The following is a 137,231-nucleotide window of genomic DNA, read 5'->3' on the forward strand; positions in this document are numbered from 1 at the left end:
GTTGTCAGTTATAATCATCAAAATTAAAAGAAATATACTTTTGAAAAATATCAGTCTGTGTGTAATGAATTAATTTAATATACAAGTTTCCCTTTTTGAATGGAATTAGTGAAATAAATCAACTTTTTGATGATATTCTAATTATATGACCAGCACCTGCATATAGCGACTACAGAGATAATGTGAGAAACATTGAAGGTGTCTGAATAAATATTGTTCAACAACCATTAGAAACGTACATTTTAAATATCTGGTTTCACCAATGCCGTTTAATCATTAAAACTTAAGCTTTTTAAACTTGGAGACCTAAGATGTTTAAAATGTTAAGCAAATGAACAACTCAATTCTAAACGCAGTGTGCAGACACGGCATCTCCATCTGATTTATTCCATTCAAAGTAGTCCGCTACACCAGCGAGTGCTAAATAATCCCGTCCCCCTCCCAACCACTCCCATCATCCGCACAAGCTCCAATCCGCGTTCGCTCGCGCTCTCCGCCGCTACAGTGCGCGCTGATGCCGCAGCTCCACTCTCTCTCCATCTCTCTCTCTCTCTGATGATAACACTGACAGCACAGTCATGGCGACAGTGACAGTCCAACCGCTCACCCTGGACCGAGGTGAGTACCGCCAAACGCACGCTCTTTCAGTCCTTGCTGCTGAAGCGAAGCTCGTGCGCAATTCGATGGTCGTAATGTTTTTTTTTTTTTTTTTTTTTTTTCTTTTTTGCATTGGATTTGGATCGTGGGCTGTTGATGTTCTGGTGATGTTGCCTTCTCGGTTCGGCTTGTGTCCGTCAGGTGGTGATGACGGTGAGGCACAGAACACACTCTGTGCTTCAGTATCCATTAGTGTGTGTGATGTTCATTGTGTATTCGGTTTATTTGAATAAAACACTTAGGCGCTCGTTTGATACATGCACTTTGCTGATGTTTAAAGCAGCGCTGTGTTTTTTTCTTTAATTTGTCCTTATTTCACTTTACAGAACTTCTCAGCGTGCGAAACTGAATTCGAGGCTGAGTTGTTTATATACTTAAAATAAAACCGGATTAGATTACAACGAAGCGCTTGAATAATCTACTGTACGCGCGATGCTTCATACGTTAAGAGCTGAAACAAGAAATGTCATGTGGATAAAAGCTTGCCTTTATGGTTGTAACCTTGTCGTGTCTTAATTTATTATCTGACCTGTCAGAGGAGCCTGAGAGCAACGATGTGGGCCGGTATGCGTTTAAATAGCCAACCAATGAATTCGTTTCGTTTATGTTATACACCAGGTCAAATAGTAGCCTAAGGAAACTCAAACCATTTAAAGCGTCCCCCAAGCAAAGCGATGTAGAGATATTTTTAGAGAAACGAGACACCTCTGGCATGTGCGCGCGACGCGCTGTAGATATGTGGAAACTGTATATTGCTTCAAAACTAGTAGCGATGTCCGACTGGTGAACGAATTGTTGTCTCGAGTCGGATCTTTACACTGAATCATTTGAACCGACTCACACTGTCTGAACAATTCGTTTCGCGATTCGATCTCAGCGGTTCTCGAAATATCTACCTGACTCTTTGAACCGAGAACCAATGAGTGAAATGATTTTTGTAAGACCATTATGAAATGTAACAAATAAAAATACTTATGCATTAATTGTATGACAGTTTAACAACACGTACAGAACATAAGTTGTTTTAATAAACAGGTTTTTGCTAAAAAAAAAAAAACTGCAAAGTTTTAACCCAAGAGTAACAAGTGAATTAGTTTACTGTACATGTAAACGGTTATTTACAAATAATAATAAGAACCAGTTCATGTCTCTCTTCCTATGACTAAATACTAGGCTTATTATATTTAAAGACCTTGTTTGCACTACAAGCAATACAATATTGACTTTGACAACCCATTCAATAATTTAGAACATAAATAAGGTTGTTCTAAATTTGCCACGTCGCTCAATATGGTTTGATTTGTTTGCACTGTACATTGTCCTACATAGATCATATAATTAGAGCTAACAGGAATCCATTGCATTAAAATGTATTCTCTTGATTTGTATTTTCTAGTAGATTTCATATGGGCAAAGCAGGGCCCAGTAAACACCTGCGTCTATGGGGGGTTAGCTACCCAATAACTTTGCCCGACTGCTAAGGGAGCACACTTTTGAAAACAACCACCTGCATTTTACACTAGAAAATCATTCTGGAGAAACTACAAAGGGGGCCCGGTAGTTCTTATTCATTTATATTATTAAACAAAACCTCCAGAAGCAATTACATTTAAGTGGAAACCAATTTATTTTTGGTCGCATATTTTGAGCATCGCCAAAAACCCAAAGTAATTGTTATGCTTAATGGTAGCACATTTAAACAGACAGATTTATGACAGTAGAAATCTAAAACACCACAGGCCTCACATTATTCAACATCTCTTGCAATAAGCCTTCTATGCTTGAGGTTATTCAGGCATAATGAGGAGCCTGAATTGTAGCTATAATTTGACCACAGACAAAATAACCTTGTGTGTCCCTTCATTTTGGGTGCGGCCGGTTAACCAAAGGTTGTGAGATTTTCCTGCTATTGTATTTAAATAACAGATGCTCAAAGATAAGAACCACTCGCTGTGAGTGTTTTCATTGTGTAATCCAGGACATCTGGAGGTGTCATGTATGTACAATACAGAAGTACTAATTTAGCAAACTGAAATCAATAAGATACTTTGTCAACGTGTACAGCATAGACGCTAGAAACTCTTAACTTATTGCTTAGGTAATAATGGGATACTTGCGTTTGGAAAACAGAACTGTATTAGAATTATCTAGAAGGAGAGATTGAAATAGTAGGGGTGCTCCGATAGATCGTCCGATAATCGCTTTGAAAAACCAATCTCAAGCTGATGACGCGCCTGCTGTGCGAGGTTTGGCATGACATGCAGTGGCATCGACAATCAAGGAAATGTCACATTTCTTTTTAATTCATGCCAGTGTTTAACCATTCAGCACTCGTGCATTCTCCTAGAGACTGTGCACTTATACACACTCACAGCGCAGACTTAAGGCCAGGTTTACAAACATACAAAAGAGTAGCATGTCCAAATTCATTCGAAAATGTTTCAACAACAGCACCTGGATGACCTACTACTTCCATCAAGATTTTGGAGTGTGCATTTGATGGATACTTTACCCCATGAAGCCATGGGAGAGGAGTTATGAATGGAAGTTATGCTACTCAGTCAAATGACAATGCCAACATGGTGGATGTACGTCTGGTTTGCATTCTTACAACACACACATTCATACCCTATAGAACATACTTTTTTAATGGTTGCAAAGCAGGTCCTTTAACAAGAATAGTACCTACTCAGACAGTATGCAATTTTTATGCAGCTTACCTCTTTCTCCAATAGTTTTTTCTGATCTTGCAGTCTTCAGAAAAACCATAAATTAATGGTACACCATGGGAAAATAAACATTTCAGGAGTTCCTGTATTCTGTACACACATGGAATGATGATTTGGGGGAACCATTGCTGTTTAAATGTGGACGTCTTCTTGGACAAAGCCCTCATGTTATGATAAGACAGGTGTATCTTAAGTTAATCAAGTCAGTAAAATCACAAACATAAATGCAATCAAATGTGCTTCCAATTCCTAGTTTATTGAAAATGTCAATATAATTATGTGGGATGCAAACATAGTCCTCTGTGATTAGCATTGCTTGACATATTCCTCTCAAAAGAAAATTCAATTTAGTAGCTTTGCCTCTGCAATGTAAAAGCATTATTTTTGAACTAAATAATACTTAAGGTTACAGTGGGCGTTTGTTTTTTTTGTTTTTTTTTTGCTCAAGTTCCATCCTTGCTTCATACTACTAATGCATTAACCTCAGACAAAAATAATTGTATTTGTTTTCAAAATCTTGGAAGACTCATGTCAAATAGATTTTTTGTTGGTCCTCTTTTTCTATTCAGAAAGACAAAATTCATCCGAGTACTTTGCTAAATTAAACATTAAAGGTTCCTCTTTGACATCCTTGAATTTAAACAAGTTTTTTTTTTTGGAAAATTTTCAGAGGAATTGATCAGAAACCATATCAAGATAGTCATGAAATCTATTCATTTGTACAAAAGCTTTGAAGACTATTGCCAACTATAGGATGTTATATAACTTGTATAAATGTACCACTAAATTATATTGCATAAAATAGCAGTGATATAATCTATCCTCTAGGCAAAAGCATTTCTGAACATTTTCTGTCCACTTCAGTCTGTCCATTCGGAGATTAAAAGCCCAGACCAGCCTGAGAATGAGATCAAGGGATCATATCGAAGACTATTTTTATCCGAACAAGACTGTCTGTGTCACCAGTAATTGTGTGTATGAAAAAGAGAGGGTCTAGAAAGACAGACATCAGCGGACAAACGCTTTGTGAGGTCATTTGTGCAGGACTTGCATAGCTTGCCGTCTGAGCTATTATACTGCGAGGTGATTTATGTGCCCTTTGCCGTCGGGAATGTCACAGTTGGGCCAATTACTGATAATTCACAGGGTTTGATAAAGTGAGGTCCTGGGATATAGAGCCGGACACCAGAGAAGGGTACTGCTTTAGCTCCTGCTGTTTTGGCAGGCCTGCTGTCCGGAGACCAGCATTTTCCTCAGGCTTGCCTGACCCGTAAAGGATGGCCGTCTGAATATGGAAAGCGGCAGATGGCTAGCACTCTCTCAGGCAATTCATTCTGGCATGTAAAATTGTGAGGACAATGCAATCCTCAGGAAAACAGTTGTGTGAAAAATAGTGTAGAAGTGTCTTGGCTGACCATGATGTTAGTGTTGAAGCTCGTAGCTTTAGAAACCAAAAATTTTAATGTAATGGATGACTAATTGAATATCAGAAAAACAGCTTATTAGTCAACATAAAATCAAAATCAAAACTGACCGTTTACTTTTACGCAATACATGTTCATGGTCTTACTGTGCAAAAAGTAATTTGCTCAGCCTCTAAAACAATTATACCACAGGGATGTTAAATGCTTGAATCTGACTATTTCTTTCTTCCATGTTACACTGCGTTCCATTTAAATTCACCAAATGACATGTAAGGAAGAAAATCTTGGCTCCTATTAGCTTTGCAGGTGTTCAGTTGTCAACAAGGATGTCTCATGGCATACTGCACCCATAAATGTTGCTATGCAATGCTAACATTTGCAGGTGTATGGAGATTAGCAGAGAGGTTCAATTAGCTTGCTTTATGCAGCGGTCTATGCAGATTTGCTAAACTGGCTGTATATTCATGTATAGTAAAGTGGGAATGTTGACTCATTGATATCATTAACTTTGAATCTATATGTGTCACCGCCTTCTTGTGATGTCATTCACCTGCATATCATTGGATCAGAGTTGAAGACTGAGGTTGGAAACTGCTGGAGTAAGACTTTCCAACTCTCAGAGTTGCATGGAACATTAGCATTATTATTACTGTGATACTTACAAATGGTACTGCACTATATAGACAGAGAAGATTATATGAGAGCAGGGAAACACTCATTCAAATACTATGCACACAATGCCCAATCACACCCTAAACTGTGTCTTCAACACAGAAAAATCATTGCTATGGACTCACCCCAAGCCCACAATTCAATATCGAGGACTGTGTACACTTGCCACAATCCTACCACTGAGATTGATGTCCTTGTTATTAAATCCTGTCTAGAAAAGGAAACGTGCAAAGTGCTGAGACATATGAGTTTTAGTCTCACTTGAAAGACAACACTGAGTCTCTGCAGAGATCTGGTCACTCTTCTAGACAAACAGTGTCTCACCGCACTTGATTTGCAGTGTTGAGCTTGCAGTGTCCGTCGGAGGTATTAGATTGTGTTTCACAGTATTAATTTATCAGCATTTCCTCCACCTTTTAAGTTACTATATCATTTTTTTGTTATTATTTAAACAAACATTTTTGTCTGATGCGGTATGCAAATAACAAGATGAATTTATATTCACTTGTTCATCCTTATCAAGCTAATGGGTTCATATAGTAATTAATAATCATGTAAATGATTTCTAGAAGACTGCACTGTGAATATTGAATATAAATTGCAATGCAAAACCTGGCCTGCTGTCAGCCTCATTGAAATTCAAATCCTCATAATGAATTATAGTGGGGAGTGTAAAAGGGTCCCCAGAGTAAAGTTGTTCTCATTTGTGTTTCATCGTATCTTACAAACTAAAAAGTTGACAAGAAATGAGTTGTATGTTTTATTTTTTTAATTTTTTGAACCCATATTTTTAAATCAGAATTGGAGATATGGAGTACTTCTACATTTAGTTCGCTTAAACCCCGACCCTGCAAACTCATGTTCATCTACCTCGATTTGTACACGCATCTTAAAATCAAATCAAGAGCCAGTGCATATATTACAGTCCCCGTCCTTCATTTTTTCTTTTTCTATAATCAGTCATACTTGGATATACAGTAAAACACAAATACAAAAGAAAAGGTCAGTCACACTTCCATTTCATCGCAACTTAAAAAACAAATTATACAATTGCTGCTAAAAAAACAACACAAAAATCTACTTAAACCAGCTGGTTTTCTGGTCTTAACTGGTTTTAGCTGGTTTAAAATGGTCTCACAACCTGGCCAGGCTGGTGTTTACTTAACAGCCAGCTGAGAAGCTAAAAAGTTTTCAAAACCCCTCTAAATCCAACCAGTAGACCGACCTGACAGGCTGGGAGAAAACCTATGGCCTGGGACACACTAGACAATTCAAATCTTATCTGATTTTAAAACCATGGGAAACCACAGACAGACAGTTTCAACAGATTTTCAAGAACATGCAGTTGCTGACTGAAGGGATGACTTCACAGTGACGAGATCTCACAGACACTCGCGAGATCAAACGTGACTTGAGAAGAAAAACACATGGAGGACGATCGACGTTGTCTGCTGGCTCTCCTGGCTCATGTTCTGCTGTACAGTGATAAACAAAAATAAAGATTATGGGTGATGTCCAGTAGGTGACGCTTGACTGAACATTGGGTAGGGGTCGCTTGCTCGCCCTCACTGGTTATCATGGGTATCATGTAAAGTTGTAAATATCAAACATTTTTTATATTTACGATTTGAGTTCGGGAATGCTCTGTCTTGATCAGAAGTAGTTAAATAATCACAATGACCCAAACAATAGAGGATTTTTGGACAAACAAACTTTTACAAAAAGTCACAAATCAGAACAACCCCCAAACACACACACACCCAAAATCATTCAGAGGTACAAATCTGTGTGTGGCCAGCCTAAGACCAGCAAACAAGCTTGTATGTTTTTCTCGGTAAGAATGATGAAATCTCTGGCGTTTGATTGCAGATTGGTGTATAGTCAAATATGAGCACAGTTTGAGGAATTGTTGAGAAGAGACACGTTATACTGGTGTCTTTTCTCAGGAAAATAATCTCAGAATTATTGTCCAAGAGATGGAGTTGTCTAGAAAAAACAAGTCAAGTTTTTGACACAACAATTCAAACATTAACCATTAAATCACCCCTTAAAACAGAAAAACTGTTCGAAACAGAGAACTGTGTTCGAAGTGACAAGATTGAGATGCCTCACAAATTATTTAATACTTTGTTGACACTGTTGCTCAGTTTATATTCTTTTGTAAGAAAAACTCAACAAAATGCATCTAAACTGGCCAGGATAGAAAAAGTCGAACCATGATCCCCGTGAAAACCGGACGAACATCAAAACAATGCTTTTGCAAAACTTCACATTATTAATTCCGTTTAAAGCATTTTCTGTTGATGTAAAGCAATCCTCCCCTTACTGAGGAACTTGTATACTCCCAAAACAGATGTTTGAGGGGATGTGTAGAAAAGAAACGACAGCCATTCGCCTAATTAGATGTGTACCATCAGATGATTCTGAAACGTAAAACTATAATTAAATAAATAAAAAAATCATTCCTTTAGCGTCCAAAAACTGTAGACGTTTGAGAAGCTTTTTTTTTTTTAGTACATGATCTAAATACTATGGTTGATTTAAGTGGTGTTTTCACTATGTGGTCTGAATCCACAGTGTGTTTGTGGAGAAAATGGGATCATGTTGTCCACTGCACCAATAGCAGCAGTGCTGAAGGCTACAGTGGTTTGAATGGAGAGCCAGGTCACATAGACATTCTGTACACTGGAAGGTGGAATGATCTCAGTCTCTGTGCTATCTTTGCCCCCCCCCCATGCTTACTCACACAGCCATGTGGGCAGGCATCCCCATGTGGGTTTTACATTTAAAGGCGCCAAGTTACGTAATCACTCTGGCTTATTTCTTGTTGGAAGACCGCACGTTACGAGAAGAGATACATAATAGTGTACTCTTCCACTCCATTGCCAACGCATTTGCAGCCCCCTCCGCAGCACTTAGCGGTCTCCATGGTAATGTAGTTGAATGTACCAATCACAAACCTGGAGTGCGTACACCAGGCCCTTTAAATGCCCTGTTTGTGAGCCAGCGCTAGTAGATATGACATAAATCCCAAGTAAGATTGACACAGGGCCTTGAGCTGCCAACATGCAAATCTGAATCCCACAAATTTAGCTATTGAGATAACAATGTGTGCTACGATGGTTGCTTTTCCTGCTAAATGATGCCATGCATAACACAGATGTGTGAGGAAAGCGTTTATTGGGATGAGACCTGTACTAATAAACCAAGCCTAGTTTGGCTGCCTCACTGAAAGGCGGAAAAAAAACTAGAGGCTCCATGGAGAATTAATCAGATCTGTGCATGATGCGGCAGCTTCAAATGCTTTTAAAGGCTTTTTCATCTTATAACTTTGTTAATGGATAAATTTATCTTCAAAATGTTGTTTCGTGTGCCCTCCAAGATACAGTCATTAACAATCTCCACAAATGCATTAACCAGTCCATTTATTTTGTATAAATAACTTTGCCCACTAAATGACATTATGGTGATTGATCTTTAGACAGTTAATAAGGCATTAGACATCATTTCCTTCCCCGAGGTTATAGAGTTTCAGCTCAATATTGTTAAAGGTGCTGTAAGTGATTTGCTAACTTCCGCTACAATTAGATAATCCTAATCAACCACACACCCTCTCTCTTAAGGCACTTCATCCAAGCAAACCAATAACTGTAAAAGGTGTTTTCTGAGTAGCTAAAAAAGAGGTGTACTGCTTCCTTGTAGCATTTTTAAGTTTACAGAGGTAATGATTTTAGAAAGTAGAGACATTTTATGCAAGTTGCCTGCAGTGCCCTCAAATATGCAATTAAAAAATTACAATTATGATGAGATATGACCACTTTTTTTGCCAAAGCCGATTATGTTTCCACCATTTTTTAAATCCCTGCTAATTGCAGGGATATATTTAATACATCTTCCAGAGAAAACATCTCTAATGCTCAAGCACAAGTATTAATTTGGTGATGAATTCTGAGGGAATCTGATATTTTATATTATTTTGCTTGGTGATTATTGCAGTTGTCATCAGCAGCACAAAGCGACAGCAGCAAATCATCTCCCACACACAGTTCTCAGACATGCTCCTATTTATCACCTTTACACAACTCTATCCAAACAAATTTGTTCCCAAACAAATGTTGATATGCATACACTGATGTATACCTGCAATCTAAAACCCAAAACACCCTCATATTCAAAGCACATTCATTACGCATGTCTTTGGTGTGAGAGACCCGGGTTCGGATTCACTGTGAGACACCAGTGTGCCCTGAGCAAGACACTTAACCCCTAGTTGCTCCAGAGGCATGCGACCTCTGACATATATAGAGGTCATATATTGTAGAGGACATATATTGTAAGTCGCTTTGGATAAATGCGTCAGCTAAATGTAAATGTAACATTATGTAACATTACTACCTTGTACTTAACAGTCTCCTGCTGACCCATGTAATTATTATCTGACATACAAAATCCCCGGACACAACTTCATTCTGGACTGAATTGGTCAGCATTAATGACCCTTTTATGGACCTTGGTCAAGTGAGACACCATATTTAATTTAACACAAGGCTTAGAGGGATAGAGTTACAGGGCCTTATTTACAAAACGAACGTACGACAGAATAGTGGGCATATGGTAATGTCTGCGTAAAACTTGTAGTTTATCAATACAGACATGAGCGGTGGCTAGGAAGGATGATGTTTCACATGGATATTGGAAGATGAGTGAAGTACAAATTTTACAGCTATTTATTTTTTTGTTTTTGTTCTGTGATTGTTAAATTTAGTAATTGAACTAAATAGGTTTCCATTTTATTTACTGGTATGTAATATTCATATAAATCAACGTAATTGTTTGCAATTACAAGGTTATCAGATGCTTTTGGAGTAAGATCAATTTCTCTTTCATGAGATTACTTCCTATATTTCGCCAGGTTATGTTTCTGCATATCGCAAGGCTTCTAAACTGCAATGCTTTAGGGGCATTATATTTAAATGACGATTGTTTTCAGCCACCACATTTATCAATGTACAATCATCAGTACAATGAGACTGGTATCATGCGAATGTTTCATGAATCACACATGAACCCTGACGTGATTTTGTCGTAAATTTGTGTGCTCGGATCTGCACTCATTTATACGTTAAATTGCTACATGAGGCCTACAGTCTTTACAATGGCAAGCACTGTATAAAGGTCATATGTACAACATACTTTGATGTTTTGTGAAAATGTTTTATACTGTCTAAGAGTTTTTTGGTAAGATATTTCATCAGCTGAGTAACCGTTCCATCTACTGAACACTTTGTACTTCTATCCATCACAGCATCGTTTATATCCCTGACAAACATTAGGTATGGCACTATCCTGGCTAACGTCTATTGTAAAACAATGTATAAATGGAATCCAGCTAAAGAATATTCAAAATACTACATTGATACAAAAAGCATGTTACAGTGAATTAACAAGGACTATTTTCCAATTAAAAAAAATGCAACTAATGGGCTAGTCAGACAGAATGCATTCCTGTGTTTATAAAATCAACAGTGAAGCTACTGATTAATTGGAAAGATTGCAAGGGTTTAAGACATGTATTTGAAAGTTTAACAATATGCTGAAAAAACTGGTGCACGCCACGGTACAGTGGTCAAAGATGCAAGTCTTATGCATGTTTAAAAACTGAAAGAAAAAAAAACTGCAGTGGTTCTTATAAATAGAAATGATTTCTGACATTTCTAATCATTTTTTACTTAGCAAATACTCCCCTAGAGAGCTGATTTCTAGATCAATACATCATATACAAGTATTTATAGAAACAGTAACAGATCATGTTAAATTATGTTCTATCCTAATTGATGTTCATTAGCAAAACATTCCATAACATCATAATCAGCACATCTGTGCACAACCTATCCCCCAACTGTCCCTACCACATTTAAATACAAAGTGACACCCATAGAAAGATCATGATAAACAGGAAGGACCGTCTTAGGAAATGTGTATGACACCAGGGGCGCAGATAGTATTTTTTAACTGGGGGGGACCAAGCTGTCCAGCAGTCAAATGTTTTCAGTCCAGAAAAATCACCAGCTCAGCCATGGATAATAGTACAGGTGCATCTAAAAAATTAGAATATCATAGAAAAGGTCTTTTATTTTTTTGTAATTTAATTAAAAAAAGCAAACTTTCTTATTACATTCATTGCACACAAACTGAAATATTTCAAGAGTTTTTTAGTTTTAACTCTGGTTACAACTTACAGCTTAGGAAAATAAACAATTCAGTATCTCAGAAAATTTGAATATTCCATTTTGAGCTTGATAAGTTTGATTAATTTGGAGTATAAATACAGGGTACCTCCTGGGCAAGTTTAGAACATGCAACAGTTGTCCAGAAGACGATCATCGACACCCTCTACAGGGTAAGCCACAGAAGGTCATTGCTGAAAGGGCTGGGTGTTCACAGAGTGCTGTATCAAAATATATTCATAGAAATTTGACTGGAAGGAAAAAGTGTGGTATGAAAAGGTGCACAAGCAACAGGGATGACCACAGCCTTGTGAAGATTGGCTGAATCTGCCAGAGTCTGACAGAGTCAGAAACCAAGCCACTACTGAACCAGAAAAAAACGTCAGAAGCATTTCACCTGGGCTAAGGAGAAAAATAACTGTACTGTTGCTCAGTGATGCACAGTCCTCTTTTCAGATGAAGGCAAATTTTTAATTTAATTTGGAAATCAAGGTCTGGAGTCTGGAGAAAGTCTTGAAGTGCTCCAAAATCTACCAGGAGATTTTGGAGCACTTTATGCTTCCATCTGCTGACAAGTTTTATGGAGATGTTGATTTCATTTTGCAGCAGGACTTTATCACCTGCCCACAGAGCCAAAACCACTCCAAAGTGGTTTGCTGACCACAATAATACTGTGCTTGATTGGCCAGCCAACTCACCTGACCTGAACTTCACAGAGAATCTATGTGGTATTGTGAAGAGGAAGATAAGTAACATCTGAAAAACAATACAGAGTGGAGAAGCTGGACTTCAATAATGTCTCAGCAATGCCACAGGCTTATCGCCTCCATGCCACGCCGCACTGCAAAAGGAGCTCCAACCAAGTATTGAGTGCATAATTAAACCTGCTTTGGAGATCTTGAACATTTCTGTTTTGTAAATCTTTTTTTTGATTGATCTTTGAAAATATTCAAATGTTTTGAGATACTGAATTTATTTTATTTTTCTAAACTGCAAGTGGTAATCATCAGAATTAAAACAAAAAACCTCTTGAAATATTTCAGTTTGTGTGCAATGAATCTAGAATATAAGAAAGTTAGCTTTTTTGAATTAAATAAAAAAAAATAAAGAACTTTTCCATGATATAAAATTTTTTTAGATGCACCTGTATATGATCACTATGGTTACCGCTACAGGCACAAATGAGGCAGCTTCCAGCTCCTCGTAGGACCCCGGGGTCAAGAGTCATAGCAATACACACACAGAGAACGTAAACATCAGTGGCAGCACCATCCTCGTGGGTTTGACAACAGAACAGCATGTAGTAAGAAGGTGGGTACAAAGTAATGGTTAGATTATTATTGTGCTTCAAAATTGGCACCGGATCGAAAGATTTTGAACAATACCCAGCCCTAGCCTCACCCCTATTTTGAAATCTTCACCCCACACATACATACACAACCATGGCAATGACGATCTCGGAACAAAGTGAAGATGACACACAAGCATATTCAAACAAAAGCCAGCATAAGTTGTGTGAAACCAATCAAAATCAACGTTACTCACCTATCAAAAAGAAACAAAACCTTGGCGTAGGATTCAAAGCCCTTCCCACTCCTTGAGTTTCTCTCCATAGACATCATGTTTGGATTAAAACTTTTCATAAAAGCATCTGCTAAATGACTAAATGTAAATGTAATGTAATATGTGTCCTGTGCACTCAAATTGAGTGCTCTCTTCTTGCTATCAGGACAAGACACGCACCCTTACCGCTGATTGGCTACAAGTGTGTTTTGGGAAAATCGTGTTTCAAAAATTGCTTCGTACACGTTTAAGGAATGGCGGGCAGGTTCGCCACAACTTAGACTAATGTACATAGCGGAAACTCTGATTAATCCTCTGTTTACCAATAGAGCCTTTCATTGAGACAATTAGGGAGACGGATCGGGTTACTATGAATCTGGGGGGGGGGGGGGGTCATGTCCCCCCCGTCCCTGGTGCCATCTGCGCTCCTGTATGACACAATGCATTTGTGCCATCTCAAAGTTGATCTTTAAAGCAGCTTAAATATAAAGACTTTCTTAAATAATGAGCAAGATAGACCACAGAGACAGAAACATCTGCATCAAGACACAAGAGAAGTATGGGTCAAAGAGAGAGAGAGACAGGAAGTGAGAAGCAGTATAAGATCATCTGTGGTCATCCTCTGACCTCCTGGTAATGAGACATAAATGTGAAAAGGAATGTTCACACAGTTTCCTTTGCTGGCTGAAAGAACACCAGCATGTTCAAGATGGCTCATTACCCCATGCACGACTCCAGACCATCCTCTCGGCAGAATCCGCCGGTAATGATGGAGCTTCAGTGCAGGATTAATGAAATAAAGGTTGTCACATGCTGTGGCGCTGCCTGTACATATGTGGATCTGTGAAAGCTGCCACAGGACATGACTGCAAAGTCACCTTCACTAATCTGATGTCATGAACTCTGTTGTTAGGGAAAACAGAACGGACTAATGTTTGCATATTTTGCAACCAAGGCTCATTGGAACATATCTCTACAAAATCATATGTTGCTTCTTGCACATTTTGCAAAAGTTTGAAAGTGAAATGTTTAGTGGGTAGCGCTAAAAGTTGCTCTATATGCTTTATAATGTTTGAAAATAACATACCACCTATAAAAACCAAACCTATAGTTAATTTGCAGAATCATCCATGTCATTGTATCTTGCTTCTAAAAGTCTTTATAAGCTCTTTAATCATGACTTGTGCTTCACCGGACTTGTACCAGGTGAGCTACCGAGCAATTTTACCACATCAGAAAAGCCATATGAAGCTGGTCATGTGATCCAAACTTAAATGTATTACCGTATTTTTCGGACTATAAGTCACACCTAAGTATAAGTTGCATCTGTCCAAAAATACGTCATCACGAGAGGGCACTCTACGCTGCTCAGTGCTCCTGTAGCCTACCCCTGAAAAGATTAACTGAAAACTGTTAACTGAAATATTAACTTAATTTATTTAACAAAATCCAAGACCAAGAACAGATATTGGTAATCTGGAAAAGCAAGTTACAGCTACAGTTAAGCTATAGGAGCACTGAGCAGCATAGAGCGCCCTCTTGCAGCTGTAGACGGTAATGTTTTCTCTTGGTTCATTTCTCTTGGTTCATGTCAAATTAATTTTGATAAATAAGTTGCACCTGACTATAAGTCACAGGACTAGCCAAACTATGAAAAGAAGTGCGATTTATAGTCCAGAAAATACGGTAGCTTAAAAATGCACTATGATAAGTGTTTTGAGGTCATAGCATAGTACTGTGCAAGAAACCAAACAAATTATTTGTTAATCTGCCCAGTAATCATAATTTGTGTGAAATGAAAAAGAATGACTAGTGTTCATTTCAGCTGCAATGAATAGTATATACATTTCACAGGATTAGTGCACACCTTTATTTTGAGTGTATGATCTAATTACAATGTCAGTATTACTAAGTCACTATTGATCCTATGGCTGTGTCCCAAAACCTATAGAGCATCTTCTTAAAGCATTATATGCAAACTCCTAACAGGAAGTCAAAATGCCTTCTGTTGCCTATATATAGTACACACACACACACACACACACACACCTGAAACAAAAACGATGCAACACTTTAGTGGTGGAAATTATGATTCTTTCTAGAGATTCGTTCATTATCAGTTCGTTCACCAAAATGATTCGTTCAGAATCGTTCACTGATTCGTTCAGTGACCATTTCTTCGTATTACACAAAATAAGCCAACAGGTGGCAAAAAAGAGTGTATTATGTGCTATGTCTTAAGTCAATGAACGTATTCACTTGTTACAAAAACTGATCTGGCTTTATTAAGATGTGTGTATAATCGCATTCAATATATAAAGTCTAATTAAGTTGTTCAGATGAACAAAGCACAAGGTTTTCTTGCCTAAAGAGCATTTTGATTGTTTGGTCAGACAGTTTGTATATTATATATTCACATTCATAAATCGGGGATTAAACGTGGGGTTGCTAAATATCAAAACAAGCGTATGTGCACTGCTTTGCATTTTGCGAGATTGACATGCTAAATGGCAGACTAAACCGGTTTACTCCCATTCATTTAGTTCACGAACGAGATAAACTATGTACCAGTTCATTTCATTCACAACGACATGTGGATCAGTTCAGTCATTTCATTCATGAACGAGATGTACTAAATCATTCAACTCGTTCACGAACGACATGTGTATCAGGTCAGTCATTTCATTCACGAACGAGATGTATCAGCTCATTCAACTCATTCACGAACGACATGTGTACCAGTTCAGTCATTTCGTTCACGAACGATCTTTAGATCTAGTTCAGACTCATATGAAACTCGTTCATTAAAGGGCATATTCGTTCACTACATTCAACAAATCACATACTCTGTCACATCTCATACTCGAAGGCTATTGGCTCGATGTTGAGTATAATTCTTTGACAGGATGAAACAGTTGTTACCCGGTTCACTGAGCTGCGCATGCGCTGCTGTGGAGGGAGGAACTTCACTGAACGAGAAATATGAGTCAGTGGATTACGTGAACGAGAACGATTCGTTCACCTAAAAGATTCGTTCAAAAAGAACGATTCGTTCACGAACGACACATCACTACAACACTTGTATTTAAGCTATTAGTATTCCAGTTAGAATTATTTCAAATTTAGCTTGTCTCGTCACTTATTTTCTGCTGGAACTTTGATTGATTCATGGCTTTATTACATGCAGAATTGTCTGTTAACACTGCATACTTTATGGCACATCATCCAAAGTCCTAAATATAAACTGCAGTACATCCAGAAATCGGCTGCATGTCTGCTATCGTGACCACATCACTGCTGTCCTTCACAAGCTTCACTGGCTTCCTGTCTCACAATGGACGAAGACCTTTTCTTTATGCACTAAGCCCTCCATACAAAGACAAATTCATCAAAACTCAAGCTCCTTCAAAACTTTTATTGGTTTTATTGTATTGGATTAGTCATTTTTATCTCTTGCAATGCATCACTGAGTACCTTGAAAAGCTCTATAAATAAACTGCATTATTAGAAATGTATTAACATTTTTATGTTTTGTTTCTCTCATTATTTCCAAATCATACTGTTCCCATAGCTATGCCTGGGTGGACCAAAATTGTTAAAATAAATGTTTATCTATAATTTATTATTTACATATTCTTTGACTCAATCCAAAATTAAATGCTATTATTGTTATTTTTTTTCCATGGAACATATATATATATATTTAAGATATCAGGCATTTTGTTTAGATACACTTGACTGCTTCAGATATTTGTATCTCACAACTTAGGAATCAACTTAGGCCAGCTGCAGAAACACAACTATTACAGTAACAAAGGAATAATTAGTCTTACTTTCAATCTGAGAAGACCAATTGCAGTTTTTATGCAGCTGATTTTGAGCTGTTTGAGCTTTCATTTATTTCTTGTTTCAGTATATAAGAAAAAAATATTTTTAATGTTCTCTTTTATTTTAAACTTTAAGTTAATAAAAAAGATTTTAATTAAAGTTTACAATAACACTGATCTAAGCATTAAAGAGGCCCCAGTTTATGCCCTCGTCTGTGTAAATTTTTCACCAAAAAGCATTAGTCATTAATTTTTAGTGACGTGCGGTGGCAACAGAGTGATTAATGTCATGCTGACATTCTTCTGACAGCTCTGTGCCAGAGCCAAGTGGGACATGCCAGGACACTGCTCAGTTATGGATCTAGCTGTCAGGTTTTGATAGAATCTAAGCTGCTTTAATAACAGAAGAGCTTTAATTTGGATCCATCGTTTTATCAGCAAAGCTTTCAAATTCAGTCCAATATGACATAATAATGGAAAAACCAAAACCGCCCATTTGAGGTTTGAAGATAGGAGCAAAAGGTTGCAAGTTTTCTCTCGATGTGACTGACAGAAAGGCCCTCAAACTGCAAAAGATTCTGCTCAGATTGTTGCATCTGTTGTTGTCCCGTGAGCCCACAGGCTGTAATAGCTTTTGTGTCTGCTCTTCTAGTCTCGCTGGGTTCGGTTTTATTAGTTCCTGTCAGGGTCTGGCCCACTTTGCTTTGCCGTCTGTGTTCAAACAAAGTTATTATCTAATGAAGGCTACTATGGGACAGAAAGACCCTTGTTTTTGTCAATTTGTGAGACAGTTTGGTAGGATTTGTCTAATCCTCCCCCCACCACTCACCCAAACAGTTGCACATTATGTAAAATGGGTATAATTTTTTACGGTCCAAAGATGAACGAGCACAATTACCCACATGCCTGCCTTGACACACATAACAAATCACTGCAAGTCCTACTACAGAGCACTAAAGGCTCAACCATCAGTAACAATCTCTAGCAACAGGGATGTGTTTAAAACTACATACAGGACCTTAAGATATTTATCACATTGATATGCTTTTATCATAGTCCTTACAAAAAATTATTAGGCCTATTCTTAATACCAAGCAATGTTCACAGCATGCAGCAGCATTTGAAGTCAATAATTGACAATCATTTTTGATACTATTATGGCTACACAATTGTTATATGTACACTAAAGTCCATTTTGTTTGATTTTACTCTAAACTAAATGGCACAAATACTCACAACAAAAGTTTTGTTGTTTTCAATAACAATAGAAAATGTTATAGTATGGCGTTGTATTTAGTTCACCCAAAAATTTTCATTGCCCTGGGATTTGCTCACCCTCAAGCCATCCTATGTGTATATGACTTTCTGGTAGGGTTGTGCAATTAATGGAATGTGATATGTGCATCTTGTCAATAAAGCCTGTTCTGTAATTATTAGTAAATCTCTATCACATGCTTTCAGATGGATTAGCATTTAATACACAGAGCCATAGTTCACTATGCAATATTACAATCATTATCACAGAAAAATCATCGACGATTATGAATGTGATAGTGTAGATTTGTCAGTGCTGCTCCATGTGAAAGCACATGATGGAGATTTACTACTAATCACAGTACTAGCTTTACTGAGGAGATGTGCATGACTATGGCATTTAATTAATTGCACAGCCCTACTCTCGCTATTAACAAACCATTAACTATGACTTTTGCTTCAATAAACTCAATAAATTTGCTGCTTATTAATAGTTTGTAAGGTAGTTGTTAAGTTTAGGTTTAGGTTAAATCTAGGATTAGGGATGTAGAATGTAGTCATGCAGAATATGTGCTTTATTAGTAATAAGCATTCATTATGTTATTAATAGGAATGCTAATAAGGAACTAGTTAACAGTGAGAATTTGTCCTAATATTATAGTGTTGCCGGGTTTCTTCTGTCAGATGGATACAGCTAGAGTTGTATTGAAAAATGTCTTCCAAGCTTTATAATAGAAGTCTATTGAATTTCTGTATATGTAAATTATTTATTTCATTGCCGTCATACAGTATAGGAGTAGTGAAAATAACATTCCTTAAGCTATGCCATTTGTCACGTTCTACCTTACATTAAATGTGCGTTTGTTTTCTCAATATTTTTGTTTTAATGATTTATACACGCCTATTTAAGCGATTTTAGTTACTTGGCTTAAAAAAAGAGATAGTTCACCCAAAAATCTGTCATCAATGACTCTCCCTCCTGTTGTTCTAAACTAGAATGAGTTCCTTTGTGCAGAACACAAATGAAGATAGTTGAAGAATGTGCAAAGTGTTTTTGTTCATACAGTGAAGGTCTTCTTAAAACTGCTACTATAAAATTAGTAGCAGCTCTCTCATGGGTCTGTATTTTTACATTCCTTCAATGTTTCTTCAATCCTCTTACATGTAAACAGCATAAAGTAGCCCACTTACAGCTGTGCAAATATATCTACTGACTAAATGTGCCAGTTGAACTGCACTGGGATGAATGAGAATACTTATGGATTGCTCTCTAAGTATATTAGTACTTCTTGATTAGACAGACTGGATCACTCGGACTCAAGACACTGAAAGCCGTGGCAAAGACACATATTGTTGAAACAAGCCAGACTGACCCCACTGAATGTGCGCCCTGTAGGTCTGCTGAACAGAGGAGCTGCAGCAGTGTGATGTGTCTTTTGCTTCATGTAAAGAGAGCGCTGATTGCTTTCAGTGGCCCCTCTGGCCTTCAGCAAGTCTATTTCCATTATCCCAGCAATCGATTCGCTGCAGCTTCACCATCTCGCTGCCCTTTAATGCAAACTTTACCCTCTCTCTTTCTCTCTGAATCAAAAAGTTACTCCTCTGTTACTCAAACACATCTGTGTTTTCTTTCTCTCTTTCCATCTCAGATGTTGCCAGGGCGATTGAGCTGCTGGAAAAACTACAGGAGTCTGGTGACGTCCCGGGTCACAAGCTGCAGTCCCTGAAGAAGGTTCTACAGAGCGAGTTCTGCACGGCCATTAGAGAGGTGAGACCTACATACATGTATTCCTGTCGCCTCTAGAGTTTAGCACCATAAAGATATACTCATATATCCCAGGAATAGTTTGCCCAAAAATGAAAAATCTGTCATTGTTAACTCACATCTTAGTCTTTATTTTCTGTGGAATAAATATAATTTATAATTTAAAAAAAAGAAAAAAGAAAGAAAAAATATGGCTGCAAAGTTCTCCACTAAATAAAATACTCAGTCTCAAACCAATATCTTATAATAAAATATAATTAAAAATATAAATAAATAACTATGATTACTGTGCAGCATTCCCAATCCCAGCTTATAGGTCTGCTCATATTTAAAAAATATATATAACTTTTCCAAAGTGTAAAGTGCAGCATCACAGTTTCAGTTTTTGGACCTGCTCAGATGGGAGCTGCGTTTGAATTGCGGTCATTTTTTCCTAGTTGTAGTGATGTTCACACTCGCATGATGCCTTTTGAAAACCTTAGGCCGGTGACACATTGGCATATTGCACCTGTCAAACATAGTCTATTTTACCGTCAATATGTTGACGGTGTCCTTTATCAGTAGGCTTTATATTTACGCTTAACATGAAGTATATATATTGTTGTCGTGAAGACAAGATCCTGGTCTGTCGGCGCTCTCCCTCTATGTCACCTACAATAGCAGCAGTGCGCCAGCGCCGCGTCAGGCATGATTCTGGTGTGTAAAGACACAGAAAACGCAAAGCAGCCGTCAGTTGCGTAACTGACAATCAGCAGAAACGCCACGCTCACGCCACGCAGCCAGTGTGTCACCGGCCTTAGAATCAGCTGCAGGGCGGGATTTGCGCTGAAAGCGGGACTTCCACCACTTTTTGTTTGGAAACACGAAAATGTACTTATGTTCCGCAAACAAAATATTGCATTCGGTCATTCGGTACACACGTGCACCGTACCGAAAGCCCTGTACCGAAACGGTCCGGTACGAATACACGTACCGTTACACCCCTACTTCTTGCTGAACAAAACAGCACTGCTGCTACAAACACGGTACAAAAAAAAAGAACAGACACAACAGACCTTGGCAGAAACATTCACAAAGAAAACACCATATGACAAAAAAAAGCGAAAAGTTGAAAACAATTACAAACTCAGTAACAACTTTTATTGCAAGGTCTATGTTGCCAGTTCAATCAGTCGAGAAGGATGGGTTTCAAGAAATGTTACAGACTTTACAACCCAGAAATAATCTGCCTTCAAGGAGATATTTCAGTGAAACAGCTCTACCAAAACTGTTCAAGTCTTATCGACAAACGCTGTCCCATAAATTGTAGAAGGTCACCTATTATGCCACAACCTCCGATCTGTGGTCCAGCAGAACCTCGGAGTCGTACTGCAGAGCAGTGTCTGTTATTTATTTTGTTCCTTTTGTCTTTTTTTATCCTCATCTTTTATATAAATATGAGCAAAGATGTTATATTGTGTTGTGTTCTAATGTTTAGATTGTGCAAAACATTTTTTTTTTAAAGAGGTAGTCACATTGTTGTTAGTCTATTACTAATATAGTACTGATTGCAAAGCACAAAGTTAATTACGTACATATATTGTACTGTAAAAACACTGTTCTTGTATTAAAATAAATATTTAGTACAGTAACTTGGTTCATGTTTAAATCAATGTCTCATATCTTTATGTACTAGTAATTCTATACAATAATAGACCAAATGCAGCAAGTCAAAAGACCAACTGGACCTTAAAAATATATCGTCTGAATATCGATAGAGATATTGGAAAAAACAAAAAACAAATCGAGATGTACATTTTTGTCAATATCACCCATCCCTAGATAGAACTTTAGTGATTAGAATTAAAACTTGATAACCATGTATGAATACATATTTGTCATTTTGGGTTTCTGTAAAAAAAAAAGAAATTTTATATATATATATTAGTAATAGATCATATTAATTATTATTAAAAGATAATACTACTACCACATGTCAAAGCTTAATGTAGAGCCATGCATTAAATTTTAAATTAATAAATTGTGTGTGTATGTCAAAGTTGTTACTCTTAACTAAAAATAAAACTATACAAATTATTTTAATTAATTGAAATAAAGTTGAATAGCTAAATACAACAGAAAAAAATAGCTAAATACAACTGAAATGTAAAAAAAGAAAATTAAAATACAATAAATTTAAGTTTTAATTGTATAAAGCATCTGTTAAATGAATAAATGTATATGCACTGTAAATGTAATCGGAATTACTAAAATTTAAATCTAAATAAAATATAACAGAAGTATTAAAAAACAAAAAATAAAAAAACTTAATATAAACAAAAGCATAAAATAATAATAAATAATAGTATAATATAAATACAAAATTAATTATATAAATAAACTAATCACAAACAAACATATTATACAGTATAGTACTGTATATTCACACCCACAGCATATTAATTAGCTACAAAAAACTTAAGTACTGTATATTGTTTTTATCTTTAATATGTATTTTAATATATATATTATATACTTAATATATAATAATAATGCTAAATCCTTTTATTATAAATAAACTTATATTTAATTACACCATTTGCAATGATTCAGGGGATTAGTAGTTCATTCTATTTTAAAGTATTTAACCCTTAAAGACCTAGAACATTTTTGGGGCGCCTGACACACCTGCATTTTTCTTAGCTTTTCAGACCTATTCTAGCAGTCAGCATCAAGTGCCATATATCCTTATAAAAAGGAGAACTTAAAGTTTAAGTCTAATTTAAAGTCCCAATTTTCCTTTTTTCTCTAAGAATGAATGAAATTACAGAATTTTAAGAAAAACCCAAACAACAATTGATATTTTTATTTAGAAAGTTGTACCTGGGTGTTTTACACGTCCAAATAACATGTTGTTTGCATATAACATTCCCCCAAGCAACTTATAGCCATTTATTACAATAGTGTTATCGGCACTTTTAAGTGGAAAAAAAAGGCCCATTTCATTTACTAACAATAGAGATGTGTCCAAAATGTTAAAGGAGTAAAGAAAATGGAAAGTGTTATATAATAACAAAACAAAACAAAATTGCTTCCAGTGCTTCATCAGATATCTACCACTGTTTCATCCTTGTTTTTGATTTGTTTTATGCCAAAGTTCTCTGTCGTGTGTTTTTTTTTTTGTTGTTGTTCTGCTTTTTCAGAGTTTTCTCATGCAAATGTGTTATTTTGTGTTTGTATTCATGCACGCACAACAGACTTTACTTTGTGTTCGTTAATATTTCCAAAGAAATATGTTAAATGGTAATTCAAAAGACCAAAACCTATGTTTATTGGTTGAATATGGGACAGTTTGAACCAATCTGGGCACGGGGGTGGGACTAAGCGTCAACAATTGTTCCTGTTTGGCTCAGAGGAACGAAATGCTTTGGTTTCTTCTGACGAATCAATGTTGTCAAAATGTGATTACGTAATCACGTACACTACGGTGCCTCTGAATATCCAAATGAGAGAAATAGGACATCTCTGAAGCTCTGAATCTCCGCTTTACGTCACTTTTAAAGCATTCAGATAGGTTTAGCGGTTCAAAAGTTACTAAACATTAAAGAACAGCAGTTATTTTTAGCCATGGGTGGCTGTCTCTGTCTTCGAGGGTTAAGTATAGACTTTCCTTTTTTCTGCTTTTCATAATTTCTTCACATCAACTGTTGTATTGTTGTGATTCTTGAGTCTAATTAGTTTGCTTCATTATGCTTAGAACTCTTAAAAAATGCCTATGGAGAAAATGAATGGGCAAGTCCTTCCAGATTCAAGGACAGTAAAAAAAAAAACAGGCAGCCACTTTTGCATTTTATTGCAGATGAAGCATCTGAGCATCAGAGGCTGTGGTAGATACAGTATAGACCGAGGATCATCAATTATGGGATGGAATCTCAGTGTCATTGGAGTCTGACGGTCGTGACAGACATGCATTGAGGGTGCGATGACAGGAGCGTGTCTGTCAGGGAGAGATAGTGGCGACTGGTGCCTGTTTTACTCTGCTCCTCCTGTAAACTTGCAGAAATGCAATTATTCAGAGAATGAGGCTGACCTGGGCCACTGCGGTTTTAAATGCAGCACCAGGGCAACCACTTTTTCTCACCACTTTAAAGATGTCTCCATTCATTTCCATGCTCAAACACCGGAATCGTACTAGTAAACAACTACTTTATCTCACAGACAGACACATTTGTGTAGTTTGGCCTGAGAAGGGTACAGTTTTATCCTGGGAGAAATGCCTTTTCCCATTTAGTAGTGTATGTGTGAACTGGGGCAGAAAAGAAACCCATTATGTTAATACATTTGTTTATTTTATTAATTATTAAAAGGATGATTATATGCTGCCTTTTAGTATGGCACTTTCTGTCACTTGTGAGCTGAGCACATATAATTATGAGCTTGTTTATTTTGAACAGTATGGGAGGTTTGTGACTAGCTAAACAACAAATAAAAAAAACAACGAAAAAGATACTCACAAAACAATTATTTAGGACATCAGTTTTATTTTATTTTATTTTTGGACACTACTGTTAATGTCAGGTGAATTGAGAAAATAATACTTGATTTTGCTTTTTTATTTTAAGACGAACATAAGTGAAAAACCATGGTGTAGGCCAATTCACACAAAGAGTGATAACTCTAAAGGTAACAACAGTACCTACTGTATATTAGTGTTCACATTGTTTATTATAAGTGTGTGTCTACTGCTTTTGAATGCTGAAGCTCTTTTAAAGTCGGGGGATTCTGATTGGCTGTCAATGTTTTCATCATTCATCAGCTGGAAAACAAAATGTCTGAAAGTGATGAAAACTTTATTCCTCCTCTATGTCCTAATTGTTATGGTGTGGACTTCTCTATTCTCATAGAATAAGAATTATTATTAAAACTTTATAGTTTTTGGTATTGTCCTGTGAACAGGTCTTTAGTTTTGTTTTTATGTTCCCTCCTTTATGCTTCCTGTCCATTATCCTTTGCAAAATAAAGGAAAAAACATAAAATATCCTCACCTCACAATTAGGGGTGGTAAATATCGCAAAGAATAGACAGTATTGCCCACGTAGCAAGTAGGCTCTGAATTTTTCTAATACTTACTCCAGAGGCATTTTGTTTCTTTATGCTTTGTCATAGTTGAGGAGTGGTATAATTTTCTATTACATTTTTATAATAGAAAGCTCTAGATTCTAGTTCGAAGTTGTTATTTAATATACATAAATATCTTTAAATATATTTATATTTTTTTATTTTTTTGTACTTTCTTTCATGCCATGAACCTTTGAAATAGGTGCCTGTGATATAAAAAAAAAATAAATAAAAAAAAACTAATTTTTTGTGGGTAAAATCCATCAGATGGTCCATTAACGGTTTGCTTATGTGCAGTCTGTGGCTGAGATTAATGTGGCTATATCTATGCATGAGGAAATGTGCCAAAACCAGACGTGGAACATCTGTAGAGACATGCCTCAGACTGGATATGAGATTCAGCTTATAGGTTGATACACAGCAGATGACACGACAGATGAATCGTTAAGTACAGTTTTATTTTGTAGCAAAGTTTCTCATCAATCAAAGAGAACATTAGTGTGGTAAAATAATTTAGTAGGACGCCAGCATCCATCAGGCCGAGTTTCAGCAAGCCGCGCATGGATGCCCTATGAGCTCATTTCATGGTTTGGCAAATGCGCGAGGTATCATATGGCGCAATCTGTCTCTTACATTCCCATAATAAGGGTGTGAACGGACACTCGCATGTCACAACGTCGACTCAATTTACAGCGCCAACAGCAAGGCTCTGAGTGGTAGGGACAATGTCAGTATGACAAAACATGCTGTGACAATGTTCTCAAACATGAATTGCCACAAACACGGAGCACATCAAGATCAAGACTATCAGTAACTATGGTGCCTAATGACAAGAGGTCTCACTCCGGTCTGTTCAGATGAGTCATCAGGCTCACTTAGCCATGTCAAGTCATTGCCAAAACGAGGACAACTAAAGACACTATTTTTTTATGACCCTGTACTCATCTGCAATGCTTTTGGTAGATTGTGGTGGTCATTATGGAAATGAGCCAACTCTATTTCACCCGCAGAACAGTATATCCCATTGGCGCTTTTATGAGATTGCGCTCTCATGCTAATTTGCCCGGTTTAGTAAATCTGACCCTTAATGTTAGCTATATAAGCCCGAATTCAATTCTCATTTACAACTTCAAACGACCCATTTCTGCAGTCAGTAAAGCTAGCCAGTCTGTGTTCTGCACATCAACACAGCAAATATCTAATCAAAACTGTTTCTTTCCATTTTTAAGTTACATGCTTTTAGACGAGATTTAAACCAGAAACCATGTTTTGATTAGACCAATATAAAAATGCATTTTGACACATAATTTCCCCTTTCACTGTAATGCGCTTCACTTTTCACAATAAATATTTATGCAGATTTGTTTTTTATTTGTTTAAAATATTTCAGCTGTCAATATAATAAAATAAATGCACTTAAACTGAAGAGGTCCTTAGAAAGCATAATGGAAAATGAAACCGTAATCATTTAAAATGTGGTCAAAACATTTACTGAATACAATAATTATATAATACATAAAGTTTAATATTTTAAAATGATAATTGTGTACAAATTATACTCTTAAACACAATATACAATATAAAATAGTGAACTTCTCACCAAATTTCTAGAAGAAATTTCTAGTACACCTGCTGCCCCCTGATCTAAGGGGCAAATCTAAATTATTCTCTGTGGCAATCAAAGTTGTCAATAAGACTTAATTAAACCTTGAACATTTCTTTAGGACAATTTTTTTTATCTATTCAAGACCAAAGTGAGTCCAATATTTTGACCCAGTCCTAATCGACTGCTAAGAGAAAATGAGACATTATCCTTCTTTCTAGTGGCATCATGTTGTGCTACTGTAATGCATTTTTTAAACAACTGGACTGACCTACAATGACCTCCTCCAGCTATGAGAATGCAGATGTTTTTGTGTTGTGAGAATGATTTCCCACAGTCCAGACTGTCAGAGAGAGCACCACAAACATGTGTATGATTTCTAATGCAGCTCTCAGAAGAATACAACAAAAGAGCTATTATCAACTGAGAGCTTAGTCAATCAATGCCTACACCGCTGCTACGGGGTCAGAGATGTCAGCCTCCGTCCTTATTAATTGTGTGTGTTTATGTGGAATAGGCTCTTTGTGCTTGGTGGGATGGATCTGTAAATGAGAAGCTCTGCTGTGAATCAGACTTCACTGAACTGCTTGACTGACTCTCAGCCGTGAGAAAAGATGGAAAGATTTAACAGAGAGGAGAGAAAACATGGTTTCAAATGAGAACAACTAAAATCGTATTTTTCTTTATAGACAAGGCACCATGGTTACACAAAGTACCTCACTGCGGCCTGTGGGCGGCTTTTTCCATTGGCCAGAGTAGTGAGAAGTCAGAGTGATACACCTGTGTGTGTGTGTGTGTGTGTGTGTGTGTGTGTGTGTGTGTGTGTGTGTGTGTGTGTGCGTGTGGGTTAATAAAAGCCAAGCGAACACCCAGTGAGCTGAGATGAAACCATGATCCCTCGAGACATGAGAAACAGGAAGACAGAGAAACAAGGACTGAGCTGAGAGATGACTGTAGGTAGACTGAAAGAACAGCACTGTACATGTCACAAAGAACATTATTTCCATGACAATTCAGTAGATTTGGATATACCACAATGATGTAGTGATATCCAAATCATAAAAATTACATTTTTATTATTTAAATCACCATAAATTAATTTGAACTAGGGCCGGGACTCGATTAAAAAAAATAATCTAATTAATTAGAGGCTTTGTAATTAATTAATCGAAATTAATCGCATTTTAATCGCATATAAATATTTGACCTAAGAACAGTGAGAAGTAATTTTTTTTTCACATGGATTTATAGTATACCATTGAATAATGACTGAATACATAAGCTTAAGCAAAAAAATAGTTTATTTTTGTTCAACCAAGTCTAGCAGACCAGTGCAATTTTTGCCATGAAGTGTTGCAATAGCATATTTAGAAACAATTTAGAAATAGTACATTTCAGAAATTCAGGAATATATATATATATATATATATATATATATATATATATATATATATATATATATATATATATATATATATATAACATTGGAAACACTGACTATTAGAAAACATCTCTCTGTTGCTTCAGAGGTCATAACATACTAATTCCAACTCTCAATAACCTTGGCCAAAACAATAAAGAGTTCAACATAAACTGTTGCACCAACAAAATAATACATAGTTCAACATAAAGTGTAAATTCCACGCTAGCTGCTATATGTTTTGTGTTGAGGTGATATTTGAGGCTCGTAGATGTGCTGCGGTGGTGATATGCGAACGCTAGTTGGTGCTCCTCCAGTATAATCGGTCCGCCGAAACTCATCCAGTGAGAAACGTTCCGCGGTGCAAAAATAAGTTATTAAAAATGCGGGAATTTATTTTCTCTAATTAATTAATCTTAGTTAACTCGTTATTTTTTGTGTAATTAATTAATCTCAATTAACGCGTTAAAGTCGCGGCCCTAATTAGAAAAAAATACTAGCATGGGTATGAGGTACTTAATGTAATATATCATAAATATTTCCAATTTCAGCAATGCAATTTGGATTTTATTTGCATTGTGATGATGAGAATTGGTGGGCCAATGACAAAAATAACGTCACAAGTAAAGATAGTTCTGTAAGTGTGCATTTTCTGTCATCAGATGTGTTTTTTGGGGGGGGGGCTTATGTAAATATTGTCTAAAACGAAGTATCTTTTAATTTTAGCCTTATTTGCTATGTACTTGTATTTTATACTCTACCAAAGAATAAAATATCGTGCAATATTGTAAACTTATATATATATATATATATATATATATATATATATATATATATATATATATATATATATATATATATATATATAGAGTATATATATAGTAACACTTTAGTATCGGGTCCAATTCACACTAATAAGTAGTTGCTTATTAGCATGTCTATTATTAACATATTGGCTGTTTATTAGTGCTTATAAAGTACATATAATGCATGACATCCATAATCCTACCCAATACCCTAAACTTAACAACTACCTTATAAACTATTAATAAGCAGCATGCAAGGAGTTAATTGAGGCAAAAGTAGTTAATGGTTAGATAGTGAGAATTGGACCCTAAAATAAAGTGTGACCATATTAGGGCTGAAACGATTCCTCGAGTAACTCGATTACAAAAAATGATCGAGGCAAATTCCTCTGCCTCGAAGCCTCTTTTAATTTATTTTAAATCTCACATCAGGTTCTTTGGCAATGATTTTTTTTTTTTATGTGACAACGCATTTACATCACCCACAAAGCGGAAGGAGACTCTGCGTCTGCGTCTGAAGTCGCATACTGCAAGGAGTCAGCAGTGTTTTGATTTGAGGGTGCGGGCAAACGTAAAGAGAACGTCGTGGCGTGTGTCCATTGCAAGATAGAGCTGGCATACCACAACTAGGGCCCTATGATTTCCGCGATGCAGAAAACGCGGAGGGAATCGCGGAATCCAGTCATAAAAATGGAATTTACAGTTTAACGCGGAATGGCAAGGAATTTGCCAAATTTTGAATGAATTCATCAAAAATAGCTCTTTGCACTTACATCAAATCACGATATGGACTAATATCTGTAAATATTAAGCCGGAATAGTCTGTTTAAATATGAATCCTGCATGTTCTGCATGTCTCTGTTAATGAATGGAGCAGAAGCGCGTCTTCATTCATTAAACACACTGAAGCGCGCATGAAGCTCGCGGTGAATTCAGCGTCTGCTGTCTCTCTAAATAAGACGTGAACCCATGTACAACATCTCCAGAACTGCTCTGACAGTCACTTCATGAGCATTTGACCGTTTGAGTTGAGTAAAACTAGCGTCACATCACACTGTAAAGGCACGCCAACCCGTCAAAATAAAAGTCCAATTAAAGACTGTTGGTCAGCCTACTACAAAAAAAAAAAATCGTACATTTTTTTTTAAGTTTTAAACACGCAAAATTTCTGCCATGTTTTATTTTTTATAGTAAATCCCCTTTGTTTACCAAAAAGGTAAGTAAATTTTAAATAATTAAAAGATATATTAATGTTTTATGTGTTTAATCTGCATATCAGAAAATGCTTTATTTAAAACCCCAACTGAATGGCACTTAAATGTACTTAATTCATCTGTCAACTTTATTGTCATTGTTCACAGTACAAGTAAAGACAGAGAAACAATGGCTAATAATTAAATGCTTATTTTTGATGTATGCATTGCATTCTATGCATTTAAAAAAATAAATTAAATAAAAAATCTAAAAAAGGAAACTTAGTTGTTCATTTTAAGAGACACAGGAGTCTTATTTTCTCTTGCATAATTAATATTGCACTTTAATTAAGCAAAAACAAATTTTATCCGATTACTCGATTAATCGATAGATTTTTGGTAGAGTACTCTATTACTAAAATATTCGATAGCTACAGCCCTAGACCATATATATATATATATATATATATATATATATTTTTTTTATATATATATATATATATATATATATATATATATATTACCCTTGCTGCCTGCCTTACATATCAAATTAGCTACCACAAATAAAATGTTGATGAGCAACAGTCGGCTGGATAATCAGCATCAGAAACCGTATCAGAAAAAGAAAGTATGTTTTCTTTGTCTCATGGCTGTATAAGCTTTGTTTTATAGCTTTAATTTCCTTGCTTATTAGTTAGTTCTAAACTAAAATAAATCTGATTTGCACTTCAACCACTAGCTGTTTTTGTACAGAGCGTATAAATTACACACTGAAATAGCCTGACCTTTATTGATATTCATGCATTTCCAAGGCGCAATTGCAAGACACCCAATCCCCATTCACTGGGACACACACATGCACACAAGTATGGCTTCTGAAAGATTTACTTGGGTCCTAAATCTGTTGATTTGTTCCGTCTGGTTGCATTGATCATCCACACATCTATTGAAGTTCAGTCACTAAAGGTTAATTAACAAATTAACGTTTCTTCATTGCCAATCAACTAAACATAATAGGCAGCTAAAAAAGGCTGTAACTATTGATGATTATGATTGAAAAACGTTATTAGATTATCATATAAAATGCTAGTTGGTTGTTCCATGATGAAGAAAGTCATACAAGATCGAAGTTAATGATGACAGGTTTTTCATTTTTAGGTGAACCATTCCTTTACCTGAGCTAACTTTGTTGTACTTGGTGCAGAACTTCAAGAGGCTTCCCAAACATGCTGTATTTTTAAAAAGATGACAAGTCAGACACATAAAATAACAACGAAGATAAATATAAGCTGTACAACACTGCCGTGCAGAAAAATATTGTGGTGCAGTTTCGGTGTGAAACATTTTATATCTAGATTGTCACCTCTCCTTCGTAACAATCTATTTTTTTCATTGTAGACACTTAACAGCCTCATTCATTTTTTTCAAGCCGTTTCTAAAGGTTAGGGCTGCCAATCGCAAAGAGTACTTATTTCACTTAAAAACATGATGCAGCGGGATGGGGAAAAACCACCATAGTTGAACTTACATTCATTTTTCACGGCTTTCTAAACATTTGGCTCTAGTGCGAGTTGCGAGTGCAACATTTGTGTAAACAACATCAACTCTGCATTGGGACATTGAAAGTATATAGACAAGTATGTTATTGCTGTATTCTTTTTTTCTTCTTCTTTTTTTTTCGTTTTAGTATATGTATTTATTTTTAAGGTTATTGTTGTGTTCATTTACGTATTACTATTTTTATTTATTCATTTATTTTATTTTTTTTATTTTTTTGGTATATATAGGCAATATATGTGTGTCATAATGAAAAATTTAACTCTTGTCTTAATCTGTAAGACAAGAGTAAATCTTTGAAAATAAAATTGTTTAAAAAAAAAAAAAATCTGCATTGATGTTCTCTTTTTTCCGCATTATTTTGAATGAGCAGTGCTGCATTTAGTGGGTTCAGCTGGATAGGCTAAAAAAAGCATTAAAATGCAATGACACCTGCATCGTCGTCACATCTTGTGTTTCACTGATAAGACTGCTTGACACACAACTAAAATTGTGGATTTATATTTTAAATTCGAAGAATATTCTAAATTTTTTTTTGACTGCTCTACTAAAGGCCATCCGATAGTTCCTGTCTATTGAGAAGACTTAAAGTAAGTGGTTTAAAGTCAATCGGCAGAGCAACAGGCATAGAAAGAGAAGGTTTTTTATCACACTAATCTCTCAGTAGGAGGTTAGTAAAACAGCTAAAGATTCTGCCCAAGGTGCAGGAGGACAGATTAAAGAGAAACTTGTTATTTATGGGGGAGAGCGCGAGAGAGAGCTGAAGCTTCCTGTAGCACCAGCTGCGTTTCAGAAGCGCTGGTTAATGAGATAAACATAGGTTCTTCAAATCCTCAAAGGACCTCAAGCTAATAGTCCTGTCCCTGGGTGGTGTGAATGCAGATATGGGCTCTGTACATGCACCTGCTTGTGAGAATATAGAACCGGTGATGAAAGACGTTGCATTTTAAAAAAAGGAGTCTGTGGCTAGAACTGGATTAAGCTCTCTTTACAAACTATTAAAAAAAGGGTAAAGGTAGAATCTGAATAAAGCATAAATCTAAAAATAATTTGACAAAATTTTGAACAAACCGTTTTTGGTCATGTAGACCAGTGACACTTTAGCTTTTTTTTATTTTTTATTCTATAATATATTGAATATATTAATATGAATATATATGTGACCCTGGAGCACAAAACCTGTCTTAAGTAGCACAGGTATGTTTGTAGCAATAGCCAACATTACATTGTATGGGTCAAAATTATTGATTTTTCATTTATGCCAAAAATCATTAGAATATCAAGTAAAGATCATGTTCCATGAAGATATTTAACAAATTTCCTACCGTAAATATATCAGAACTGTGTGAGTTTGTATATTATATTCAACTTTGAAAAAAGATATTTCGAAGAATGTGGGTAATCAGACAGTTGATGGATCTCCATTGACTTCCATAGTATTTCTTTCCCCACTATGGAAGTCAATGGGGACCAACCACTGTTTGGTTTATGTCCAACATAAGAAAGAAACTTAAACAGGTTTTGAATGACACGAGGGTGAGTAAATTATGGCAAAACTTTACATTTTGGGGGCACTATTCCTTTAATGATGAACTTGTTTATTACAAACACACTTCACTGAAGTGTGGATTACTTGTGGTTTATTGTGGTGCTTTTATCAGCTGTTTGGACTCTCATTATGACGGCACCCATTCACTGCAAAGGATTCATAGGTGAACAGTTGTATAATGCTGAATTTCTCTAATTTATTCAACTTATTATTTTTAACTTAATTTCCAGCGATATCGTCGACTTGATTGAACAGATTTTAAACTGAACTGAGCTAAATATTCCTTTAATATACCTTAATGCGGTCATCTCAATAGGAATCCACACAATAAGGAATTTTGTTTTAGGGATAGATGAAAATCAAGATGCAAGTTTCCATGAAATTCACTGCTTATACAAATATAAAGCTGATTTAGAAGTTACCTCTGAGTAAGTAGTACTTCATAAATACTGACAGTGGCCCTTCTTTTGCCAACAAAACTTTACCAAGGTTTTGCTATTGACTTCAAACCAAATGCTATCATTCAGGTAGCTTTCTCTGCCAAGACAAGTTGTTGACCTAATCAAAAAAAAAAACTGACCATAGAAGAAGTAACTTTAGAGAGACGTTACCCTATTGCCCACTATAGCACCAATGCAACATATGTTCTTGTTTTCAGAATGTTAAATCAACCTTTGTTTTGGGCTTTTACCTTAGTGCAAGGTAAAATATTGAACAATTTCCTAACAAATGGGCACTGTTTTGCTTTTTAATTACATAAATGCTATTGAACCACCAGTTTATCTGCAGTCTATAACATGCTCTACAAATAAACCTGGCTGACTTGAATTTGTAATGCCTACTATTGTAGAATGCCTCCCTGCTATTTATCCATGTTTTTCATCATTTTGAAAGAAATTATTTTTTGTTCTCTTTATTTTAATAGGTCTATCAATATATGCATGAAACAATAACAGTGAATGGCTGTCCAGAGTATCAAGCACGTGCCACAGCTAAGGTAGGTCTGACTTTTTCATTTTTTTAAAAAAACACCTACCCTTTAAGTTTTTCTGTATTACACATTTATATATAAGATAGACTAATAATAAAAAAAAAAAAATCTGTCATCTAATGAGCAGTGAGATGAAACCCATCAAATAAGAAAAGTCTTGATTTGATAAACACAGTCAGCAGTTAGCCAGACCTGCATGCCAACACTTGCCAGTTGCTCTTCAGACACTGTTACTGAAACACCATTCATTTAGATTCATACTGTGTGAAGAGTGCACTCTTGTGAGAAAGAGAGGAGACATAAAAATGAGAGGAGGAAGAGGAGGAGGAGGCAATAGAGTTGCTGAGTTCTGGGTGAGCAGAAATGCTTTGCTGAATCTTTAGTGGGAGAATTTCAGCCACACTACAAAACTGGTTTATTTTGGGATGAGTCACAATCCCCAGTCAAATGTGGTAATTTTTGTTCTATCTATCAGCTCATCTATCAGACACTGCAGCTTGCAGATATCTCAGACTTTAATTATATTTTGGGATAGACACTTTGCACACCTGAATGGTTGCAGGCAGGTGCGTTTGACAGATATGAATAAAAGAATAGGCGAAAGCTTGCAAATAATTCTCTTAATTCAGTGCTTTAAAATGTTTTTACATATAAGAGATATATTTAGTTATATAATCACATATATGAGGTTAATTTAATTTACACTACCGAAGAAATCTCTTTTGCTCACCCTAGTGAAAAATAAATATACTGAGTGTATTTGGCATGCATACTAAACTGGTTTACTTAAAAGTATGCTAAATTTGAACAACTAATTTTGTACTTGAATGCACTTTAGTTGTATGAAAATAGTGCTGAAGTCCAACTAAAGATACACTTAAGTATATTTAAATGTACTAAAGAGGGACTCTTGCAAGTAAACTTCTTGCACACTTTAAATATCTTGTATTTAAAGACTAATATTACTCATCATACAATCCTCATCAATAGTGATATTAAAACACATTTTAGGCTTAATATTAACAAATATGCATTGTACACAAGTTGTACTCCAAGTAAGTTGGATTATAATTTGTATATAAGTAGCTTAAGTCTTGAGCGATATGTCAGTAAATATGTTAATAGATTTGAACTATACTTAATAAAAGTATTTCAACTAATACTTATTTAGGGCACTAAGGCTGTTAAAGTTAAAAATAATTTCACTTTTGTCTTGAGACTTCTGTTCCGTTTCATTCCTGCTCTGTTTTTTGAATAAAAGATTAAAAGAAGTCTTGACCCTGATTGGACGATCCTGAATCTAGCCTAATTATAGAGGGCTCTTTAAGACCGATTAGTTGACTTGTCATTCAAGCAACCCATCGACTGCTTGATTATGAAACTATGTACTGTACTTAAGCACATACAAGGACCCCACCATCTCTTTCCACGGGTGAGAAAGCACCAGACTCGTGCACAGTTACACCGTTAGACACAAAGAGCCATGCGAGACAGAAAGCATGCTTGGATGCTGAGCGATACCCTGCAATACCTTTTTTAAATAACTCAATAGGCCGCACTTGCGGTTGTTGGTTGTAATTGTGTTTTGATCCCAATTAGGCTTACATTCAGTGTAATAGTCCATTAACCATGCAAATCCGAGTGATAACTTTAGTTATTGAGGGTGCCCTCAGCATTTTTAAATATCTGGAATGCTAAAATGTCTCCTGACATACGCTTATGATTGTGTTTTAAGTGGTCAGATTATAAAAAAAAAAATAAAAGGTAACACTTTAGTATAGGGACCAATTCTCAATATTAAGTAGTCACTTATTAGCATGCCTATTACTAAAGGGTTAGTTCAGCCAAAAATTAGCTTTCTGTCCCTCTGTTGAAAATGTATGTACGGTATACTATCTTCAAAGTAGTCCATGTGACATCAGAGGGTCAGTTGGAATTTGTTGAAGCATCGAAAATAAATTTTGGTCCAAAAATAACAAAAATGACGACTTTATTCAGCATTGTCTTCTCTTCTGGGTCTGTTGTGAGTGTGACTGCTGTGACAGTTGACATACGATGCTGCTGACATGTTATCTTTGTTATTTGGTGCACCAGAAAACATGTCAGCAGCATCGTGAACGCTGAATAAAGTCATTTTTTTTGGAACAAAATGTATTTTCGATTCTTCAACAAATTATAACCGACCCTCTGATGTCACATGGACTACTTTGATGATGTTTTTCTTACCTTTCTGGACATGGACAGTATACTGTACACACAGCTTCAATGGAGGGACTGAGAGCTCTCGAACTAAATCTAAAATATCTTAAAATGTGTTCCGAAGATAAACGGAGGTTTTACTGGTTTGGAACGACATGAGGGTGAGTCATTAATGACATAATTTTCATTTTTGGCTGAACTAACACACATTAAGCACATATTCTGCATGAGCATATTCTACATCCCTAAACAGTGTTGGGGGTAACGCATTACAAGTAATGGGAGTTATTACTTTTTCAAGTGACTAGTTAAATAACAAATTACTTTTTAATTTACGAGACAGTACCGGAGTTACTTTTAGTTACTCAGTTTTCCCATTTATTGACTGACAAGTCTCCAGTCCTCATGTTGGGAGAAATCTGAAGTACAGAAGCATTGTGTGGAATATGTAAACATGATGTAATTCTAGACTAAATGTGCATTAATTCATCCCACACAACAACACAAATGTATCTAATCCCATTTTATTAATGTTTTTGCTGCTGACCTTTGATCCAGTTCAACCATACTAATAAGCAAAAATGACTGAAAAGTAATAGTTACTTTTTTAGGGAGTAACGCAATATTGTAATGCATTACTTTTAAAAGTAACTTTCCCCAATACTGTCCCTAAACCTACCCAATTCCTAAACTTAACAACTATGTTACTAGCTATTAATAATCAGCAAATTGGGAGTTTTTTGAGGCAAAAGTCATAGTTAATGGTTTGTTAAAAATGAGAATCGGGCCTTAAAATAAAGTGTGACCCGATAAAATTTTCAAAAGAATGTGTACACTACAAAACAGGCTATAGTTTCAGAACAGAAAACTTCTTTCCTAGTCCAAAAAGACCATTGTTGAACACGACCGCCCACTTTTACACATTAAGGATGCCTATTCAGTGTTCAGTGATTTTGCCCACCCAGTCACAGCGAAGTAAAGAGGAAGTAGGATAGATACTATTCATTAAAGCCAGGAAAAGATGTTTTATTCCAGTTGTTATATAACTAAGAATAATGTGCTCTTCAAGTGCAGTCAAAAATATCATAATTTTGAATTACACACATGAATAACCAAACAAAATTATAATTACAAGAGGGAAACTCAGCATTCTAAATGATACACGAGTTGCCTAGTTGTGATGTTGAAAGGAGTGCACAGAAACACTGATCTATAATAAATAGGAGCGAAAAAACGGATCTGTAGTGAATTGTAATGAATGATTTTGCAAGTTTTTTTAATTTTACATGCTGTTTCAGTCATTTTAAAAGGTGTGATGTTTGGAACCGCTTCTAGACAACAAGTGTGAAGTTCATCACTTGACTTTCACTGCTTTATGTATTAACTGTTTTATGTATCACAAACATTTTATTTTAAGCTACTTCCACGTTACGATTCCAATTGACATGTTAGACATCTCGTGTGCAAACACAAGTTTTCCAAGTGCACTTAAGGGCACCATGAGAGTAAGATAGAAACATTCTGTTCCTGGCTCTGCGTAATGTGTAGAGAGACTGACTTAAGCTTATTTTTAAAAAGTAGAAGTAATGATGTTACTGCATAATTTAACAATTTCATTAAGATAATGGCAGATGCTTTACAATGTCACACTTCGTTCCAGCCCGCTTAAGGATACATCTACTCAATTTTTGATAAGATTTTACTAAAAAGCATGCTGGAAATCTCACATTCATTCCTCTAGGTCTAGGACATTTTTAAAGCTTGTGTTACAGCAAACATCAGTAAACAAGGTGGAGCTTAGTAAAGGGTCAGTTATGAGTTTTTGAGGTCAAAACATCCTTGACTAACATTATAAGCGGGCCTCAGGGAAAAAATAAAATGAAAAACAAATTCATGACCTTAATATTTAATTAGGCCCTCATCCTATCATCGCTGAAGGACAAGTTTTAGAGGTGACTTATATTTTGGCATTAATGGTTTTATGATCCAAAATGACTTTCCTCGGCCTAATCTCTTCATTGGTTGGCAATTCATGCACAACATACGCTTTCAGAATTTTTTATTATTTAATGTCTTTGTCACGGATTCAGTGTTATAATAATGACACTTGCTACTTTTTAGACACTAATGCAGTTGTTGTCTGTGACATATAGGCTTTTGATTTCAACATAATGATTTCAACATAATGAAAACAAAGCAATAATATTAACCAACAGTCTAACTCATTTGAGTGGTGTTGTAATAATATGGAACTATACTATGAACATGGCAATCATACAGAAGACAGCAGTACTTAGTGGAATTAGTATGCACAGCAAGCAGGTCTCACCAGATGAGCAGAATTAGCATATCAGTTAAAGTTCTAATACAGGATGTAAATTACTAAAGTCTTGAGAGTGCCTCAAAGCACCTCACTTGGTCACTTTGAAAAGTTACTACAGGTTTCAAAAAGCATACTGGACTCAAATCACTAGGCAAAAGGGCAATTAGCATGTGTGAGCAGCTTGCATCTGCATGCCGTTGGGACAGTTTTCAATCGATGGCACATAAATAGAATGAAGAACAGCTCTAAAAGCCCGAGTCATCCTTTGGGAGCCCCTGCAGCAATTGTCAATGAGCTCCAGTCGGCTACTCCGGCTGGCATTTTTTTCATATACCAAGTGCATTGCTGAAGCCAATATTCATTACCAATGGACATTCTTTGTGAAGAATGCAATACGCAAGGCATACAATAAGCTTGAATGGGCCATTGCTCAGAATAATGTAAGTACTGAGTTAACTGATGTCCTACAATTCTTTCAGGTGGCATTAAATGGAAAGTCCACCCAAATTACAACTGTCATTTTTACTTACCCTTACTTACCCTTGTGTTACTTTTCTGTGGAAAATAAGAGAAATTCTATAAAAAAAAAACAAAAAAAAAAAACTCATGCAGCTGAATAAACTATTGGAGTCACATGAAGATTCTTCAATTTCTTTCAATGGAAAAAAATACATAAAACAATACAGGTTTGAGATGACACAAGTGTGTGTAAATAATGGCGATTTTCAGGCTATTGTTAATTTTTTTGCATTCCAGTAACTTCCAAGGTCATGGGTTCTATTCACAGGGAATGCAGCGTACTGATGAAATGTATAAAGTTGAATGCAATGTAAGTTGCTTTGGACAGAATGCAAATGTTGAACTATTCATGTCATTTTTTTATCTTTTAATCATCAGCAACCTGATGATTTACAATTCAACAAAGCAAATGAAAGAGTCCAGGCTTCAGAAATGTTTGTTATATATCTACTTCTTTTTTCCTCAGAGAGGATGTAAATGTGAAGGTCAAGGAACTGGGAAGAGGGTGTCTTACATGCAGAACCCTTTCAAACAGCATTTCTTTCAGTGTGACACAAAACACTTAGACAGGGAAGGTGCTGTTCTTTCCGTTTCAGAGATCAGAAAAAGGCTTGGTTTGCCATTTGGGAATCTGGCGCCTTGCAAAGTCTCCAAAAATCCTTGGTTTTTTTTCTCTCACCGTATCCTGTGTGTGAATGCCTTAATAATGAGATGGGCCCCACAGTTCCGCACCTGTAGCTACAGTGTGGATCAGCGGGAAGTGTTTTTGTCTTGTTTCCTGGTGATTGCACTTGGCTAAAAAGCTCTGAAGGCTGAGGAATTCAGACGACAATGCAGGCAGCAGTGAAGGTTATCAGATGCAGTTTCTCTTTCTGCTGAATTTACAGCACCAACAGAACAAGTTGACATATTCCCATAGGCTGTTGAAAAACTGTGGGATGTACTGCCAGACCAAAGTATGAAGACATCTGGACACCTTCCTTTTGCTAATACTGTATATCCATTTCTGATTAGACCAAAGTCTAAAAGAGTCCATCTAAAGGTAAAGCCTCTATAAAGGAAAAGTGGAACTGTTTGGTTTGGCTTTTAAGAATGTAGCATTGAAAGTGTATAGTAAGGCTGACGGTTCTTGAATATTAATACACTTTAATGTGTTTCAAGAGAAAGGGGTCTCATGCCATTAGCTAATAAAACTGCTGTCTTAAATGCAAAGAAGATCCTTTGTTCTTAATAATGCTAACTGTTTTGTTTTTTTAAGTGCTCGAAACTGCTATCTAGAGAGCAGGTTTGTATATATTAGCCAATACAGAAGGTACAATGCACAGCTGCTCACAAAACCATCTGTGTTGAAATGTAACTCACTGCTATGTTTTAAAGATAAAGTATGTGAGTCCATCGGTTAAGCCAATGTTGCTGGGTTGGACTAGTTGAGATTTTCAGACAAAAAGAGCATTGGTTTAATAGTACCACAAAGTTTGTTGATATATCACTACAGAAAAGATACATTAAGTCTCAATGTTTTTGTGCACCCAAAAATGAAAATTCTGTCATCACTCACCTTCATGTTGTTCTGAACCCATAAAACTTTTGTTCATTTTAGGAACTTCTCATCATTTCTGTCAGTCCATTTAAAGTTTAGCTATCAACATTTTAAGCTTTAAGAAAAATTAATAAAGACATTGTAAAATACATTCAGTCTTCTGAAGACTAAGCTTCCATTAACTACATGTATGCACCATATCATATCATATAAAGTGATTGTATGTCTTTAGAAAATTAGAATTAAACCATGCGATTTACCACTTGCTGTTCACCCCCTAACTTTTTGTAGATACTTCAATCAAAAGGCAATCACAAATTTGATTAATTCAAAATATTATTTTGTTAATCAGCCTTGACAGTTTACTGGTCTATCAATATTTCTCAGTCATGTTTAACATTCACTGATATTTTGAACTCTTTTTTTATTACCAGGCCACAGTGGCAGCATTTGCAGCAAGTGAGGGTCATTCTCACCCGCGGGTGGTGGAACTACCCAAGACAGATGAGGGGCTTGGCTTCAATGTGATGGGCGGAAAAGAGCAGAACTCTCCGATCTACATCTCCCGCATCATCCCAGGGGGCGTGGCTGAGAGGCATGGGGGTCTTAAGAGAGGCGACCAACTACTGTCTGTCAATGGAGTGGTGAGCTGCCGGGGCAGGACCTTTTGTATTCTCTAGCTCTGTAAAAGGAATATACATGTGTGTAATTTAAGGATGCATTTCTATGAAAAATATAAGACGTAAAGCTCAAGCAATTATACTTCAGTAATTAAAACATGGTTATTTGCAAAATAGCAATAAAATTAATAGAACGCATAATTGGATGGAACCTGATGGAAACTAAGCAAAAGTCATGAGGGTGTTAACTCAAATTAACAGAAGTTAGGCTACTTATATATTGTATATATACCATATATATATATAGAGAGAGAGAGAGAGGGTGGAATGAGACAAATTAATAGAACATCACAAAACATTGCAAAATATATCAATGCATTGTTAATACTCACTGATACTTGTGGTTATCAAACAATCACTTCCTAGAGGATGGTGACATTACTCTGAACCTGAATTAATTTCTTTTTTCCATTGAACATAAACTGTAATTAAACAGTTGATAGTCCTCATTGTCTTCCATAGTATGAAAAAATATTTTTCATAATTTTAAGTAAAATAGGGTCATCGAATGTTCTTTAAAACATCTTTTTTTTTTGTTCAGCCGAGGAACGAAAGTTATACTGGTTTGGAATAACTTGAGGATTGAAGAGTAAATTATGACTAGACTTTTTTTGAGTGAACTATCAATTAAGTAACAGGTTTTTGTTAAAGGGCATGGGGAATACCTATATAAGCATTTATTTCTTAAGTTTCAGTACAGTAGGAATGGCCTGTCAGCGTATAGCTTACTCATCACTAAATGTACAAAGGAAGGATCGGTGAACATCAGGGTATTTTTTTCACATGACTGATGCTGACAGATTGACAGGTGGGAGAAAAAAAAAACTTCAAGGGGATAGTTCACCCAAAAATTCTAATTCTGTAATAAGTTGTTCCAAATATGTATAATATGTATAATGTATAAAATAAGTCAATGTCTATAGTCAACTGTTTGGTTGCCAACCTTCTTAAAAATATCTTTTTTGTGTGTCTGTGTGTGTGTGTGTGTTCAAAGTAGAAGAAAGTAAGCCATACAGGTTTGGAAAACTTGAGATTTTTCCTTTTGCGGTGAATTATCACTTTAAATGTTTTTGCAATAAAATTAGATTATTTTTAGGGGATGAATTTTTCAGCTGTGTAGAGCTGTCACATAAGATGCCTTCATGCTAGAGGGCTCACTGGCTTTTTAATTGATACAGATCATTTTGGGCTGAAGTGAGATTATTACAGCAGAAGGATTTTTACATTGATCTCAATGAACAAACATTTCCAAGAGACTACAAGGCTGAATGCATCATGGCGTAATACTCTAATAAATCAATTTTTGCAGCTCAGACCCATTAGAGACAGAATCTTCTAATCTTTCATTTTACTTATGCTAGGCTTGACATTTTAAAATAATAAAACTGGACAAACAAGGCAGAAAACTTACAGCAGGACTGTATCTAAAACTGAAAAAGACCGATGTCAAAAGACTTTATCTTTTCATAACTCACTGTAAATGTTTCAAATGTGTCAGACTGGAGCCAGATAAGAATGAATCATTGACTGAATCCGAATGAATCTTTCAGTCAAAAAAGCTGCAGTACAAGCCTTTTGAAGCCAGTTGCTTTTCTCTTCTCTGCCATTATTCAAGTTGGTTACAATTCTATCACATGAAGGAGTAATTTGAGTTTATAGAAACTAATGTCCACTGTTTTCTCGCTCGAAGATGACAGAAGACTTCAGAAAGGATCCATTTGATTTCATTTGCGTCAAAGACTGTAATAGGCAAGCGTTTTGTAACAGCATTTGAGAAGCAATTTCTCATTAAACACGTTATGGTTCTTGAGCTAATAGGAAATTAATGGCTCTTTAGTGCCAAAATGCAATTGAATGTTCATCACCGTGGAGCATTTTCTAGTGCAGTTTTGAGCTGACAAAAGCTGACAAGTTGCAGCAGTCATCAACAAACTATTGAACTTGGAGATACACGTTTGGTCCTTTGAATTAGATGACATGAACAGCCACAGATTGCTCTCAAAAACCAAATACTGAATTATTTTTCCTAGAGTGTCGAGGGTGAACACCACGAAAAAGCAGTGGAGCTACTGAAAGCAGCCAAGGACAGCGTCAAACTGGTGGTGCGTTACACCCCTAAAGTCCTGGAGGAGATGGAGGCGAGGTTCGAGAAGCTTCGCACCGCCCGCAGACGCCAGCAGCAGCAGCTCCTCATACAGCAACAGCAGCAGCAAAACCTGGCCGCCCAGCAGAACCACATGTCGTAGGTGAGGCTTTTCATTGCTTTAAGGGTAACAGGACCTCAGCAGGGCAGCTCATGGAGAGGTTAGCTGCCCCTTCACCTCTCGAGGCCTGTGGGAGATACTGTACTACATGCTGCCGGTCACCAGTGGAACGTTGTTCTGAAAACAGACCACTATTGTGTCTGAAACTCAGCTGTTATGTCATGATGTGAAATAATGAATCGATTGAAGCAGCTGGCAAGCAGTGCTGATGGCATCGCAGACTGAGCTCAATAATTGGGATTCGCTTATCAGGCAGATGTCCAGATATTGAAGGATGATTTATTAAACCACCTCTTCATATAAGACTATAATGCAGGTATTCTTCAGCCAACAATGAAAATACAAAATTATCTCACCCTCATGTTAGTCAAACCTGTATGACTTTGTGGAACACTAAAGGAGAACTTTTACAGAATGCTAATGCTGCTATTTAAGAGTAAATAGGGAGTTTAAAGAACAAAACAGGAACCAATAGTATTTGGGACGTCAAATCTCAGACTAAGTGTCCCGACACACCATTTCTGAAAGTACATTGAAAATGTGAACGAGATCTGAGAGCTATGAAGGACACGTCTGCTTTCAAAAACTGAAAATACATTTCAGTCTAGCCATCACAAGCTGTCGTATGGCTTCAGAATATTTGAAATATAACATGTCATATAAACTACTTTTGGGCTTATTGAAATGCATTCACTTTTATTGTGAAAGTGTAGCATAACAATCTAAACATCTCCTTTTGGAATAACATTAAGGGCATTAAATGATGCCTGAATATTTATTTTTGTGTCAGATATTCCTTTAATGCTTTATAGTGCATAACTAATGCCGTAAACTCATTACAATCAGTTCTCATAAACAACTCATCACAAACGTTGTAAATGAAACAGCTGGGGTTGACAAATTCCTATAAAGTTCAAGGTCACACTTTATTTTAAGGTCCAATTCTCAGCTATTATCAAGCCATTAACTATACCTTTTGTTTCAATAAACTACTTATTTGCTAAATATTAATAGTTAGTAAGGCTGTTAAGTTTAGATATTGGGTAGGATTAGGGATGTAGGATATGCTCATGCAGAATATGTGCCTTATAAGTATAAATAAACAGCCAATGTTATTAATAGGTGTGCGAATAATCAACTTGATAACACTTTAGAATAGGGACCAGTTCTTACTATTAACAAGTTCATATAGTATATTGTAATATCAATGCATTACAATGCAGTATTAAAAGGTAGGTCGGATTTTGTAAGGACTACATAAAAGTATAATGCAAATTGGACTATGTATAAAGTCATTATAAATTCCCATTTTTATGTATTACATATGTTTCTGAATGCAGTACATTACATGAGCATTATTATTACATAAAAGGCTTCTTGTATTCTTATACTGTTATTTTTTCAGTTTAGTACTAATTGATATGTCATTGTCACACCCCATAGTAGCTTCTGAAACAGTGCCTCCCCCTTATATATAAAAAAGAGAAAGTATCCTTTCTCATCATCCTTTATCACTTCCATTATCACTGTTCTAAAATAACAGCACTCTCATTTCCTCAAGACTTCTTTCTTCTTTGCACATGCAATACAATCTGAGAGAATTCTATTAGTCAGAGTCTTTTCCAGACAGACCAAAGCACATCTCCTTTTATTAATGATACTCAGTCCATCTCTCGCCTCATTGCCTCCTCACACCACACTTAGCTCTGAGCACCAGTAAAGTTAGCAACGTTGTAACCTCACGATAGAAACAAGCCAAGCCTAAAATGAAGCTATAAGCAGCACCGATTCAAAGACATGTCCGTGTGGATACACTTCTAACAGAAGCGCTGGCCTCTGTACACTTATCACCAAAGGCCAATTGGAATACTTTATGTATCTCCTGCTTGTGGCTAAATCCTTGGCTGTAAAATCATATGTGCTTGTGAGCTGCTGAGTATTTTTGGGACATTATGTCTGGGCAAGAGGATCATTGGAGAGAGCTGAGCCCAGATCATCCCCTATCAAGACTGGCATGCCGACTAAACAGCAAAGCCGCAGTGACCAGAGAGCACTCTGCCAAAACTAAACCACACCAAACACACACACATCTGAAAAACAAATAAGACTAGTTGTCCAACTGTAGATAAGGGAAGAGGGACGAAATTAATTAAATGTTTTCTAAACAAAACTCTGGGAAAAATTACATGCACAGCTGAGCTTTTTTTACAACTCTGGAAAAAAAAAAACAATTTAATGCAAAATTTGCAAATTAAGTGCTTGTTTTTTCTTACTCTTCGGTGAGTGAAATGAAGACAAGTATACTTTCAACTGTGGTTTCTGTTCATAAAAATGTCTAAAAGAAACTAATATCTTAGTTTTGGTGGGGTTTCAGAGGTCTGTATATATTGACTTTAACAGTGGGGGACCATGGAGTTACACTTTATTTAAATAAGGCTGATATGTGAAAAGATCTCTGTGAAATAAATACAAATCACATGGCAAAAATAATATGAGATGTGCCAAAAAGTAGGTGATCTTTACATAACCTTTCCTAGCAAATAAATATGGAACTTTATCAGCAGAAACAGCCTTCAAGGTTTGCCATAATGCCTTCAGGAAATGCCTTGTCTGTTTCCTGTGTGCAAAAATGAAGCATCTCAACTTTGGACTTTCTTTTTGTTGCAGTACTGGAGTCTCAAGTCCATCCCAATTCCGAGTCCAAGGCCAGAGTTTTATTGTCTTGGTCTTGTCATTGGCTATGTAGCATTTGGCCTTGGCTCTTTTAGTCTCTTGAATCAGATTCAACCAATTTGCTTGTTAAGTCTGACGTCACATAGCAGCGCTTCCGTGTCCAAACGCTCTATCAGTTACAACGAGAAAACAACAAAAGGTGCTAATATAAACTCACAATGTTATAGAATACTAGCGAAAAAGTTATAATAGTAACATTTAACTCCATACCGAAGTCCCAGATAGCAAGACAATGAAAATATAAATATAAAAAAATATATATAAAAATAATTTGTGTTTGGGACGATGTGAGCACGGAGACTGTAGTGTATACCATAAGTTTGAAAGCGTTTAGCTTAAATTATTAATATGAATAAACAGTGCTCATAAACGGCTGCTGAGGTCGTATTCTCAAGTGAAGCGAGTTGAGGCTTGGACCCGGAAACAGCGCTTCTTGCGTCATCACTTAACCGCCAAATTTTATTCAGTTCTCTGCCTGGACTTGACTCAAATTAGCTAGTCTATACTACAACACTGGTACTTGCCCTTGAGACATTGGGCCATAGTGGTCACATTGGACCAAAGGTTCAAGTCCAGCCTGCTACATCACATGTTACAAATTAGGGGTGTGCACGGATAGTCGAACATTCAAATATTCGTTCTGCTCTAATTATTCGATAAATAAAAATGATATTCAAATTTCAAAAAAAAAAAAAAGAAAAAAAAAAAGTTCACAAAACCTAATTTGGTCACTTTCTGTGATTCTCCACGGCATATTTGAAGATATAGAATTAATATAATTAATACAAAAAAGAAGATATACAAAAAATAATTAATGAATGAATAAGGGGCCGTCCACATATTGCACCTAAAAACGCGTGGAAAACGCTAGGCGCGCCACTTTCATCTTATTTCCAAAGTGCTCGGGCAGAAGCGCTCCTGAGGCGTTTGCCAATGACGCGCTCTCTCCATGAAGATGCAGAAATTTCAGCAAAGGATAAATGGATTTGCAGCACAAAAATCGCTTTCAGTAGCTCTGCTATTAAATTTATTTCAAAATGGCAATCCATACACAGCTATAATCAGCTGTTCCTTCTTCTTAGCTGAGCTTTCAATGTTGTTACGGGAAAGGATAAAGCTGAATGTTTAGTTCTTGTCACATGACCTGTGGTGCGCTTGCAGCATTCTGAAAAGTAGAGATGTTTTTAACTCGATGCGGTGTGGAAAAAACGGGCGTGTCGCACCGCGTGCGCATCGCGACCGCGTTGCTTCCATTATGAGCGCGCATACTGTGCGCCTATATTGGAAATAATGAACTTGAGTGCGCGCCACAAAAAGTGCGCGCCACAAAAAAAACGAACTTGAAAAAAGTGCGCGCCAAAAAAAAAACGACCTTGAGTGCGCGCCACAAAAATCTCAGGTTTCTCAATGAAAACATGAGAGAAGCAAGAAAAAAAAACACTTTTTGAACATTATCAGAACATTTTCCTTGATGCGAGTGGTGCGGATGCAGCCGCCGTCACCAACGATGAAGAGGATGCAATGCCCACTCCGGAAAAGGTTGAGCCAGTTCTTCAGCGATGATTACAGAGAGTCCAGCCGAGACGAGTGGGAACAGTTCTTGCTGGAGCCATGTATTCCACCTGATGAGGATCCCATTCAGTGGTGAAACGAGAACAGGAAGCGCTTATTTGCTTAGCATAGCACATAGTCCCGCCAACGTCTGTGCCGTCAGAGCACGTTTTCTCCACGGTCAGCCTTATTGTTAACAGACTAAGGAGCCGACTTTCCCCCGATCATGTTTAAATGCCGTATTTCTTAACAAGAACATGTAAAACAATAGAAAAAAAGATTTGCTGACAGTTTCAAAGTTAAGTGTTGGCTACGTTATACAATAGCCTAATTGCTGCAGGCTGCTTTACGTTTTTTCTTGGTTCACTTTTTTTTTTATTTTGCTTTTAATCTGTACTTTTGTTTGTTTGCACGCACTGTTAAAGGTTATCAGCTACAAAACACGATGTGTAATGTTCAAGCTTATTGTGTGTGACAGAAACAATAAATGTTGCTGAAAAATAACGTCTGTCTCATTAAACTTAATTTAAATAAACGAATATTCGAATATTTGTTTTTTGTGAGCTCAAATATTCGAATGTGATATTTGCGGAAAACCCCCATCCCTATTACAAATAGCCAGAAATACCAACCAACATTTTGACTGCCCCTTTCAACTTGTCTCTCAGCTTTTGTCCTTCTGGTTTTTTACAGGCTGTTCCAAAAGAAGAAAAAGTAGAGGACACTGGGTGAGACTGGCATACTCTCACAGTCATGCTGTAAGGAGGTCCAAGAGATCTCAGAAGAGGACCCTTACTGTTCTCCAGTGAAGACTATCCTCTTTCAGTCAACTACCTACAACCCAAAAAGGTTAAAAACTCCATGATCTGTGTTCCAAATTGGTGCTTGGAAAATGTTCATGATGCATAAAGGAAGGCTAGCACTAAGTACATGGTTTTACACTTACTTGTTCATATTTCAGTTGTCTGAAACCAATCGCAAGTTGTCTCCCTCTTGTAGTTTTGTGATCATGTGTTTTCTCAACATGTATTTCTTAAGCATTCAATTATTTGTTTTTCCTATCATTATATTTACGTTGCCATAGCGCTGTACGTACAGTAACTTTTCTAAGGGTTCTTTTGGTGCTGGTGTCTCTGTTAATAGAAAGCGCTTTTTATGTCAGTCATTCTTGATTGGATAACACTGAGGTATTTTATACCATACTGTAGCAAGGAATATTTTGTAACGAAAATAGATTTAGCAATAACACTTGTTTTGTCACATCCTACTGTCAAATTATGGTAAATTTTAGGCATAGAAATTAATCTTACGAGGGTAAAGTTGATACGAAACTGTATCTTACGCACCATGTGACATAAGTCAGACTAAACCATAAACATCATTTGCACAGAATGTTCTTATGAGATCGCAGTATCACAGTGCCATTGACAGAGATTATCTTGTACATTTGGCATATCGTATCAGCAGACATTTAAAGGTACAGTGTGCCATTTTTGCAAATAAATTCTCAGATTACACCTTAATATACAAGTTATAGTAAACATTGCATTGATATATAAAAACACTGCACCGTTTGTTTGTGCATTGATCCAGTATCATGAGTTTGAGGCAGGACTTCCCATTTGGAAATCAATAGCAAAAATGTTTCGGAAACAACTTGTTTTGATGGCACAGTACTGACACACTACACCTTTAACAAGTCGTGCATTCATGAGAGCTGTACAGTTTTGATGCCGTTTTATGGTTGTGATTTCACTTCTGAAATTAATTCTAATTCACAAATATTCTATTTAAGTTCAGACATTTCTAGTTGATGTTATGAAATGATTTACTATGAGGACAAATGGAATGTCAAACAAATGGAATGTTTAAAGTTCTATTTTCAAGTTTATTAGCTCAGAGGTCTGAAAGATTATTAATTGTGGTGTTGTTTGTTGTTATATTTGACATAACCAACCACCTCATTCACTAGAAACGTTGTAACATTGTCCTGTTTTGACAATCAATTTAAAAAGCAAGCATGAAGCCACTGATTTTTGTTTTTCATGAATTTTAATTTATTCCCCTCAACACAAACTATCAAAAGCTGGCAAACTGTCTATCCATTGCAGTGCTGTAGTCGTACTGTTATTTAAAGTCTTATAGAAGCAAAACTGTAAATCAGCAAGTAGTTGAAGACCACCAGTAATCAAAGGTAATATTGTATCTGTGTTATTGTAATTTGATTTGATAGGACGTAGGACTTTGACGTAGATACTTAAATTAGTTTGTTTTTTGGGGGGGTTGGTTTTTGAGTAATCTCCGACTGTTGGTCACATGTAAGCTTGTAATCCTATAGACAAATTCACTCCAAGCTGTGAAGGTGATTTGTTCCTTGATTGTCAATCAGTTCATTTCAATGGATCCTCTTCCCTTTTGTACTGTATGTTTACTTACAGACTTTCTTATTAATGACTTGCATTTTTGAGGCTGGACAAGCTGATATTATTATACAGCGAAAAAATACCAAGTGATATGCAATTGTTATACATATTATATTTGTATAAATAAATATATGTGCGTGTGTGCAAAGCTTTGAATCTTTGTTTCTGATCTGAACTACCTAGAACCATTCCGAACACCCTAGTGAATGCATAGGAACATGCAAACATCTGCTTAGAAAACCTTTGCAACTGCATATTGCAATAATTAATCAAAACAATTCAATAAACAAAAAGCTAATATCAAGTAACTTAAAATTTTTAACACATACCTTTGCTCTGCCAGCCAAAATAGTTTCCGTTAGGCTCCGTTTCATGGTATTAGTGGTGCCTCGTTCCTGAATGAATCAATGCATTTAAACAAAGTGATTCAGTGAACAATTCCAAGACTCACTTGATAGACACAACAATTATTTTCTTATGAGTATTATTGTTGGATTTTAAGAACAATTACCAAGCAAGTCAGCTAAAAAAAATGTACTCCTGTATTGCTAATGTGTGCATAGTGGGTAGAGCCAGTAATAAACAGCTCCAAAAAAATAAAGGGAACACTTGTGGGTTACATTGTGTTGTTTTTCCCTTTATTTTTTTGAACAGTTTATATTTTTCTACATTTCCACTGTATATGTTTCCTGAAATAAGATTTTGACTAATGAAACTACATTGAAAAAGATTAATGGAAAAGGGCACCAGGATAAGTACACATTACTAATGAGATCCAGTTGTTAAATGTGCTTTTTAATGTCTCAATATCTTCTGTACCAAAAGAGTAAACGAACATAATGTTCATAAATACTGTCGGCGTTACATTCTCTGGCAGAAAATCCTCACACCAATAGATCCATTGGAAAGACCTCTAGCAAGGACGTTTTTAGATGTTTATTTATCACTGAGAAAAGTACGCCCACGGCAGCACACCGATTTACCTTAATCAAAGTGGATTTGCACTCAGAAGTGTATAGGTCTGTTGAATTTTAAATCAGAGCTATATATCTAAAACATGCAACATCAATTTCAGTAGATCAGGACACTTTCGTTTTCATCTCACTCTTGAATTATATATTACATAAAAATCACAAAATCCTCTCGCAACCTGGAAATCTCAGTAAATTAGAAAATAAAATTGATTTAGAGGCTTGTAAGTGAAGGAAATTTCATCAGATAGATATAGCTTTTGGTAAGGGTGTTTTTACAGTCAACCCTAGTTTAACAATCCAGCTAGCAATACAGAATCAGTCCAAGGAGCGGCAAATGTTAGGCTACTATTTAATATAGATTTATTATTGAAAACAAAACGGTCTTCCTCAAGACGAGATCAGAATATTAATTGTCCGTTGAATCACATATTACTAGTTGTCGTTTTCTCGTCAGTATTTAAGCAATATTTCATGAGCAACAGCACAGTGCTGGCATTTCTGAATATTATCAGCAGCTGTAGCAGGTTCAATTCAAACAGCATTTTCGCGGGAATGATAAGGTTCGTTCGATTCGTTCTAAACTAAGCAACAGAACCGATTCATTTGAAGCACGGAGGTGATTTACAAACAAATACAAATCAAGACGTTTTTTCTTCAACTATCTTTTGACAGATTCTTTTTTGAGTACATTAGTTACATGACATTCGGATTTCAACGGCCACATTTACCCCCGGTTTCACAGACAAGACTTAAACCGGTCCTAGACTAAAATGTAAATAGACTATAAACTGTTTCAACTGAAAGAAACTTGCATTGACTGATCTTAAAACATGTCATTGCCTTTGTTTTGTCTTAAGGTGCACACCAGTAACGTTAATGCTTTTTTCTAAGGCATATATATATATATTAGTGATTTAATATTTATGTATGCTAATTGAACTATGGCCTAATCCTGGTTTAGGAAAACTTAATTAGTACCAAGCTGTCTGAAACCGGGCCATTAATTCCTGCATTGGTTTATATGAATATGATATATCAACAAATGGTAATGCTTTCAATAAATAATAAGTTCACATAGAGAAACTTACATTTTAGACACAATCTTGTTACAAATTTGTTGTGCCAACAAAGACAGATCCAGACGAACCCAAAAGCTAAAATCAACCGTTCAGTCTTCCGAGCATCAATGAGTCGTTTAGACTGGATAGTTTATTTCAGTGATTCAATGACTCGGTCCTGGTCTCCACCTACTGTCGAAATGTTGTAACCTGCAGAAAGTGTCTCTGAAAATCCCTACCACTAATGCACAGATTGACAATCTGGAACTGATCTTGGAATAGCTGTTTTGTGTACATAGATAAATAAATAATAAAAAAATATATATATATATATATATATATATATATATATATATATATATATATATATATATATATATATATATATATATATATATATATATATATTGAGAGAATTACTTAATTGTCACGGGGCAAATTAAAAAAGTTTTCTCTCTCTTAGAAAAAAAAGAGATTGTTACCACAGATTGTGACTTTAAAATAAGTATGTATAGGTATATATAAGTGATATATATAGGCTAGGCTTACTCGACAACTCAAGAACAGCTGAAGATTTACTGCTTATCACTAGTTAACATGCCACACTAATATATTGATAAAAGGAAATCATACTTTAAAAGTTTTCTTCCCTGCAAACGATATTTTATAAATCATTTTAATTTCTAAAGCATGAGAAATTGAAAACTGACAGCACTAAGTGGTTTTTGGCTACCAGGGAGTCAGTTCTATAGCTTCGTAAACGCATCTGAGAAAGTACTGCACTCTGGTGGCCAAAGGTTACTAGTGCATAGTTGTCAAAAAGGTCAATGAACTTTATCTTCTTCCTAGGGAATTAGTGTGATGTTCGATATATTTTTGTCAAAACATTAAGATATGTGCAAACACATTAAAAGCACACTGTAAGAAATGTTCAAAGCAATAAAAAAGTGAAAAAAGTGTCCTTTTATGGCCAACAGTGAAAGGCTTTTATCATGTGCAGTCGGAGCGTGCTATGCTATTCAATCCATAGAGGTTCAAACCTTTTAAAGGGTTAATAATAAATCTAATATATGAGTCATTTAATGGATTATAGTAGCGCTTTAGCCATGGATATTTCCTGCATTGCATTCGGAGTTACAGTATAGCCAGGTGGGCGACAGGATTGCTTACTGAAATTGAATCTACTGTACTTAAAGCGTTTGAAAGAATCTCAGTGAAAGATCCTCTAATGCATTTCTGGATCTCTTTACAAGAGCTAAATTGGCTCCACGTCTGAATAAGCATCATTTAAAATGTGAAAGAAAGTACTTTAATGAGAGTTCTAGGCATTTTTTTTACTTCAAGGTTAGGTTTTCCTCTATTTGATTCACTAACAACAACATACATAAAAGTAGAAGCAAGCAGGAATGGCTGATATGATCAAAAATGTTTACTGCTAACAGCTTTATGCATGTTACACTCATATTTGCCATATAACCATATTACACATTTCATATAAATGAGGATGAGGGGTAAATCTAACCTACTGTTGCATTTGACTAATTTTAATTAAATTAATTGAATTTACTTTCCACAGATTAAAAAATCAATTGCTCTGGAATTTTATAGTTCAGTACTTTTATTTTCCATATTTTACTGTTCCTTTATATATAATCTTACATCACTATTGAAGTCTGAGAATTTTGTTTTTCATGGTGTTTTTTTTTTTTTTTTTTTTACTAAATAGCAATAACATGTACAGATAATAAATATTTGTTTATTTATTATTTATTTAAGTGTAAGCGTAATTTAAATTTCCGTCTCTGAGTACTTACAGGTTAATTGCATCAAATTAGACTAAGTTTCACATTTAATTAAACTATAAATGATACATATAAAATAAATACATATTGACACCACAAAAATATTGCATGGCTTGCATTAATGAACCACTGGAACATTATATCCCACACAATATTGTGAGCTTTAACTGAAACTAAACTAATGCAGCTAATGTTCTTGTGTGCAAATGTTCTCTTTTACACACACACACACACACACACACACACAAGCAGCACCTTGAAGTGTCAGCATGTGGCCATTTGTTCATGACAATGGTATTAAGAAGGTGTGAATGATGTGTAACATTTGTTACATTAAGCAAACAGGCACACAGAGCTCATTTCCTCTCTTTCTCTCTCTTTTTCAACATCCGACTCATCACACTATCAACTGTGCTCCTCCGACATCCATGATTGTCTAGCAGCTGACAAATGGCGTATGATTGGGACCAAGCTGCGGTCAATATTTACCAAGAGATGCAATTTCAAAATGCACCCGAGGATTTAATTCCTCATTTCAAGTCAAACGGTGACAAATCAAATACAACATTTCGAAACGTATTATTGATGAAAAAGTCATTTTATGCAAGAATGTTCATTAAATATGACAGATACAACAATACACGAATAGAATAACAGTCATTTAAATTATGTACAATCTTATTTACAACAGAGAATGGTAGGTTGCGGATAACACTAAGTTGGCTAATATTACAAAACAGCATTTACTAAGTACCTCAACGATTATTATTGATAAATAAAACCGATTTCAATGTAGTCAGCTGTACAGTCAGTCAACATGGTAAAAATATCCACTGTGTACATAATGGATAGTACGGCCTTTTTTAAAGCATGACCTGATATTATAACCAAGCCTAGACAGAACTAAAGATTTGTTTTCTACTTCTAGCCGTAAGAGGTTGAGGGCAAATCTTTGTCATTGTGCTATATAGAGGTTTTTGATCACTACATTCTTATTGGTATCTGAAAGCATTATCAAATCATCCAAAATACTTCATAAATGAACATGCAATGTGAATAGCAGTCATTTAGACTGGAAGCAGATATCCAGGCTGGAGTGTCTCGCTCCCTCTCACAGGACGTGGTAGACTGGTCTGTTGCTGGGACTGTCTGCAGAACTGCACTGGGAATCACTTCCAGTTGGAGAGAGAGCAACCATGTTCCTCGTTCCCATCGCAACTCCTGTATCTACAGAAGCCAGCCTGTCCACGATGCTGGACAGACACTGCAAACTGGACGCTCCTGGGGTTCTGCCCACCACGCTAGCTGGATTAATCAAGAAAGAGGAAATGGCATGATTAATGACAAGCGATATGTGACACAAAGACATTCAAAAACATCAAAAATATCTTGTTTCTTACCATTTTGTGCTTCAAAGTTGTAGTTGTTCCCAAAGTTTGGATTCATTTGAGGCCACACAGGACTATTGCAGTCAACCTTAAGTTAAAAAACACAAAAAGTTCCATCAACATACATAAATATAAAGCATTTAGCATCATATATGTGTGACATGGATTGGTTGCTTCCTCTTCAACAACATGTGCAGCACTGCATAGTCAGTGCACTTCACTGTATCTCTTTCTTTCACAAAGCTGGTTACTTCGCGAGGGACTCCCACGCTATGCTGGGCTTCAGGCGTAGAGAATTGATTGAGTCAGTGGAAGCCACACCAGTTTGTGCAAGATGACACTTTCTCGGAGTAAATCTGCAGAAAATCCTGGCAGGAGCGCAGCTCATGCAGTCAGTCAGGAATGCGGCACGGCCGTCACTTTCCTGCCAGTCTCTGTTGGCTGGATTTACTGAGGCTTTAATGGGCTATGAAGAGTCCAGTGGGAAAGCCATTACTATATCCTCCATTCTTAAACCCTGTAGTCAGATTTTGTAGGAACCAACATCTCACATTGTTTGTAGCATTGCTGTTTGACTTCTGTAGCCTTCTTAAGCAGGTCACACTTGTAAATGAATGTTCTACCTGATTAAAAGTTTACGAACTAACTCCCTCAGAACATTTTCATCTTGAAGTCTTTGAAGTCTCTAACATAAATGGCAATGTCAACCTTGCATTGGAGATTTGAATCCGAGTGAGTCTTCTTCCTGGTTACATTAAAGTTAATGAACACAATCTTTTTGTCAGTTAACCTAAAAATGTGCTTGATATGGTGAAATCTGAATTACTATTTGTATCATATCTAATTCAGAACAACTGAGTCTAGAAGACATCCGTGGCCAACAAATAATTAGCACCAAGCTAAATTAGCAGAACTACGCAGATTTTTCTAAACAGTAAGGTCTGAATCAAAGAATATGTCTACATTTATGTAAATCGTGATCATTTAAACATATAAATGCTTTTTAGTGTCATTAGCGAACGTTTTGAATCGCAAACTCATAGTAAACAGTGATAATTTTTCAATACATATATAGCATATTGCAGGTCGTCTGAGCATTGAAATAGACATGACTAAGATTGTTTAATAAACTCTGTTAATTTTTTTTAGCACAAAATCAGCCCTATATGTTATGATGGGCCACATATACTGTAGAGGTTCCCTAGCAAACAGCAGTAAGCTTATATCTTAGCGTGTAAAAAGAGCCAGATGTGGGCAGCAATTTATTGCCGTCCTGCTGAGACTGAGGCATCACTGAATGCTCTATGTACTATTGAGATAAAACCTGAAGACGAAAACATAGACAGACGAGGAAAAGGACCTTCCAGTAAGATCAAAAATCTCATTTCAAAGCGTTTGGCCCCTGACCTTTATGAAATCTCCCTCTAGGCGAGGAAACGGGAGTATTTCACTTTTGACCGATCTTCAGTATGATGTCAATCAATCTTAACCCCACAGTTTGACTTGAAGAGTAAGAGAGTAACATTTACCATGCTTTCAGAACAGCTTGAGGAAGGGCTGGCCGGCTCAGAGCTGCTCTCCATTGGCAGGCTGTAGTAGTTCTCCACTTGTTCCCTGAGAAGCTCCTGAAGGCTTTCGATGTACTGGATGGCGTTCCTCAGGATCTCCACCTTGGGAAGACGCTGACTGGGGTTCGCCGAGGTGCAGCGCCGTAGTGCCTCAAATGCATGGTTCACCTTCTTCAGCCGGCGGCGCTCCCTCATGGTGGCGGCTCTCCGGCGGTCCACAGTGCTGGATTTGCGCTTGCAAGCTTTGCAGGCCCATTGCAGACAGTGACCTGGCTGGTGCGGGGCCCCGGGGGCCCTGACGTGCTCGTCCTCTTCAGACCCGGCCAGTTCTCCTCCAGGGCCGAACTCCAAAGCTTCAGGCGACGAGGCACAAGTGCTATCGTAGTAGATCTGGGATGTCGAGAATACGTCCATGATTGGTTGGATTTGTGGTTGTAGGAGATCTGTGAGGGGGCGACCTCTGAGTGATGTGGTTTCTCTGGTGCCATACGGCCCTTCTTATATGTCGGGGCCCACACTGGTCAGCCCTAATGACCGTGCCCCATTGGCCAAAGCAGGGCTCAGCAACCCCCCTTCTTCACCACCCAGATCCCCACCCAAACCCAACACCCCAACTGAGTTTCCCACATCTGTGTGGAGGGGTGGTTTCTCACTCAGTTCCACAGTGTGACGGTCATTACAAGAGGGAATTATCATCAATAAACATTCATGTGAAGAAGCTGTCTACTTTAGATCTTACTTACTTCAGGGTTTTTTGTACTTTAGTTGTAAAATGTAAAGATTTTTAGCTGTAGCCATTCAGATTTGGTCTTCAACTGTGTCCAAGTATTTGTGTTCATTATTAAAAGTCTTAATTGAGTATATAGTAAAGTAGATATACATATGCATGGGCCCCCTAAAAGTACAGTAAAGATGCATTAAAATACAGAACCAAACCAATAAATGTAACTTCTATTATCTTAAAATGCAGCGGTCAAGAATGACACCATGTTTATGAGTTTGCTGGCTAATTTTACGCTTGAGGAAAGAGCAGCGTTGCAGATGTGGCCCAGCTGTAAGGGCTGGTGTAGCATTTCCGAGGCACACACTCACACACAGATACACAACTCAAGATCCGGACTGTGGATAAAGGTGTCAGAAATAGCATGTCTGCGTTAGTTAAGTTAAAGCTCATTACATTTCTAAGTAGCTCATTAGCAACTGAGTGGCAAGTTCTCTGCTACATATGTTTTGTAACATTTATATTTATGTTTTAATATATGTATATGTGTTGATTTTCAATTATTTCAATTTTTCCTCTCCCTTGGGATTTTATTTAAAAGAACAATCATTCTGTTTTTAAGGGTACAAATGTAATGGATTGTAAATTAACTATTGTAGTTGCTTTCATTATTTTTACTATATTTTTAGGACTTTTTTCTATTTTGGGCTTGTCCCCTGTCAACACTTTTTAACTTAACTCTGAAATAATAAATGATTCGTAGAAACAATTTTGACAAAATTTAATTGGATTAGAAAGAAAATGTAAAAAGCAATTCAAATAAATTGTAGAAAGCATTCAAATTTGTAATTTTTAACATTGACCCGAAATAATATTTAAATAATTATCACCAGTTCTTTTGGTTTTTAAGTGTATGTGTGTGTACTGGTGTTCACTGTTATAGTTATACTAGTAAATTTTTTATTTGATTTTTATTTTTTGGTCCCCATGAAGAAACAAGCTTATAAATCATACAGAAAGTTTTCATTGAGGTGTTTAGGGGTAAGGTAAAGGGAGAGAAAAATCAGTTTGTACAATAGAAAAACCATTGTAACTATGGAATGCCGCAATATAACAGGTAAACCATTCTCTCTCTCTCTCTCTCTCTCTCTCTCTGTGTGTGTGTGTGTGTGTGTGTGTGTTTGAAATTAACAATAATAACTGCAAATAATTGGCATATTTTTTTCTCTGCAAACTGAAAAATAACACAATCAGAAATCCACACCATTGGAATTTTTACAAATACTTTCAGAGGCTGATCAAGGCCATGGTCACATGCCTTCTTTAGCATTTCAGCAGCTAGATACTGTATTTAGGAGGACATTTGAAATTTGAGTAGCTTTCATATAGCAACTTGTTCGATAACATTTTCAAATTGAACACTTAATCAAATTTATTAGTACTTACAAATAGTGCATAAAGGCAATTACGCAATAACACACACGCACGCACGCACACACACACAGGTTTTATAACCGTAACACTGATGAAGTGTCTTAAAAAAGCGTCTATTGCTGTATAGAGGTCATTACTCGAGCCATCAGTGTCGACAGCTAATAAAGATACAATGCGGATATTTCGCACAACGTGCTAAAACGTTTGGCCTTTGCAGTGTCTGGGAACCTCGCGCACCTAAGAAAACACGAATAGCCGGTTTAGTTTGTATGGCGCACAGCTGAAGAAGACATTGGCCAGGGATAATCCTGTTTAGCTGTCGTTCAGATCAAAGACAACTGACTGTTAACAACGTGGACAACGAGAAAACCTGACAGCAGTCGATAACTGAGTCCAACTCAGATTGCGTAAGCATATGGTGAACGCGCAAGGGTCCCGAGACGGCTGTGATGAGTGAGCGCGCAACCCTGCTCTGAGATTTGGGAACGGTGCGGTGTCTCAGGGGAACTTCTGGGCTTTTTTTTTTTTTTTTTTGAGGGCTGTTGTTAAGGGTCAGGGACTGTGTTAAGTGTGGGGCAGAAGGTGAGCGCATTAATGTTTCTTTCACTGTGCAGACAGTGCAGTTTGTTAGGAGTAAATATGCAATTCAAATTCCCCTTCGTATTTCGCACATTTATTTTTTTTGAATAGATTTTCCATCGATATGGAATATATATAAAATCTAAAAAAGAAGAATCTAAAGAAAAACAATGAAAAGACATGCTTTTCGTCCACCCACTTGTTTTTTCTTCATGCTTCTTTTGCTTGCCAAGACCAGCCATTGGCTGCACTTTTTCCATCAGCAATAACAGTATCATATTTGATCACATGGTCAGATGGTGTGATTGGCAACAGCATTTGTTTGGCAGCTAGAGGAAGTGTTTCCTCAGCTCCAGTTATGTGGGACATCAGAATGGCTCCATAACTGGATATTCACAGGAATGTCAGTAAATCTCATCTTTCTTCATCTTTAATCCTGTAGTTTAGCTTCAGTTGTGTATCTTATCGGCATTTCCCTCTGTTTTGCTCCAGGCATCATCACTTAAACCTGGCTATTTTAAAAGGATCATAAGGGCTTTGCTTTGAATTGAATTTTATACAGCCATAAAATAAACTCTATTGTGCATGTTCTATTGAATAATTAATATGTCATTGTATTTTTCTTGAGGAATCTGATGTTTAAACGAAGTTTCCATTAAGTCTCTCGAGGCCTCTGAGCAATAAAATGTTCCTCTGGGATGATTCCCAGATGGCAAGATGCTATAATCATTCTCTGTGCCTCTCTTTGATGGAAACTAATGACACATTTGTAGTTATTACTTCAGAGTGTGTTCATATGCAAATGAAGCAATGAATCTGTCAAGACATTTCAGCTGTGATTTTCTTTTTCTGTCTGCTAAAGGAGTCAGGCATCATGACTAATAATGAAACACAATAAAACTGCATCATCTCTACATCTGAGATCCTATTAAAACAACAGTGTAGACAGAGCTATCTGGTTACAGTCTGGCTCACTAAGAGGAGAGCAATGAATCACTTTGAAGTGCCCCGCTCTTAATACCATATAACTTATCAGACAATCACTCCAAGTGTGTAGTCGCCAACACAGAGGATTTAGATTTATTTTTTTGTTTTTACAACTGTTTCTAACACCGACACAACTGGGAAATGTATCTTAAGCAGCACATCAGCATATTATAATGATTTCTGAAGGATCATGTGACACTGAAGACTGGAGTAATGATGCTGAAAAGTCAGCCTCGCATCACAGGAATAAAATACATCACAAGAATGTACAAAAAAAAAAAAGCACTAATTTAAATACAAATACCAATTCAAACTTAAATTTAACTGATAGGAAAGTCAAATAGTATAGCGTCCACCAATCACATCAAATAAACAATCATGTATCAGGCCAGTATAGGCTCTATTTTTATAGTGAGCTTTTAATCAGTATCGGACTCAAAGCAAAATTAAAGACATGGTGCAAAAGACAAGTATAGAGAATATGTTTTCTTATTTCTGGAGGTTTGAATTTCCCTCTTCAAGCCTTGTTTCCCAGATGTGTGCTGTGCAGGTCACTGGTCAGTCCGAGTCATTTGAGGGTTTGAGTACATAAGTTAACGTGTGTCTGTGATGAGGTCAGAGGTGGCAGTGTGTTAAACGGAAAGATCAGAGAGCCACTCCTGACAGACAGCACGCTGTGCGAGATGGAAACGCTGCAGAGGAGCTTGGGAGCACCAACAAATCGGCTCTACCGATGGATAACTGCCAAGCTCACACGCAATCACACTCTGCACATTAAAAACACGACGCAACCCAACGCTTCATTCGAGGGGAAAACCCTTACAGCCTGTAACATTATGATAGCTGTCATGCAATATTTTGCCTTCTACTTCAGATCCTGAGTCAGATGCAGTGGGTTTCATTGCAGCCAATCCTGAATCCTGCCCTGCCAGCTGGAACTAACAGGCAAGGCCAGGGCTATTTCAGGGCCAGTCATACTTTACACTCTGTTAATACTTGTAAATCTGAGAGAGCTGCTGGCTTGACTGGTCAAGGCTGGTGGTGGAATACAGGAGGCTCTTAATTCAATGGGTTTAATGAGGACATTTGGTGGCCGGCCATCCTTGCGAGCCATAGATGCCTTGCTTCCTTCAGCTTGGGACCTTTAAGTTAATGTTACAACTCAAAATAGATTCAACCGAACAAGTATATGACGATCTTACACAGAGGCTAAATTCATTTAAACCTTAACAAGTTTGAATGACTTCATTCATCGTTTAATGTCATGATTAAATTTAATAAGACAAAAGGCTGGTATGTTTTGACATGATAAGATGCAGGCACATCAAAACCTCAAAATCACCAGTAAAATCCTTCAGAATCCTTCAAATGATACAATTTTTAAAACAAATAATTGACAATTAAAATGTTAAAATAAACAAAAGTAAATAAAAATGCAGAGTACATCTTTGATATTTTTTAATGTTTAATTGTTTAAATACATCCGGTAGTGATCAAGTGCTCTACTTTTCTTGTTAATTTATAAAATAATTTATGTGACAGCAATATATTACAAAATATGTACATTTTAGAAAGACTACATAAATTGACAGCAATCATTCTGCTGATATCAATGACCCTGAAATTTATCTGGAATTAGCTGCAGCAACTACACTGAATGGTCATTTATGAAGAAAAACAAAATCTAAATATTACATTGGAACACTTCATAATAATATTTTGCAATGTAATAAATACATTATTGAATTATAAAATGCGTGACAGATCACATTCAGAAAGCCGAACGAGGATATAGAAATGTTGTTATGAACATATATTTTCATATATAATCATCATGATCTGTTATGCATTATTTAAGCATGGCTGTTAAAAAGTTATTGCAAAGTGTTGCCTATTACATTTCGAACATTCACACTAGCTCATGGAAATAAGTATACGTAGGAAATGTGAGGCGGGTGCGCGAGCTTCACTTTTCTGTGGTCTGGTCGGGACAGCGAGCTTTCGTCTCTTCAGTGGAAATGCTGTCAACAATCGAGGAGAGGCAACGAAGGCTGCTGGACGTGGAGGACTCCACAGAGGCTTCTGGAACACACATCACGCGCAGAGAAGATCGCGTGGATCAGTTTGCATGGAGAAACACGCGTGGGGAGTATTACAGGGAATTGTGCACAGACATAATTATGCAACCCAAGATTTACGGAATAAATAATTGACGGTTACACACAATGATTTTTTTCGCGGAAAAATGCACATAGAAAAGTACGCGCAGACACAGACGAAAAGTCAATTACGCAAAAAGAAATAGACAAATGCAACAATGCACAGACTATTCTGCCCTAGAAGAAATCAAAAGTATCTGGAAATCATAGACAACAGAAACCATAGATTCTGAATCAAAGCAAATTATTTACTAGCAGTTTTTTAGGTTAAGCCTTAAATTACGCGCAAGTAAAAGCGCATAGACTACAAACTAGACCATTACGCACATCACCAACGCGTGAAACATTAACAGAAACTATACTATTTAATGAGTGTTTCTCTGTACCAACCTTCTCTGTGACCGGCCAGCTGGGAGTTGGAATGATCTGGAATCCCCTGCCAATTCTGGCAATTCTTTTTCCAGTGATACTCATTGGGAGCCACCTGAACAGGCAATCGTGTGATGGAAAGCGTTAATACTGCTCTTATTTCATTTTAGCACATAATAAATATTGATCATTATTAGTTGCAAAATGGCACCACGTGGATCCAGCTGCTGTCAGAGCGCATGGATCTTACATGTTCTCTTACATGGTTTTCTTTCACGTTGTACGTGTAAGGGTCACTGTCAGAGTTCTGTTCTGGCTCGTCTAGCGTATGCAACAGGTCCTGGAGCTTCTCGATGTAGTTTATCGCGCTGCGTAAAATCTCCACTTTGGGCAGCCTCTGGTTCGGATTGGGCACCGTCTTTTTCTTTAGCGCGTCAAACGCTTCGTTGATCTTTTTAAGCCGCCTCCTTTCTCTCAGAGTGGCGGCCTTTCGCCGGTCGGTCGGCGCGGACTTTCTCTTACAGATCTTACAAGCCCACATTAGACACTGACCGTCGCAGTGAGGCTGGAGCCCCGGCGGCGCGAGGACGTGTTCCTCCCCGCTGCTCTCGCACCCTGTCTCGGACGGGACCGGATCCTGTCCCGGAGACAGAGGGCTGTCGTTCCCCTCATAGAGTGGGGACACTCCAGGCATATCCAAGGTCCCATGGTCCGCCTCGAGATAACGTAAATCGTTGAAAAAATAAGTGTTGGTCTCAAACAGGTCCATCATGTTGTTGTAGGCTGTTTTGACAGTAAGACTGTTGGCATTTAAATAGCCCTGTGACACAAGTCAGGGGACTTAAATATAGAATGTGAAATTCTATCCAGCGCTTAGCTGGTGCAGGGCTTCAGACTCATTTCAGTAGGCCTTCAGGACCACAGGAGTCCAAGTGAAAAATAAAGGGGACACTTAATATTATAGAGAGTAGCCTACATGTTGCTCTTGTTATAACTACTTATTATAATACCTACAAGTAGCCTATAGATCCAGGGAGAAATGGCTATAGGGGACACTGGTGCTATGGTCATAGGGGACAACAGTGTATGTGTCTGCAAATACAAAGGTTTTAAGTCAAACAAAAATGTTGGGGTTTTATTTTAAACAGTCTCCTATGTTGTGTATTCTACTAGTTGAAAAGTAAGTAAGGTTTATTTATTTATTTTGAAAAATTTCTATCATCCAAACTAGGGCGTTTTGCTATAAATTACATATCATTTAAAAAAAACACTATTCTCTCTGTGGTTTCCATTGCAATTATATATTTTATATTATGCCACAGCATGCATCACTTTTGTGTCCAATGAACTGAATCGCTTTTCATGGGTAATAATATATAAATGTTCGACAGTGGTGTGTGTGTGTGTGTGTGTGTGTGTGTAAAGTTAAATATCTTAAAATAGTATGATCTATATTAGCTGATTTTATTCAAGTCAAAAATGATACTTAACATCATTGAAATAATTAACTGAACCATTCATTTATGCCATCATAAATACATAACCTAGTCTTTTTTTTGTCCCATTGTGACAGCTTACTTCCTATTATATGACAACGTGCCCCCACTATTGTCAATATGCTTTTTCTTTTTTCAAAGTATTTGTCTACTGATTTTCCAAAATAAACCCACATTGAGAAACATTCAGTGTAAAAAGAATAAGAACTACTCTATATTTTATTTAGAACTTTTAATATTGTAAATTACTCTCCACTACTTATACATTATTTGTATATCATTATAGTAATGTGTGTATTAATTGCATATCTAAAATGAATAATGTATTCTGTACTTTTTATGCGTTTGGAAGATGTTTTCATCCAAAGCAACTTAAGATATTAGCATTATATATACTATATACACACAGACACACACCACCCATTAGCTTGGTGTTGCTAATGTCATGCCGTTCCGTTTGAGCTCCAGAAATGTTCACTCATGTATATGCGACAATAAATCCAGTGACAATAAATTGATTTGATTTACAGGTAATTTACCAAGAAAAATACACGACAGAACATGGCCAGTGGGCATTTATACTGCAAATTGCATTGTGGACTGACTCCACGCAAATGGTCTTAGTTTCTGAAACACAGGGAAATGCTGGACACAGGCACGAAAACAAGACTGAAAAAGAGAGTCTTGTTTTTGTGCCCCATAAAAATAGCCTGGAATGTGCGCAGGCAAAATGGCTTTCGAAAAGCTCACACATGTGAAGTAAAAATAGCTATAAGAACCATTTATCTTAAATCCATAAACACATGAAAGGCCTTTCCGAAGTGTTATGTGTCCTCTGACATTTTTTGCACAAGATCAGTGTGGGATGCTTTATTGAAGGGTGCGAGTTGTTGACGGCTCATATTGCTCTCAGGCAGATCATTTCAGTGTAGACTAGTTATTAAACGTACAGACAGAGCAAATTGGATAAGGCAAAATGAAATACCCCTTATGCTTTATACTTGATTTTGATCCACTTGATATTGTATCACATCAAAGGAATAAGATAAAGAGCCTATAATAGATAACTGTGCTTGTTTACCTCTGAGTAAGTGCTGAAAATGGCTCATTTCATGCTCTTGTGCAATGCAAGGGTTTAATCATTCAGGTGCCATCAGTGGACAAATCTCCCATTACCTTGTTGTGATTGTGAATGCTTATGGTCTATAAGGTGAATCCTGTGCTGTAAATCTCAGTTTGTGACAGAGGTGATGGTCTTCTGCAGTGTCACTTATGTCCATTCTCTACTGCGTACCACTTAATGATAAGCAAATGCTTCTCATGTAAACTCTAGAGTGTTCTGTTTATTTCCAAGCATGTATATTTGTGCAAACAAATCAGTATCTAACCAGCACGACTTCAGTGCCAGTGTCCAAAAGTCCATCAGCATGCAGAGAACGAACATTGTTTTCTTTTACAAGGCTTTTCACAGGAAGAGCAGCCCACGCAGGTTCACTTGATCTCAAGGGATTAGCCATAGAGACCATGTGCCCAAGGGTGATGAATGTGTTTCATCGCTTTTCCACTTTTAAAGGTATTATTGGAACAAACAGGTACAAATGAAACTATGAGAAAGTGATTCTGAATGAAGTAAAAAAAAAATGTACCAAGACCTTTGAGCTATTACATAGGACTTAAGGGTGGGTGAAGGTGAAAGGGATTGGTCCACAGTTGAATTATAATTGTATTGTCAAATATAAGTACAATGTAAAAACATGTATGTACACAGCAAGTGTATTGTATCAAAGGATTACTTTATATGTAAGCACATACTACTGTAGTAGTTAAGGCCACATAATATAAAGTAGGACCGTTAATTAATGTGACCAATAGAAACGTATTATTTTCTATATAAAACCAGTTCATTTTGAAGTTGCTGTCTTTGCGTTGTTTTTAATAGGCAATCCAAAGTAAGGTCATCTTAATTCAGTTATATCCATTCTTGTAAACCACATCCTTTTGTTTTAAAAAGCTAGTCACCTAAAATGTGTCGCAGTAAACATATCTTGCGTTCTGTGAATTCCTCCATGTAGTGTGATATGGGCCGATTCCTTTTGTTCATTGCCGGCTAGGATGTGGGGATATATTAGGGCTTTATTAGTTTCCTGTGAATAGATCCAGTTTATACCTTTTCTTGGTTTTAAGCTTCTTCTGTAACACTTTAGTATAGGGACCAATTCTCACTATTAGCTAACTTTTTATTAGCATTCATATTAGTACCATATTGGCTGCTACTATACTTATAAAGCACATATTCTGTATGAGCATATTCTACATCCCTAATCCTACCCAATATTTAAACTTTACAACTATCTTTCTAACTAAGCATATTAGGAGTTTATTGAGGCAGAAGTAGTAGCTAACAGTTTGTTAATAAAGAGAAAAGGACCTTTAAATAAAGTGTGGCCGCTTCTTCTACTGGCTCAATCCATGTAATGCATTTACTATGCAAGGGATTTGTTTACTCTGAGTGTAAGTGTGGAAAGATATTAAAGATGGATTGCATCACTGGCGCCATAATTGTGGGCAGTGTGCAAACGTATGATACAACAGTCTTTAGTAACATGAATTTGGATCCAAGGTAGATTTCCTGTTTTCCGTTCTTATATCGTCTTTATCTCTTTACTTTACCAAATTAATTAAGTTGAAAGGCCTATGGGAGTTTGAAGTGCAGATGGACAATAATGTATGATCTCCAAAACGTAACAATGGGCATTTTTGTGTGTGTGTGTGTGTGTGTGTGTGTGTGTGAAAATAATTGTAGTTGAATTGCAGAAATACTCAAAATATATATATCGAGAACATCCCCATGTATGCCAACGATTGAATGCATGAGAACATATCATCCAACATTGGCAGCTATTGGCAGCTTATATCTGTCTATCTAAAACAATTGATTACAGTTAAATTATGTTGCTGCCACACATTCACCTTAAAAACACATTCCATGTCTGGGGCACTGTATGTGTCTTAAAACACACGATCATAATTAAATATAGAAACAAACCACAGATTAAGATATAACTGTTGAATACGAAATGGAAACCAGGTCCTGTTCAGGGCATAACTCCACAGAACAAATATATGAAAACCCTCAGCTGCCTTCTAGAAATGTACTTAGTAGGTTCCCAAAGTATTTCTGTTAGGCAATAATCTGTTTCTTCATTTTTTTAACATAGTATCTCTAGGTTGCTTCCTCAAATGTCTTTGGAAAGTGATGGAGGTCATCATGCTGAATCACACTCTTTTTATTGTAGCAACCTCCAGTAATTTAAGATCCTTGAATAGGCACTAGGTCTCTTAATTTGGACACCCATTGCATTATGTGTAACTGGGAAATCAATCATATTTGGATGTACTAACCACTTAAGGTTTTTTCCACAGCTGCCCACTTTTGCTGATCAAACTGCTGAGACATTTGTCATTACAAAATATAATTCAGTTATCATAAATATTAAGCTAATCTGTACTTTCAAGAAACCTGAAACAATTTCGTGTTGGATCATCAACTGTACATTGAATAGCTTTCATAGTTGCGTCATTTCAGCTTGGAAATTAAGGGCTCAAACTAAATCCAGAGAGTAAATACAAAATTCATGTGCGCTCATTTCATAAATACAAATGCTCCAATTAATAGTGTCTCTTTATATTAAAGGAATTAAGCATCCATATCCCACCCTTCAGCTTTACAGAGCGCTGGGATCAATTTGTTCAAGAAGAAGCAATTCACTGATTAGCATAGACTTAAAGGTTACGTTTGATTAGCAGTGAATAGAGAACACTTTTTGTTCCTTCATTCTCATGTATGCCTCTCCAAAGGACTCCAGAGTGTCACGCCTCTGCTGATAAATCTCTCCACGTGTCAAGGAGCTGGTGCTCCAGCTGTCAGAGAGAATCATGGGATATCCTGCCAAGGGGCATAAAGCTCTAGGGACGTGTTGTTTGAGAGCTCATCTACATTCATTCCTGAGATGAGAGTTGATCTGATCTGCATCCCAGGTTTCGGGTACCTACCGTTTTGAAATGCTCATAAGAAATATCGTAAATATGCTACATTTATGGAAACACTTTATAGTAATTAAAAACTCTTTTTACTTTGTAGGAGCCTATAAAGTGCAAAGAAAACATAAGTTCTGAGTTCTAAATTGTAAAAAAATCTGCACATAGAAAGTTGATCTTTAATACAGTCCAAATAAATGTAAAATATATGATTAATAGATATGTGTTTTTAAGATTATAAAAAATAAACCCATAAATCTATATTTGAGTTAGGTTCTGGCATTAGCATTGTTAAAAAATGTACTGGCACAATTGTGTTTATATGGCAACTTTCCATTATGTAACACTTATAATTTGCTGAGGGCTAGTGTCCTTTTTCTTCATTGCAGTTGAGATATAAATACTTATGACAATACTCCCAGTGAGGGTCATTCTAACTAATATAGAAATTTAGTGGTCTTTCTTAAAGGGATTGTTCACCCAAAATGAAAATCTGATGTTTATCTGCTTACCCCCAGGGCATCCAAGATGCAGGTGAATTTTTGTTTCTTCGGTAGAACACAAAATAAGATTTTTAATACAAATCATTGCGGTCTGTCAGTCTTATAATGGAGGTAAATGGGAATCATTACTAAAACATACAATAAAAAAAAATACATAATTAATAAACATTAATAATTAACAAACAATCAAGTAGGTGCTTGAGGCGTCTTCTTCTTCTTGCTTTACGGTGGATCACAGACTTATAAATGCATTTATAAGTCTGCAATCTGCCATAAAGCAAGAAGAAGAAGAAGACGCCTTACGTACCTGCTTGAGAACGCGTACAAAAGGACACGCTCAGGACAGTTCTAACAGTTTGTGTAAACATTGTGTAAATCAGAGGGAAAAGATTATATAAATACTGTTCAGTTTCTTGCACAGACCGATCTTTTTGTGTCTTTACACATCAATGTATCATCCTGAGCCACAGGGTTTAATTTGGTTTTGTTTGTGTGTGTGTTTTTTTTTTTAATCATTTGTTTTAGCCATGATTCCCATTCATCTCCATTATAAGACTGACAGACTGCAACGGTTTGTGTTAAAAATGTTAGTTTGTGTTCTACTGAATCACTTGCATCTTGGATGCCCTGGGGGTAAGCAGATAAACATCAAATTTTCATTTTTGAGTGAACAATCCCTTTAAGTTAGGGAACATTTATCAAAAAAATAATTTATTCTTATATTTATTTTTCAAAAATAAAGTTCCATGATAACCAAGTTTAAGTAAAAGTAAGTTAAATATCACTTTTGTGTTTATAAAAATATTGGTCACACTTTATTTTTAGGTCCAATTCTCTCTGTCACCTAATCATTAACTATACACTTTTTTGCCTCAATAAACTCCTAATTTGCTCCTTATTAACAGTTAGTAAGGTAGTTGTTAGGTTTAGGTATTGGATGCAGAATGTTTTATGAGTACTAATAAAGAGTCAATATGTCAATAAAAGGCATGCTAATAAGCAACAAGTATACTTAAATGCTTCCAAAATATTTTCAATCAAACTGTAATTTTGTTACTACACTTTTTCACTTTTTAAGTTTCTGTTCATCAATCATAATATTTGTCTCTCAATTAATGTGATTCATTATTATAACTTTGCAGTACTTGGTTAATAACGAGTCACTTATGCTGTCAGATTGCATCACTGGTGACACACACAGCTATTAAAGTAACATTGAGTTTAACCGAACTCTGAACTCTTCCTCAAAGTGAGCTTTCAGGTCAAACTTATCATCTAGAGGCTCCAAGCTCTAGCTTAATGGGCTGATTTCAGAGAAAAGTTCATTCAGCATGACGGACAACTCATATATTAGCTCTGTTCACACCTGGAAATCCAACTGGCCAATTGGAGGTTAAGTTGCCACGACACGGCAGTGATGACAATGCCCCACCTGGGTTGTGACCTTGTTCACCCGTAAGATCAAAGGTCAAGTCCCCCTATGAGTAAAATATAGCTCGGCCCCAATTTGCCATGATGAAGTGGAAACAAGGTCATTCAGCATATGTACATCAGGAAACAGATTAACAGCTACCGTAGCGAATCCAAACCCTTCAACCCACTAGGACATCTACATCACAGTCATCCTTTAGATGTCTTCAGAAAATAGACACTAAATGGTGGATTAGTGGACTCTGTCTGTGAGATATAATTATTGTTACGTTTTAGGATGAAAAATTTGCCAAGGTAGCATGAGGACTGTGTTTTATTCACATCCCATTTTCTCCACAATGTTTTCTATCCTGGCTACTGTAATTGCTGTAAATGAAAGTGGCAAGAACTGAAAACAATCTAGAATTTCAGTCAAAACCTGCTTGAGTGCTACCATCTTTTATTCATCCAGAAAGGCCTTGGCTACATTTCAGCATCGTCAAACCCTTTGTCCTTCAGAAGGCATTAGGAGCTCAATCAGTTCCTGATATAGTATTTCTTCAGAGGCTATCGCTAGTCACAGTGCAAAGCCTGACCCTTTTCTCTACCCTTCAGACTTAAGCCTGCACAAACATGGTCTCCCTGGCCTTCTCATACCCATCCAGGTCTCAAGTCCCTGATGACCATTCTGGCTCCATTCCTTGGCATGATAGCATCTCCTCCTTTACACTTTGGCCTCCAGCGGCTGAAACTAGCCCCGAGTCTGGCTCAAAAGCACAGAGAGAAGCTCCACTACACTAAAGCAAAGCAAACAGACGCCATCTCTCACTGTCATCATCACCGGGCTCCGATGTGCAGGTCAGAGATGAGGGGGTTTGAGTTTCAAAGCTAGCCAGGAAAATAATGATGGCATCTGCATTTTCCTGATGGGATAGGGCTTTGAAGGGGGTTGGTTCAAAGGCACAACGGCTGAAGTGCATCAGTTAGCGCTGGAGCAAGGTTTGCGTCTCAATGGCCAGCTAACTTACGATGACCTCACATCAGATTAGAGGCCAAAAGAAACCATCAGTGAGGGACGGATTGAGCTAAAGACCTTGCTGGAGTAACATAAGTATGGTTCCCAATTAGTAAGTGGGAAACTCTGAAATTATAATAACTCTGAACTATTAATGGGGTGAAGTTTCTACCTATCTTTCCACCTTCATTAAGTGTGTTGATAGTTTAGTCAGTTGTTTCCTTGACCTTACTTCTGCTAGTGTCAACAACTCCCTGACCAATGACCCTTTTCCAGTCTGCATCCTGTCTGCTGTGTTTCCTTACATCTTTGGCAAAATTGACGGTTGGTTTGTTATTTCTGATATTCGCCATATCTTTAGGGGATCCCCCTCAGTGACTTCCAACAAAACAATTCATGCAACCAAATCATTTGGCCTTTCTTCTATGCTTGTTCTTTGATGTAAAACCCTGTAAAAGATCATTAGAATCTTGCGCGCCTCAGGGAGCGTATGATTCAACTGACGATAAGGCACCATAAAACCAATTAGTCACCAGAGTGTGACCATTCTCATAACAGCAACGCAGGGAACAGTCTTCTAATATGAGCAGTGTCGAAATATGGTAACTCAGTACACCAAATCTGTGTTATAACAAAGAATTACCAGAATTACGTAATGGAACAGAAACAACAACAGACATCTGAGAGACACATGAGTTGCTTCCAAAAGAAACTAAAAGGATATTGATGAATGACAGTGTTCTATAGTGAGATTATAAAGAGGCCAGCCACTGCTGGCATGGGTTATTAGGTCTGTCTGCTTTATGCCGTTGGAATAACATAACGCTGCTTTGGCCTAATGGCTTGTTGAAAGTTATCCCCAATAAACCACAGTCGGTAAAATATACAGTCATGTCCCTTAATGTAGTGAGGACATTAAACAAAACACTAGAACTGCTCTTGCTCCACCATGTCACAGGAGACCTATTCAGCAAGTCAAGAAATTAATTACTTGTTTTCCTCTTAAAAGTGAAAATTAACTACTAAACAGCATCAGAACAGCCAACGTGCCAACTCTAAAAAAATAAGACACTTACTAACCTTGTCTCAAATGACCTTTTTCCACAGTTGTAATTGTAATTTCATGTCTTTTTCTTGGTTTTCTTCTTGAGGTTTGATTTATAGGTACAGACGATTGTAAGTTGTTACTAAATTCTATGGTGTCATTGTTGTTGGGAGTTAGCAGAGAGGATACAGGAAAATAGGTGTAAAAGTGGGATGACCCATGCAGTTCAGATTCACACCAGGGGGACCATATAGCACTTATATGTTCTGAGCATGTGCTTATTGCACCACAGCTGTGATTCCAGGGTGTTGTTGTACATTCACTAAGGTGCACTGCATTGCACCTTTTTGCTGAGGAAATTCATGCCACTTAAAGATGTAATTAACTCCTAGACATGATCAAAACAGCCAACTCCGCAGTTGCATCAATGACCGAATGACCCAAGTCTAGGGGCTTTCATACCTTTTCATAGTTCTTAGAACTATTGGTGGAAGTACCCACTTTTTGCTGTGTTCGCACAACAGGAACTTGGAACAGTTTTAGTTCTAGGAACTCTGTTTGGGGAAAACTAAATTGGCCAAATGCATTTGACACATCGGCTACCATGTCAAGCTTTATTTTAAGGTTCAATTCTTGCTATAAACAACCCATAACTACATAACTTATTATTAGTTATTAAGGTAGTTGTTAAATATAGGTATTTGTTGGATTAGGGATGTGAAATATGGTCATGCAGAACATCTAAAAAACAGCCAATGTTAATAATAAGCATGCTAATAAACAACTAATAGTGAGAATTGGTCCCTATATTAAATTGGTAACAAATATTTTCTCCACAAACTTGGAAACCAGTGATATCGGTGAACTGTTGTCTGCAGCATTGTGTTCTTTTCTCAGCATCAATTCTGAGGTTTGCTCAGATGTCCAGATGTTTGCTAGGGATTTCGGGCTTTTATTTTATAAGAGAGTGACGATGAGTCAGGAAAGTAGTGGAATGGGATCAGGACATATCCCAGCTCAGATTTCCCAGGGGTCCCCATGAGTCAACAGCTGTTTCATGCAAAGTTCACTGTACCGCAGCTAAGATAAGTTGCTGTGTTAGGTTGTTGTTGAGGAGTCTGGATGTACGCCGACATCAAGTGACTCACTCCGACAGGCCATGCATTTCTGTGCTGGGTTGTTGCTGAGGGGTTCTGGGTGTATGCCCACCTCAAACCACTCTTCCAACAGCCTACTCAGTTTGAGGTATCATTTATGTCCAGAGCACAGAGTTTAGTATTTTGGGTTGCATACTAAGCATACATCATATTAGTTCTCCCATTATCTGGGAATTTAAGGTATTAGTACCACTATGCGCTGGAGTTTCAGCTACTATAATTTTTGCTGGGATGGTGCAGATATATCAGTTGCACCATGCTGCAAGCGCTGTGTTGATGAAGTGCTGTGAGCTGACCATCAAGCCGCAGTGCCTGTCTGTCTGTTCAGCAATGTATGTGTCTAGTCTTGGCCATAAATGAAATCTGAGTTCCAACCAGTCTCCATAATGGTGACAAACAGGATCTTCTTTACGTCCAACCATTCAGGTGAGGGAATTTACAATCGTAAGATTATCCCTTGGTTCTTCATTTTGACAATATGTGAATTATTCTCAACAGGTTTACTCGAGTCTAAATTTACTGTGTAAACCTAGATTATGGATTGGGTGGTGTGCGTCTGCGTGTGTTGGGGATGAGGGAAAGTTAAGGGGTGTGAGAGCAACGATTATCTGTCAGTGCCAACTGCATCCCACATTCTGTGAATTCCTTCTAGACGACAGTGTGGTTGGACCTCGTCCGTGTACTACCGGGGTGGTTCTTGTAAACAAGACTGAAAACAAACAACAAACATGTTGAGGATTTGGACAAGAGAGATCAGCTGTTTACCCTCACACGAGCACCTAACACTTTAACTGCTAGTCTCTTGGTGGTCAAGCCCACCTGCTCAGACACAGTAAAGACCGTAGTGATACTGTGAGGTTAAGTGTTATGAGGTATTATGTGACATAGGTGACTGTAGTCATAGTGTGGGAAGACGGGAAGGGAAATTGACTACAATACTGCCTGAGAATTATTTTTTTGACAAATCATATTAAAGAGATCAATTTTAATATTACACCTGTGACCCAACAGAGGAAAAGGGGTTGCAAATGCATAAGTTGTCACCATAATTACTAAGGTTTTCTTGGTGGATGCTGAAGTGTTGCTGCGTGTTTGCTAAGATGTTCTGGGTGATTTTAATATCTTCCTATGTGCTTGCTAAGATCTTCTGAAAGATCACTTACCCTTACTACTGGTTTCTTGCATCCCACTTTCAGTGTAATGTTAACACTTTAGATTGAGGAACACTATTCACTGTTAAGTAGTTGCTTAGCATGCATATTTACTAGCATATTGGTTGTTTATTAGTACTTATAAAGCACACATTTATGTCTTATTCTGCATGACCATATTCTAGATCCCTTAACTCTACCCCAAACCTAAACATAACTGCTACTTACTATAAATAGGCAGCAAATAACTGCTTAAACTGTGTAGGATAAGTTAAGTACAAAATATTGGTTTATGGTCCAGTTCTCAGTATTAACTAACGACTAACTGTGACTTTAACCTCAGTAAACTCTTAATTACTGCTTGTTAATAGTTAGTAAGGTAGGATTAGGGATGTAGAATATGGTCATGATTAATATGTGCTTTAAAAGTACTAATAAACAGCCAATAGCTAATAATAGACATGCTAATAAGCAACTGGTTAATAGAATCAATCGGTCCAAGTGTTACCAACATTTTAATACCTAATAATATATTGTTCATGACATCTGATGATGCATCGGTAAAATACAACCAGAAACGGAGGCAATGTTTGTTTTTCTTCTTAGCGTGTCTTTGGTTCTTAACCTCTCATCCGTCACTGGATCTCACACTGGGTCCCCAGTGCAGATTTCAGGTGATGTCTGTCTCTAATGGCTTTAATGGCTTTATCGGAGTCTAGGTCCCGGTGTCAGTGCATGTTTGTGCTCTGCAAGCGGGGTCTATGTCTGACCTCAGTGTTTGGGTTAGCGGTGTGCTGAGGTTGGAAGCAGGGGCTGAGGGTTCAGTGTGCTCACACACTGATGTGCACTGCGGGGTCCGGGGGGACCACAGCTCCGGCTCCTGTTACCGGGGATTTAGTCACGCTCTGCTGATTTATGTGTGTAACGGTAGCGAGGCCCCGGAATCTGAGCACATACTCTCCCCCCATTCCAGTCACCTCACCTTCATTTTACGCACACATTCTTATATCACTGCCGCACAATACCATCTTTTTATTTATGTCTTTTCACAGAATTTATGGGAACACATATGTAAGACCAGTTCCCCTAGTCAAGTGGAACTGAAAATATATAGCAGTAGTAGTAATATATAACAATTTCATTACAAAATAGTGATGGGGTCTAACTTGATGTTTTATATCCTAGGTGCTCATTTGGGGTCCAAAGACCCTTTCCAAATGGTTGCTATGTATATTCTTTAACAACATATCATTTCAAATATTGTTATAAAATAAAAAATAAATAAAAAATGTGAAATTATCCACTGATAATATATTTTTGATACCAGCTAAGAATGGCATTTATAAATTGACCAAAAATCTCATTGATCTATTCATTCTTGATTTTTACTATATATTTTAAGTATACAGAATGGTTGCCTTAATAACTACATTTAGGCATTCCCTAGAAATTAAAGCCATGAATGCAGCATTGTTAGTGCCATGATTCACTGTTTAAGCTAAACTTTAGTTGTGCATTGCAAAAGAGTATGTTTTGTTCACATCATCAGACACTTATATAAATGACATTGCAATAGTTGGACCACATGAAACAAAGTAGCATGCAAACAGATAACCACAGGCGAACTCATCATTTCTTAAAAAAAAAAAAACACATTTAGCTTGAAAAATGTGCTTGCGCTTTCGTAGTACCATTTGGCATTCATGAATTTTATAGAGTGACTAAAGTATTAACATACATTTTAGGGCCTCTGTACATATTTGGACATGCTTGGTTCCCATGAAAAAGGACAACATAAAACATACAAAATATATGTCTCTCATACCGTTTTTTCCACACACAATGGAAGCTACTGTGATCAAAAATAAATAAAAAATCAGACCACACAGGAGGGCAACATTTTTTTTTTTTTTTTTCAAGCTTATGCTGGTTTTGGGTGTCATTTGGAGGGCCGCTGTTTAATTTGTTGTTTCACACTGTGTAATGGAGGTGAAGACAGTCTGGGTGAGGACAGGACAGCCCTCATCTTGGATCACCACTGACCCTCTCCACTCAGGGCATGGGGACAGATGGAAAACAAAACGCCACACACAAAGTCAACGCTTGATCTGTGGGACCTCCAGTGGATTATATTCACACCTCATGCATTTACAAAAATGTGCATAAATGCTTCTCAAAAACACCAAAAATCAAACTAAGAAAGTATGTAATGATCCTCCCATCATCATTAGGCTACATATTTTGGTTTGAGAGATTGAGAGAAAAAAACTTGGCTCGTTAACCCTTAGCACACACCAGTGTGAGTCTAAAAACAGGTCACAAATAGCTAGGTGAAAACAAAGCTGCGGATTCCACTTTGTTTTATCTCTATCCCACCCACCGTGTGACACAGTGGGGCGCTGTAACTGAGCTGCTGAGGATGCCGCTTCCCAATCATCATCATGCCCACCAGCACTAAGACCCCGCAAAACCAGCATTTGCCATTGTTTTGCTGCCGAACATTTTGTGCTGAGACCCACAGAGCTCTCTGTAAGTGTAAACTGAGAGGAAGTCGCCGATTATGTCACGATGGAGACATTCAACTGAGCAATAACATTTCCAACAACAGTCATCACAATGCAGAATGCTTTAAAAAGCAAAAATCTGTGTTCGAACATTCTAACAGAATGATACGGATATATTTGTGTCCCAGTAGATAGCATAAAGAGACAAATTGTGCTGAGCAGCATGCATGGCTTGTTCTGAGGAGCATTCCTGTGGATTCGCTCATCTGGTCATGCTCCTCACAGAGTTTGGCGAGATGCCCTGATTGGTCTTCAGATGTTGCAGACTGGGCGGTCGATATCAAATATGAAATGAGGGATTGTGCAAAGAGTACAAGAATAAAGATTACAACTGCAATGTTAAGGTGCTCTGAGTGATTGTCAATATGATGCTATATGCTTGCTAGGCTGTTCTGAATGGTTTAAGCTGGCCCGACTGTCTATATTATGGTCCATAGACTGGCACATGTTCTTTCTTCAATGTAAAATGTGCAAGTAAGGTATCTTTGAAAAGTGTTAATGCACCTAAAAAGTTGCAAGATTTGAGTTACCATTCATCAGTTATGCGCTGAAGTATAAAATTAAGCAATAAATACACGTTCACAAGAGTACCATGACCTTGGTTAACAAAGTCGTTATTTTAGTTTTCTATGTGCACATAAAGTTTTCTCGTAGCTTTATAACATTACGGTTGAACCACTGATGTCACATGGGCTATTCCAATGATATCCTGAATGTTTCAGTTCTGTGGCTGTATATGCAGGTTTAGAAAGACTTATGGGTTCGGAACGACATTGAGGTCAGTAATTAATGACTGACTTTTTATTTTTGGGTGAACTATTCCTTTAAACAGTAATGCAAAGTAATGCATTAGCATTTTAGTATCAGTAACTATTCTTATACTCCTCACTATTGCATCCAGTTCAGTTTTGTTATTGTTAACTTAAACTACTTAAACTGGTTTACGGTAATTACAATAAAGCTGGAATAAAAATGAAAATAAAGCTGGAATAAAAATTACATATAAATATAAGAGGAAAACCTTAAACTTTAAAGTTAAATCAGACATTTTGCACTGGCAACTAAATGCAATATAAATTTTTTTAATACAGTATTTGCTGGTTAATCATGAAATATACTGTATAGGCATAAAATATTACCATATGTATATTTAGTGTGTTCTTATATATCAAGACTTCTGAGAGATTCTCAGGGAGGAGTTCACTTGCTGCATCTGAAATACATGTTACATCAAACATTGTCACCAAAAGACAAATAAATTGCTCCATCTGCCCAGACACAGCTTGCCGAAAGATTTTATGATCTGAAACATAAAGAAATAAAAGCTGGATGAAGCCAAAGTTCTTTTCGTTTTTTTATTTCAGCTGTGTAAGAAGAGTTTCAGGCATGTTGCGTCAACTTCCAGAGAACTGACTGAGAGAAAAAAGAATTTTCCCAGAGACTCATCTTAAATATAATCACTAACAAAAGTAATTTCACACTTCATACATCATGCGTAAATAAAGATGATGAAAGTGTAAAGTGGTTGTTGTTAGGTAGGTTTCTCTGAACCTTTGTACCTCAGTATATGTCTCCTGAGGAAGTCAGGAGCACTGAGGCTTCAGAGATGACTCAAAAGGGCAAGAGGATGGTGTAACTCACCCACATCTTACAGAATATACCAAAGTCCTTAAATAATGGGCGAAGTGCAGCCTAGATAGATGGAAAAGAGATTAAGCATAGCTATCTATTTCCAAATCGGCCTGCAAGACTGTGTCATTTCGGATTTTGTGGGCACAGTTGCGTCACTTACTCATTTGCAGAATTCCTTTAGAGAATCAGGTGCTAAAGCAACTAAAGACGTATAACTTCATTCGCCTCAGAGTGTTTGCTACATTGTCAAGCCCATGTTCGGACAGTGCCATGTTTAAGTAGAGGACCTAATGGAGGGGGCTGGTTTCTTAGGCTAGGTTTCAAAGAGGAGCACAGAAACCTGTAAAAACAAACAGAGGTCATGGTGAGGTCAGTCTCGGGAATCCTGAACCTCTTCGAGGGTCAACTCCTCCTCACACAAACCCCTGTGCCGGCCCTTCATAGGCTATCAAATGGTCTCAGTGAGTCTCACAATGTCAAATCCACAGTAACATTTCAATTATGTGATATGACCTAAAAATATGGTCGAATTCTTAAAGGCACACTAACAGTCAGAAAGGCTGGATACACTTGAAAGAGTCTGTTTATCACAGTCTTAAAAACATTTTTTTAAATGTTAATATATATTAAAAACATTATTATGGAGCCCAGCACATGACATCCAAGAAAAAATAAATAAATTGAGTGCATAATTTACTAATTTGTTCTCTCGATTTATAAATCATGTGCACGATTTTGCAAATCGAGGGAATGACTTAGTAAATTGTGCGCACACTTTATAAATCGAGGGAATGAATTAGTAAATTTTATAAATCGAGGGAATGAATTAGTAAATTTTATAAATCGAGGGAATGAATTAGTAAATTTTATAAATCGAGGGAATGAATTAGTAAATTTTATAAATCGAGGGAATGAATTAGTAAATTGTGCGCACAATTTATAAATCGAGGAAACAAAATAGTAATCATGTGCACCTTTTAGTACATTGAGGGAATGAATTAGTAAATTGTGCACATGATTTTGCCTACAGTTTTTTTTCTTCAATAATGATTCAATCATAATAATAATAATAATAATAATAATAATAATAATAAATACAATTCTGTAAGATAATTTTAAAATTCATTTAAATTTTAATTCTTGAATAATTAAAATGTATCTTCAATGAATTTAAATACAGAAGAACATGCTGTAGAATCAAACCCTAAAAAGACATCACATGATACCAAAACCTAATCTTATGAATACACAGGTCATGCTCCCATAAATGTTAGCTCTGGGAATGTCTTATTTTTAGAGATGTATGGTCAAATCTGACAGTTTATTAGGTATAAATTATAATCTGCTTTTTGCCGGTCAGTCTGTCTAATGTCTAAATGAACCTTATTATTATGGTTGAAGGACTTGGGTTACATGACAAATGACATAATGATCAGATCACTTTACAGCTCACAGATGAGCAGGATGACCCCTAAGTGAGCTAAGATAGAGACCAGAGAAGAGTCGCAAATCAGAGACAAAATCCTGATGTATTGTTACTGTTGAATGATGTGTCAAATGTTTGACTAAGAACTCCTATCTAATTTAATGGTCCCATCAGAATTCTGTCTAATAATATCAGATCAATGGGTGAACTTTTTTATTATTGGAAACTCAACTTATAATTATTTAAACAATGGAAACTATTTTCAGCCAATAAGATATTTTGTACATTATTATTATTATAATAAAAAATAAGTAATTTTTAATTATTCAGCACCCAGTTACTACTATGATGTGCAGATACAATATTATACATTATATTATATCATTTTATTATATATTCTAGAATATTTACAATAATAGAAAATAATTTATAATTATTTTAAAATATTTATATATTTATATATCACATTACAATGATGACAATTACATTTTTCTGTATAACTCTAAAAAATGCACTACATTTGATCAAATGAATGTATTGTACTGACATACTGAAAGCATTTCAAAACCCTTTGTTGGGTTTAAAACAAAAGCGAAGTTGTGCCAACATTTAGTAACAGCAGAACTGCTGGCCTGCCATTACAAAGTGTTGATCTTTCATGTGATTCATGTCCTGTAACCAATGGACGGGCAAGGGCGCATTTTTCTCAGCAGATTAGCTCTCTCTGATTTATTGGGATTTACCTCAGAAAGAGAAAACAGCTGGCAGAGGGACAAATACCAGTGCTGCAAGGCATAAATCCAGTAGAAGAAACCCTGGCTCATTTGTTAAAAAGATAAACTTTCTGCAACACTGGTTATTTATTCACTTCAACTGGCTCAAATGACACTACATCTGAGTCTTTCAAAAATGTATCCTCTACATTTTTCAATCAAGATTTCTTCAAATTATATATAAATTTCTCTGTTAAAGGGTTAGGTTCACGCAAATAGCAAAATTATGTTGTTCCAAACCCGTAAGACCTCCGTTTATTTTCGGAACACAGTTTAAGATATTTTAGATTTAGTCCGAGAGCTCTCAGTCCCTCCATTGAAGCTGTGTGTACAGTATACTGTCCATGTCCAGAAAGGTAAGAAAAACATCATCAAAGTAGTCCATGTGACATCAGAGGGTCGGTTAGAAAATTTTGAAGTTTCTCTTTTGTGTCTGTTGTAAGACAGTTCAAAACAAAGCAGTTTGTGATATCCGGTTCGCGAACGAATCATTCAATGTAACCGGATCTTTTTGAACCAGTTCACCACATCGAACTGAATCGTTTAAAACGGTTTGCGTCTCCAATATGCATTACTCCACAAATGACTTAAGCTGTTAACTTTATTAATGTGGCTGACACTCCCTTTGAGTTAAAACAAACCAATATCCCGGAGTAATTCATGTACTCAAACAGTAGACTGACTGAACTGCTGTGAAGAGAGAGCTGAAGATGAACACTGAGCCGAGCCAGATAACGAATGAAACATTGACTCATTCACGAGTCAAGAATCGGTTAGATCGGTTTTCGGATCACCAATAGTTCTTCCGGACAGTTCGAATCAATAAACCGGTTGAAGAAAACAGTTCACCGGTTCTTTTTGCGCTCGACGTAATGGCGTCATTTGCGATGATTGCCCTTGATTCAAGCCTTCGGTTTACCCGCGCTCATAACACTAGCACAGAATCAGTTCAGAATCAATCACCAAAAGAATCAGTTCGGTTCAGACGCTCTGTGTGTCGGTCTGCTTCACACTGAATCACACATTTGCAGTATCATCAGCTCCTCGGTTCTCTAATCGGACGCGTCTGACAGAAGCAGTTCTTGACTCGTGAATAATTCATTATCTGGCTCGGCTCTGTGTTCATCTTCAGTTCTCTCTTCACAGCAGTTCAGTCAGTGTACTGTTTGAGTACATGAATTACTCCGGGATATTGGTTTGTTTGAACTCAGAGGGAGTGTCAGCCACATTAAAAAAGTTAACAGCTTAAGTTATTTGTGGATTAATGCTTATTGGAGATGCAATCCGTTTAAAACGATTCAGTTCGATTTGGTGAACTGGTTCATAAAGATCCGGTTACATCGAATGATTCTTACGCGAACCGGATATCACAAACTGCTTTGTTTTGAACTCTCTCTCACAACAGACACGGAAGAGAAGACAATGCTGAATAAAGTCGTAATTTTTCCTATTGTCACATGGACTACTTTGATGATTTCTTTCTTACCTTTCTTGATATGGACAGTAGAGTCCTGCACGGGTGACCGAAAATGAAAATGGGTGAATGAAAATGTGTTTGATTTAAGCCTATTTCAAAATTTGTGTAATAAAATTATATTGCGCATACACCTCAACTAACGCGATCGTTATAAAGGTGTTTAAACAAGAATACACTTCCACTTGCATGTATTTGACAATCGGAATATCAGATATTTCATTCCATAGCTAACACATTTGTGAATATGGGCCTAATCTAGGCTATCCAGGGTTGATGTTTTTTTTTTTTTTTTTTTTTATTGCATCTGAAAATGACTGTGCAGCTCATTCACATGCGCGCTCTGGCGCAGATCCGCTTCTCGGGATGCTCAGCTGTGAACGATTTAAAAATGGGTGTGTTCGACTTGAAGCACAACCTCACACGGTGGTATGATTCACTCTTTTGTTGTTCTGTTTTCTTTCAGGATCAAAAATACAACACATGAAAGCGTTTATCTGTATTTCCGACTGATGAGAACTATGCATATACATTAAAAAATCAGTCAATTTTGTATTTTATTATGAGATATTTTATTCTAATGTGATCAGTGAATCATACATGAAAAATATCAGTCCACATGCGTTTTATATTTAATATGAGAGAAATAGACATGCATGCGTGACACAAAAAATATTTAACTTTTAGGTAGCAAAATATTTTTTTGTAATTCTGTCATTTACACTTATTACATTGTCTGCTATATATTTGCTTCTTATTTATTAAATACGGCCAATTGATTGATAAAGCACTGATCAAAATTAAGATAAAATGTATAAAAAACGAATATCTTTTAAAAAGAGTTTTCCATAAATAACTTCTGTATGACCTGGAAAAAAAATTCTTTTAATTAGTGCTGCTGTCGGAAAACGGGTCGGATTCGGTTTTAAGCACTGCGGGTACGGGCGGGTGCGGATTTACAAAATCGGACCCGTGTAGCTCTCTGATGGACGGTATACCGTACACACAGCTTCAATGGAGGGGCTGAGAGCTCTCCGACTAAATCTAAAATATCTTAAACTGTGTTCCAAAGATAAATGGAACGACATGAGGGTGAGTTATTAATGACATAATTTTACTATTTTGGTGAACCAAAAATTTTACTATTTTGGTGAAGTAGTCCGGAAGTCTGAAAGCTGGTTAAAGAGATAGCTCACCCAAAATGATGTCATCATTCATTATCTCTCATGTTGTTCCTAACCAATAACACCTTGGTTAATCTTCTAAAAACAAATTAAGAGAAGTTTCTGTCCAGGTATGCAAAAAAGCCCTGAAAGCATTGTAAAATAAACACAAACCTCTGAGGTTAATTAAAAAAAAAATTCTGTTTTGAAGATGAACCAAAGTCTTATGGAATTCAGATAACATAAAGTTGAACAAATGATGATAAAATGTTCATTGTTTTGGAAAACTATTCCTTTAAGATGCTTCCTTGGCTCTCAGGAATACTTGCTTCTGATTGGTCAAAAATTATACTTCAATGGTATGATTTTCCACATAATTGTGCTATTTCATTCACTCATATCACTCAATAATATTAATTCTCACATAATAAAATCTATTCAAATTGAAACTGATGTCTATCCATCCATTTATTTATTGGTTAATTCATTTTTTTTTCTTCTTTCATTGTATTCATATGTTGTAGTTTACAATTGTGGCATAATTTAGCCATAAATTGCTTCATCTTGTTCAAGATAATTACCCATAAAAGCTCCAGAGCTCATATTTTTGCTTCTGTCCCCATAACGTAGAGCCCGTTTAAACAGACACAGATCTTACAGTAGTGTCTCTATGGACCGTCTGTATTAAAGCCAGCTGAGGCTCTGCTAGGTGAGCCGGTGCAGTGTGTGCGATGATGTTGCATAGCTGATGTCTGACAGATGTGTTCGCTCACTTCGTATTCTGCCTCTCTCTTCTGTCTTAGCTCCGTCTGTCCTCCGTTTCCTTTCCTAACTATCATTCCACACCTTACACGGACCGGAAACCCTCTATGCCGGTAGGGTGGGCTGCACTTGACGCATATGTCAAAATGAGTGGGTCGTGACCCCATGGCAGGCAGCATTTCCTGTTGCTGTAAAAGAGGCCTAGCGGGAGCAGTAGAGATCAGAGTGGGCCCAGCAGCACATCCGGAACTGGATGAGCTGCAGCCGTCCAAACCAATACATCAGCGCAACAGTAGCGAACGCAGGTGGAAAATGAGAATGGGAAGTTTTTCTGGCACAATGGAATACAAAGTGTGCCATATTCAAGTATGACAACATTTAAATAGCATGCACGTTTCAGATGTATGGGACATCATCCAATAAAATATATACATTTTGGAGTACCCCCTCCCCCTTTTATTTCAACCTCAAAAAAAAAATAGATATTTTTTTTATTTGATTATGTGGTTCATGTACAGTTGTGGTAAAAATACTGCATGCGCTTTGTAATATCAACAAAATGTTCATTATCTTACCAAATAAGAGGGATCATACAAAACACTTTTTTTTCCATACTTTGCATATTTGAACCCTTTCCAACAATTACTGTATGATTCTGAGATCCATCGTTTCACACTAAGGACAACTCACACACTCACACTCACATGAGGGACTCATATGCAACTATAACAGAAGGTTCAAATGCTCACTTTGCTCCAGAAGGAAAAACCTTGCATTAAAAGCCTGGAGGTGAAAACTTTAATCTACAATAATAGCAATAATAACATTTGTTAATGGTCAGTAATCCTTTTGACGAAAGTATGAGATATGAATTGCCTATTTTTAACTTGTATTTTGTATGAACATCTACAATGTTATTTGTATGGAAACGTATGCCTTTATTAAGCAAAATAAGCAAAACCACCCCTGAACCTCAATCTTAGTGGGGCATAAGCAGACTGTACAAAAAAAAATAATTTATGAATGGATTGTACAATTCATGCAGATTTGCGTTGTTTTCTTCAGAAAACAAATTCATTGTGTTTTGCAGGTTATAAATAAGCGCTTTTTGAATTTATGATTTTATTTGATATAAAATATGGAAAAACAACACACAGGTGGAATCCGGAGCTGGAGTTGGTGAGTTCCCTGACCTGGCTGTGGTATTCCTGATGCCTGTCAGTCGCTGATTTAAGATGATTTTTAAATCAGCAGTTCTGGAGGCGCAGGGCAGGGATGGGGTATCAACATGGCCCCAGAGGCCTTATAAATTTGGGCAGTTTACTGGGTGAAAGCGGCCCTCTACTCACTCTGCAGTGCAGCTAGTAATCCCAGCACTTCCTCTACCCCTCTCTTCTGCTCTCCGCTCCCCAGCCCAAGTCCTAATTCATTTTCTGTAACTAACAGCCGTTGTTTCCCAATTGTCACGCTCTCATCCCTTGCTGAAGGAATGTAAGCGTGTGTATGTGTGTGAGGTTTTGTTTTTGACCTTGGCTGTGTGAGTGTGTGATGACTCTTTGCATTGTTCTGTGTGTGTGCGGGGGTTTCTGGTGTAATCACTCCCCGGAGAGCGAGGGATTAGTCTGTGTACTCCTCTTGACATGACCAGCACAGAACCATTAAAACTACAGGGCAGAGTGTTGCCAGCAGATCTGGATATGTCATTATTTTTAACACCTCCTGGAAACCCCCCAGCCACACACTTTCCTTCCATCCATACCTCGTCCTATAACATGGCACAGACAGAAGAGTGTGTTATGGCCGTCTCATCTCATAAGCTCTGTTGGGTTTTACAGTGATGCCATTGAAGAACCATTTTTGGTTTCCCAAAGAGCCTTTCAGTAAATAGTTCCTAATTTTCTTTTTTATACTTTAGTTTTGAAACCATCTATGATCCTGTTTATACCGTAACGTTTTGGTCCAAAATGTTGTGTTACTGGGTCAGTTAAACCATATAATCAAATGATGTATAAAACGTTTTGGTTTGAAGGTTGAAGCTGTGGCCCTTCAGAAACTAACAGTATATCCGAAATTGAAAATTTTCCTACTGTACAGTATACAAAAAACAGTATGCTAAAAGAGTAGTATGTCCAAATTCATAGTATTCAGGTGAAAAGTACCTAGATGATCTACTACTTTGGATTCTGAAATGCTCATCCCACAAGGCAATGGGACAGGATTTATAAATGGCAATGATGTGACATAACTGATGCTGGTAAGTCATGTGGTATTAACAGCACTGATTGACACAGTATGCCTGAATTACATTCATACTACCCATATTCATACTATATGGAACATACTTGTTTTAACAATTGCAAATTGATTCAGATATACCCCAACGTGACCAAATTTCAAAAAGGTTTCCCAATTTTTAATCAACATTTTATTTCCCTCAATAGTATGAGATAAACACAGCATGAAAACTGCATACATATTAATCATGAAAGATTTACCAAAATGCTTTTTAAAATAGATTTACATGGACTACAGAAAATCACATCACATACACCTATACGTCAGCTTTCTAAAAATATTTAATGTTGGCCACTAATGTACACATCTATTCTGCATGCAAAGATAGAGTGACGAGGTGTGTGATATGGCACCATGAAACCCTACACTTAGCGAAATCTGATCACAAGTATTCACAGGAGACATATTTGAGACACATGTTACTACTAGGTGTAAACAGTGATGTGTCTCGGCTGACCACTTGTGATTGGATGACCCAAGACAGTATACAATTTAAAGAGGTCCTATGTGCTACTATACACCTCAAGGCTGACAAAACAGAGAAAGAAAATGGTTTGACATTATAGAGATGACATCAGCATATCCACACTTCATTCCGTTGTTATGAGAATGTACACCACCAGACCCTGATTAGCATTAGCAAGTAGCAAATCGTGTTCTTTAATGTTTTGATCTAAACTAAAGGGAAGGCTGTGAGCTTGAATGTATGCATTTGTAGTGTGCTTTAAATCTTAGGATTTTTGTCAAACAAACTGCACTTGCAGATAATATATTAGCCTACTTGAAATAAAAAGCCACTTAACGAGAGCACATTTTCATGATTGTGTTTCCAAGCACACCTAAAAAAGCACTTTTTTTTTCAAATTAAAAGTTTTACTGTAAAGTACACTGATACATTAAAGTACAATATTTATTGAAATATTGAGCATAGGCTAATGTATATTAATACGTTCCCATCCCCTTATCTTTAAATCTTTAGCTGATGTCTATCCCCATATCTGACCATACTGGGCAAAAGTTGCTAGACTTTAGGTCTCAGTTGTTTTTTTTCTTTTGTTAAGTGTGGCATTGTATGTCTGTTTAGACGTTGCATTAGACCTCACTGAGATGTGTGTGTTTAGATAATTCAGCCTCCCATCCCAAGGGAACTGAATCATATGCCCTGTGAACTCAGGCTGAAGATCAGGTGTCGGTTGTGGGTTTTGTAGAGGAGCTAACCCTCACCTTTCAACCCGTGACATCTCACCTGCCCTGACCTGCTTCAAACACCTTCCAAGGCCACGTTCACTCATATACATATACTAACTCTGACCCTCTGAAAGCATGAAAGGTTACAGAATAAGAATAAAACAAAATAAATTTGATTTTTACACTTTATGAAGGAAATGGAAAAGTGTTTTCCAATGCAAAAGTTTCTGCCAGGCTCTTCGTTTCTATGTCTGTACCTTTGTACTGGGTAGCCCTTCTCCTACCCAGTACAATCCACTCCAAGTAACTCAATATATCCTGATCAGCTTAGATAGTGTGGAGCCTTGCAGCCAAATTTAATGAGAGGAAAGAGATTTTACAGAACGTGTGAGAAACAGTGTGCTGTTTTTAAAGAGTAAAGGTCCAGCAGGGTTTTTTTAGTGGGACTAATTCCCTTTTAGTTCAAGTCTGGGCTACATGCATAGAGAATGAGTCAATGCTGGCCACAGCGAGCAGGACTAACTCACACTGGTTCAAAAACTCGATCTCAATGTCTGACTTCATGAAAGAAAAGACAAATCTGTATGTTTTGGCACTGTGTATTTCATAGTTATGCTCTCTTTTTCCAGCCTTATCTCTTTCCACCATTAAACAAATAAAACTCAATGCTCAAACTCAAAAGAATCCTTGATTCAGAAATGTGGAACTAATACCAAATATACAGTTGTACCAGAAAATGCTGAGAATCAAAATAACACACAATTGAATACACTACAATTATCAATTTGCTTTAAAAAAAGCCCAAATAATATTCTTATTTGATCAATTTAGGACTGATTCCAAATTAGAAGATCCTGGCTTAAACCACATTAGATAGTCTCTCAGACTAGCCAGTTAAGCTAGTCTGTTTTGTGGGTTAAGTTTTTGGGCACTCCAGCCGATGACCATCTAGTTAGTCAGTTAAACATCTTGAGAAAAGCTGGAAGACCATTCCTAAACCAGATAAGACCAGCAAATCACCTTTTCCAGAAGGGATTCCATTAGCACCCATTAACATTCCTTTAGTAGTCCATGTAATTTTATCAAAAACCAACACAAGGACATCTACATGTGGCAATTCTTCCAGCATTGCACCACCGGCCCAACTCCTCCTCCATTTCTCAGATTTCTATCAAATAACTTCAATTCATGTATTCCAGGGATGAAACTTAGAGCCCAAATCATCTCTAGTGCTTGAGTTTGTCTCATAGCCAAAACTCTTCATCAAGCATCATTTTCCTATAACTTGAAAATGTGAACTTGTGAAAGAGTGTCTTGATCTACTGGTATGGATACTGCAGAGTGAAGCACCAGAACAAAAGGGGTTTGAATACAAATGGTGGCTGTTTTGAATGAGCTTCATAGATCTCCGAGAGGAACTAACCTACTAAAGCAATCACCATCAAGAGGAACGATCAAATCAGACTTTACAATGGCACACTTCAGTGATCAAAAGAGGTGTTATTAACAAGCACCATAATGAGCAAACCAGACCTGCATTTTATAGCAAATATATGTATGATATGAACAAGCTAAATATGATCCAGGCTGCAAGTTAGTCCATAATATACTCTGACCAAGCAAGATTTTACACATGAGCTTTGAAATGAAACCATATTCGCCACATTCACAACTTGAAGTGCCAAAGTTGTGATGATGACACATCTGTTGAGAGTGTTATAGCAAAAGAGGGAGTGAAAAGAAGACCCTGTGTGAGTGTTTGTGTGCTGGATAGTGACAGGCTGGTATAAAAGTGCTTTGGCAGGAGTCCTCATTATCTCATCGCAAAACAAACAGCAGCGTGTCGCCCAAGTGAGCTCCATTTCCCGCACAATAGACCCAACATCTGCCTGACTACTGCTACTGTTCAGCTAGCCCTCTTGCACACACTTTCCTCTCCACTAATTAACACCCTTTGCTTATTGTTACACATCTCACAAACACACCTCAGCAGAAACAGGGCAAAAGGTACCATGAGTAAGTGTGAAATGCAAATCACACAACCCTCTTCAAAGCAGCGTTGCTAACAGAGGGCATTAAGAAGGAGGGAGAAAGATGGCATGACAAAATGCATCCTGACTCTGCACCTTTGGTGTTTGAGTAACTGGCGGTTGGAGAGCTAAAGAAAGGTGTGAAAGTAGGAAGACGCGGTGTAGGAGATGGTCAGCGTCTCAGAGTCAGGTCACTGTTACAGATGAAACTGGTGTTTGGTGTGTACGGATCAGTGAAGCTGCCGGTTGAGCACCCGAAAAACATCCATTTCTCAGTCTGAAGACTCTGATGTCTTCTTGTTTTGTTGTTGCATTCTGGGCCTTCTAACTATCAGTCTCTCTGACTGATAGTTAGATCCACTCTGCTTTGGTTTGTCAAGGCAGTAGTGCACTCTCACACACACAGAGAACAGCTTTCATATCTCGAAAGAAAAGAAAGAAAACAGTAGATTGATGAGTTACTGGAGAAAGTGGTTTATAAGCATGAGACAATCAAGTTTCTCTAACAATGGCATTTTACCTTAACAGAAAAAGATCATATTCATAAGTAAATGAATAAAATTCTCATATGAAGGCATAGTTTCAACTTAAAAGGCTCATTTTGTTGAAAATTACTATATATATATATATATATATATATATATATATATATATATATATGTGTGTGTGTGTGTGTGTGTGTGTGTGTGTGTGTGTGTGTGTGTGTGTGTGTGTGTATGTATATATGGGGTTCTAGAGACCACAGGTATGTGAAAAAATAATCAGAGTACATTTGAGATCAACCTCTTCTTTTCTTAAAATTCTTCAAAAATCCAGTAGCATAATGAAGATGTATCCATCTGGTTTACACAGTTAACACTTTTTCAAAAAATTATATTTCACTTGTAACAAAGTGCACTTTAACATAATTTTAAAAAGAGTATTTATTACAGAAATAATACACTTTTAAAGAATACACTCAATTTTGAACTGAATGTAATGTTTACAGACACTAAATTGCATGTTATTTGCAACTGAAAAGTCAAATTCTTTTTTAATTAAATTAAATGTATATTAAATCCAGGTAACTTAAGAGTGCTTTTTCTAACCTTAGGACTTAAGTACAACTGTATATGTAATTTTATAATTACTTCTATTGTCTTATCAATTTAAAGTGTTTACTGCCGAATGTAATGAGAATTATTTATGATAATCTCAAATACTTTAATATCATTTTTAATTTACACTTGTATATCATGTATTTTATGAACACAATCCACTTTTTTTGTAAGAATGTTGCAATTAAGAACATCTAAAATATATTAACTCAATACATCATATTTCATTATTTAATTATTGGTTATTAATAACTATTATTAGTTATTAACAACTTAATAGCATGCTACAGTTACAACTGCAAACAAGTTATGTTTTCCAACACATCAAAAGCATGGCAAACAATTACTGAAAAAATTATTTAAAATGTACTGTAAAGTAATTTTGTTGTTGTTGTTCTTTCTTTTTGAAAAGTGTACTAAAGTGTTAAGAATTGATCATGAAAGTGTACACTCTACTACTTTTGTGTTTTTTATTTAATATTTTATCTGCAAGTTCATTATTTTATAATTTTACTTAAACAGTATTTAAAGAACACTACAAGTACGCACTGAATACAATAAAGTGCACTACTTTTTCACAAGTGTGAATCCATATTAATTATGCTGCTACTGTTTAAGTTTAAGGGAAACTTACTGAAGAGCTTCTTAACACTACTGAGTAAATTAAATTAGAGAGGCTATTAACCGTTGGGCTATCAAACAGAATAAAGGGTTATGGGTACTTTTATAATGCTTTTAAATTGTTCCTTAACTTAAATGATCAAAACTCATCAAATATATGACCTAAGTTTGACAGACCTCTAATGATGCTGCTGAATCGAAGGACTCTTGTAACAGAGCGCCACCTTGTGATGAGGATCATAATTTTGCATGTGGAATAAAAAAAACCTTGTATCACATCAAAAGTGGTCTTTTTTAACAGATTTTAACACTGATTTTAGAAATGATTAAATCTTTCTTTTTTGACATCTATTTTAACCCATCTATTGGAATTTCAGCGAATAGACAAACTATGCTGGCTTCGAAACGGGAAGGATCATAATTGTGTTGCGAATAAAATCTCTAAATCCTAGTTGATTTATAAACATACTCAAATAGTCGTTGTTTGTAATATTGTGAAGTGTTAAGAATGCATTTTCCATAGACAGTAAAAGAGGCATTTTCACACGAATCTTTAGCAGCTTGAACTGTCGTAAAGACTCTCTCGCGGATCATGTGTTTACGACAGCGCCCCTGCTTCTGCGCTCGGGAAACCCTATTGCGGCCTCTCCGAACAGCGCTCGCGCTCCGAAAGGTTCGTCAGGCAAGCGCTTCTCAATAATATGCTCATTTAAAGATCATTTTTGCTTCCATTAAACAATTATTGTTCGGTTTTTATTCCAGAATCATGCCAGCTAAAGGTCCCCTACAGTCTGTCCAGGTGTTTGGACGTAAAGTGAGTATTGGCGGCTGTATATTTCTCATGTGCTCTCGGTGATAGCCGGCGATGCTAACAGATGAATGCAGTTAACTATACAATTACTGCTGTGCCAAAGTTTTATGTAGTGATTGTTATAAACGCAACAGTAAGATGCCCTAAACAACTACGTGTGCTTTAACCTACGCAAAATGTACAATAAGCCAGTGTTTGGTTGAGGTTAACTGAGTGATGAACACTGTTGGTAATAGCTGTTCCTGACACGTGGGACAGTACTATACTTATATGTACTGCTTAAATTAATGCAAAACGGCAGCTTTTTTCATTTGATTTCTGATCAAAGTTCCCCATCCTGGTCATGGATAACTCCGTATTGCACATTTTGGGTCTCCATTATATGATTCAGCTCTGTCTTGGATAATGTTTTCCAGTAACACGATTGAAGGCTATCATTATATAGTTAACGTTAGCGAGCAATTTAATTTTGTCAGTTTCCTATGTAAGTTAGCTTAAGCTGTGTATCAGCACAATATCAAATATCATTTCTGGAGATGCGCTAGCTGATCTGTGTTCCCTCATTCAACAGAAAACAGCCACTGCTGTCGCCCACTGCAAGAGGGGAAATGGCCTGATTAAAGTCAACGGAAGACCTCTTGAGATGATCGAGCCGGCCACTCTGCAGTACAAGGTACATTTATTACAGAAAATACACATTCCTTAAGATCTCTTGTTGAGTAGACACTGTGATTCGGAAGTGTAGTTCAAACGCTGTATTTCAGATTGACTGTTAATGTAGATTATTATTCTTCTGTGGAAAGCATTAAAAAATTTTGTTTAAATCATATTGCTTTTTTCAGTATAATAAAATGAATGAAGCCTAGTGCTTTCAGGTTTCATTTAGACAAAAAATATATGGTAGCTTTCTGTAAGACAAACGAAAAGCTTAACATCCTCCAGAGCACTTGTTATGTTCATTACAGGAATGGAATCTAGACACTTATTTTTTTGTATTTTTTATTGATTCTTTTCATGATAATTTATGAATCAAACCAGTCTAATTCTCAAATTCTATGATTTAATCTGGTGGCAAAGTTAAACGACACAGTGGAGGGCAAATTTATCAGTGAATAACTTTAATAAAATGTAACTTGAGTATAATTTGTCCTGTTTGTCAGACGTCAAAAGACTTTGAATATAGTGCATAAGTTGCATGGACCTCTGTAAAATTGTGTGGTGGTTTCGTTTCCTTTTTGGAGCAATTAGAGAATGACATTTAGTAATTATAATTTGTGCTCTGCTGAAGAAAGTCATATCACAGGCACAAGGATGAGGAAAGGTTGACTTTTGTGAACTGCTCTTATAAAAGTCACATTGAAACCAAAATAGACCATTCAAATTTTTCCTGATTTGTATTGTAAAAACATCTCTTCGGTGGTGACATGCACCAGATCCAATCAGGTCCTTGTGGATAAAAGGATGTAGACCACACAACAGTGAAAGTTGTCAATCACAGTTTCTGTTCCATGCTTGATATTGTGTGTACCTGATCCATCAGGATGGACTCCTTCAGCTGCATGTGAGATTTTCTTCATACGTCTACTACAAGAATATGGTTTTGTTTCCTTTAGCTGCTGGAGCCTCTTCTGCTGTTGGGCAAGGAGCGCTTTGCTGGTGTTGACATCAGAGTTCGCGTGAAGGGTGGTGGACATGTCGCACAGGTTTACGGTTCGTAACAGACACGTATAAGCCATTTGCTTTTGCTATCATAAGTCATTGTATGTAATGATTAGTAAACAATACCACAGTGTATGAATACTTCTAACGTGAAGCTGTTTTATTCTTTTTGCAGCCATCCGCCAGGCCATCTCTAAAGCCCTGGTTGCCTATTATCAGAAATGTAAGTGTTGATTATTGTGGTTATGATGCTAAAGACGTGTGTAAGCAACTGCAATCATTTCCCCATTTTTTTGTTTTTCCCAGATGTGGATGAGGCCTCCAAGAAAGAGATCAAGGATATCTTGATTCAGTACGATAGGACCCTGCTGGTCGCTGATCCCCGCCGCTGCGAGTCCAAGAAGTTTGGTGGACCTGGAGCTCGCGCCCGCTACCAGAAGTCCTACCGTTAAAATCTCTCTGTATATTTTCCATGTAATAAATCTGAGGGGGAAAATATTCTGTGGTCTTGAGTTGTGATGTGTTCTCTGTTCAGCACCGTACTGGTTTTAATTTCAGTAGGATTTCAAACGGGTTTACAAGGTGTTGTATAATGTAGAAACCATTGCGTTTGTTGTGGACATACCAGCGTCACTCAATCTAGTCATATAACTTAGACTTGTTTGAAATGAGAGGGAAAAGCTGCAGGAAATACAGGTACTGGTCAAGTCTTAGACTGTCTGTAATTGTATGCTAGTTTACAATTAACTTGACTGGCTGATTTGTGTTTTCATGGATTAATTATAATGAAATTCTGATAGTAAAACTGAATGGAAGAACTGTCCTGCTTGTATGCTGTGACAGGTCAGGGATTTGAACTATATAATGCAACATAACATCTCAGCATGTTATTAATTCATATGCTTAATACTGAACCACATATTAGCATACTATTACTGCCATAGAAAGGATCAATGATATAGAATGGAAAATATTTCATAAGGTGTTATGGGGTTCAATAACTGGTAGAGCGCCTAATGGACAAACTTTAAATATGTTTTTTAAGAGAATTCATTCCCAACATTTTTCAACTCGAGGCCCACACAACCAAATACATATGTTTGCGAGGTCCACTGCACAAAAAGTAACTGACCCCGCTATTGTTGGGTTAATAACTTGGTACTCGGTAGCTAGATTGTTAGCTGTCTTTATTGAATGAACAGTCAATAACTGTTAGGCTGGCAATGCATGGCACAGCTGCTTTTGTTCTGTAGCATACGAAGCAAAAAGATAAATTGGTGGTTTATTCTTAAACCAATCAGCAAGCTCGAATAGTGGAAGTATAGTTACAATCTAATATTTAAACAATTAAATTTTTTTTCTTATTTAATTATATATATGAAATTATGTTGTTATGACTTTAGACATTTTTACATATATGAGCAATATTATTTCTTTAAATAATAATATGTGTATTGAAAATAGTGTATCGACTCAGTGTGATATGTGAACAGCTCCGGTCAAGACTGCTAAGCCCTGAAGAGAGTTGTGTGCTTAGCTGAGTGCATCTCCGGGTCTGTAGGACATCTACCTCAAACGCTGCAAAAGCAGAGCTGTTAAAATCATCAAGGAATCCATTCACCCCAGTAACCATCTTTTCACGTTGCTGCTATCTGGTAAGCACTTCCGTAGCTCTTCATATCTCCACTTGATATTCACTTTATCAGTAAGATATTCATCATTCACTACCTCACATTGACATACTGAAAGTGTCAACCTGTTTGCACATTTGCCTCTTGTACATCCCTGGCTATCTTGATATTTAAGAATACAGTGTACTTTCATGCACATTATTTTCCAATCTATATTTAATTATACAGTAGACATTTTTTTTTGTTCTAATATTTATAAATCTAACCTCTAATATTTTATTGTTTATTTTTATTTCATTCTTTCATAGCTATATTAATTTATATTTTCATCTGTGTTGTATTCTCTAATAATTGCACTGTCCGTGGAGCGGACCTGACTCACCTTTCACTGCTGGTTATATATGGTCTATATAATTGTGTATGTGACGAATAAAAATCTTGAATCTTGAATAGTAATTGGCGGCCCACCTGCAATACCATCGCGATAGGCCCACAGGTTGAAAACAGAGGTTCCCAAAGCAGCGCCAGCTACTGGTGAAGGACACGACATCAAAATAGGTTTTTAGTGTCTAACACAAGAGGGCAGAAATTTACCTTTTGAACTATGTAGTATACTGTTGCAAGCAACTTTGAATTTATAATGTGGTTGTTAAACAGTAACATGGAAATGTTTAATTCAGAAATATATGTTAGAAATGATTGCTTTTGCTGTATATTTTAAATACTCCATACTGACAAAAAAGGGTCTCTTGTTTCTCATCTTCCTCTTGACAATACTCCATGGATTCTCTGGGGGTTCAGGTCTGGTGAGTTTGCTGGCCAGTCAAGCACACCAACACCATGGTCATTTAACCAACTTATGGTGCTTTTGGCAGTGTGGGCAGTTGCCAGATTCTGCTGAAAAATGAAATCAGCATCTTTTAAAAGCTGATCAGCAGAAGGAAGCATGAAGTGTTCCAAAATTTCTTGGTAAATGGGTGCAGTGACTTTGTTTTTCAAAAAACACAATGGACCAACACCAGCAGATGACATTGCATCCCAAATCATCACAGACTGTGCAAACTTAACACTGGACTTCAAGCAACTTGGATTATGAGCTTCTTCACCCTTCCTCCTGACTCTAGGATCTTGGTTTTCAAATGAATTACAAAACTTGCTATCATCTGAAAAGAGGACTTTGGACCAATGGCAACAGTCCATTAATTCTTCTCCTTAACCCAGGTAAGATGCCTCTAATGCTGTCTGTGGTTTCAGTAGTGGCTTAACAAGAGGAATACGACAACTGTAGCCAAATTCCTTGACGCGTCTGTGTGTGGTGGCTCTTGAAGTTCACTCAAATTCTTGAATCGATTTTGCTTTAGGCTGTGGTTCTCTTGATTGGTTGTGCATGTTTTTCTTCCACACTTTTTCATTCCACTCAACTTTCTGTTAACATGCTTGGATACAGCACTCTGTGAACAGACAGCTTATTGGCAATTCATTTTTGTGACTTACACTCCTTGTAAAGGGTGTCAATGACTGTCAGAGACCATTTTGAAGGCTCAGGAAACCTTTGCAGGTGTTTTGAGTTGATTAGCTGATTGGCATGTCACCGTATTCTAATTTGTTTGGATCTTGAATTGGTGGGTTTTTGTTAAATGTGAGCCAAATCATCACAATTAAAATAACCAAAGAATTAAACTACTTCAGTCTGTGTGCATTGAATTTATTTTAATACATAAGTTTTACAATTTGAGTTGAATTACTGAAATAAATTACATTTTCCTCGACATTCTAATTTATTCAGAAGCACCAGTATGTTGAAGCCTGTGCGCTGGTGAAAAGTAGATAGTTTAGATCAACCAAAGTCATAGGCTTCTGATGATGACTGGTGTCTAAAATTTCCTGAAAGACAGGCAAAACATTAGTGTGATTACAAGGGAGGAAACGTAACACTAAATACATCCAGATTAAAGAAGCATGCATACTTGTTTTGTTGGTTTTAATCCTTACAATTCATCCTCAGAGTGATTCAGCAGTTGATCTGTTGTGTGCCTCTCAGATTCTGGGTGAGGGAAGACGGCGAGAGCTAATGAAATAAGAGCTGGCTTGCACTGCTCAGATCTGCTTCACTTAGAGTAAATGGCTGGTATTGAACCATTACTGGCAGTCGGATCACCAAGTGGACGCAGATGGTGAAGACACCATATCCCAGCTCTTATCTAACATTTGCATCCTGCTACTTTGCCTGGGGATGCTGCTTGCATTCCAATACAGACTGAATCATGTAGATGAAATGTGTTGTAAGGAAGATATTAATGGGATACAGAAAATACAGTGAGAAAATGCTTGACTTTGATTCTATGCTATCTTAAAATATGTGAACTTATCATCTATGCTAAGAGTAGGGCTTTAGTTCAGAAAGAACAAATACTAGGTTTCATTCAGTAAATGTGCATGGGCATGATTAATCATAATTAAAGTTCACAGCAATGCGAACATGGCACAATGTTAAAATATAAAATATTAGAAATAGCTTACTACATGATTCTACACAGGTTTTTAATTGCTTCTGAGTAACAAATAAAGGCCTATATAAAAATATAATTTAAACATGTTTTGAGAACGGCTTTACTTGAAAATATTTTTGAAGTGAATGCTCGAGAGAGAGAGAGAGAGAGAGCGTGTGAGTGGGTGAGCAGAACAGACAGAGAATCCGCATGCGCTGTTTTATTTAGATAATAGTTATAGTTTTATTTATAGTGGTTTTAGAGTGTTTTTTTTATTATAATTCTTCCTTAGGTGGGGTCACATTTACTTTTGTTTGCCACAAGATTTCGCTACAGGTTCAATTCAGATCCGCCGCTGACCAACAAGTTATTTCTGTGTGAGCTCTGCTTCATCCATCACTCCATTATTAACAACAGACAATTGTAAAATTGTGCCTGTGTGATGGTTAAAATCCAGTTGAAAATCTAAAGTTTGGTGAAAATCCCGTTCCCAAATAGTGACAGTAGAAATCCAGTCATTTCAGTAGGAATCAGTGTTATATAAAATAAAAACATTCTATATACACCTATACAAATGTACAGTTTTACAGTAAATATGCAGTATATTTGCAGTATATATGTAATTTTTATATGGTAAAAGATGACACTTATGTAATACTAGAATATATGTGTACTATATACACATAAATCATGTTCTTTCTTATTTCCGTTCTTCTTTCCACAGTGTCATCTAGGTCATCTAGTATTACATCAGTGTCATGTATTACCATACCATTATTATTTTTTAAGCCAACATAACACACAAAGACACACTCACTTGTGTTAATTCAGTGTACTTAAACTGGTCCACTGAGGTTAGTGTAAGGATATATCCTCAGCTTTCTCTTTGTCTTTGCGTCTGCTTTCGTCAATATCCTTCCTCCTCCAGCACTCCATCCCCTCCCACCCCATTCTGCTTTCTTACTGTGTTTTTATCTGTATCTAAGATCTCTCTGGCTCTTATCGAGCCTACTGTATCTCAGTTTATTTGCGATCAGTGTAACAGCCATCTTGTTGGACGGATGCACATACTTGTGTTTACTAACACAGCCCTGGGGTGTATATTGAGAGATTAAGCAAAGCAGACTTAAGTATTGATTTCGAACCATTTACATTACAGATAGAGCTTTCATTTGAGTACTTGAGAGGTGTGTGTCTGGTGTAGTCAGCTCTGGACTTCATTTGCATCGTTTGCTTACTACAGTACAACTTCAGAGACACAAGATTTGTGGCTGATAATGGCCAGACCAAGCTGACTTAATACATCTGACAAAATATGCTGTACAGAGCTTACTTTGTGGGATACTGTATCCCGCAATGCATTGCATGTAACCTTTATATTGCAGTGTGAAAGAAGTGATATCAACAGCCTCGACTCATTATTGGATTGGGTTGCCAAAGCAAAGATGTGGTTACACTTATTTGTACCTAAAGTGTACTTACTCAATAAAGTACTGGGTAGAATTTGATAACTACATTGGTTTACACTTCATTTTAAGGTGTCTTTGTTACAGTGTAATTAATAATACATTATAAATAAGTAATGAGTAATATGAATTAACTACATGTATTTACTATATTGGTAGTGTTAGGATTAGGGTTTGGTTTAGGGTTACTTGAATGTAATTATGCATAATGTACTATGTGCAACAAGGACACTTTAAAATACAGTGTTACCCAACATAAGTTAAGGTTAGGTTTGAGGATAGGTTCCGGGTTAGTACCTAGTTATTACCTAGTTATTGTAATTGCTATATTAAGCAAATAGTATCTAGGCAAATAACAGGACTGTAAAAGAAAGTGCTACCAAATAAGTTATTAATTGATTCATTGATTATTCGTTCAGAAAATAAAACCAGAATAGCTATAATGATAACTATATTAGCATCCACATCAATGAACGTTAACTTTCTATATATGTGCACTGCAGTTATGTCATTTGCCGATGTAAATACAAAAGGTTTTTAAAGCCAGAATGATTCTGATCGACTGCAATGTTTGTAATGTTCATCTCATAGATGAAAAACTAAAAAACAAAAAGTAATTTTAATGACTTTGTTCCTCTGTATGGATGTCTATTCTAATCTATTGTTGTATAGAATTAGAACAATTAAAGTTTATAGCTACAGTTGACATCCATGGTGTGAACAGCCCATACTACTTACTTACTATTTCTTGAATATTAAGATATGGTAATAGTGGTAGTAGTATGGAAGCATGCTATTCTGAATTCAGCCACTAACTTTATGAGTGAGCCAGTGAATCATTCATTCAACAAATTCTTCCGAATACACTGTTTAAAACCACTATTACACAATCATGCTGCCTCCTGGTTACTTCAGCACTTTACCCAAAGCAGATCTATGGTGCCACAAAACACCTTTCCACCATCAAAACGGTTATCATTATTAAACATGCCCATATTTGTATGATTACAGTTTCTTTCAACACATTACCATCATGACGCAAGATTTGGTGACTGCTTGATACAGTTAAATAACTTAAAATAGTTTTCGAGATTGGGTTGAGGTGGAGATTTTACTGTTATTACGGAGTCAGTCATCAGTATGACTTAGGGGAAAAAGTAAACATGAAGGTCCACCCATAAACCTGGCAGCACACTGTACAACAAAAATTAGATTGCCATGAGAATGATGTGTAGAAAAATGTAACAATGTACTACACTACAGAACCACTGCATCCTCAATATTATTTTACAGACTATTTTGAGACTTATTAGGCAATATAGAGTGCAATCTGACAGTATTCTAGTATTCAAATATAACATAACCCGTTACAAAACCCATATGGCCATATGACGTTCCTGTCAGCCTCTCCAAATGATCTCCAGACCTCAGATGTGTCTCATTATGCTATTCGTTATGCTATTCCTGAGGCTACATTGAGCTCCTAGGTTCTGCACAATCATTATATATCTGACCCAGTTCAAACATGGACAAAAGGAGACATTTGTAGAAGCATAAACAGTGAAGTCATTTGCTCGCCACCTACAGAAGTGAGCTTGCGCAGTCCGCCGTTTCAGGCTCCTCAGTTAAACGGTCACCTAGTAAAAGTCAGGACGATGTCATAAATAAAGAACTAACCATATATGGGCTTTTCCTTTGTGTGCACAGCGCTGTGGAAACACATCACCTGAAGGGCTGACCCGGTGACCCCTTGCTGTCGCTGCATTAGACGATGGGTGCAGATTTATGCTCGCCCAGGTGCTTTTCTAGGCCTGCCATGTCGTCTCGTTTGACCTTAATAGGTACTGCAGCGGGACAACCCAGGGAGAAGATAGAGAGATGGTGTGAATAATTGTGAATTGCTGTTTGCCTGCCAGCAGAAGTAATGGGTATACCAAGAGGTCCTGCCTTGATATATCTCCCAGTGACTGTCACCCGGTCTGACTTGGTACGAAGTTCAAAAGCATGAACTTCTAATAGACAGCGGTCTATGTTTAATTAAACAGGAATGTCAAAGGCTGTTTCTGTTTATAGTGCTGAATGAAAAAACCCATCTATAGTTGCACCTTTTTACATTTTCGGAAAAATGTGTTGTGGGTGGCTTCCAGTGTACTGTGATTTGTTTGCTACAGTGTTGTACATGGTTTAAAAGTTATTAGACAGTTAATTAGGGTGTTTTAAGTGGTTTCTAGTTAGTGGTTACTTACTTAGTCAGCCTCAGATGTCATGACCACGGACTGTTGGCTGAATGTCTGATGCATAAAGCACAAAAAATTGGAAACACTTCAGAAGTTTCGAAGTCCTCATTGCATTGGTTGAATTCTACAGGATTTCCCAGAGACGTGTGTGTCACGTCATGTTTACAACTATGACAATAAGCACTTATCAGGATCAACTAAACGCTTGATTTTCAGACGTATGTGAAATATGTCAAGTTTTACTCTTCAAAATTCGGCCAACACTTTTACACACCTGTCTGTTATTGTGGGGACATTTCCACGCCCCAAACATGATGCGGAATAAGACGAAACATGACTGGTTGCTTTACTTGTCAGTCATTTTGGCCTCTTGGGTGGGCCTTGACCATTTAAATGTTCCCAGACCTTTTGCCATCAGTCTGAAGGTCTGGCTACATGAGACTATTGCCACTAGCCAAGAGAACCCATTTAAGACTGTCCATCCTGAAGCTAAAAGTTATGATATGATGAAAATAGCTAAATATATTTTTGCATTGTGACATAGGCTATATCCATTCAACAGATTATCGGACAGAGTTGGGTCTTGGTTTCATCCATAACTTGTTGATTCGGTTTGATCAACTTGAAGTTGAATGTGGAGAGATCGGGTTTAAGCAGACAAAACCTTTGGAGAATCCTGCTTAAGTCACCAAAGAGAAGTAAGTCTTTTTTACCCTGAAGATCTTTGGACACTGAGCCTGAAATTCTTTTCCAAAATCTTTTGCAAAAATAAACACAACTTCACATTCTGTCAATCCTGTTTACACACTGCCATTGAAACTTTCCTCCATCATAAACCAAAAAAAAAAAGAAAAATCGGATTTTCTGCATTTTTCGCATCTGTAGCAAGCATTTTAAGAGCTGTTTAAAAAATTCAGAGCCACCGTACAAGCAAAAAGCAAAATCCAGAATGGCGTCAGACAAGTTGATCCATTGCAGAGCAAAACACTGTATAGGTCCTTGCACGCTGAATTCATGGAAATTGGTGGTCTTTTTTTTATATGAGACTCCAGTATTGCGGCCAAAGCATCAAACTGAGCCACTGACACCTGAAGTAAATTTTGAATTGATAAGGAAGCTCCTTGATAAGGAGGTGGAACTCTCATGATCGAATAGACCCAATATTTCCTAATTCTTTTTTTCTCTTTTTAAAAGGAGAGAAGACAACAAAATCATCCTTTTGTAAAATTATCATTTTGTATTGTTTGTATTGTTGAAATGGATTAATTAATATGCATTAGACTCAGTGTGCAAGGTTTCTGTGCATGACAAATTTTTAGGATGACGAGTTAAAAAAAAACGCATATGAAAATTTCTTAACTCAGTGTGCAAGGACAGACCAAGTTATGACAGTTTGATTAAACATTACAAGGTCAGTTTTTAATCTTTCACAATAACAATCAACAACCAATAACATTCATTTAGAAAACAAAAAGGGTGACTTCCATTTCATGCTGATGTCAATACTTATAGTTGGCGGTGTAAGCACTATATTAATAGTTTTGCTTCATACACAACAAGCGAGTGAATGAACAACTGTTGTTTGTTCAATTTGTAATTCAGCTCAATGGGACATGTGACATGCATTGCTTGTAATCTAATATAATGAACTGTAGTTTCGTAAGAACTAAATGTAAAACAAACAATCTAAAAGCTCCTTTGATTTAGGATTTTCCAAATAGGGATCAGAGTTAAAACACAATAATCCACGTCCAACATGGAACAGCAGTTAATATTGCTCTGTGCTTCTGTCGAGTCTCAGACGGGATTCTCAGAATGAGCCAGATTTAGCCCCTTTGTTAATTTGGTTATTTTATGTTTGCACTTGACAAGTTGCTGCCAGCCAAAGCAGCTGTCCTCTACACCAGATTATTGAGTTCATCTTGCTTGACCAAGAATCATGTGGCAGCTGTGCCGTGGCATGAAGAACAGTTTTCATTAAAACATTTTAGTACATTTTTAAATTCAAGCGCTTAACATCCAATTTAGTGTGAAAACACCCTTAGTTCTGTCATTACAACTCAGATAATATAGCATCATGTTAATGTATATGACAAAGTTAATGTGCTTGGTCTTGGTGGAATAGATCTACGCTGCTACGTTACTGCTGCAGCAGAGTAAGCACGAGAACTGCAACTGCCAATACAGCCACAACACGCTGCTGTGAGCATGTAAGAAATACTGCTGCTGTACAAATAACGTATAAAATAACCCCCAAGAATAACATACGTGAAATTACCCTGTAACAGATCTATACAGGTGGAGCTGGGGAAGGTGGAGGGTTTCTGATAAGTGCTGCAACTGCTACAGCAAGCACTAGCCAAGTATTTGAATGTTGAACAGCAGCTCATTGGCTGCTGATAGGAAAAGAAACCAATCAAAATCAGCTGCACCATGTTAGTAATTATATCATTATGTCAGATTGTGTTAGAACTTGGTGGACTGCACCATCTAGAGTTTCATGACATAAATTTGGATTATGTGCTGTAAATAGACATAATTTTTGACAAAACCAGAATCAAGTATTCCAGATGGATTCATGTGGGAAGTTGTGGCCTAGTGGTTAGAGAGTTTAACTCCTAATCCTAGGGTTGTGGGTTTGAATCTCGGGCCGCCAATACCATGACTTAGGTGCACTTGAGCAAGGCATTGAACCCCCAACGGCTCCCTGGGTGCCGCAGCATAAATGGCTGCCCACTGCTCTTGGTGTGTGTTCACAGTGCGTGTGTGGGTGCACGTGCACTTTGGATGGGTTAAATGCAGAGCATGAATTCTGAGTATGGGTCACCATACTTGCCTGAATGTCACGTCACTTTCATGTGATGCATTGACTAGCTATCTATTATTGCTGTTTAAAACTGAGAGTTGTTTCTCAATAATTATTCATATGACCCCCTTCAAATGCACTAAAACCAACCCACTATTACAGTTTACGAGGAAACATGTCATGTGATGCCAGGTTTATGCGAACAAGGAATGAATGTGAGACAGAAATAGAAAATAAATGCTCCCCATAGATATTTACATTTTACAGACATTTACAGTAAAAAAAATATTAATGTTTTTAACAGCTTTAAATTATTGCATAGTAAATTTCTTTTAGCTGTATACATAGAATTAAAAATTTATTAAAAACAGTATTTTTTACGTTTCAATAAATAAATAAAATGTTATTTCGTTTTCCAGATGTTTGTTTTCTGCATCATACCCCTTTCTCAGTAATTATAGCGAGCTTGAGTGAAACTGGGCCAGCTCCTCATAGACTCCACAGGAACACTCCTTAAAAGGCCAGGATGGATGATGTCGACTATCTTTTTCCCCTTCCTCTTTCTCGCTCTCTCCATCTTTTTTTTCTCTGAGGAGAGGCCCAGTAAGCTTTGGGAATCTCATCATGCACATCAGAGAAACTCATGATATGATGACTCACAGGAGAAGAGGTGTGCTACCACACATGCATCCACAGATGGTCCTGGCCGTAAAAGAACCATTAGCTGAAGTGGCAGAAAAACAAAACAGATATATCTACTTGAGCAATGTTTTCTTGTAATAATGCTGATCCAGATTGTAGCAAAGTATCATAAAATTGGTCCATCATTCACACTGATTTTGTGATGTCAAGATTTCAGTGAATTACAATTAAAGGTCAATTTAATATGGAGCCAAGGTACATGATAGATTTTGAATTGAGGGTGACTAAACGATCAGAGGATTTTAATTTTGGGGTGAACTGCTTCTTTAAGTTTTGTGGTCAATAGTCTATATTTCTCAGAGTGACTCACACAGTGGTTCTGGCTCATTTGCATCTTTGGATTGAGCTCAGGACAAGCATGTCATTAACAAAACCATAAGTGACTGTAGCTCACGCATATCACAAATACACAGCATCCAAGTTTTTCAGCATAATCTGTCAGAATAATCTGGCATGAATCTTGGATATAGAATAGTTAGTCTGTCAGCGCCCAAGTTTGAGAAGTCATACGATGTTAACATTTCTGGTTAAACCCACCCCATTTTACTTCTGTAATGTGTCTTTTCAATGCAAGCAAGTTGTTTAGAATGTTTACATATAATTTGCAAGAGCATGAAGCTGTAAAAGCCGACTAGTTAGTAGATGAGCTTTCCTGTTTGGCATGATGATGTTTAATGCCCCCGTCAACCTCTGTAGTCTAATGACTCATGTAGCCACTTGTCAGCAACTGCCTTTTTCAAAACACATACTGCAAGGAAATATCACAAAGGGCATATTCCTAACGTTTAAATCAAATACCAAAATAAAAATATTTATAAAGCACCTTAAAAAGCACAGAGTGTAGTGTAGATAGACAATAAAAATACAGCATTAACAAAATAAAATACAATAAAAGAGAAAAAATATATATATAATGAAAATAGCACTGGTCCCAAAATGGAACCTTGAGGGACCCCAAAGTTAAAAGATATTGTTGATGAAAAGCTTCCAATTTTAACAGAATAGGTTCTATTTTTGAAGATTAGAGGCAAACCAACTTAGGGTAGTTATTTGGATGCCCACATAACACTTTAAACATTCAATTAGGATAGTATGGTTAATCGTATGAAATGCTGAGCTAAGATCCAGCAGAACTAAAGCAACATTGAATCCAGATTCAGTTTTTAATAAAAGGTCATTAGCTACCCTAAGAAGAGTTAATTCTGTGCTGTGGCCTGATCTAAAGCCAGGTTGAAATTTATCAAAAAATAAAACATGAAAATGTCTAAAGATTAACTACAGTTTTTTTCTGGTAGTTAACCAAAAACCCATTCAGAAAATTCTAAACTGGTAAGTAATTTCCAGGTTTGAAGGGCTCATTCCTGTGTACTTTATTAATTTTTTTTTTTTATCCAACTAAATTGTATTAAAATGTATTTAAAATGACAACTCTATTTTACAGAGAAAAATAAAATGTAACTTCCTGTTTCAAGTTTATGTGTCAACAGAGGAAAATGGAGTCTTTAACTGTAGTTCAACTGAGACCAAAACTTTTAGCCACCATAAAAGGGTCTGTCCATAATAAGGCTGCAGATAAAGGGAACTTGTGTTTCTTCAAACAACAGTTGCTAAGCTAGTGCTTTCGAAGATTTTGACACACATTTTCCACCAGGACGTTTGGGCTGAATCCCAGCTAACAGGGAACGTTCCCACAACATTCACTAACGTTCTTTATAGGTTGTGTAAATGTTAGTACAAAACGTTATTAAAATAATGTTTTTGGAACGTTCTTATAACGTTGGTAATGTTCTTGTAAGGTTAATAGAAAACGTTCTTAGAACAACGTTCTCGGAACATCTTTAGGACGTTATTTGTACTTGATGAATGTTCTTATAAGGTCGCTAGAAAACGTTCTTAGAACAACGTTCTTGGAACGTCTTTAAGACGTTATCTGTCCTTGATGAATGTTCTTCTAAGGTTGACAGAAAACGTTCTTAGAACAGCGTTCTCGGAACGTCTTTAGGACGTTATTTGTACTTGATGAATGTTTTTATAAGGTCGCTAGAAAACGTTCTTAGAACAACGTTCTTGTAGCGTCTTTAGGACGTTATCTGTACTTGATGAATGTTCTTCTAAGGTTGACAGAAAACGTTCTTAGACCAATGTTCCCGGAACGTCTTTAGGACGTTATCTGTCCTTGATGAATGTTCTTCTAAGGTTGACAGAAAACGTTCTTAGAACAGTGTTCTCGGAACGTCTTTAGGACGTTATTTGTCCTTGATGAATGTTCTTCTAAGGTTGACAGAAAACGTTCTTAGAACAGTGTTCTCGGAACGTCTTTAGGACGTTATTTGTACTTGATGGATGTTCTTCTAAGGTTGACAGAAAACGTTCTTAGAACAGTGTTCTCGGAACGTCTTTAGGACGTTATTTGTACTTGATGGATGTTCTTATAAGGTCTCTAGAAAACGTTCTTAGACCAATGTTCCCGGAACGTCTTTAGGACGTTATCTGTCCTTGATGAATGTTCTTCTAAGGTTGACAGAAAACGTTCTTAGAACAGTGTTCTCGGAACGTCTTTAGGACGTTATTTGTACTTGATGGATGTTCTTATAAGGTCGCTAGAAAACGTTCTTAGAACAACGTTCTTGTAACGTCTTTAGGATGTTATCTGTACTTGATGAATGTTCTACTAAGGTTGACAGAAAACGTTCTTAGACCAATGTTCCCGGAACGTCTTTAGGACGTTATCTGTCCTTGATGAATGTTCTTCTAAGGTTGACAGAAAACGTGCTTAGAACAACGTTCTCGGAACGTCTTTAGGACGTTATCTGTCCTTGACGAATGTTCTTCTAAGGTTGACAGAAAACGTTCTTAGAACAGCGTTCTCGGAACGTCTTTAGGACGTTATTTGTACTTGATGAATGTTCTTATAAGGTCGCTAGAAAACGTTCTCAGAACAACGTTCTTGTAACGTCTTTAGGACGTTATTTGTACTTGATGAATGTTCTTCTAAGGTTGACAGAAAACGTTCTTAGAACAACGTTCTCTGAACGTCTTTAGGACGTTATTTGTACTTGATGAATGTTCTTATAAGGTCGCTAGAAAACGTTCTTAGAACAACGTTCTTGGAACGTCTTTTGGACGTTATCTGTACTTGATGGATGTTCTTCTAAGGTTGACAGAAAACTTTCTTAGACCAATGTTCCCGGAACGTCTTTAGGACGTTATCTGTCCTTGATGAATGTTCTTCTAAGGTCGCTAGAAAACGTTCTTAGAACAACATTCTTGTAACGTCTTTAGGACGTTATCTGTACTTGATGGATGTTCTTCTAAGGTCGCTAGAAAACGTTCTTAGAACAACGTTCTTGTAACGTCGTTAGGATGTTATCTGTCCTTGATGAATGTTCTTCTAAGGTCGCTAGAAAACGTTCTTAGAACAACATTCTTGTAACGTCTTTAGGACGTTATCTGTACTTGATGGATGTTCTTCTAAGGTCGCTAGAAAACGTTCTTAGAACAACGTTCTTGTAACGTCGTTAGGATGTTATCTGTACTTGATGAATGTTCTTCTAAGGTTGACAGAAAACGTGCTTAGACCAATGTTCCCGGAACGTCTTTAGGACGTTATCTGTCCTTGACGAATGTTCTTCTAAGGTTGACAGAAAACGTTCTTAGAACAGCGTTCTCGGAACCTCTTTAGGACGTTATTTGTACTTGATGAATGTTCTTATAAGGTCGCTAGAAAACGTTCTTAGAACAACGTTCTTGTAACGTCTTTAGGACGTCATTTGTACTTGATGAATGTTCTTCTAAGGTTGACAGAAAACGTTCTTAGAACAACGCTCTCTGAACGTCTTTAGGACGTTATTTGTACTTGATGAATGTTCTTATAAGGTCGCTAGAAAACTTTCTTAGAACAACGTTCTTGGAACGTCTTTTCGACGTTATCTGTACTTGATGGATGTTCTTCTAAGGTTGACAGAAAACTTTCTTAGACCAATGTTCCCGGAACGTCTTTAGGACGTTATCTTTCCTTGATGAATGTTCTTCTAAGGTTGACAGAAAACGTGCTTAGAACAATGTTCTCGGAATGTCTTTAGGACGTTATTTGTACTTGATGGATGTTCTCATAAGGTCTCTAGAAAACGTTCTTAGACCAATGTTCCCGGAACGTCTTTAGGACGTTATCTGTACTTGATGAATGTTCTTAGAGGGTTGACAGTAAACATTCTTAGAACAACATTCTCGGAACGTCTTTAGGACATTATCTGTACTTGATGAATGTTCTTATAGGGTCACTAGAAAACGTTCTTATAACAACGTTCTCTGAATGTCTTTAGGACGTTATCTGTACTTGTAAGGTTGATAGATAATGTTCTTAGCACAATGATATCTGAACATCTTTAAGACTTTATTTGTACTCAATTAATTTTCTCAATGTTGAGAGAAAACAATTTTAGAACAATATTCTTAGAGCTTTCAATTTTATTAATGTAATTTCTAAATTAATTAATTGCTAAATGTTATGGTGTTATCCTAAAATATTATGATAACAGCATGTCCTTATATTTTCATGTTATTAGGAACGTTATCATAATGTTGAGAGAAACTTCTTTCTTATAGGCTATATAAAACATGAATAGAATACAATGGAATACATTAGGATAGAAAAATAAATGTATTTAAATATGAAACTACAACCTTGAGTATGTGGTGGCTAATCGCCTGAATGTAATTTATAATTATTAATTATACATCTTTTTGAATTTATTGAAGTCACTTCGGGGTATTACGTGAATGGCATACACTGTAAAAGTGAAATTTGCCAATTGAAGTTAATTAATTTAACTCAAAAATGTAACAGATTATTTCATCTTAATTTGTGATTTGAACTCAAAAGCTATTTAGGTTAAGCAGAACTCAAGCTAAAAAAATACATATTAATTTATTGAATCTACCATACAATCTATTCTTTTTAAGTATAAATGGCTGACCACAAAATATTTAAAAGAATAATGAACATAATTCGTGTTTTCAAAAAAGTAATTATTTTACTCGACAAAATAATATCCGTGTGTTTTTCAAAAACCGCGCGCATTTTTCAGTCAGTCACGTCACGTCACGTGCACTCCGCTCATCCACACTGGACCGCGCTCACTCACTCGCTGATGGGATCACAGCAGGATTAACGTTATTCGCGAGACACGACGCGGTCATGGTAAAAAATACAGGTACGTTAACGTTAAGCATTTCGAGCTTCTTTAATCCCATTTAAATCACTCTAAAGTCAACTTTATCTGAAAATTAACAAGCTTAATTATCAAAATGTGTGTAACTCTAGCTAAGGTTAGCACAGGAGCAAGGTGATAACGCACCATTAAGTTATATCAAAGTTATCAACGGTGTAAAGTGTTAAATATGCAGTGTTATAGACAACAGTTCGTCATTGGTAAATTAAGAAGTATTTTTGTGGTTTATCACATTAACAAAGCGTAAGACGAGTCCCGCAAAGTGTAACGTTATTTTCAAACTAATGTTACCGTTAGAGAGACGCTGATCTCTAACCGTCACTCCCTACACAGATCTGAAGCGAGGTAAAGCGAACACACATTCACTGCATTAAAACACTTTATCCTTTGTGTTCAGTGTTACTGAATATCTGTAGGTTTCATCTAGAATGTCCCATCTGATGCTGATCAAGTTTATGAAATCCGCCGAATGTTTAACAAAAGGGCTGAAGAGCGTTTATAATGGTTGTTTAACCTTAGTTAACATTTTACAGTTATTTGCTCCTCACGTTGTCTTATTTAAAATTCATACTGACAAATTGCTGTCATACTTTGAAATCAATGTTTTCAGTGCAAAGGCAGAGAGTGAAGGTGTGGTGGTATTGGCAGCAAGAAGGCTGCATAATATGGGCCTGAAATGAAGTACCGGTAAGTACTATTCACATTAAACAAATTGATGGGCTTTAGTGTTGTACCAGATTAAATTTGTCACGTTAAAAACAGTTATTTAAATACATCGTAGTTTTGTTTTTATTTTTTGATGATTTGCTATTAATGCAGATGTAATGGTGACCAGAAATGACCAGCAGCACAAATGTTAAGTCTTCTGAAGCAATTCTATACTTTTGTTTTATAAGTTCTATATTTCTAATCTAATTGCATATTAGATTAATCAAATCATTAATACACAGATGAAAAATAACAAACCTCAACTAAAGTCCAACAAGAATGACATCATGACATCTAAGAACCAGTCATGTTTGATTCAGATTAGGGCTTGGCGATATATGAAAAAATCTTGATATTGGCAAATTTTTTATAATATTCAATATATATCTTTTTATTTTATATAATATATATATAGATAATATACATTTAATTCCTATAAGTAATTACACATTGCCATGTTTTAACACATGATTATAAAAATAAGCTGTCCATAAATGTTACTTAATTGTGAGTTAAATTTCTCTAATTTTATGTTTTGTCTTCAGGAACATTGTCAGTCATTCAAGCTATGATATCCTGGCAGATCTACTTCCTGAAAAGAAGACTCAGCAGATCTTTTCAAGACACACTAGGTAGGACACAGTTCAGGACAACTTTATATTTACTTGGCAACATTTTTCTGAAATCAGCAGAAATGACTGAATAGTTGATCTAGGGATGTTCATTTTAACCGGTTAACCGTTAGCCAACCGTTAAGGATTTTGACAAAATTAAATTACAAAGTAATTTATAAAAATATTTTAAAAGGTTTGCTGCGTAGTTAAAATATGCTACTCGTATAATTTTTATTTTATTTGTATTTTTTGAGAGAGAAAAAACACAAGTCACTTATTATTTCATTCAGAAATAGGCCTAAAGGCTATTTTAGTTCCTCTCACTCCCCAACAAATCATTTCAATTAAATGTATTTATTCAACACAAATTAAAATGTTTCCATATTCACGATGTATTTGAATAAATAATATTTATTATGTACTTAGTTTGCATTCTTTTTAGGGATGTAAATTTCAAGAAAAAGTAATAATCGATAATCGCTTTGTATTATTCGATTAGTGGTCAATAATCGCCCCCCCCCCCCCCCCCCCTCCCTCCTGCGCATGCACCCCCCACACGCATAAACACACACACATAAAAAGAGAGAGAGGCAGAGAGACTATTCAGGCTTTCAGTCTGTATGATGGTAAACTGTTGAATATATTAGAGAAAGGTCTATCCTAACCCAAGCCAATTGATGGTTGATGATATGATTGCTAAAGCATATTAATATAAATCCGAATGATGGCAATTAATAACATAACAGTCCGTCTATTATCAATTGCTCACAAGGTTGTAGGAGCCTATGACATTTCGTTTTTTAAAATGAGCATGAACATTCATAGCATTTTTAAATGAAGTTTACAGATTAAGATTAGAACAGATTAATTCAGACATAATTATTAGGCTTAAAACACATTACGTGTTAAACAGAATATCATAAAACACGGTACGCGTTAAAACATGTTGTGAACAGCCTGAATGAAGGCACTGATTTGAATATTAAATGTAATGTATGTATTTATAACAATAACCTATTTTATATTTTTATAAAAAAAAAATGAGCATGTCCACAGTTCTAGTTATTGGCAGCACTACCCTCTGATTATGTCTCCCTTTTCCCGCTGGCCTGTAGACTGCGCTTCACGCTCCGGGCCATTGCTCTGTCCATCTCTGTTACCCTGTCAGATTCTGTCCCCTTCCATGAAAAAAGTAGGTAGTACTTATATGGGCCCGACAAACCGAGGGGGAGCTTTTAATTGAAACAAGAGAACTAACATAGAGCCTTACATGGCTGGTCGTTTCGATTCTTTATTAATTTAATTCAGAAATATGATTGGAACATTTTATGTTTGTTAAATTCAAGTTTGTTTGTTTTTTAAATAGCCTACAAAGCGACCAGCTCAAGACCGTGAGTTGAGCAATTTTGATCAGTTTATCCTTCTCAAATAAAAAAAAAAGATTAATATTTTAGTAATTAAGTCAAAACTACGACAATGAAATCATGTTACATTGCATGAAGTAAAATTGAATATATTACACCTGTAATTTAAAAAAAGGATGTGGCACCTTTCATGCTTCACGTTATTCATTTATTGTTTGTATTTTATCTTAAAATTGACAGAAGCCTGAGGCTTTGTGTTATAATAAAAAGTAACAAAGCTCAAAGCTTATTGCGATTAAAATAGGGCTGAAATGATTCCTCGAGTAACTCGATAAAATTAATGATTGAAGCAAATTCCTCTGCCTCGAAGCCTCTTTTATGTGACACAACGCATTTACGTCACCCACAAAGCGAAAGGAGACACAAGGAGTCAGCAGTGTTTTGATTTGAGGGCACGGGCAAACATAAAGAGAACGTCTTGGCATGTGTCCATTGCAAGATAGAGCTGGCATACCACAACTAGAGCCCTATGATTTCCCCGATGCAGAAAACATGGAGGGAATCACGGAATCCAGTCATAAAAACAGATTTTACAGTTTAACGCGGAATGACACGGAATTTGCCAAATTTTGAATGAAATAATCGAAAAGTCATTGCACTTACATCAAATCATGATATGGACTAATATCTGTAAATATTAAGCTGGAACAGTCTATTTAAATATGAATCCTGCATGTTCTGCGTGTCTCTGTTAATGAATGGAGCAGAAGCGCGTCTTCATTCATTAAACACACGGAAGCGCGCATGACGCTAGCGGTGATTTCAGCGTCTGCTGTCTCTCTAAATAAGGACGTGAACACATGAAGAACATCTCAAGAACTGCACTGAAAATCACTTCATGAGCATTTGACCATTTGATTTGATTAAAACTAGCGTCACATCACATACACAGAACTGTAAAGGTATGTCAACCCGTCAAAATAAAAGTCTGGTTTATTAAAGTTATTGCGGGTTAGTACTGAAAAGTTAAGTTTGCTTAATTTTCAATAATTAAAAGATTAATTAAATTAATGTTTTATGTGTTTAATGTGCATCTATTTAAAACCCCAATTGAATGGCACTTAAATGCACTTAATTTAACTTTATATATAACTTTATTGTCATTGTTCACAGGACAAGTACAGACAGAGAAACAATGGGTAGTGATTAAATGTTTATTTTTGATGTATGCATTGCATTCTATGCATTTCAAAAATAAAAATATATTTTTTTTATAAAAGGAAACTTAGTTGTTCATTTTAGAGGCCCAGGAGTCTTATTTTCTCTTGCATAATTAATATTGCACTTTAATTAAGCAAAAACGCATTTTAACTGATTACTCGATTAATCGATGGAATTTTTGGTAGAATACTCGATTACTTAAATATTCGATAGCTACTGGCCTAGATTGAAACGTTACATATTATTTCCAAGCTTACCATAATTAAAAACTTGCGAATAGTCACATAACGTGTTATGTGAACATAAAAACATAACATGTTCATATGTAAAAATCAACATAACAAGAGTCAAATTTTTTAATGGTTTAAAAACATTTTATGGTTATCTAACCAGTGGAATATTACATTTTAGTCCTTCAACAAATAACAATTCATTTTAATGCAGCTAGCTCGTAATCACGAATTACGTGGGAGACAGGAAGTTTCTCGCTCTGCACAGTGAAGTGTTGTCACGGTACCAAAATTTCAGTATTCGGTACCGATACCAGTGAAAATCCATGGTTATCGGTACCAAAGCAAAACACAAAAATATTCTAATAAAAAAAAAATAACTTTTTAGCACTAAAAATAAAACCAATGCCATTCTTTGTACTTATTTACAATTTGGTTTAAAGTTTTTCTACAATTTATATAATTATGAAAAACAGTAAACACGTTTCACCCAAATTTAATTTGTCTTTTAATTTACCATTTTATTTCTGGTAAATAAAGGGGATTTTCTAGTAAAATTAAAACGTGGAAGAAATATTGTGATTTATTTCTTTAAAAAAATAAAGTTTTATAAATTATTTCAACAATAGTAGTAGTATCACATACATTTTACTAAATAATAGTAATATTTCTAGCACAATGCCTTTATGTAAAAATTAACTTTTAGGCCTAATGAATGCATATTTGTCATTTTAACTGAACTTAAGACTGGTGGTGATGCTTATGATATTTTTGGTCATTGATGGTTTCTGTAAAAAAAATAGTAATAGATCATATTAATTATTATTAAAAGATAATACTAGTAGTAATTCTACTATCGTACTAATGTATATACAATGCACTATGAATTGATGAGCTGCTGGGTTCATGAATATTAATCACGTTGTCTGCGTTCGGTCAAACTGATTTGCTGAAATCAAAACAGGGGAGGGTACTAGATCAGTGCCAGCCAATGAAATTGCCATTTGCGCATTAGCTCCGCCCACTACTGGAGAAACCGTTATGTCTTCTGCTTGTTCAAAAATTAATATGAATAATTCTTTATTAACTTACAGGAAAAGACAATAAAGAATAGTTTACATATAGCTGTCGATTCAGCGTTGTAAGACTCTCGCTCTCTCACTTTTGCATGTGTGAGAAACTGAAAAGATCTCTTGATGGAGAGAGAACTCTGAAGCTCAGATGCTGAAATTATGCGCTTCAGTCTATGTAGTAAACAAACCCGCACGTCTCTGCCATTCATTAATACACACAGAGACGCGCAGAACACGGATTCATATTTCAAGCAACTTTTGCGGCTTAACATTTACCGATATTGGTCCATATGGAGATTTGATTTGATTCATTTATGCTAACTTCGACAAATTCCATGACTGTCCATATTAAAATGTAAGTTTCATTTTCATGACTGGATTTTGAGATTCCGTCCTCGTTTTCTGCTTCGCGGAAATCATAGCGCTGAACCGGGTTTGAACGGGACCTCGGGACTACGGGTACTTAAAGAAACCTGGTACCGTCACTTTTACATTTTTTAGTACCGATTTGGTACCGAAGTACCGGGTCTTTTGAGAACACTAGTGGACTGCATCATTCTGTTAACTTTGTGGTTCATTATTTTGAGTCGTTTGGGATGCGGTGAGACAGAAGACCCTCTCACAACATATTGCTTTATAATTCTATGGCGTTTGCCCCTCCAAAATTGCCCCTTTCAATTAATCATGCTGCACATGTCAGTAGTTCCCTGGCGTGGTTGCTCACACTGCACGTGTACAGCACACTAATTAAAATGAACCGCGTTCTGGCCCACTTCTTCCAACCAACCGCGTCCGAGCACAGCACAGAGCAATCACAGTCACCCGAACTGGGCTTTGGGGGTAAGAGATGCTCAGGCACGGTTCACATCCTTAGAAAATAATCGCACAGCCTAATCGATAATCGGTCATTAAATCAACTAATCGAATATTCAAAAATCGTTACCCATCCCTAATTCTAATATCAAATATGTTTAGCATAACATTACGCTGGTACGGTAATAACATTTAACAGCACTGATTTTACTGCATATTTAAACTGAGCAGTGTGGCTGCATTGTCCAAGTAGAAAGTTTAACTGTGTCACCCTCATGTTGTTCACACCCATTTAGACAATTATTTTTATTTTTTTATAATCTTTCATCATTTTTGTCTTTCCGTTGAAAGTCTAGGCAGTAGACTTATTATTTCATAGGAATTTTGTAATAACACAGTTTGTAACATCAGCTAATCTGTTTACTTTACAGATGGAGCGCGGAGAGACCGGACAGTTCCCACAGTGCTAGTTTTTCAGCACCCACACCCCAAACACAAATTCATATAGAAGTTTTCAATAATAAAATGTTCATATGATAGTTTATATTTAGCTATGAAGCAATAGTTTATTGTCATAAATATTAAACTAAATATTAAAGTCCTTCTGTAGTGAAAATCAAGTTTTTATGCTGTTTTTTTGTCTTTGTGGCATTAAATATTGCTACATCACAATCCAATAACCAATCACATCTAAGAATAATTTCCTATAGCATGCCAATACCAGCGCACAAGCACAAAGCTAAAGACAAATTATAGCAAAAAAAATTAGATTAAATATTTGACTACAGGGGACTTACATTTTTTTTTACAAGATATGAAATTTTCACCAGTCTGTTCAATGTGTTGAAAGTGAAAGTGATTATCTTTAATAATTCAGATACCTGTTGAAATGCACATGTAATTGAATGCTTGCTTGGATCTGGGATGTTGTGTTAATAAATGTTATGCTGAAAGAGAATGTTACAACAGTGCTAACCTGAAAATAAAATTTTATTAAGCTACACTTTGTAATGTTCAAATTAAAGTTTATACAATGTTTTATTCTTAATAAAATTTAAGTGGAAAGAACATTGTAGGCACATTATGCTGACCATAAAATAAAGTTCCAACATTTTAATGTTCTTGGAATTTTCCAAATAAATGTGAATAGAATATTGTGTTTAAATGAAAATTAGGTTGCAGGAACGTTATGCTGACCATACTGTAAAATAATGTTCTAGCAACGTTAAGCAAACTAGACATTTTAACGTTATTGGAATGTTCAAAACAAATGTTCATAGAACGTTATATTTTTTATGAAATGTAAGTTTTAAGAACGTTGTAGGAACTTTATACTAACCATAAAAAACGTTATGGGAACATTAAGCAAACTGGAAATTTCAACGTTTTTGGAACATTCTAAATAAACGTTCATAAAACGTTATATTTTTTATGAAATGTAAGTTTCAAGAACGTTGTAGGAACGTTATACTAACCATAAAAAAACGTTCTGGGAACATTAAGCAAACTGGACATTTCAACGTTTTTGGAACATTCTAAATAAACGTTCATAGAACGTTATATTTTTTATGAAATGTAAGTTTCAAGAACGTTGTAGGAACGTTATTCTAACCATAAAAAAACGTTCTGGGAACATTAAGCAAACTGGACATTTCAACGTTTTTGGAACATTCAAAATAAACGTTCATAAAACGTTATATTTTTTATGAAATGTAAGTTTCAAGAACGTTGTAGGAACGTTATACTAACCATAAAAAAACATTCTGGGAACATTAAGCAAACTGGACATTTCAACGTTTTTGGAACATTCTAAATAAACGTTCATAGAACGTTATATTTTTTATGAAATGTAAGTTTGAAGAACGTTGTAGGAACGTTATACTAACCATAAAAAACGTTCTGGGAACATTAAGCAAACTGGACATTTCAACGTTTTTGGAACATTCTAAATAAACGTTCATAGAACGTTATATTTTTTATGAAATGTAAGTTTCAAGAACGTTGTAGGAACGTTAAACTAACCATAAAAAAACGTTCTGGGAACATTAAGCAAACTGGACATTTCAACGTTTTTGGAACATTCTAAATAAACGTTCATAGAACGTTATATTTTTTATGAAATGTAAGTTTCAAGAACGTTGTAGGAACGTTATACTAACCATAAAAAAACGTTCTGGGAACATTAAACAAACTGGACATTTCAACGTTATTTGCAACATTCAAAATAACGTTTCCACAACCAAAAGGGAACGTTAGGAAAACGTTCTCACAACATAAATTTGTTAGCTGGGATGTTAGATAGTGCTTCATGTACACAATAAAAGCATAAAATTCCCCTCTCTTTCAATCTGGATGATGTCTTATGTGTGCTTTTGTGCAACTGCACCTTGGGCCTTATGATGTTCTTGTCAAAAATAGTGTGTGTGTGTGGGGGGGGGCAGTTATTGTTTCCCCCGAAGAGGGCAGAATCTGCTAGCCATCTGCTGTTATCTCTGGAATGCTGAACTTTGCTCATGGACATATATGTACCAGCGCGTTGACGTTTCTGCTATTTTTATCCACTGCCCGCTGCTGGAGGTTGTCGTGATGATGTTATAGCACCTCTCAAAATATATCTGAATGTGTATCTTGATTACAGTTTGCTCTCTTTTTTTTTCTCTTCCAGCTAAAGCATGGACACAGAGACGTACTGTCTAAAAACTGGTATTAGTTTGCGATAAATGTACCAATTTTGTGAGAACAAGATTATTATTTATGATGCTTTATGAACAAAGTTCAAAGAGAAATAAGCCCATCAAATCCTCTTATGAGCTAGAAAAAAACCTTTTCTAAGGAAACTTATGCACAAAACTGCTATCCCAATTCCCATCTGATATGTAAAATACATTTGCATTAATATGTATTTGTTTTTATTTATTACGTTGTCATCAATGTAAAATACTAAATTATATAATTATAAATATGTAAGTGTATGCTTTTTCACTATTTGGTTAAATAATTTGATCATTTAACAAATCAAATCAAATAACAGAATTCCAGTCAAAGACAGGTTTAGAGTCAGAAAATTTTAAATGTATTTTTATTAATTGATTCATTGTTTTATTCAGCAAGGGGGCAATACATTGGACAAAACTGAAATAATTTATTTGTGAAAACAGCAAAATGTATTCCTATTTTTTAAAGTGGAGATCTGCATCTTTTTTTCTAACTACAGACATCTTTCTCTTCTTTCCCAGTTCTCAAAGATTTTAGAGAAATTATTCGTGTCCAGGCTTGATAATTTTATAGATAAACACAAACTGTTGAGTGAACATCAGTATGGCTTTAGAGCACATAGGTCAACCTCAGTGACAGTGATGGAACAGGTAGAAGAGATTTCTAATTCAATAGATAATAATGTATATACTGTGGGGGTGTTCCTAGACTTAAAAACAGCTTTTGATACTATTGATTATGGCTTATTAATGATGAAACTAAAGAGATACGGTATAAGAGGTAGAGTCTAGTCTTGCATAAAAAGTTACTTCAGCGACAGATATCAGCTTGTACAAATAAATGGTGTTAAATCAGATTTAAGGGAAGTTAGTTGTGGTGTTCCACAAGGTTTGATATTAGGCCCCAAATTGTTTGTATTGTATATAAATGATATTTCTAAGGTGTCCAAAGTATTAAAAAATGGCTTTGTTTGCCGATGATACAAATTTATATTGTTCAGGAAAGATTTTGGAACAACTTCTGAATACAGTGGAGTTTAAAAAAATGTTTAGATGACAATAGACTCTCATTGAATTTAAGTAAAACAAAGTTTATAATATTTAGTAATCAAAAAAGTAACAATGAAGTTGAAATAAGTAATAACAATGAGGAAATAGAAAGAGTGTATGAAAATAATTGGGTGTTATAATTGATCATAGATTATGTTGGAAACCACATATAAATTATGATCCACAACAATTTAAAATAAAACAAAACATACTTTGAATGAAAATACATTATATAAATTGTATTGCGTGCTCATAGTTCCATACATTACTTATTGTGTGAAAGTCTGGGGTCATACATATAAAACGAATACAAATTCGTTGTATATGTTACAAAAAAAAGCAATAAGAATTGTTTAACAGGTTGATTATTACAAACCAACAATTTCAAACAAATTGTTTATTAAATTACATTCATTAAAATGAGCTGATTTAGTTGATTTACATAGAGCACAAAGTTTAAAATAATTTACTTCCAAAATAAGAGAAGGTATAAACTAAGAGAAATGTTTAAAAAAGTAAGAGCAAGAAATAATGCTAAAAATAGTTGTATATCTGTCAAAGGGGTAAATCTATGGACTAATTATGATAAGGAATTCAAATTATGTAATTCACTTTTTAAATTTCAGAAAATGTATAAAATATGGTGTTAATTATATGACTCATTAATGAATTATGTAAGTATTATTTAACATATTGAATTAGTTAGAATGTGTATTTCTGTAATTAAGTATGTATATTTTTGGAAATGTATTATGTAACTTTTGTTTATCTTGTATTATCGAATCAAGTGAAAAAGTGACTTACATCAGTCAAATATGTATAAAGGGTAGGCTTAATAAGCAAGGCTTCTGCATACAGAAATCATGTTCATTTATGTATTTTTTTGTGAAAAGTTGTCGGTAAGGACCAAAATAAATAATTAATTGAATTTAATTGAATGTTACAAAATATTTATTTTTCAATTGTACATTCATGAAATTATAAAAAAATTACTCAATTATAATGATTATTAAATGAAATGATAAAATTACCTTACAAATCTGAATGTGTAAGTGTGCCCACAAATCTCCCAATAACAAATAAACATAAAAGATCCCATAATATCCATAAAATAACATAAAATAAATCAATAGATTGCTAGCCAGTGCAAAATAATTATACAAATAAATGCTAAAGTTTACATACTCATACAAAGTGAATTGAAATCTCTTCTTATGGAAAAATTGTATACAAAAGAGATAAAACCTTTTCAAGGTGAAGCTTGTGTTTAAATTTCTTGTGCATTATGTGAGTTATTTGTGGTATTTATGTGTATGTTATTTGTGTTTTTGCTGTTGGAGTATATAGTATGTATAATTATATGGAGCCTTGTATGCTTCGATTTATATGGTGTGGTATACAGTAATGTATGTGTTTGTAGGTGTGCATTTGTTAGCACATCAGATTTACGATGTGCTGACAGTGGAAGTGCCCGAGGGAGTTCGAGGAGTAGAACAATGACTGGTTCTACGAGTGCCATGTCACACACACATACGCACAATAGTGCAGTCAGGAGCAGATCAGAACTTGTCACAGGCCACTGATAGATTCCACTGCAGATGGAGAGGCGTCAGTCTGCAGCAGATACACAAGCCGTGAACTCTCTGCCCACTTTTAATGACCTGGATGACCTTACTCCATGACATAACCAGGCACAACTTGACAGGCTTCCAGCAACAATGCTGAAAGCAAAAATGCAGTGCGACGACATACAATCACAGATCAGAGAACTGATTGGCTGATTGACTTGATTTAATTTGCCATTGCACAGATACAGCTACGCACACTTACACTTACGTGCCTCTGGATTTGATCTAAGCCCTAAATCGTCCAGAACTAGCTTTGTTCTAACAGTAGACCAGTGGTCTTGGGAGTGTTTAGACCTGTTATAAATGTGGACTACTCTATTATTAAATAAGTAAAAAAAAAAAAGAAACTGGTCCCATTTTATATTAGGTGGCCTTAAGTTAAATTCTTTTGATATAATGCACTTATTGTGTACATACGTTTTTACATTGTACTTATTTTTTTTTAAATAACTGCATGTTATTACATCTGTAATGAATATCTGTAATTACATTTATAATTACACTGTTGTCCCATCCCTTATACCTTAACCCACCCTTAAACCTGTTCCCAACCTTACCCACATCCCACCTCAATAGCAGCAAAAGTGTTTTGGAATACATAATGAACACAATAACATTGCACTTATTTTTTTATGTAAGTACATAGTAGTTAAGGCCACCTAATATAAAGTATAACCCAATACCTTTATCATTGCCAAAATCATCCTTGATGTGGACAGCCTTTAGTACACTACCCAAAGTAAATGTAAGGACAGTCAGGTTATAAAAAAATCAACAAATGGTTATCAGAGGACAGAGTAATTTAGTTTCTAGCATGATGAAATTGTTGCTTACTTATTGGCTCAAGTGAAAGAAGTCTATATGTGCTTTCTAGATATGGCTTCTTCACTGTAATTCTATGAGACATTTTTTATCTGCTTTATCGTCCACCAGTCTTCTGGTAATATTCATATTCAGAGCACATGGTGTGGGATGTCTCATGTGTCAAATTTGTGTACTTTCTAGGGGTGTAGAAAAATTCTGAGCTCTGAAGCCCATGTATATTTCAGTTTAGACACAAATGCTTATGTGCACTGTTGAATGCATATAGCCTTTCTAAGTGTAATCCACTTGATAGTGTGTGAACACAGAAACTTGACAGATGCACACTAATAAGTTGTTAACACTTTAGGGATAGATTCTCACTATTAACTAGTTGCTATTAATAACATATGTGCTGTTTATTAGTGCTGATAAAGCACATGTTCATTTGACCATATCCTACATCTCCAATCCTACCCAATACCTAAACTTAACAACTACCTTACTAACTAATAATAAATAGCAAATTAGGAGTATATTGAGGCAAAATCGTAGTTAATGGTTTGTTGATAGCAATAATTGGACCTTAAAATTAAGTGTGACTGATAAGTTTAATCTTTGTCCAGTGTCTGTGCTATTTCTCTCCAGAAGTTATGACATATAAAAGTGTACACAGTACATTTAACTGTCTTACTGTTCCTCTTTTTACCACCAGTAATGATATTACAGGTAAGCTCAGCCCAAATGTGTGAGTGAAAGTCATCTCTAGAATAACAGGAAAATGTGACTCTGTTTATATCTGCAGTTAGAGTTGGAGGGTAGCACTGTTACCAAGAGTCATGCACACATTTCCTGTTTTAAAACTGGAAACCTGTTACTGTAATCAAATCATGTGGTAGTGAGTAAAATAACTAACCTACTAACCTAACCACAGAGAATCTCAGGCTGAGACAGCATGCCTACAGACTGCCCACAGTCCGCTCAATGATCGTCTGAAGCATATTCCAAACACAAAGTTTGCAGGTTAGTGAAATGAAATATTTTGTTTGGGAGCCTTAGTATCAAGGTAATTAGATCCAAATGTGCAATCAGTCATTCTGCTGTGAGTTCTATCTGTAAAATAATCAGTTCTTATCACTTTAGAATGGACTGAAAGTTTCATTTTCTTCAGTTTCTTCATCAGTTTATTATAAATAAATTATTATTCAATAAATTATAAATTATAATTCTGTTTAATAATAAGAATGCAAAGAATGCTGATTAATAACAATGAGAAATTGTATAATTAGCTTTCTTTTTCTCTTTGAATTGCTGTTAAATTAATCGCATCCAAAATAAAGATTTTTGTTAACATAATATATGTGTGTACTGTGTATATTTATTATGTATATATAAATACACACACACATGCATGTATATATTTAAAAAAAAACTTATGTTATGTTTATATATTAAATATATTTATTATATAATTTATATGAATATTTGTCTTTTTATATACACTTTACTAACAGCTTGTTTTCTTTAAAAAAGAAACTAACACTAGCTTCTTTAATCTATTTGCTTTCTTTTTTCAATACAATTAACAAACGAAAAAAGGCCTCTAACACTAACTTGCACTATTCTTTTTCTGTTCTATCTTTTTATTTAATTTAATTTAATTTTTATTAGTTTTCTTTTCTTTTATTATATGATTATAAAATAAGCCTTGCTTGGTGTCTTGCATTACGCTCACTGAGACTTGTTTGATTGCTTCCATTGTCCTCATTTGTAAGTCACTTTGGATAAAAGCGTCTTCTAAATGACTAAATGTAAATGTAATACATAATTAATATACACACATAATTATGTAAACAAAAACTTTTATTTGGGATGTGATTAATCGCGATTAATCATTTGACAGCACTAATAATAATGATGATTATAATTACTTATTATTATTATTATTATTATTATTATTATCCTAATATGTAGATATAGAAATTTAATATATTAGATTAATTTCATTAATACTTTTATTAAAATATTAAATTTACATTTTTGTTATAAACACTTTAAAAACAAGTGAAAACGTCTGCCAGTGGACTCAAGTACGACAAAATACACTTAAATTCAAGATTCAGTGCATTAAAACTTAAAGAACTTAATGTCTTTGCAGTATTCCTCCTGAAGTGCATTTAGCCTGTTTCAAGGATTTTATATACTTTACTGAAAAAAATAAATTTCTGTATTTCTTTTATTTCTGTGGTATATAAGGTGCATGCGTGTGTGTGTTAATATTTATTAATTTTTATTTTATATTTGCTATTTATTTTGTTATTTATTTTTGTTTATTTTTTTTGTAGTACTAAGCCATTAGGTAGCCAGGTTCTAAACCAGATAACTGTGCGCTGTTTAACTACTGATCTGTGACACCTGGTTTTAGGAAGGAGAATGCATCAGTTTCCTGTGCAGAGGGTCCTTCCTGTCAACCCTGCCCTTGACTGCAGAAGGACAATTTCACTGTTGCATTGTACATTATATTTTCTGATTAGCAACATATGAGCTTTTTATTCGCAACAGGTTGTACTTAAATACAGACTGACCCTTGAGACAATACTGACTAAAGCTGGAAAGAGCTTTCTTACCAAACATTCCTCGAAACGGCCGTCTCTCTTCCCTTGAGATAAATAGCAGCATTCGAAGCAGCTCAAGAGCTCTTCAGTGAGAGAGACTCAGAACACACTGCACTGGTGCCACTTATCATCGCAAGCCGATAACACAGGAATACACTAATGTGCAAAATGGCCATTGTTGATGTATGAGGCGCTCTTAAGCAGAAGCTCATTAGACTTCACAAATTGCTGCTGTCTTTGCCTGCACCGCTCGAGTGAATACACCAGTGATTGCTAATGGAAAGGATGATAGATGTAGCTGGTTCACATTTTGCCCACTGCACCCTCGGAGTGTTTGCGCAAGCCACGGTAACCATGGTAATGAGTGGGCATAAGTAGGTTCTCATCAGAAATGTGCAGAACTACATGTCAATTCTGTTAGCACAATCATTCACTGACAAAAACAGCCTCACGAAAGAGAAGCCTAGCAAAAAACGAAATTCTACTGCTTTAAAGAGACTCATTTGGCCTTGCAGTGTGAGCTTATTACTGCTGTCCGCTCTGCTCTGGATATACACTATAATTAGCTCACATCTCAATGAAACAAGGTTATTCTATCCATGACTGCATTCGGCTGTCACTTCTATTTCTGCCACCTTGAGAAAGATGTGTGCCTGCTGAGTTCAGCATACTTTATCCAGATACATGAATGGAAACACTTCTAGGTACGCAGGTTTGATTTCACACACCTTTCGTTCAGAAATGTGTCAGCATACACTATGTGATTCAAGTTAGGGTTGCCATAAACTAGTCCCAGTTAGGTGACCCAAAATGTTTAATTCTGTCATCATTTGCTCAAACCTTATTTATCCTTTGATTTGGAAAATGTCTCATATTCAATATGAATATGAATATGAATTTTCATTTTTACACTCTAGAAAATGCTGGGTTACAGCCCAGCGCTGGGTAAAATATGGAAAACCCCAGTGATTGGGTTGCTTTCAACCAATAGTTGGGTTAAATGTTTAACCCAACTTTCTGGGTAGTTACCCAACCGCTGGGTCAAAACGACCCGATCTCTGGGTTTGCTCATACTTTACCAACCGCTGGGTTGTATTTAACCCAGCATTTTTTTGTGTGTGTTGGTAAACTATCCCTTTAAAGTTAGTTTAAACTGACAAAATGTTTATAGATTGCTAGCTTGACACTTGAGGGTAACTCTACAGCTCTCTTGAGTTACTGTTACTATTATTGTGCGTTAGTGTAGCCCATCATTTATGTTTACATACTTGCATAGAGTATGTTTCTGATCTTAGCATAGCAGGCTTTGCTAACATTCTTTTGTGTTACAAAGTATACTTCACTTTTTAGATGTAGGCTAGCGTATATTTGTACGATCGAACACATTGCCTTTCAAAAGTATACTCCATCTGACAGCATGCGCAAATGCAGGCAGTCGGCACATGCATTCTATAAAGTTTCATCTTTGTCCAGTGACTGTGCTATTTTGCTCTAGACGTTACGGCTGATAAAAACACCTTTGTACTCTCTTTATACTATCTCATAATCCACTCACATAAGTGATTGTCAGTGTTGACTTCTGTTGTTGCTGCTGTCTCTGGTATTTTGTTGTTGTTTTACATCCGTTTAATTTCTTTTCTACTGTGAAACAACGATCTGGGCCACTGTTGTCACCATGTGGATGAACTAATTGTAAAACAAACTCAGTGTGCATGTGCGATCTGGACATACAAAGTATGCATAGTTGCAAATATTCACTTCCACATAAAAACAGAAGTATACTTTGCATACTTTGTAAGCGCTAGTTGCACATGCTCATTTTAGTTTTTTTGCAGTAATTAGTTTGTCCACAAGATGGCAACAATGCCTCAGGGGCGTGGATTTACTTTAAAAAACTGCATAAACGGAAGAGACTGCAAATGTGTGAAAATGTGTGCAAGTTACAGCGGCAACTAATGCCTACATAGATAAGAGATTGTGTGAAGAGGTTAGAAATCTTCATATGTATATAAATACCCAGATTAGTACAGATATGTATATACCCCACAAGTCATAATGTGCATGCGTCAACCGCCTGTGTATGTGTAGACATCGAATGGAGTATCCTTTGAAAGGCTATGCATAAAAAAAATTGTATACTTAACAGTTCAGAGGCATTTTCAGAACAATGGCTATATCGCAGATTCATTCAAAGTACACATGGAACATTGCAAGCCACTTAAAGACTATTTGTGTGGCAGTGTTTATTTAGTCTCTAGAGACTGTCATTAATTGTACTGTAGCTTTAAATGCTGTTAAGTGAAGAAAGGGACCCTATTTCTGGCCTGGGTTAAGACTCAGCTGTTGTCTGAGTGGGGATCAACGCTTGATCACTCATTTACTCGTGTTCTAGCATTCCCTTGGCCTCTGAGGTAATTTTGGCAAAGGCCTAGCCAGTGAGATAGCAGTTAGCACTGATGGCTCCATACAGATTAGCTGAATAGCATACATGGCACGTCTGACTGGTGATCTTCAGCAGCACTTCAATAATCGAGTTAGGAACAAAAGGGTAACCTCTGTATTTCTGCTTTTCCATAAGCGCCACCTGCTGTCAGAGTGTGATTTCTTTTTTTTTTTTCATTCAGCCTATCTGCCATTTTTTTATGCATTGGTCTGAACCGACAAATCACATGCTTTAAATTTGGTAAAATCTTCATGCCCAACATTTGTGTTGTTGTGAATAGGCCTTTACACAGTTCTTTTCCAAACCCTAAAGATATTTCCACCCCCACATTCCATTAATTTTAATCATTTTAATAGGAATCCATGCAATGATGAAAGATGGGTAAAATGTTTCTTCACACAAATTCCTCATGCAAGTTTATATTTGTTGTGTGATTTTGCAAAATTGTGCTTATGTGACCATGTCTTGTTGCAAGGTTCTCACAACATGAGAACAACATTCACTCAGAAACATATCCCAGTCTAAAAGTGAGATGTTTCAGATATGAGAAGACAACCCAGACTGAACTAGAGTGACTTGAGGAACTTGAGCCAAAAATGCACATAAACAACTGGACAGCTGCATTGTCTTGACATTTCCAGATCAGGATGCTAATATTAGTGAGAAGCAGAACTTTCAGTAACTGAACAAAGCCTACACATACATATAAATACAATGATCAGCTGATTTATGCTTATTTCTATGTGTATGCATGTGACTGTGCATGATTAACACACTTCCTCAAGAAACTTCAACAGTATATGAAACCCTAGTGGCAAGAATTGAATGAATTGTATGCAACCACAAGTCAGTATTACATCAGAGGTGAACTTTGCACATTATGTGGCAGCATCTTCTTTTAGAAGAGCTTCTAATGTTTGGGTTGATTAGAAATGGATTAGTAAACGTAATATTACAGTATTGTTCAAAATAATAGCAGTACAATGTGACTAACCAGAATAATCAAGGTTTTTCGTATATTTTTTTATTGCTACGTGGCAAACAAGTTACCAGTAGGTTCAGTAGATTCTCAGAAAACAAATGAGACCCAGCATTCATGATATGCACGCTCTTAAGGCTGTGCAATTGGGCAATTAGTTGAATTAGTTGAAAGGGGTGTGTTCAAAAAAATAGCAGTGTGGCATTCAATCACTGAGGTCATCAATTTTGTGAAGAAACAGGTGTGAATCAGGTAGCCCCTATTTAAGGATGAAGCCAACACTTGTTGAACATGCATTTGAAAGCTGAGGAAAATGGGTCGTTCAAGACATTGTTCAGAAGAACAGGGTACTTTGATTAAAAAGTTGATTAGAGAGGGGAAAACCTATAAAGAGGTGCAAAAAATGATAGGCTGTTCAGCTAAAATGATCTCCAATGCCTTAAAATGGAGAGCAAAACCAGAGAGACGTGGAAGAAAACGGAAGACAACCATCAAAATGGATAGAAGAATAACCAGAATGGCAAAGGCTCAGCCAATGATCACCTCCAGGATGATCAAAGACAGTCTGGAGTTACCTGTAAGTACTGTGACAGTTAGAAGACGTCTGTGTGAAGCTAATCTATTTTCAAGAATCCCCCGCAAAGTCCCTCTGTTAAAAAAAAGGCATGTGCAGAAGAGGTTATAATTTGCCAAAGAACACATCAACTGGCCTAAAGAGAAATGGAGGAACATTTTGTGGACTGATGAGAGTAAAATTGTTCTTTTTGGGTCCAAGGGCCACAGGCAGTTTGTGAGACGACCCCCAAACTCTGAATTTAAGCCACAGTACACAGTGAAGACAGTGAAGCATGGAGGTGCAAGCATCATGATATGGGCATGTTTCTCCTACTATGGTGTTGGGCCTATTTATCGCATACCAGGGATCATGGATCAGTTTGCATATGTTAAAATACTTGAAGAGGTCATGTTGCCCTATGCTGAAGAGGACATGCCCTTGAAATGGTTGTTTCAACAAGACAATGACCCAAAACACACTAGTAAACGGGCAAAGTCTTGGTTCCAAACCAACAAAATTAATGTTATGGAGTGGCCAGCCCAATCTCCAGACCTTAATCCAATTGAGAACTTGTGGGGTGATATCAAAAATGCTGTTTCTGAAGCAAAACCAAGAAATGTGAATGAATTGTGGAATGTTGTTAAAGAATCATGGAGTGGAATAACAGCTGAGAGGTGCCACAAGTTGGTTGACTCCATGCCACACAGATGTCAAGCAGTTTTAAAAAACTGTGGTCATACAACTAAATATTAGTTTAGTGATTCACAGGATTGCTAAATCCCAGAAAAAAAAAAATGTTTGTACAAAATAGTTTTGAGTTTGTACAGTCAAAGGTAGACACTGCTATTTTTTTGAACACCCCCCTTTCAACTAATTGCCCAATTGCACAGCCTTAAGAGCGTGCATATCATGAATGCTGGGTCTTGTTTGTTTTCTGACAATCTACTGAACCTACTGGTAACTTGTTTGCCACGTAGCAATAAAAAATATACTAAAAACCTTGATTATTCTGGTTAGTCACATTGTACTGCTATTATTTTGAACAACACTGTATATTCCCATTTTCCACAAGTTGGTATGATTCTTTAGGGTCTTCATGAAATATCTGCAACATACTTTGGTTAAAATTCCTCAATGGTCATGAAAAACACTTTTTACCTTGTCAAAAACAGCTCTGTTCACATCAACCCGCTGAAAACGGTGGACAGCATACAATTGGCTGATGACGGAAATATGCTAATATGGGACAGTCAGCAATCTTGGGCGGGCCATGAGCATTATGACATTATACTACTGAGAAAGTCAAAATGGCTTGATAACTGAGACTGTTTAGGTTTTTGGGGGAGTAAAAAAGACACTTACATGCAAACACCATGTATAAGGGAATTTTGCATCTGATGTCCCCTTTAAAAAACCAAATGACATCATGGGCATCACACTGATATTGCACTAGGAGGTTAACATGAGCCGTTGGCATCTTTGTGTATAATGCCATTACTCTTAAAGGGGTCATATGATGTGATTTCATTTTTTCCTTTCTTTTTGGAGTGTTACAAGCTCTTGGTGCATAAAGAAGATCTGTAAAGTTGCAAAGACTAAAGTCTCAAATCCAAAGAGATGTTCTTTATAAAAGTTAAGACTCGTCCACGCCCCCCTAAAACAGTTCAAACACACCCCCAACATGTCTATGTCACTATGCGGGACATTGAGGAGAAACGATAATGTACAGTTTGTGGAAAACAATGTGTTTTTTGAACCTTGAACCTTGAAACCGCATAAACACATTTCATTACTCCAAATACACAAAATAGTGTTCTTTTTAGCAGCATCATATGACCACTTTAATCTCTGGTAAGATCAAAGGCAGGTTATTTCCATTATAGTGATAATGAAACACTCTAGAAGAGTGAAACTGTGTCACAGGAACAGCATAGTTTAATGGGTGCCTGGGTTCACACACGTAGATGGTCCACTGGCCCCCCAGTCCAGAGTAGCTCAGTCATCAGGGACTGTCTAGTCTATTATTGGAAAGCTAGGTTTGTCTCAGTGTCTGGGTTGTGTTCCCTGGGGTTCCACTAGATGTCCTCCTTTCTCACGATGTCTGTCACCATATCACTTCCTGTTCCCTTATTTGGTCACCTTCCTCCTTGTTGTGTAATTGATTGTTCCCCACCTGTCTCCTGTTCCCTCATTATCCTTCTGTGTATTTATACCCGGTCTGTCTGAGTCTGTGTTACGGAGTCCTTGTTTAATGTTGAAAGTTATTCATGTCCGTCACCGTGTCTTGTGTTCATGTGTATTGGATATTCTGGTTTTGACCCTGCCTGGACTGTTTACCCCTTTGGATTATCCCTTAATAAATGACTTACCTGCAATTGGTTCCCTCTCTGTGTTTCCAGTACACCGAGTCGTGACAAGGTTCCTACAATGTTTGGTTGGTTGTTTGGACATCGCTAATAATTCCTAGGGCATTGTTAGGTGGTTGCTTGCATGTTTTGGGTTGTTGTTAGCATATTTCTATATATTTCCTTGGATTTTCTTAGTGCTGTGATTGCTAGCCCTGCTAACAAAAAAATTTAAAATTAACTGAAAATTGAGTGTTTACTATTGTCCTTTTGCATTAATGATTGACTGAAATCTGCTTTGACACAGTCTATATTGTTAAAAGTGCTATATAATTAAAAGTGACTTGAATTTGGTTTAGCAGGTTGGTTTTACTGGAGTTTTGACCACTTCTTCAGCTGGTCATGCTGGAGGATTAAATTAGCAAGGATCTGCCGGCCAGCATTGGCTTGTTTTAGCTGGGGTTTTTTCTTCCAGCAGGGAGGACATTGATAGGTGGTTGCTAGTGTGTTCTTAGCATGTTGTTGTTAGCAATTTGCTACACAATTCCTAGAGGCTGATAGGTGGTTTGGTGGTTGCTAAGGCATTGCTTGGTGATTAATCGAGTGCTCTTGGTTGGTGTTAATCTGTTGCTGTATGTTGCAGGAAATCTGGGTCTAGTGCTTGCCAGGACATTGCTAGGTGGTTGCTAAAGTGCTGCTTGGTGATTGTTAAAGTTTTCTGGGTCTTGTGTTAGCATGTTACTATATCTTCTTTGGGAGTTCTGGGTGTTGTGGTTTGTAGGACATTGCTATGGGATTTCTAGAGATTTTGGATGGTTGCTAACTCATTGCTCGTGGTTGATAGAGTGTTCTTTGTGGTTTTTAGCATGCTGTTATGGTGTTTTCCTAAGGCATTGTTAGGTGGCTGTTAGATCATTCTGGGTGTCATTGATATGTTGCTATATGTTTTCTAGGGTGATCTGGCTGGAGTGGTTTCTAGGTTGCTAATAGGTTTGGTTTGTTCTAGTGTATTTCTGAGTATGGGGCGATTGCAAAGAGCTCAGGTTTCTTTGATATTCTGGTTCTTTCAGTCCTCTCTTCAGTGGAAGCTGATGTTTTCATCTGTTTTATTGTCTGCCAGATGAAAATGTTAAGTGCAACTGACCCTTCGTAAAGACCTGCCCCCTTCTTTACTGTTACTATGTCTGACAACCCATGCCACTGTCATGTCACACATCATGTTCTCACGCAGTGACAAATAAATTGCAGAGCAAAGAGAAAAATGACAATACGCCAGACAAGACACAGCAGGTTATACTTCTGGAATTAAACAAAGTCTCAGCCTTCAAATTTGGACATTTTTAATCAAAGCAGATTGGTGCAGTCAAACCCCGTGTGAAGGGTCAATTGCACCGTCACGGCACACAAACCACATGATTTGATGTAGCATTTGAGTCTACTACAGAAACGGTGTTTGGTAAATTAAAGGTTGAAATGTAACAGATTTAGAAGTTACATAATTATAGTGGTCTTTGCTTTAGCCATCACCACATTGCCATGTTGATCCCACAACCACAGCAAACCTCCACTACACTGAAGTACCTTTTATTAATCTTTACAATGAATCAGTAGAGGAAAAGTTTTTGAGAAAACTCCATTACACTCCAAATACAAAATGTTTACCCTTGACAGCAACAGTTACAGAGTCTTATGTAAGTGACAGAGAGGTGAGTGGAGAACACAGCTGCCTGCTAAACAAAGAGCAATGAGACTGTCTTTCCGATGCGGTCAGGTTTTTAAAGCTGTGTTACAAGAAAGCTCAACACAACAATGGGAACAAAGATTAAGAATTAGAAAGAGAGTTTTCCGTTTAGCCAAACATATATTCATGGCTCTAGTATTAAAACTTGGCAAATGGCAATGCATCCATAAATACTGTTTGTACACTACCGTTCAAAACTTGGAGTTTTTTTAAAGACATGAATAAATGTTTACTAAGGGAGCATTTTTTTTTTTTTTAAGTTCATGGCAGTGATGACATTTATAAAGTACAAAGGACTTCTCTTTTAAGTAAATGCTGTTCTTTTGAATCTTAAAAGAATCCTGAAAAAAAAAACTGTATCATGATTTCCACAAAAACATACTAAAAAAAATAATTTTTCTTGAGCATCAAATTAAGATATTAGTATGATTTCTGAAAGACCATGTAACACCGAGGGCTGGCGATGTGGCTGCTGCAACAGCTATTTTAAATTATTAAAATGTTTCACAATATTTTTACTGTATTTACATATATATTCACAACCTTAAACCTCAACAACCTTATACACCAATGCTGAGAAACCTGGAAATATCTGAGAATTGTAAAATGATGATTTCCAGACCTGGAAAGTTGACCAAATTAATAAGAAATAAATTAATAAGAAATTATACTTTTTTTTCATAGTTTCTGTATGTATATTTATTATGATCTGTTCAATAATATCTCACCTGTTTGTTCTCACAATAAAAAGGTAAAAACTAACAGTATCTTGTTTGTCCAGTTAGAGACAATGACATGCCGCTAATCCCTGCATATGTTAGGATTTTCAGAATGAACCGAATGAAAGAGTCAGTGTATTAGGCATGGAAATATGGATTTAAGTTTTGGTAAAGTCGTGGAAATTCACACATCAAAACTATAGTGAAAACCCTGGGAGATGTTCATTATAGTGGCTTACATTGCTGGTCTGTGTTTTCAGTTTGATTCATTTTGTGAGTCAAGACACCAGTAAACAATCAAATCCAGTGCACAGACAGTGTTTGTACTGTTACATATCAGGCCTCCTCCCAGATACTGCTGATTAATAGGCCAGTAACGTAAATACAGTTCACATATTCGCAAGGTTATACACCCAAACAACTGCAATCAGGAGAAGAATGGGGAGATGTAGTTGTGTCACATGACAGTCAATATGACCAGTGTTTTACAATTGTTTGCATGAAACCTCAGGTTCAAATTGAGATGAAACATCAAGGCATGAACTCACCATGGATAAAGGGATAGTTCACAAAAAAAAAAAAACATATATGTCATTAATTACTCCTCCTCATGTATTTTCAAACCCGTAAGATCATTGTTCATCTTTGGAACACAAATTAAGTTATTTTTTATGAAATCCGAGAGCTCTCTGACCCGGCATTGACAGCAACACAACTACCACGTTCAAGACCCAGAAAGGTATTAAGGACATCATTAAAAAGTTTTTGCAGTAATTATACCCCAAATGCCGCTAAATGAGTTTGTATTGAAACTTGAATGTTCCCTTGAATCTGGACTCATGGATCAGAATGGAGGATGGAGAAGACTGCCAGATTGTGTACACAGATGGAAATCACAGTTGAGTTCTCCACCTGCTCAACGGCAGAGGCCAATTCCCCTCATTGTGTGGTTACAATTTGCTGGATTGTTCCTTTGATCGACGGTTTATTGGAAGCAATGAGATAGTTGTATAAAAGAAAACTTTGCTTTGGCTTTACTGTTAAGCTGTAGGAATGATCTAATGACTAAAAAACGTGCGCCTTTTTATGAGTAACACTCTTGGAGTTGAACCTGTTTGTCTGAGTTTGTTCAAATTTCACATAATTATATTAAATTCAAATGACTGACATCACAGGCACGAACGATTCCTCATAGTTCTTGAATAGCCGGTTGATTTTGGTGCACCAGTAAATCTAACGGACCTGAGGTATTCAGCTCCCAGTGAGAGTGTATCTTGGCATGCGTTTCTGGCAAAGAGATGATTTTCTAATCAGCTATAAAGATCACCACACACACACAGACTTGCCAGCAGCTGATTCATGCACTGATTGCATTGAAATCCATTAAAGTAAGATTCCTGTCTTGAAAAGTCCAAATGAAAACACAACGGCAAAGAAAATCTCTTCTAACACTTTAGATTAGGGAACACTTATTCATTATCATTATTTTCCCTTTATAAACTCCTAATGAAAGTGAAAGTTAAAATTAATTAGATGCTTATTGATAGTTAGTTAATTGTAGTAGTTATATTTGATTAAGGGATCTAGAATATTTAACACGTACATATTTTCCCCCCACATTTTTCCTCTAATTAGACATCATTTCTATAGTCAGGATGTACCATAATATATCAAGACAAATTTTACTCTATTCTCAAACGTTCAGGAATCCGTGATGACGTACACACTTGGATCGTCTCCCACTTAAATGAGTTGTGCAATTACACTGACACTTCTTACGCTTCATGTCATAAAGATGAGGCAAACATCTGAATTAGCCTGCCAGCTACCCGCAACCTGCACAAACCACACATACATGGGCCTGTGCCAACAATAACGTACCACAGTGCCAAAAGAAAAATAACACTCTATACCGGCCCGGTAGAGCGGGACCACCCCAGTCAAAAGGTTCCTGTCAACTCAATTACCCAGATGAGGATACTTTTAGAAGCCTTCCAGGGGTAAAATTAGCTTTTTGAGTAGTCAGTTTTTTCCTGTTTCTGTTAATCATCTGCCTTTTAAGTATAGTCAGTAATTTCTATTATCACAATCAAACACATTTCCCCCTCAAAAGGGAAGCTCTCCCTGTGGTATATAAAAA

General features: G+C 36.4%; 4 protein-coding genes and 2 long non-coding RNA genes across 9 annotated transcripts; 3 read left to right on the top strand and 3 right to left on the bottom strand.

The window, feature by feature from the left end:
* The first annotated feature begins 470 nt into the window (after positions 1-470).
* Positions 471-50,714, top strand: LOC127956772 (protein lin-7 homolog A). 3 transcript variants are annotated; one of them, XM_052554961.1, is made up of 6 exons: positions 471-618; positions 20,003-20,121; positions 34,269-34,340; positions 41,350-41,559; positions 43,626-43,841; positions 48,837-50,714. In XM_052554961.1, the coding sequence occupies exons 1-5, from the start codon at positions 579-581 to the stop codon at positions 43,839-43,841; spliced, it is 657 nt and encodes a 218-aa protein (XP_052410921.1). In that variant the 5' UTR covers positions 471-578; the 3' UTR covers positions 48,837-50,714. The 3 variants fall into 3 exon arrangements, with proteins under 3 accessions (XP_052410921.1, XP_052410919.1, XP_052410922.1); XM_052554959.1 differs by having other exon boundaries at positions 43,626-43,837; XM_052554962.1 differs by lacking the exon at positions 34,269-34,340 and having other exon boundaries at positions 43,626-43,837.
* On the bottom strand, positions 41,323-52,713 carry LOC127956773 (uncharacterized). Its single transcript, XR_008153638.1, has 3 exons — positions 52,629-52,713; positions 50,896-50,961; positions 41,323-41,597 (listed from the first exon to the last, which is right to left on the bottom strand). It is a non-coding gene; the product is annotated as an uncharacterized LOC127956773 (long non-coding RNA).
* Positions 52,714-54,964: 2,251 nt separating this feature from the next.
* LOC127956283 (myogenic factor 5-like) lies at positions 54,965-57,939 on the bottom strand. Its single transcript, XM_052554122.1, has 3 exons — positions 57,318-57,939; positions 55,801-55,876; positions 54,965-55,705 (listed from the first exon to the last, which is right to left on the bottom strand). The coding sequence occupies exons 1-3, from the start codon at positions 57,768-57,770 to the stop codon at positions 55,512-55,514; spliced, it is 723 nt and encodes a 240-aa protein (XP_052410082.1). The 5' UTR covers positions 57,771-57,939; the 3' UTR covers positions 54,965-55,511.
* A 4,372-nt stretch (positions 57,940-62,311) lies between these two features.
* On the bottom strand, positions 62,312-64,421 carry LOC127956291 (myogenic factor 6). Its single transcript, XM_052554128.1, has 3 exons — positions 63,868-64,421; positions 63,627-63,720; positions 62,312-63,159 (listed from the first exon to the last, which is right to left on the bottom strand). Exons 1-3 carry the CDS (start codon positions 64,375-64,377, stop codon positions 63,044-63,046), a joined length of 720 nt encoding a protein of 239 aa, XP_052410088.1. The 5' UTR covers positions 64,378-64,421; the 3' UTR covers positions 62,312-63,043.
* Positions 64,422-93,010: 28,589 nt separating this feature from the next.
* Positions 93,011-95,413, top strand: LOC127956972 (40S ribosomal protein S16). 2 transcript variants are annotated; one of them, XM_052555304.1, is made up of 6 exons: positions 93,011-93,118; positions 93,208-93,259; positions 93,828-93,929; positions 94,870-94,966; positions 95,091-95,138; positions 95,222-95,413. In XM_052555304.1, exons 2-6 carry the CDS (start codon positions 93,212-93,214, stop codon positions 95,365-95,367), a joined length of 441 nt encoding a protein of 146 aa, XP_052411264.1. In that variant the 5' UTR covers positions 93,011-93,118; positions 93,208-93,211; the 3' UTR covers positions 95,368-95,413. The 2 variants fall into 2 exon arrangements, with proteins under 2 accessions (XP_052411264.1, XP_052411265.1); XM_052555305.1 differs by having other exon boundaries at positions 93,095-93,127.
* A 15,974-nt stretch (positions 95,414-111,387) lies between these two features.
* LOC127956308 (uncharacterized) lies at positions 111,388-118,735 on the top strand. The gene is made up of 4 exons (XR_008153528.1): positions 111,388-111,459; positions 112,088-112,164; positions 112,731-112,817; positions 117,932-118,735. It is a non-coding gene; the product is annotated as an uncharacterized LOC127956308 (long non-coding RNA).
* The last annotated feature ends 18,496 nt before the right edge of the window (positions 118,736-137,231 follow it).

The sequence above is a fragment of the Carassius gibelio genome, chromosome B4, assembly GCF_023724105.1.
Source record: "Carassius gibelio isolate Cgi1373 ecotype wild population from Czech Republic chromosome B4, carGib1.2-hapl.c, whole genome shotgun sequence".
In the NCBI taxonomy this organism is placed as follows: Eukaryota; Metazoa; Chordata; class Actinopteri; order Cypriniformes; family Cyprinidae; genus Carassius; species Carassius gibelio.

Bases quoted from the DNA above. Each gene is read 5' to 3' on its own strand.
- LOC127956291 (XM_052554128.1), bottom strand. From the start codon at position 64,377: ATGATGGACCTGTTTGAGACCAACACTTATTTTTTCAACGATTTACGT. The intron at 63,721-63,867 runs GTAAGAGAACAT...TTGCCTGTTCAG, and splicing joins ACAACGTGAAAGAAAACCAT to GTGGCTCCCAATGAGTATCA. The intron at 63,160-63,626 runs GTTGGTACAGAG...TGTGTGTTCCAG, and splicing joins GCTGGCCGGTCACAGAGAAG to AAGCCTCTGTGGAGTCCTCC.
- LOC127956772 (XM_052554959.1), top strand. From the start codon at position 579: ATGGCGACAGTGACAGTCCAACCGCTCACCCTGGACCGAG. The intron at 20,122-34,268 runs GTGAGACCTACA...TTATTTTAATAG, and splicing joins TCTGCACGGCCATTAGAGAG to GTCTATCAATATATGCATGA. The intron at 34,341-41,349 runs GTAGGTCTGACT...TTTTATTACCAG, and splicing joins AAGCACGTGCCACAGCTAAG to GCCACAGTGGCAGCATTTGC.
- LOC127956283 (XM_052554122.1), bottom strand. From the start codon at position 57,770: ATGGACGTATTCTCGACATCCCAGATCTACTACGATAGCACTTGTGCC. The intron at 55,877-57,317 runs GTAAATGTTACT...TTTTAACTTAAG, and splicing joins CAAGCTGTTCTGAAAGCATG to GTTGACTGCAATAGTCCTGT. The intron at 55,706-55,800 runs GTAAGAAACAAG...TGATTAATCCAG, and splicing joins CAACTTTGAAGCACAAAATG to CTAGCGTGGTGGGCAGAACC.
- LOC127956972 (XM_052555304.1), top strand. From the start codon at position 93,212: ATGCCAGCTAAAGGTCCCCTACAGTCTGTCCAGGTGTTTGGACGTAAA. The intron at 93,930-94,869 runs GTACATTTATTA...TGTTTCCTTTAG, and splicing joins CGGCCACTCTGCAGTACAAG to CTGCTGGAGCCTCTTCTGCT. The intron at 94,967-95,090 runs GTTCGTAACAGA...TTCTTTTTGCAG, and splicing joins ACATGTCGCACAGGTTTACG to CCATCCGCCAGGCCATCTCT.